A 144,179-nucleotide genomic window follows, 5' to 3' on the forward strand; every position below is an offset into this window, starting at 1 on the left:
TATATATATATATATTCAGGCAGCATTCTTTATTAAAGGGTATGGTAAATGTGACAAGGCCATAACCTGCATGGAGACAAAATGAGCATTGTTGAGACTCCCCCTTCAAATACACTGAGTGTACAAAACATTAGGAACACTTTCCATGACATAGACTGACCAGGTGAATCCAGTTAATGTAACATGTAGAGGAGGCCTGTTCACATCATAGTAGGGCACTAACCAGGTTTCAATCCAACCTTTTCATGTGAGTAAAATACAAAATGACACGACAGGCCTGATGGAAACAGAACATTTGTCGGTAAACTTTCCAAATGTCGACAAAACGAAATACGCTAGACAAGGTGGGATCTTTTTGTGTTGGTAAAATTAATAATGCGAGAAAAGGCGGTGGAATCTCATTTATGCGTAAATATTGATATATTAACCATCATATCGAAGTAAACTTAGAGTCCCTTCAATCAGTATAGATGAAGGGGAGGAGACAGGTTAAAGAATGATTGTTAAGCCTTGAGACAATTGAGACATAGATTGTGTATGTCTGCCATTCAGAGGGTGAATAGGCAAGACAAAGGATTTAAGTGCCTTTGAATGGGGTAGGTGCCAGGCGCACCAGTTTAAATGTGTCAAGAACTGCAATGCTCCTGGGTTTTTAACACTTAAGTTTACCTTGTGTATCAATAATGGCCCACTACCCAAAGGACATCCAGCCAACTTGACACAACTGTGGGAAGCATTGGAGTCAACATGGGCCTGCATCCCTGTGGAACGCTTTCGACACCTTGTAGAGTCCACGCCCTGACGAATTGAGTCTGTTCTGGGGACAAAAGGGGGTGCAAAACAATATTAGGTAGGTGTTCCTAATGTTTTGTACGCTCTGTGTGTGTATATAGGGTTAGTATACTATTGATATGATTTTAACTCATCTTTCTCGTGACATGGTCAACAACAAAATTAACGATCTCTTTTTAATAATTACACCATGGACTAGTTGGGGATAGTATAACTGAATGTCCTAACCTCTGTTTAATACATGGATGAGAACACAAAAGTCAATACAAAAACATACTGATTCCTCGAATGCAACATGGTATTTTCATTTTCATTATTCAAAAACCTACAGAGTGAAATAATAATTTTACACGTAAAGAACAAAACAAAAGGCTTGTTTATCTGTTCTAATTTTACTGCAGTTGTCACAAGCTATTCCAAACACCAGGCACCTACAGCATGGACCTCCAATGGACACAGTTAATGTAACATGTAGAGGAGGCCTGTTCACATCATAGTAGGGCACTAACCAGGTTTCCATCCAACCTTTTTCTGCAAATAAAGTACATGTCGGATAACATTTTTGGGTAAACTTTCTAAATGTCGACAAAACAAAATGCGCTAGACAAGGTGGGATCTTTTTGTGTCGGTAAAATTAAGAATGCGAGAATTGTCAGTGGAAACGCTTTTATGCGCAAATATTGATATAATAACCATCGTATCGAAGTAAACTTGGAGTCATGCGATGACATGCTGTGTGGTCCTAACACTATGACTTATGATGACCTTCACAGGGTGGTGAAAGCGCAAGGTGATGAGCTTGATGCTCCTTTCCAGTAAATATCGAGGGTCTTATTCTGGTGACATGATGATCAATGCTTGACTGCTGTTTGACAACAAAAAATATTCTCGCTCTTATCCATAATAATCTCATCATGTAATCTAACTTACCTGCACTAACAAAACTATCGGTAGAGTGCAAAATGCGATGGAAACACATTGGACGTCAGATTTTTATTCGGTACATGACTTTATGTGTGCACTACGTCATCACGCCCTGATTTTTATCCGCAACAAGTCCGTTTGGTGGAAACACACCACTGGTGGGGAAATGCGAATATTAAAAAATCTGCATCAAGAAAATATGCACATGAAACTCTGTCGCCAATTAGATGGAAACCTAGCTAATGACATCCATGGTTGCATGGGACCATGGTGATTATACTGTCTTCCACTGAGCTGAAAAAACAACGACTAAACTGCTATTCTAAAGTCTTAAAAATGCGGACATTCTGGGAGAGAGAGAAAGAGAGAGACATAGAGATAGAGAGAGAGCATGGGAGAAAGTGAGAGAGCAAGGGAGAGACAGAGACCGAGTTGGGTAGAGCAACATCAATGGTACTGTAGTGTGTCTGATAAAATATTCTAGCAAAAAAATTGTTAGCCCATAAAATATTTGTCTGAGTAGTCATTTATGTTACTTTGATTTTAAAGGGCGATTGCACTTCCTGATTTGGCCTTGTTTTAGATTTGGTTCATTAAGAAATGCTAGCGTCCATGACTGAATTCAAACGCGAGTTGGTTTCGGGGTGTGGTTTGTTGTGGGTGTCGCTTGTGTGTGTTCGCAGGTGGGAAGAGTTAGACAAATTATTTAGGTAATTAGCTTCAGCAGACTAGTGTGCGACTGTGGCAAAGTTGGTTTGACTTTGGATAGCCTATCTCTGGGGATAGTTAGGGACCGTCAATGAAATACGCAATATAAATGGGACAATATTTTCATGTTGCCCATATTTTAGTTCTCTCATTAAATGTTTTCAATATTTGTATATGAATTTCTACAATTTATAATTGGTTTGAGGTTTTTAATTTATTGAAGTTTGGAGCTATTCACCTTTAAAATATTGTGGTCCCTAACTAGTCACATAGGGATATCGAATGTCAAACAAAACTGACCATGGGCATTACCAAACCCAAGGAAAACTGTTATGGTACCCTTCATTCCAGAACATACATTTTTTTTCCTGACATTTTACAAATCTGGATGAGACTAAATTTATGACCCAAATTATCCTATTCACATTTTGTAGTCAATTTTGACAGTAGAATGTCTGACTTATATCAATCCCATTATAGGCCATTTTCAAAACGAGAAATTGCTTTTTAGGGGCAGTCGCTCTTTAAGGGCATTGTGGACTGATGGAAAATCTAATCAGGTTAAAAACCCACTAAAATATTAACATTTCATAAAAGTATCATCACACACGTACATACACAAACAAAAAAATCACCACAATCATATTAACCGACACACCTCGTCCACTGGAGAAGTGAAAAAACTCCAAAACTGTATCAATCAAGGTGAAACTAGATACGACAAACAGAAAACGCAAAGAAGACCAACCAAACTCAAGTTAAAACATTGATAGTTGTCTTCATCCTCCTTTGAACCTTGTAAGTGTAAGAAGAATATCTTTTACACATTTAGGGTTGAGCTGTAGCCAGATCAAGAAAATAAAGAGTAGGTGCGAAGTGCACAAAGACACAGTGACTTCCTTTGTCCTGTCGATTCCCGCAATTCAAACGTACTGGCCCGTTTCTGGGAAATGCGCACACAGTAGCCTACCATCAGCTGACTTGCGTTTCAGCATTTCTCTCAGTATACAGTAGCCTATCCCCTGGCTGCTCAAAAGGCCAAGTACATTCCTTGGAAAACGGGAGTTCCCTCCCATTTCTCTACCTCTAAACAGGCGACAGGGTCCTTCAAGGCAGAGTTCAAGTGAAAGTCCCCTTCACCTCTCCTCCTGCTCAGTCAGTCTGTCGATTGGGTTAGTCACACAGTCACAGAGCGGATACTTTGATGACATTGGAGCTGGTGGTGGTGTTGATGCTGGGGGCCTGTGGGCCGGTGGGGGGTGGGGGGGGTCTGCGCTGGGGGGGTCCGTGGAGACCGCCCCTGTCAGTGGTGTCGGAGGGGGCCGTGGGGATGCTGATGATCGCCGTGGTGATCTGACTGCCCTTGCAGTTGATCAGGCCCACCTCGTCTGTCTTCATGTTGAGACTGGAGCGACTGAGAGAAAGAGAGAGTGAGAAAGAAGAATGAGAGAGTAATGAGATAGAGACAGACACAGACAGACAGACAGACAGACAGACAGACAGACAGACAGACAGACAGACAGACAGACAGACAGACAGACAGACAGACAGACAGACAGACAGACAGACAGACAGAGGGAGGGAGAGGGTGGAAAAATACTGTAAAAGTGCAGTCAATTTACAAACAGCCCAACAACTTGTTGTAACAAAAGTGATAGATACGATCCTACAGTGCCCTCTAGTGTTTTCTATGGGGACTGCATGTGTGCGTGACACATCTGTGCTGAGTATGATGAAGTTGCCCTAAGACACTGATCTATGATCAGTTTAGTTAATTAATGGTAAGGGATTTCCTTCATAAGTTTATTGTAGATTTGTGCCTAAGAAGAGTCAACTTCAACCATGTGCCTGGCTGCCTGCGGTCTCTAACCTGGTGGTATGGGGCAGCTTATCCCCACACTGGATGTGCAGGGCACTGAGCTCCTGTAGTGCGCCCTGTTGATGGCTGGGCTGGGCGGGCAGGCTGGAGTTGGGTATGGGGGAGTTCATCTTCCCCCGGCGAGTACAGCAGGTGCCTATGGGTCCGTCCTGGCTGGAGAAGGAGGGGCTGCGGGAGGTGTAGCTCTGGATCGTGGTCTCCAGGCAATTCTGCTCATACAGCTGCTCATCCACAAACTCATGGGCCTGCGAAGGAGGAGAGGGATCAAAAGACAGCTGCTGCTGGGTTGATTATATATTCACACTATATAAGTGAATATATAAGATTTATATAGTGATATAATAGTTGTTATCACTATATAAAATCAGACCTCAGAGGATGTGTGCCATGCTGGGTAACAGGTCAACCAGTGTTTCCCCTAGGATTGTTTTCAGCAGCGGTGGTAAAGTTAGCATTGGTGGGGTGCTCCGGGGGCATCCTTTTGCTGGGGGGAGAGAACATTTTACGGTTTTAAAGCTAGTTTCCTGCAATTTTACACATTTTGCCATGGGGCTGAGAAACAAAAATCTGTTTTAAATAAAATGTTCTGCAATTCTACACAGTTTGCCTTGTGCTTATGCCGTGTGCTTATGCTATCTGAGTGACTCAAACATTATAACAAAATCTATGGCCCCCAAGCCATGAGATTTTGGACATTTTACATTCTCCCTGTGGTAGAGTTTTTATTTTGGGGATTATTCTCAAAGATGATCTTATTTAAAATTATATAGGTTTCCTAAAAACTATTTTCGGGGGGGGGGGAGTACTGCTGCTTTAGTACCTGGATACCACCAACAGAGCCAGGCTACCAAGAGCTCAACTCCTACAACGCTCTCTATAGAACTACTAAAGGAAAGTGCTTATTTCCAGCATGTGAGTGTGACTCCAATTGTTGGCCAGTACCTACTATAACTGAATGTTTTATATCCCCCACGACTAGACACTGGGGACACGCCCGACACAGCTCTGAGAGGCTACACCAAACACTAACACGCAGCCGGTCCGGTGCCTTCCACTGACAACAGACCCAGCCAACACCCGCCCCCCTGCACTTCTCTCTCACTCTTCACATTCAAAGAGACAGACAACATCACAGTTGTGCGAGGCGCTGATAGGGGCGTCCGCGGCCATGGAGGGAGCATCTAAGTCCCCGGCAGCGGCGGGAAATGTTTGTTCCCTTGGACTGTTGGCATTCAGCAGTGAAAATTCCTTTGAATCTGCTGGGGACTCGCGTGCTATTAAGTGTATAATCTGCGACATGTTCGTAGCTGTCACGGGGAAAGGTCCATCTGTGAAAAATGTATTGAACTTGATTCAGCTAAAGAAAGGATTATTACTCTTCATGATTAAATAACAAATTTGACCAAGCGCCTTGAACTGAATAAGGATTCCATGATACTATCGGCATCTTCAAATGCTTCCTATCAAAACATCCAAGAAGATCATAATAGGACCTTCCTGGACTATGATCAATTTCTGTCACTGCACCCCTCTACAAGCTTGAACCAGAAAATGGCTGCTCATTGTTCGACTCCAGGTGAGTGTAAATGGATTCGTGTCGGAAGCAGAAAGTAGAAGAATTGTTCTCGGCGCACCTGCCTTCTTCCCCTGCATCCGGACTTAAGACTTCCAAATCGCTTTGAGCCCCTGTACCAGGTATCTTCTGCCGGGGGCTTGAGGGTGTTCCCTCCATGGCTGTGGATGCCCCTCCAGCTACCTCTCCCTGTCCTAGTCAATCAACTGCCTGGGCACAGAATGGACCACCGCGGGCCCCCTCCACTGGGTTGTGCTCTCTGGATCAGAGCTCTGTCCCTTTGGCTGTTGTGGCCTGCACGCAGCCGGTGTCTCATCCCTCTTCTCAGGTGCGTAATGTGGATCTGGCCTCGCAATCAACTTTGAGACACGTCAGAGGCCGGATCATTCCAGCTATTGTGATAGGGAGTTCAATGGTGAGGCATAGATCTGTACCTGGGGCAAAGACTTTGTGTTTTACTGAGGCATAAGTTCAGGATATCACCAGGTTGCTTCCCAAGGCTGTGTGTCAGTCACCGGGGGGGGGGGGGGGGGGGGTGATACTGTCATGGTTCATGTGGGGGTCGAATGACATTATGAAGGGCAGCTCAGAACAGCTGAAGATGGATTTAAAAGAACTGATTGGGTCACTACATTTTTACATTTGAGTCATTTAGCAGACGCTCCTATCCAGAGCAACTTACAGTAGTGAATGCATTTCATACATTATTTTTTATTTTTTTTGTACAGGCCCCCCGTGGGAATCGAACCCACAACCCTGGCGTTGCACACACCATGCTCTACCAACTGAGCCACAGGGAAGACACTACTTGACACCAAAAAATATCTGGCCTTCTGCCCTCCCTAAATCGTGGCATTGAACGGTTCAGCAGACTTTTAGCCCTCCATAACTGTTTACAAGACTATTGCAGCTCTGTGAGTGTAACATTTATTGGCAATTTTAAAACCTTCTGGAAACAAAGCTTGTATTATAAGGAGGATAGACCCCCTGCTATATAAAGAGTTACCTGTCTAACAGAACACAGATAGTGTTCTTTAATGGAAGCCTCTCCAACAAAATCCAGGTAGAATCAGGAATTCCCCAGGGAAGCTTTCAAGGCCCTTACTTTTTTCAATCTCTACTAACGTCATGCCACTGGCTTTGAGTAAATGTTTGCGGATGACTCAACCCTATACACATCAGCTACCACAGTGACTGAAATGACTGCAACACTTAACAAAGAGCTGCAATTCATTTCAGAATGGGTGGCAAGGAATAACTTAGTCCTAAATATTTCAAAAACTAAAAGCATTGCATTTGGGACAAATCATTCACTAAACCCTAAACCTCAACTAAATATTGTAATGAATAAGGTGGTAATTGGGTAAGTTGATGAGATTGTAAACTGTCTACTATTGATACAACAGTAGCTAGGATGGGGTAGAATTATGTCCATAATAAAGTGCTGCTCTGCATTCTTAACAGCACTATCAACATAGCAATTCTTACAGGCCCTAGTTTTGTCGCACCTACTGTTCAGTTGTGTGGTCAGCTGCCACAAAGAGGGACTTAGGAAAATTGCAATTGGCTCAGAACAGGGCAGCACGGCTGGCCCTTGGATGTACACAGAGAACTAGCATTAATAATATGAATATGAATCTCTCCTGGCTCAAAGTGGAGGAGAGATTGACTTCATCACTACTTGTATTTGTGAGAGGTATTGACATGTTGAATGCACCGAGCTGTCTATTTGAACTTTTGGCACAAAGCTTGTAGGGCCTGCATACCCTACAAGACATGCCACCAGAGGTCTCTTCACAGTCCGCAAGTCCAGAACAGACTATGGGAGGCGCACAGTACTACATAGAGCCATGACTACATGGAACTTTATTCCACATCAAGTAACTCATGCAAGCAGTAAAATTTGATTTAAAAAACAAAAAAATACACCTTATGGAACAGCGGGGACTGTGAGGTCTGAGGGCACACACTTAATATGTTGTGAAATCTGTTGTGAATGTTTTGTAATGATTTAAAAAATTTATAACTGCCTTAATTTTGCTGGACCCCAGGAAGAGTAGGTGAATGGGGATTCATAATAAATACAAATACAAACATGTCTCCGTTATTAGAATTTAAAAAAAGAAATAAATGTTTTGTACAGAGGAACCCTAATTTTCTAGTCATTGAGTATGGTTAGAGTATGGTTACAGTATGGTTTTATAGTCATTGAGTATGGTAGAGCATGGTTTTCTATTTATTGAGCATGGCAGAGTATGGTCAGAGTATGGTTTCTATTTGGTGAGTATGCTAGAGTATGGTTTTCTATTTGGTGAGTATGGTAGAGTATGGTTTTCTATTTATTGAGCATGGCAGAGTATGGTCAGAGTATGGTTTCTATTTGGTGAGTATGCTAGAGTATGGTTTTCTATTTGGTGAGTATGGTAGAGCATGGTTTTCTATTTATTGAGCATGGCAGAGTATGGTCAGAGTATGGTTTCTATTTGGTGAGTATGCTAGAGTATGGTTTTCTATTTGGTGAGTATGGTAGAGTATGGTTAAAGTATGGGTTTCTATTTATTGAGTAGGATTTTCTATTTACTGAGTATGGTAGAGTATGGTCAGAGTATGGTTTTCTATTTATTGACTATGTTAGAGTATGGTTAGAGTATGGTTTTCTATTTATTGAGTATGGTAGAGTATGGTTTTCTAGTCATACAGATGTAGGCTCTTAATTTAAGACAGTTTGCTACAGCAGGAAAATAATCCCGCAGCAACAGGAAATGTGAATTATTATGTGGATTATAATTAATGGACATTTTCGTAGGGGTTGATACATTTTTCCTAAGGTAAAATCAAGTTTCGAAGTGGAAATTACAAACTTCAGAGGCCTTTTTAAACCTCAAGTTAAAAAGTTGTACATTTCCAGCATCGCAGGACAGTTCTCCTGCAACAGGGCGATCAAATGAAGATCCTACATCTGTAGAGTATGGTTGGACTAGAGACTCACAGTGGTCTTCTCCAGGCAGTGCAATAGGTGGTGGTGTTGGCTCTCTAATAACGACATGCTCTTGTTGAGCTGCTGTTCCTCTTCCTCTGACCCCTTAGTGGACAAACAGAAAACACACAGAAACACAGAGAAAAAAAGCATACAAGGCAAACAAACATTGTTAATATTTGAGCTCCAGCTATTTTGTTTCATTATCAACATGGCTACCAAACAAACAGTTAAGATTGTATGTGCCAGTGATGTTTCAGTCTTTTCTGACAGAATCAAGCGCCTAGAGAATGCTGCATGTGTAGAATTTCATTGTAACGTGATGGCTGATTTAAATACCTCGTGGATATTGTTTTGCTTGTAAGGTTGTTGCTTCAGAGAGTTGAAAAAGAGAGAATAGACAGACAGAAAGAAAGAAACAAAAAGGCAGAATGTGCTTTACTCATCTGGATAATTATTTACATTTCTTTCGTGAATGACTCATCCTAGTCTCACAAAAACTATTGGACTTGACTCAATTTCAAATGAACAAAAAAAAGGTATCAATCAGTTAAACATTTTTAACTGCTTTCAATAGCAATCATGGTAAAACACATTTTAAAAACAATATGCTGACACACTTCCTGTTTGCAACAAATGCTGCTAGGCACAACATTGGACAACAGCTGGAAATAGTTGAGTCTCCATCAACAGAGATCTGTTCCATTTACTGTCATTCAAACTACACACACAGTCAGTCCAATGGTGGACAGTAACACAGCGTGACCAAAAGTATGTGGACACCTGCTCGTCGAACATCTCATTCCAAAATCAAGGCTAATAATATGGAGTTGGTCCCCCCTTTGCTGCTATAACAGCTTCCACTCTTCTGGGAAGGCTTTCCACTAGATGTTGGAACATTGATGCGGGGTCTTGCTTCCATTCAGCCACAAGAGCATTAGTGAGGTTGGGCACTGATGCTGGGTGATTAGGCCTGCTTTGCAGTCTGCGTTCAAATGTATTCCAAAGGTGTTCGATGGGGTTGAGGTTAGGGCTTGGTGCAGGCCAGTCAAGTTCTTCCACAGAGATCTCGACAAACCATTTCTGTATGGACCTCGCTTTGTGCACGGAGTCATTGTCATGCTGGAACAGGAAAGGGCCTTCCCCAAACTGCTGTTACAAAGATGGAAGCACAGAATCATCTAGAATGTCATTGTATACTGCTGTGATAAGATTTCCCTTCACTGGAACTAAGAGGCCTAGCCCGGACCATGAAAAACAGCCCCAGACCATTATTCCTCCTCCAACAAACTTTACAGTTGGCACTATGCATTCAGGCAGGTAGCGTTCTCCTGGCATACGCTAAACCCAGATTAATCCGTTGGACGGCCAGATGGTGAAGTGTGATTCATTGCTCCACAGTCCAATGGCGGAGAGCTTTACCCCACGCCAGCCGATGCTTGGCATTGCACATGGTGATCTTAGGCTTCTATGCAGCTGCTCGGCCATGGAAACCCATTTCATGAAGCTCCTGACGAACAGTTATTGTGCTGACGTTGCTTCCAGAAGCAGTTTGGAACTCGGTAGTGATTGTTGCAACTGAAGACAGACAATGTTTACCCGCTACGCGCTTCAGCAGTCACGTTCTGTGAGCTTGTGTGGCCTACCACTTCACAGCTGAGCCGTTGTTGCTCCTAGACGTTTCTACTTCACAATAACAGCACTTACAGTTGACCGGGGCAGGTCTAGTAGTAGGACAGAAATTTGAGGAACTTACTTGTTGGAAAGGTGGCATCCTATGACGGGGCCACATTGAAATTCACTGAGCTCTTCAGTAAGGCCATTCTACTGCCAATGTTTGTCTATAGAGATTGCATGGCTGTGTGCTCGGTTTTATACACCTGTCAGTAACGGGTGAGGCTGAAATCGCCGAATCCGCTAATTTGAAGGGGTGTCCACATACCTTTGTATATATAATGTACTTTTGTCTGTTGATGTGTGGAGTAGTAGCAAACAAATAACCAAGAAGACTTAACGGAGCTTGTCATCTGACTGAGAATAACTATATCGGGAGAAACTCTTTCAAACTCCGTAGAGGACAGAGTTAGCTACACTGCAAAAAAAAGCCTTAACCAATTGCTTAATAGGCATTACTCTGTGAGTTTAGTGGACTTCAAAAGGACAAGAATTTGAGCTAACGGGTTAAAGTTTGTTTACTCAACAAACTTTTCTGAAAGTGAGCTGATTTTAAAGAAGCTTGTTGAGTAACATTACATATTCATTATAATGCTTATGCTCTGGTGCAGGTTGATTTTTCAGAATTGTTTCAATACCTGTCTTTTTGCATATACTTTGATTGGTTGATCAATTTTATTCTACACAAACATAAATAACATACTTAAAAAGATTTTTTACTAATCCAATCTGTTAGTAGTTGGACTTATTGCACCTGTTACTGAGATGGCTGTTCAAGTTTATATGATTTAGGTAGTCTCAATAATCAATCTTCCCTGGCAATCATTCTGAATGCAGGTTGCGGGTGATTAAAAGTTCCAATTGTTGGATATCCTCACTCTGGCTGGATTCCAATTGGAATTACACATCACTTTGCAAGGCAGAAATTGTGACTTGCAGGCTTGATGTGGCCTGTAAACCAGAAGTTTCAGACCACTGTGTTAGGGTGTAATTAGGCCCTCAAAGAAAGGTTTTATGATACAGTTGAAGTCGGAAGTTTATATAGACTTAGGTTGGAGTCATTAAAACTCGTTTTTCAACCACACCACAAATGTCTTGTTAACAAACTATAGTTTTGGCAAGTCAGTTAGGACATCTACTTTGTGCATGACACAAGTCATTTTTCCAACAATTGTTTACAGAAAGATTATTTCACTTATAATTCACTGTATCACAATTCCAGTGGGTCAGAAGTTTACATACACTAAATTGACTGTGCCTTTAAACAGCTTGGACAATTCCAGAAAATTATGTCATGGCTTTAGAAGCTTCTGATAGGCTAATTGACATAATTTGAGACAATTGGAGGTGTACCTGTGGATGTATTTCAAGGCCTACCTTCAAACTCAGTGCCTCTTTGCTTGACATCATGGGAAAATCAAAAGAAATCAGCCAAGACCTCAGAAAACAAATTTGTAGACCTCCACAAGTCTGGTTCATCCTTGGGAGCAATTTCCAATTGCCTGAAGGTACCACATTCATCTGTACAAACAATAGCACTTAAGTATAAACACCATGGGACCACACAGCCGTCATACCGCTCAGGGAGGAGACACGTTCTGTCTCCTAGAGATGAATGTACTTTGGTGCGAAAGTGCAAATCAATCCCAGAACAACAGCAAAGGACCTTGTGAAGATGCTGGAGGAAACGGGTACAAAAGTATCTATATCCAAGGTAAAACAAGTCCTGTATCGACATAACCTTGAAGGCCGCTCAGCAAGGAAGAAGCCACTGCTCCAAAACCGCCATAAAAAAGCCAGACTACGGTTTGCAACTGCACATGGGGGCAAAGATCGTACTTTTTGGAGAAATGTCCTCTGGTCTGATGAAACAAAAATAGAACTGTTTGGCCATAATGACCATCGTTATGTTTGGAGGAAAAAGGGGGAGGCTTGCAAGCCGAAGAACACCATCCCAACCGTGAAGCACAGGGGTGGCATATCATGTTATGGGGTTGCTTTGCTGCAGGATGGACTGGTGCACTTCACAAAGTAGATGGCATCATGAGGGAGGAAAATGATGTGGATATATTAAAGCAACATCTCAAGACATCAGTCAGGAAGTTAAAGCTTGGTCGCAAATGGGTCTTGCAAACGGACAATGACCCCAAGCATACTTCCAAAGTTGTGGCAAAATGGCTTAAGGACAACAAAGTCAAGGTGTTGGAGTGGCCATCACAAAGCCCTGTCCTCAATCCTATAGAAAATGTGTGGGCAGAACTGAAAAAGCGTGTGCGAGCAAGGAGGCCTACAAACCTGACTCAGTTACACCAGCTCTGTCAGGAGGACTGGGCCAAAATTCACCCAACTTATTGTGGGAAGCTTGTGGAAGGTTACCTGAAATGTTTGACCCAAGTTAAACAATTTAAAGGCAATGCTACCAAATATTAATTGAGTGCATGTAAACTTCTGACCCACTGGGAATATGATGAAAGAAATAAAAGCTGAAATAAATCATTCTCTCTACTATTATTCTGACATTTCACATTCATAAAATAAAGTGGTGATCCTAACTGACCTAAGACAGGGAATATTTACTAGGATTAAATGTCAGGAATTGTGAAAAACTGACTTTAAATGGATTTGGCTAAGGTGTATGTAAACTTCCGACTTCAACTGTGTATGTAATGTATTGTCATAAAGACTTTAATTTGAATGATAACATACTCACTTAGGCACTCACTTGGCGTAGGCTACAGTACTGAACACCAATGAATACAACAACCATGTTGCTAACAAACAGTCATGGGTGGTAACTTCCATTCACTCGATAGGCAAAGCACTCTGGGAAATATGCAAATAAGGTTACATTAATTCTCAAGTTGAATTGTATGTTCACTCAACCAAAAATGTAAAGTTGATTGAAGATACATTCTCAAGTTGAATTGTATGTTGGTTCAGCTATATGTCCAAATGTCCAAAACTCACAGATCTATTGCAACTGGTTGCCTTACAACTGTAAATTGAATCAAAATCTTTATTTTTTTTACAGTGCAGTTCTTCTGTCAGATATGTGGATCCACGCAGCCCTGGCTGTCTGCAGTGACATGAACGTAATTATAAGTGCCAGAGCGCTGTGACTCATCACAGCCCTGGTAAAACCACTGACTAAATTAAGCCTCTGAAAGCGTTACCATTTTTATGATAACTTTGACACTTCCAGAACTCTCGTGGACGCTCAGCTCCCAAGTCTTTTACAGAGTAGATGTGAATGGATTTCAGCCCGTGCCGCAATTTAACAGACTGTTGCTGTGAGCATGTCAGCTATGTTAGTTTGTATGGATGTGTGCAATTTGTTATTGTAATCCATCCACCACTCCCTTAATGGAGAAGACGTGAAGAGAAATGGGAGGTCTGTCCATGAACACCTGCTCTGACGTGCCCCATCTCTTAATTCATCCCACAACATGAATACTAATGCCTTTTAATTGATAGGGTCGTTTTGAGCCATTTGCTAATGGAATATTTCAATGTAGACGGCCAGCACAATCATGGACAGAAACCAAGCGTAACACATACAAAAGTAACACAAACGTGACTGTGGCACTCAGAACACAATAACAGTTTTCCATCTCCATTTTCACCATGTTTAATTAGGACATAGAGAAGATAAATGCCTGGCTCGGCTTAATGACCTGTAGAACGAGACGCTACAGACTTGTGAACTGGAACAAGACAACACAATAGAGAACTAAAACACACAGCAGGTTGAAATGGGAGCAAGCCAAGACATTTAGTAAAGAAAGAGGAGATACTGTCTGGTCAGTAATGAAGATGCCCAGACAATCACAATAATCAGTCTAGTCAAAGACATTACAGCCACATGGTGCCTCAATGAATCTAATCCCTGCTGTTCGGCCTGAGGTCTAAAACTTGCGTTAGCCCCCCGAGCTAATGCTTGAGTTTCAGCTCAGCGGGCTAACTCAACCTTGTGGTATGCACAACTTGCGTGCATATCTCAAACTAGGATTGGGCCTTCAGAGGTCAAAGGGCAACCTTACCGTGAGCTCCAGCAGTTCGTTGAGGAGGTCGTTGCGTTTGCTCTGGAGGAAGCCCGTGCAGGAGCTGCCTGTCTGGGCTATTCTTATCCGGGCCAGTCTGGCTTTCTGTGTAGGGAAAAGGTTAATATGTCAAACCCAGACAGGAATGAGATATGTCTTATCATCATCTAGTGGTGAGAATTAGCAGCCTCATCAGCACCCCTTCCCTGGATGATGTAAGTGTGTCACCATGGATTTGTAGGGCTAGAGTGGGCTCACCATGTAAACATTGTGGTGGTGATCACTTTCAGTCCTGTTCATATCACAAGGTATCAAGCTATCCATCAGTCAAGCTATCCATCAGACTCAAGCTATCCATCAGTCAAGCTATCCATCAGACTCAAGCTATCCATGAGTCTTACCCACAGCTAAAGCAGCATATTCATTATATAGCCTCTTTAAATCCTATCCATTTCTCTCAGCCGTCATGATTCTTTCTCCCCCTCTAGGACTGAATTATAAGTGAAGTCATTGGTTAAAAAAAAGAGTACATTGAGATCACAGGGGACATCTAAGAGTGATTTTAAAGAGGAGATTCAAGTGCCTACTCTGAGATAACAGACTAAAGTGCTTTTCAATCGTTCAAGGTGAGAGTACTTTAACCTTGGTCCGGGCGATTGCTTTGCACAAACACATTTTAGATATCCCCAAAAAGAGTAGCATTGCCTTCCCTGAAGACTCTTGACATGTTAGTGTTTAGAGGTTTGGTGATTCAACCTGTGAGACAAGCTATGCTGTCCTCAGAGATTCTAGGGCGCCAGGCTATGTGCGACGGAGCTAGCCCCTATAGCCTGGTCCCAGATTGGTTTGTGCCGTCTTGCCAACTCCTATGTAATTGACAAGACAGCACAAACTGATCTGGGATCAAGCTAGCACCTCTATGCTGCTGCTACTCTCTCTGCCTGTCACCAGTGGGAAATAAAAGACAACTTTTAATTTAAATGAGCAGGCTCATGACATCTACTTTACTTGACATGTTGATCAAAGGCTTCGTTCGACGCATGACGAGCTAAAATGAAAAAACTGGAGCGGTAGCTAACTGAGAGGAGTCTTTGAAAATGTCGGTGATGTGTGCTGATGGTTTCTTCAAAAATAAGAGAATAAACTTTCAAACTTAATCCTGTTCAACTTCCTTCCGTATCACTTCACTCTGTGCTGTCTGACGAGAGTGGACGTTTCACCGATTCAGCTGTGGCCACAGCCCAGCCACAGCCCAGCCACAGCCCAGCCACAGCCCAGGAGTAAAATAATAGTCATCTCTGAGCAGTGTGTCTGATCTGATCTAATGGAGTCAGCATCCTTTCTGTCCAATCAGACGGACAGCTGGACTGCAGCCGTCCACACACGACACAGGATAAAGTTCCAGGAGTTTCTCTGAAGGGAAGCCATTCTCCGTTCTGTGCCTGAAGTTTTTCTTCTCCCCTGGACTCCCTCTTCTCTCTGCCTCTGACGGCACACTGTTTCTCTCTGTATAGCTCCACCTGACTTTGCCATTTCATTAACACTGCGACCCCAGACCATTCAGAGCCCACTGTGCTCCTGGTGAGAGCCCTCCCAATTAGTCTAGCAAATAAGATTTGTGATTTGTGTTACACTAAAATAAAACCTCAGCCGCCGTGACTCTGGACTTCGGTAGCACATCACCAGAGGCTGTCCAGGCTAGAGGTGACCCTCAGTTAAAGCAAAGGGGAGGGTGCATTAGGGGAGACTGCCACACTTTCTTCTTGATACCCTTCTTACATATTATTGTACTTTTCTATGACAATAGAAGAACTACCAGCCTATTTCTGTGCGGGAAGCACATATCTGATAGACGTATATTTAAATGTCTGTACGAGGACGAGGGAGATAGGATAGGATACATGAGAAGTTATTTTTTCCCAGCTTTGGCCCCAGATGGCCAGCTAATTGTACTGGGAGCTTGGAGCAGCCCACTATTAGAGTGAAATGAAGATGGATTGGGGCGGGGGGGGGGGGTGAACATTGCTAATTTGAGAGACACCCGCTCTGGCTCGTCAGCGCACGTGGAGCAAGGTGCATGCGGTGCACCTCCCCTCCTGTCTCCGTTTCAGCAGCCTGGTATAAGTGAGTAATAACTGTTAGCAGATAGGGGGTAAGGGCCGTGAGGGGCACCAGGAAATTAGAGATTAACCACTGCAGTGTTAGAACTCTTGACAGGTTTCCACTGCAATTAACATAATATACATCGTGATGTTACTCACTGTAGAAGAACAGAGGAAAGCGTACACTAGCAATTTGCCTTAACAGTTGACCTCAGGAGTGACCATAATAGCTCATCTGCATCTACTTCTTATCTACCCTTACTCCCACAAGGTCACTCTAAGGACAGGTACCTAAAGAGGGAGAGGGCATCAAATGAAAGGAGGCTGTTTCTCAGTCTCCATGCCTCTTACTGGACTCACCTGCACCCGGGCTCTTATCTTTTTCATGAAAGGTCAACCCCACGGAGGCTGTAGTGAGAGTAGTTAGCCACCACTACTTAATGCTTGGTGTGTGTGTGTTTGTGTGAGTGTTAGGGCTGACCACATTTAGTCGACTGGTGGATTGTTTGGTCGATAGGCTGTTTTTTTTAGTTGAGCAGTCACAACAACAACAAAAATGCTGTGGCACACGAGACACCTGTCTGATTCTTTGCAGAGGCCGTGGGGATGGCACAGTCCAAGACAGGTATCGGCAACCTAAGACACGAGAGCTGCAAGGGTATTTGCCTTGGCACGCCAAGCAATTTGATACAATTTAGAAAATAAGTGAAATTGCATTTGTTTCGAAATTGCATTGGTTTTCCCTATATTGCTATTGCTTTGGACCTAAATACAGTTGTGAGAGTATTCCTTAGACCTACAGTACGTGTCAAGATAATGTGTCTTGGGTATAATTTAAAATGTTGAGTTAAGAAGGGTAGTGTGGCTTTGATGCACAAGGTGCGTCTCTCCAGAATGCGCTCTCTACCACCAATTTGTGTGCATTCATTGTTTCATAACTTCATTGTGAGAATTGTTTGCCCTTTGATTGTTAGTGTCTATCAATTCACCATTACATACAGTACATCACCAGTTGTACATTTACTGTTAATTCCAATCATTTTTATCAACAATGTTTGTTTGGTTACAGTAATTTCTGTTAATGTATTCAATATATTATTAACACAGTCATTTACCGTTATCATTGTCAGAGTGGACACTTGTTCGCAGAGCTCCCAATCTATGCTACACTTGTGAGAATTGATTATTTCATTCCGTTGTATTTTTTTTGGAACGCTCCTGTCAATGTTGAGTAGGGATGCACGCCTGATTACGTATAGAAGCAGGCTACCTGGCCTGCGCGCAAATGTGTAAAGGTGCCCATTTAGGGATGTCTGATAATATTTTGGATTAGCTTAACTCACCACCACTAATGCGCTGTGGAGTTTCTCAACTTATTTTTTCTTCACCTCAAACAGCAAGTAAACAAAGTCTGTTTTGACATACATTAAATCCAATCAGGATTTTTCTTTGCTGGTCTTTGGGGAGATACATCTAGCTAGCTAAGTCAGCCATTGGCTAGGCCATCAGAAGCTAATAAAGGCATCTGCTGTTCAGCTGTATTAGGGCAACATTTGTGAATGACAGTGGAACCAACCAATCACATTTTGACTAAATGGGTGGGACCGTTTTTATAAAAGCTTATGGAAACTTCTGCCTTCTTGAAGGCCAACAGGTCGCTGGGCAATAGCGAGCTAGCTTTGTTGTCGGCTAGTTTGCAGCGGATGCAGTAGGTCTGTTGGCTAATTTGTTAGCTTCTCCCTTTTCAATGATAACTTTCAACAAGAAGTTAAGTTTAAAATGGTCTGGTGAGTGGAACTGTGTTTTTTTACTGCAGCGCGCTTGCTGTTGTTAGCCATCTCTTTGAAAATAACTTATGTGTTGAAACATTGTTGCATTTCAAGTGGAACTGACAGCATTTTAGCTAAATGAAATCTTATTAAAATCTGTTCATTTACACCCACAGGAAGAATATGACACTTCTTAAAACATTTTCTGACAAGCTACCACTTAGATATGGTCATTTTCAAATTTTTATACATTCTTACAATTTTTGGGAATTACGTATACTAAGGCATTTGTGAAAACTCTATAGCAATATAGAGTGGGAAAGTGGCTGTGTGTTGGACAATTAATAGACACTGTAGTAAATAAAACCAAATATAAACATCTGTCTTGTCCAGGACTGGAGTCTACACAGACCGGTGCGCTATAGCCAATCAGAACTACTGTAGGCCTTTATACAAACAAGCCATTTGCCACACGGCCTGCCATCATTCACTTCGAACTGGACTGTGTGTTTACAGGCAGTTGCAACAGCGCGACTTTATAGCATTAAAACGCATTTGCCAAAAGCCACAAAATAAACCTGAATTGATTTCTGCAAATATGCAAACACCACAGGAGTGCACTTACATTTGGGAACTTTACAGTCCTATTGATCAAACAACCATGAAAAGGTAGGCTCTCTCTGCCTCAGTTATGCACGTCAACAACAACAAGATCAACAACTAATGCTAGCCAGAGCAAGATGAGCTAAAATCTAACGAAGGAACATTAGACAAACCCTCTCAAACTTTTTCAGCTAGTTGGCTGTCAAAATTGCAATGATAAACGATGGGGAATTGTAGCCTCCTCGTCCCTCTGCAGCTTGCCTGCCAATGCATGCGTGTCCCAACCAAGCACACAAGCTAGCTAGCTACTTCCAGGCACAAATGAGACAACACCTCGCTCTGACCATTTTACTCTTGTAGCAGAGCTGGTTAGGCTGTTTACATGTTATCCAGAGCGTTCTTGACTAACTATTACTTTTTTTGCCTACGTTTACTGACACCGGTCATATTCAGCTGGTGTTGCACGTTTGTAAATTCATCAGTTGTTCTGCACTCTGGTAACGTTACACTCAGACGAGAGTGCTCTGAAATCGGAGTAGATAGCCAGAGTGAATTTGCGAACGCAAGAGATATGCTAACTGGATAACAGTCATTCAAGTTCTTGCTATCTAACCAAAATGATATCTGCATCTCTAGCTGTGTATAGTCACCGAAAAACGATTTGAGGGGGAAAAGTCAGTCACTCACCCACTCCTCCAATGGCATGACATGACATCCTCCTAGCAGCTAGCCAGCTATCTAGCTAACGTTAGGCTCCGTGTTTTTAGCTTGCTACATAAATAGATACGCTAGCCTATTAGCTACGTTATGACTGACTTGTGATCATTGCCTTGCTAGTTTGACTGTATTGACATTCCCAGCCTTAGTTACATTCGTCCGTTTTTGTCCAGAATATTGAGTCATTGAAACTGAAACAGTACATCCCGAATGGAGGCAGCAAACAATGTACCAGGCCATCTGTGATTTCCAACCTGATAGCAATATTTTTTGGACTACCAAGAAATGTATTGGTGAATTATATTAATCATGCATTGAACTGCATCTATCTATGCCTTAGTGTACGCCATGGAACGTTGAGTCAAATATAACCTCTCATAGAGTTGGTTATGTAGCATAAACTGGGAATTTGATATTTTTGACTGATATTATGATTGTCTGCTCGTTCCATATCGGCAAAGTAGTTAAAACACTGTTAGTTCCACTTTAAATTTTAGGTCACCGGTTACTTTGTGCTTAAACATGACATGTTATTTGCAATGGGAAGTAATAGTTGTACATTTCCATTGGTTGGGTTTTTGCATTCTTATGATTGGGACCTACTGGCTTATGTCCAAGTTTATGGACTGCTTATCCTTTAACATCATGCTGTGTGTGACTGCTGTTATTCCATCGGCCCTATGCAGTGGTGAAGTGGTGCCTGGAGAAGTAGGTGTACTCAAATTTTGCCAAAAAGTTCCCAAACGGGCTGCCAAGGAAAGGCACCCTGTGGGAAAAATTTGAAATGTTTCTTTTATATTTTGTTATTTTAACATTTTTTACCCCCCAATTTCATGGTATCCAATTGGTAGTTACAGTCTTGTCTCATCACTGCAACTCCCGTATGGACTCGGGAGAGGCGAAGGTCGAGAGCCGTGCGTCCTCCGAAACACAACCCAACCAAGCCACACTGCTTCTTGACACAATGCCCACTTAACCCGGAAGCCACCCTCACCAATGTGTCGGAGGAAACACCGTACACCTGGCGACCGTGTCAGTGTGCACTGTGCCCGGCCCGCCACAGGAGTCACGAGTGCACGATGGGACAGGGACATCCCTGCCGGCCAAACCCTCCCCTATCCCGGATGACGCTGGGCCAATGGTGCGCCGTCCCATCGGTCTCCCCGTTGCGGCCGGCTGCAACAGAGCCTGGACTGGAACCCAGAATCTCTAGTGGCACAGCTAGCACTGCCATGCTGTGTCTTAGTCTTAGGCTGCTCCGTGCCAAAACCAGTTGAGAGCTGCATGCTCTTGCTGCCTGCAGATGATATTCCGCTGAAACTAGGCTACAGTATGTGTGTGGCGCACAAGTGAAGTATTCACGTGCTTTGTGATTGTGTAGGCTACTTGTGCATGATTTCTCTACTGTACTACATACTTGATAAGTCGTATACCTCCACTACACTACTTTGATATGCATCAGTAGGGATTAAGGAGTATACGCAATGCCAACTGAAAAATAATTATACCTGCGTATACCCTCCACTACACCACTGGCCCTATGTGTTTTACAAAAAGTGCACTCACCTACATGAGTGTGGCGGTATTACCGTTGCTGTCCTTTCAGAATCACAAACCTGTCACACACTGAAGGCCTATAGGTTAAGGCTGCTAAGACATTAATGTTTCAGTCGACAGCGAAGCGGTTTCATGCGCTGACTGAATGGAAGCTGAGTTTTTTTAACTCAGCTGGTCTAGGAAGATATTAAGAGTCTTCACTGTCCGACAGAGTACATATGTGACTGACACCGAGACAAGATCGAGACACTCATTATGTGGTCTCCAGTACTACAACACTGGGGACAGCCATGTGGAGGGTTATCTCTCCAAGGGACTGAGAGAAAAAACAGAAGGTTGTCTACAGTCTGATGGACAAAGATCTGCTACTCAACCACTAAGTGTTCAAGTACTTCTTTGCTGTCGCCATTAAACTAATGATGTTTTGCGTTAATGGTGGTTTGATTGTGTGATGCAGATCCATGCTGCGACCCCAACAGTTTCCAGTATGGAACCTCTCACGTCTGTCTGTCTGCAGCAGGTTTCTCCGAAGTCAGGGGGGCGAGGGGTGTCGTATCCACCCACACACACACACACACACACACACACCCACCTCGCCTCCCTACAGCCGGAAGCGGGTCATCTAATAAGTGAATGGTGTTCACCTGTACCTTCTGCGCACGCCGTTTGTCAGCTCTCTGGTTCTGGTGATAGATGCGGCTAAAGTTGGACACGATGACGGGAACAGGCAGGGCGATTACCAGCACCCCGCTCAGAGAACAGATAGAACCAAAGATCTTCCCCGCGATCGTCTTGGGCACCATGTCCCCGTAACTACAGCGAGAGAGAAAGAGAGAGGGAGAGGGGAGGGAGGGATAAGAGAGGGAAGTAGGGAAAGATGAAATACTGTATTGGATACATTTAAAATGCAGTCTACAGTTCTGAATCTGTACGTGTGGCCGTCCAAAGGGTTAGCATCTGTGTGTGTGTGTGTGTGTCGAGATGTTCCCTACTGTTTGGCCTGGGGGCTAAACCCATATCAGCAACTCCCTCTTTCATTCCCAGCCTTCCCTTCTGTTTCTTTCTATGCAATTACATGTTGTTCTCTCAGTTTCCTAGGCTGGGGCTAATTTGATTACACAGGTGGAGGAAGCAGTGATAGGCAGGCTCAGTAAGAGGTGGGGAGAGGCAGCGAGATAGAGGTGCTATCTGGGCTGCTCAGGCAGGGCACAACAAAGTCATGCCAGGGGGCAATGTGCCAGGGAGGTGCCAGTGCAGGTCCCCTGTTGTGAGCTCAGGGTGAGCACTGGGGAACAAATCACTTTATCAATGGGCACTTCAGGTACAAGCTCTCATGAAGGCAAACCAGAGGTGTGTGTGTGTGTGTGTGTGTGTGTGTGTGTGTGTGTGTGTGTGTGTGTGTGTGTGTGTGTGTGTGTGTGTGTGTGTGTGTGTGTGTGTGTGTGTGTGTGTGTGTGTGTGTGTGTGTGTGTTTAGGGGGGTTAGGGTGTGTGTATTTGTGTGTTGGCAGACCTATTCAGAATCAATAAACCAGGAAAAGCCCTGAAATGCAAAAAACAGTTGTGGAGTTGGGAGAATGGCTACAGAGACACACAGACTAGGTGCATTACACTTGGTTTGACTTGGATCCTCCCACTATTTTACTAGAGTACTCATGCCAGACACATCCTTTGACTTAAAGGCCCAATACATCCATTTTTATATCAATATCAAATCATTTCTGGGTAACAATTAAGCACATTGCTATGATCGTTTTCAATTAAAATGGTCAAAAATAAACAAAAATAGCTTCTTAGCAAAGATCAATTTCTCAAGCCCAGAACTGAGCAGACTGTCTGGGAGTGGTCTTGGTGCGGAGGGGAAAACTGAAAACTAGCTCATTTACCGCCTGGTGTAGCTACCATGCAGGCCAAAACTCCATCTCACCAAATTTCATGTAGTCTTTTCAAAAAGCTCTTACACTAAAATGGCATTACCTTATATATACATATTTCCAAACTATAAGGTTAGAATAATACTGTGAAATTGTGAAAATTATGATAATGCCCTTTTAGTGTAAGAGCTTTTTTAAAAGACTACCTGAAATTTCTGCTTGTTTTGGTAAGATGAAGTGCACTGGGCCTTTAAACTTTCCTCCCCACTGCTTCCTGCAGAGATTGGACTCCTAACAGGTAGCCCATAGGCTGTTGACTTCACTGCCCCTCAGGGGACTCTCCGGGCCTGAAGGAACACCACTGATGTGGGCGCTGGCATCAAACTTTTCCCGATGGGCATTGTCTCACACTCCCTCTCCATTTCCAAACATCCTGTATGGCCTGTCATCTGCAGACTCCCCCTGCCTACCACTGTTAACTGCCCACCGACTTCCAACCTCTGGATTATAGAAACACAATTCTGCCAGCTGTAGAAATGTGTGTGAGCAAAAGTGATGTTCCCTCAAATCTTTCCTATCCCTTTCTGCAGTATTTGAAGTTGACATTCTCCTTTTCTCTGAGCTAAATGGATGGCAATGGTATGCTTTAATAATAACTAACAGGTACTCCTAAAAAAAGATAGCTTTCTTCTACTTTCTGCCTTGTGCTCTTTTTCAGAGTCAAGCGTTTTAAGTAAAACCTTTAAGAGCTCTCAGCCGCTAGGCTATCTGTCGCCTACCACCTTTCCATATAGTGCACTACTTTTGACCAGAGGTCTATGTGCAATTTATGGGCTCAGGGCTAAAGTAAAATATCCAGAATATGGTGTCATTTGAAATGCAGCCACAGTCATAGAATCCTTTCCCATCAATCTCTCAGCTGCCAGAATGGAGTCTCAGAGCTGCAGCATCTCTGAAGCTTCGAGACGGGCATGTTGTGTTGTGTCCTGGCTGTCAAGTGGTGGATCTCTCAGTCCGTGCTCTCTGTCTTTCTGTCTGTCACTCTATTATTGATGACACCCCCTCGGCTCTGTCTCTGCATGACAGCTCTACAGTCAGACAGAAATGTGAAAAAATAACCCCTCACGAATAGTTGTTTTCTCTCTCCCTCACTGGGTTGAGTGAAAGAAAAGTAGGCATTTTGAACATTACTGGCGGTTATGATCGGGTCAATTAAATTTCCTTACTTTTAGACTTCTTTTAGACTTACGAACCAACCATTTACGAAACGGCAACAATTATATTGGAGGTGGCTTGGAACTCAGGGCTAAAGTAGTTCAAGGGAACTGTGAAACAGTAAAGCCAGTACTGTGAAGCAATTTGACTAAACTACAGTGTGATTTTCAGAGACAAATACATGAACTAGCATCAACTCGACACAACCATGGAAGATGACAGAAGGAATTAGGAGAGAGATAAACAAACAGCTACACTGAGAGAAAGAGAGAGGGAGAAAGAGAGCTCCTAAACCACATTGTGAATGTCACTGGAATGGAACCTCATTATAATCAAGTGATTATAATTCATCAGGAAGTTAGCAGCTTGTTTTATGATGGAAAGAAATAAAATTAGACATTTGAACATGCTAATTATATCCAACTCATACAGGTCAATAAAGTGAACATGTGACAGAGCAAATGGTCTATGGATAAGATTTTTGAGCAAATTAGCTTCTTCTGACATTATTTTTACATTTACATTTTTGTCATTTAGCAGACGCTCTTATCCAGAGTGTATCCAGAATGTATGAGTGCATACGTTTCATGCATTTAAAAATAAAATTAAAAATCGTACTGGTCCCCCATGGGAATCGAACCCACAACCCTGCTCTACCAACTGAGCCACACGGGACCTATTATATTGGCATTGTGGGATGATCCATATTGGTATGTTGTATTGTATTATCTTTACAGAGGAATGAGATGAGGATGATGGGGACGAGGAAGTAAATTGTGAAGAAATGTATTCAATCTGTGTCCGAATTTTATCCGTCCAATTTCTTGGTCTTACATTAAAGAAACGTCTGCAATTGTTTCCACATCAAAATTGAAATCGTTTAAAGTGGGTTCCTCTTGATTGCATTCTGACAAACATTAAATTATCTAAATTGAATAGGTCGCAGCATTTCAAAAAGACACAGCACAACCAAAACAATCCATTTAACTCACTGATTACAGCTTGTTTGGGGACCGAATGAAAGCAGTGGAGATCTATCAAACATAGTTACAGCTGTGATGTGCTTAAAGATGCAGTCTGGGATCTTAAGCACTAACAAATTCGTAACATATTGGCTAAATTGGATGAAGTAGGACACAAATGTGCACAATTTTCAGGGACCCGTTTTTGCTCGTGAACACTACTTTCAAAACTACTAGCTGGAATTATAAACTGCTCTGGAGCATCACTAATGATCAAAACTCTGTTGCCATCAGTAGCCAATCCGGACACCTATCCAAGACATGGGTGTGTCATTGTCATTGGGATTTCAACTACTGTGACAAGTAATCATACATCCTCACATACCATGAGAATTATAACATAGACTACCATGAGAGTTATAAACATGAGAGTTATAACATAGACTAGCATGAGAGTTATAACATAGACTAGCATGAGAGTTATAACATAGACTAGCATGAGCGTTATAACATAGACTAGCATGAGAGTTATAACATAGACTAGCATGAGAGTTATAACATAGACTAGCATGAGAGTTATAACATAGACTAGCATGAGAGTTATAACATAGATTACCATGTGAGTTATAAACATAGATTACCATGTGAGTTATAAACATAGACTCACATGATATTTATTATAACATAGACTACCATGAGAGATATTATAACACAGACTACCATGAGAGTTATTATAACATAGACTACCATGAGAGTTATTATAACATAGACTACCATGAGTTATTATAACAGACTACCATGAGAGTTATAACATAAACTACCATGAGAGTTATAACATAGACTACCATGAGAGTTATAACATAGACTACCATGAGAGTTATAACATAGACTAGCATGAGAGTTATAACATAGACTACCATGAGAGTTATAACATAGACTACCATGAGAGTTATAACATAGACTAGCATGAGAGTTATAACATAGACTAGCATGAGAGTTATAACATAGATTACCATGTGAGTTATAAACATAGATTACCATGTGAGTTATAAACATAGACTCACATGATATTTATTATAACATAGACTACCATGAGAGATATTATAACACAGACTACCATGAGAGTTATTATAACATAGACTACCATGAGAGTTATTATAACATAGACTACCATGAGTTATTATAACAGACTACCATGAGAGTTATAACATAAACTACCATGAGAGTTATAACATAGACTACCATGAGAGTTATAACATAGACTACCATGAGAGTTATAACATAGACTAGCATGAGAGTTATAACATAGACTACCATGAGAGTTATAACATAGACTACCATGAGAGTTATAACATAGACTACCATGAGAGTTATAAACATAGACTAGCATGAGAGTTAAAACACAGACTAGCATAGGAGTTATAACAGACTAGCATGAGAGTTATAACATAGACTAGCATAGGAGTTATAACAGACTAGCATGAGAGTTATAATAAAAAGCATGAGGTGGCGCACACCCAGAGCAAATGATTTAGTGTAGACGTGTTGACTAACGGCGAATAAACTGTAAGCTGTAAAAACAAAGAGACTCGCACACTCTATATATAAACTCCCAGTCATTTATTGGGTAAATCACCAACGTTTCTGCATCACTGTGCCTTCAGGGTGAAGAAGAGGCACAGTGATTAGAGTTATTATAACATAGACTAGCATGATAGTTATAGCATAGACTACCATGACAGTTTTAACATAGACTACCGTAAGAGTTATAACATAGACTAGTATGAGAGTTATAACATAGACTAGCATGAGAGTTATAACATAGACTAGCATGAGAGTTATAACATAGACTAGCATGAGAGTTATAACATAGACTAGCATGTGAGTTATTATAACACAGACCAGCATGAGAGTTATGACAGACTACCATGGGAGTTACTATAACATAGACTAGCATGATAGCTATAACAGACTAGCATAAGAGTTATAACATAGACCACCATGAGAGTTAGAACATAAACTACCATGATATTTATTATAACATAGACTAGGATGAGAGTTATAACAAACTACGATGAGTTATAACAGACTCAGATGAGACTTATAACATAGACTAGCATGAGAGTTATAACATGGACTAGCATGAGTGTTATTATAACTTAGACTAGCATGATAGTTATAGAATAGACTACATAACAGTTTTAACATAGACTACCATTAATTATAACAGACTACCATGAGAGTTATAACAGACTACCATGAGAGTTATAACAGACTACCATGAGAGTTATAACATAGACTACCATGAGAGTTTTAACATAGACTACCATGAGTTATAACATAGACTAGCATGCAAGTTATTATAACATAGACTAGCATGAGTTATAACATAGACTAGCATGAGTTATAACATAGACCAGCATGAGAGTTATAACATAGACCAGCATGATAGCTATAACATAGACTAGCATGAGCATTATAACATAGACTAGCATGATAGCTATAACATAGACTAGCATAATAGTTGCCTAGTTAAATAAGAGGTTAAATAAAATAAAAAGAGTTATAATATAGACTACCAAGAGAGTTATAACATAGACTAGCATGCAAGTTATTATAACATACACTACCGTTCAAAAGTTTTGGGTTACTTAGAAATGTCATTGTTTTTTGTCCATTAAAATAACATCAAATTGATCAGAAACACATAGTGGACATTGTTAATGTTGTAAATGACTATTGTAGCTGGAAATGGCAGATTTTATGGAATATCTACATAGGGGTACAGAGGCCCATTATCAGATAACATAGTTTTAACATAGACTACCATGAATTATAGCATAGACTACCATGAGAGTTATAACAGACTACCATGAGAGTTATAACAGACTACCATGAGAGTTATAACAGACTACCATGAGAGTTCTAACATAGACTACCATGAGTTATAACATAGACTAGCATGCAAGTTATTATAACATAGACTAGCATGAGTTATAACATAGTGTTGTGTGTTAGCTAATGTGTGTTAGCTAATCCAAGTTCATCATTTTAAAAAGCTAAGAAAACCCTTTTGCAATTTCACAGCTGAAAACTGATGTCCTGATTAAAGAAGCAATAAAACTGGCCTTCTTTAGGCTAGTTGAGTATCTGGAGCATCAGCATTTGTGGGTTCGATTACAGGCTCAAAATGGCCAGAAACAAAGTACTTTCTTCTGAAACTCGTCAGTCTATTCTTGTTCTGAGAAATGAAGGCTATTCCATGCGAGAAATTGCCAAGAAAATGAAGATCTTGTACAATGCTGTGTACCACTCCCTTCACAGAACAGCGCAAACTGGCTCTAACCACAATAGAAAGAGGAGTGGGAGGCCCCGGTGCACAACTGAGCAAGAGGACAAGTACATTAGAGTGTCTAGTTTGAGAAACAGATGCCTCACAAGTCCTCAACTGTCAGCTTCATTAAATAGTACCAGCAAAACACCAGTCTCAACGTCAACAGTGAAGAGGCAACCTTCTAGGCAGAGTTGCAAAGAAAAAGCCATATCTCAGACTGGCCAATAAAAATAAAAGATTAAGATGGGCAAAAGAACACAGACACTGGACAGAGATAAGGCTTTTTCTTTGCAACTCTGCCTAGAACTCTACCCAGACAGCTGTCAGTACAGGGTCTGCTATGATCATTTAATCACTGGTAAATCAAGTCAGAATTTATTTTTCCTATAACTCACTACAGTAAGTTAGCTTGTAGTCTAGCGATTAGCATGTGTCGCATGAGTTTCAAGTTTAGGGAAAGCTATCTTTTCACCATAAAAATGCCCCTTTATATTATAACAAACAAAGGATTGCATGCATCTATCATCGCATTTGCAGACTAATGTAAGCCTACTATTCCTAATGTAATGAGTAGATTGGATTGTGATAATTTAGGCAATTAATAAGCGCGTAGTCGCATAGGCTATATCAGAGACGTTTCTTTCCGTTGCACAGGAAGACCTTGTCTTGAATGCAACCATGTAATCTAGGCCGAGAAGGGGTCCAGGCTAAAAGGGATCAAGCTTTTGTCAAATTAACGTAAAAAGTCATTTTTGTTGGCATTTTAGATAACCCTAACCCTTTTCCTGACCTTAATCTAGATGTAATCTTCATATGAATGAATGAATGAAAGAAATTAAACACAACCGAACACTTAAGTGCCCTGACGGTGTAGGTGACCTGAAGAAGAGATATTCTAACACCAGGTGTGCTTTTCATTTGTTGATGTACTGCTGACCTCTATCAAGACAGCCATGTCGACTGGATTTGCACTATGAAGACAAGCAATGCTGCAGCAGCATCAGTTTCTACTTCTACTTCGTCCTTTTCCAGATATGAAAGGAGACATCCCTCAGTTGTACAATATGGTTTTCATACTGTATGCTGTGTTTTGGTCAATCTAAATGTATCTTTTGTGTAATTTGTGTAGAGAGCACCTTCACCTTCTCGTCATGACAAAAATGCCCCTTTAAACCATATGAATATATAAAATGTAATTTTGGAACGTGTAAAATACTATTGTTTATGATTTTGTAAACATACTGTACTAATATGCTATATTGTTGTACGGTGAAAAGAAAAGTATTTTGTCATCTCTGCTTTGCCTAGCTCCATTGGAAAAAACTATTTTTTTATAGCCCAACTATTTTCTTTCTTTCACAATTTAAACACATTTAGCATAGACAATGTAATTGTTGTGATAGTCTTAGGCAAACCATATTCAATATTACAGTAGCACATCCAAGTACCAATCAGACCTTCTGGGAGAAAAGTATCTGGCATTGAACTTGGTGGTAGTAGTTGTGTGTATGTTTTAAGATAAGGATTCTGTCATCTCCTGCTTCCATACATTTCACCACCTAGATTACAAGGATTGGATTTGCACTAAATCATTTCATGTCAACACAAGGCATGTACAAAATACAGTATAAGGATTAGCCTCATATACATTATCTGCTGGTATGATTTTTAAATTGAGAACATATAGCTGAACACTATGTAAACAACGTGTGAGTTAAGCTATTCTCTGCTTCAGATGCACAATGTCAAGGCTGCATTGCAAATGTCCATATACGCCTAATGCCATCATACTGTAGGCCAGTGGTTCCCAACTCCGGTCCTCGAGTACCCCCAACAGTACAGTTTATTTTAGTCCCTGACAAACACACCTGAATTAACTTGCCAACTAATCATTAGGCCCTCTGAGTTGAATCAGGTCTGTTTGTCCGGGGCTACAACAAAAATGTGTGCTGTTGGGGGTACTGGAGGACTGGAGTTGGGAACTACTGCTGTAGGCCTATGGCTGTATCAGCTGCAAAATGGGTTCACATGGCTGATAGCCTGAAAAAACTGTGACAAAACAGTGACAATCAAATAACACTAATTGGAGAGCTTATGACTGAACAAAAAAGGTAATGTTCATTTGATCATATAACACAGAAACCAACAAATTAGAGACAGATTCCCTTCCCCTCTTTGTTGGAGGATTGTGATCCGTGATGAATCAACATCAACACAAGTCCATCTTGAATAATAGTTCACAATTAAAACAAGTTTAAAACACTTCAAAGAATCAACACTATTTCACACAATTTCCAAAGTGTACAAGTAAGCTAACTCGTATGTAAAGGTTAGATATTTTACTAACAAGTAGGCTATTATTACTAAAGGATCATTTCAGGTGAACAAAAAAAGTCAACAACATAGGTGGCCAACCTCACTCCACCGATTCCTGATCTACGGGGGGGACACACGACGCGACGACACAGACTTCTGTTCCAGCCCAGCAATAGCACACTTGATAATTAACTGATTAGGTTTGATACATTTAATCAGTTGTGTTAGTGCTGGGCTGGAACAGAAGCGTGCACACGCAGCAGGGTTGGCCTGCTCCAATTGTAATAGGTTTATACATTGTGTGTGACTTTTAAACCTTATTTTTTTGTTCACAAAATGTGCTAACATACAGTAGGTACACATATAATCCATGTACCCTTGTTCTCTTAGAACATTCATTGGGACCTCTTCATCTGCAGACTGGGTTTTACAGCTCTCTGTATCTGAGGACAGAAAACATCCCAAAAGAAACAGGCTGCATTATACTCAAATTAGACAGCACTGAATAATATGTTGCTATATCTCTCTGTCTTCAGTTTTTCTCGCTAGGGATGGGAATTGAAGAATATGTTCATAATGTCCTCCCACAAAGGTACTTACCCTATCCAGAGTAGTTTACTCTTCCTTCTGACAGCTGGAACTGCTAGCTAATCATTTCACCATATTCCATGGCTGTTAGCTAGCTATCTAGCTACAAATGCATTACAACAATACACAAAGATAGCTAGCTAACTAGCTAATATGAAGTTCGCAAATAGTTGATATTTAATTCATTTAGCTAGCTATACAGTATGTAAAGTTAGCTAACTAGCGAAAATTATGTTAGCAGCTCATAGCAGATCTGTCTGTCTGCATGAAATTAACATAATCCTGATTATATCAGTTGCCTGAAAATAATAATTATCACCTAAAAAAAAGGGCTTTCATCGTTAAAGAATTGGAACATGCGAAAGAATTGAAATAATAAGAATGTACTTTTGACAAAGCAAAGATATAATCCAAATGTGCGGGTGAAGAGTTTACCCTAGTTTACCCACAAAAATCATGATCATATGTAGTATTTATTATAGAATTTCGTAGTAAATACTACAGTATTATCTGCAAAAAAACACTGCAGTAAATACTACAGTAATTTCCGTAAAAAACTATAGTGTCCGTCCGCTAAAACACTAGCATTTTTTTATGATAGTAATACTACAATACTACATTTAATTCCACACCAATTCCCATCTCCAATATCCCAATTTGTGTCACCCATGAGTGAGAAACATACATGCCAAGTATAGACCATATATTGTGTTCCCTACAGGTCAGAGCAGAAACTCTAAACTAGTCAAATCTACCTACAGGTTATGGAAAACATGCTCTTTTAGTATTTGTCCAGTCGGTTTTCTCAAGGAGAAAGTCCCCACTTCTATGTCAAAGATAATACAACAAAAAATCACATGATTTCACGTGAAAATTCACATGTGAAATCATGTAAAAACATTTGTTTTTGTGATCACGTGAAATTCATGTGTTTTTTTTCTCAGTCAAGTACTGCATTTCAAGCACAGATTCAACTAAGGCTTTTTTTTTCGAAAAACCTAAGAAGGAAAAGTTTGGGTCCATCTCAGTGTGCTTCATTCTATAGCTAGAGGACTCCTGATATCTCCAGAGGTGATAAGTATCATTTTTGTCTTAATCTGTTGTTATCTAGTACTGTCTTTTTGCTAACTAGGGCCATATATTTTAAGTGCTGTCTGTCTTCTGAGTAACCTATTTGTTGTGTGAACTACTGACTGCTCATAACTTGCAGTTGATTGTTGACACATCAACCAGGATTAAGGGAAAGGGCATTTTGTGACTGCTGTTTTGGCAATCAGTGGCTGTATTGGGAGGGGGAGTTTTTCCCTCTCCTAGGCAATCAGCAATTAGTACCGGGAGGTGTGCTCTTCACCTCTGCAAGGCAATTAGCAATTAGTGTTAGTACTTCAGTCTCCCATTTTCTCAGCAGTGGCCATGTCACTGGCGGTCTCGTTGCGGAAACAAAGACTGTTCTGTCAAGTTGTTCTGCCGAGTTGTTCGAGGAAGGAAAGAGGAAGGCTCCACACCACTCTCTCAGTTGAGTATCTTACCTAGTTATTTTCAGATGATCTTTTATAACTTTGTCAACTATGTGTTTTTTATACCTGTTCGCTCTTCTCCCTGTAGGCTTTACAGACGATCCCACCCCTTGGCTGCAACCCTTCTAATTTAGTGTAACCTGCACGCTCAACCCCTGTGGAATTCATGGTCTCCGGCAGCGTTTGGAACTGCCGATCTGCGGTTAAGAACGCAGAGTTCATCTCAGCCTATGTTGCCCTACTGTCCCTATACCTTTTGGCCCCAATGGAGACTTGGATCCCCCCAGAGAACACTTCTACTCTAGCTGCTCTCTCTTCATCTGAATCCCACATGTACTATGATAGACTCAATTTCCTGATGCTGGTTTAACATTTTTGGGAGCATCTTATTGGTGTCCTGTACTCGTGCTCCTGGATAGTGCAACGTTTTTACTCCAGGGACTGATTTTTCATCATTGAACTGGCCGGAGAAGGGAGTTGAGAAATCCGCCCATTCCCACCCCTCACACAATATGTTGAGCGTTTCACGGGCCTATGAGAAGCAGGATAGTATATGCCTTGTGGTGCCTGCAACTTATCTACATAGTACCCCTCGCCTGGTGTTCAACCTTCCCTACCGCTTCAAAGAGGATCTTAAATAATCCCCCCCCCCAAAAGCCTTTCGTGAACTAACACTCGCACTTAATTCATCCCCCCCAATAACACTTTGCTGATAGTAAGTAAATTTTTCCTCAAAAAGTAGCTATGACTGAGAGATGTGATCATCCCACCTAGCTATCTTAAGATGAATGCACTAAATATAAGTCACTCTGGATAAGAGCATCTGCTAAATGATTAATATGTAAATGCAATGTCACCATGAGGCCATTTGTCACAAGGGTTGTGAAATGGAGACCAAGGCGCAGCAGGTAAAGTGCTCATCTTCTTAATTTATTTAAAGATAACACTTAAAAAAACGACGAACCAGTTCCGTAAGGCAACACAGGCTATACAGGAAAACAACCACCCACAAAACACAAGTGAAACAAACCCCAACTAAATATGGCCTCCAATTAGAGGCAACGACAACCAGCTGCCTCTAATTGGAGGTCCTACCAAACCCCAACATAGAAATAGAACCTAAACCAAAAACACCGAAACACACAAAACAAACACCCCCTGCCATGCCTTGACCAAACTACAATGACAAATAACCCCTTTTACTGGTCAAGACGTGACACCATTGGTGATTTTAAAACGGATATGGAGTTCAATGGCTGTGATGGGAGAAAACTGACAACATTGTAGAGACTCCACAATAATGACCTCAATGACAGTGAAAAGATGAATACACAATCAAAAATATTCCAAAACATTAAGGTTGTATGCAACAAGGCACTAATGTAGCACTGCAACAACAACAAAAAAACAGCAAAGGAACACGCCTAGATGCATCACAACACATCACTGAATAACTGCCTCCTTATTTTCAAGCATGGTGGTGACTGCATCATGGTATGGGTATGCTCGAAATAGGCAAAGACTGAGTTTTTCAGGATAAAAAGAAACGGGATGGAGCTAATCACTGGCAAAATCCTAGAGGAAAACCTGCTTCAGTCTGCTTTACACCAGACACTGGGAGAGAAATTCACCTTTCAGCAGGACAATAACCTACAACACAATGCCAAATCTACACAGGAGTTACTTTCCAAGAAGGCAGTGAATGTTCCTGAGTGGCCATGTTACTGTTTTGGCATAAATCTGCTTAAAGAAAAAGAATAATGGGCAAATATTGCACAATCCAGGTGTGCAAAGCTCTTCGTGACTTACCCAAGATGACTCACTGTTGTAATCACTACCAAAGGTGTTAATCAAATGTATTGACTCAGGGGAGAATACTTATCTAATCAAGATATATTAGTGTTTTATTTTTCATTAATCTTAAAAATATGCTAGAATCCTTCTTCCACTTTGACATTACACCGTTTTTTCTGTAGATCGTTGATAAAAAAGTGACAAATTAAATCAATTTGAATCCCACTTTGTAACAATAAAATGGGAAGAAATCCAAGGGGGGTGAATACTTACGATACCCACTGTAGGCCTGCTTCTAACAACAAAAAACTCATGAAGCTCCCGCACAGCGGTAACACGCGTTAGCCTGAAGACAAGATTAAATTGACATAGTCTGATGGTGAGAGTATTATCAATTGTTAAATTGTAGACTTATATGAAGAATCTGATGAACAGCACATCCAAATACGCCAGTCCGTTCTTTTGAAATGCATTTTCATAAAATCATAATGTTCTTTAAGACCTGCCCTTAATGAATTAATAATGAATGATCTTTGTGATGGTGTTTATTTAATGGAGTTTAACACTTGAATTCTGGGGTTTAGTATTTTTTTTGTTTGTACATGTAGCCTACAACAGTGGTCACCAACCGGTCGATCGCGATCTTCAAGGCGTTCCTAGTCGATCACCAAACATTTCTGCAGAAAAGCCAACAATAAAGGCTTGTGCTCCTTTTTTAAAATTATTTGTTTTGCGCTGTTGGTGGTAGGTGAATTTGTGCACCGGGCAGGCAAAGTGTTCCCATTCTGAACCATTTAATTTGTCTGAAAAGACAAACTCCGCCTACCGGCGGACCGGGAGATCTGTGGTACGTGAGATGCCAAAGTTTAAAAACCAACACCAAAGGGAGACTTGTCAAAGTATACAGCAAGGAGCTCTTGTTTTTTGAGTGAGTTCCTGTTAAATTTTTTATTCAGCACTGCCAACACTGTTTTAATTCAACACTATTAAAAACATGAAACACCTTCTCCCTACTCCCACTCGCGCTGCAGCTGCAATGAATGAGTAGCCCTGCATTTGTATTATTATTAGCAGCTGGTCATGTCTATTTTAATATCGAGGAATATTTCACTTTCTCTGGTCAAAGGAACAACATGAATTTGTGTTTGAGGCAGATGCGAATGCAGTGAGACTCAAGTTTCGCCATCAGGTGAAAGACGGTGCCCTCTCTCTCTGGTCAGTCTCACCGGAGGAAAGGAAGGAGAGAGCAGGGGCCGCAAGAGACTGACTCTCTCCTGCTCTCTCTCTCCCTCCGCTGAGACTAATGCAGTGTTCAAAACAATTGGGAACTCGGAACTCTGACATCTCCGACTTCAGTGCGCTCAAAACAACTGGGAACTCACAAAAAAACGAGATCCGACTGGGAATTTTTTTTTGAATGGTCATCCAACTCGGAATTCCAAGTTGGAAACTCAGGCATCTTTCTAGAGCCCCAACTTTCCGACCTGAACACCATGACCATCAAATGCAGGTACCATCAGTCCTGTAAAATAAAAAAAGCAAATTAATGGCAAATTATTTCAAATTATACTCAGCTGTGTCTCGCAAGTGCTACACCAACTGATGACCTATTTTGTTATCACAGCTTGAGTTTTGAAATATAATATGGCCCGAGAAGAACAATATTGGCAGGCCAGGCATATGTCGTGACTTTACTTTCATTAATCTGATGACTGTTATTTATCTAATAAACTAACTATGTTTAATTGTTACCCGATTTAAATTAATCATGTAACAATTAACTCATTAGGAATTGGGGCAAAACGAGAGTGGTTGTTTAAAGAGTTACCATCTCCCGAATTAAACTCCAAAAGGTCTTTACCTATCACATCCATAAAACAGTCAACGTTTTAATCATAACCTCGTATCATATCATTCTGAACAGTCGTAACCTCCTGCATCTGCAAAAACCCCAGCCTTACTTATGATTTAGTACTACACAAATTGGTGTAATTATTTATTTACTAGCTAACTAAATAGTAACACAGGATAAACATAGTCGTGGCCAGAAGTTTAGAGAATGACACAAATATACATTTTCACAGAGTTTGCTGCTTCAGTGTCTTTAGATATTTGTGTCAGATGTTACTATGGAATACTGAAGTATAATTACAAGCATTTCATAAGTGTTAAAGGATTTTATTGACAATTACAGCTTCTTTGCTGCCCTTCTTGACACCAGGCCATCCTCCAAAAGTCTTCGCTTCACTGTGCGTGCAGATGCACTCACACCTGCCTGCTGCCATTCCTGAGCAAGCTCTGTACTGGTGGTGCCCTGATCCCGCAGCTGAATCAACTTTAGGAGACGGTCCTGGTGCTTGCTGGACTTTCTTGGGCACCCTAAAGCCTTCTTCACAACAATTGAACTGCTATCCTTGAAGTTCTTGATGATCCGATAAATGGTTGATTTAGGTACAATCTTACTGGCAGCCTGTGAAGCCCTTTTTGTGCAAAGCAATGATGATGGCACGTGTTTCCTTGCAGGTAACCATGGCTGACAGAGGAAGAACAATGATTCCAAGCACCACCCTCCTTTTGAAGCTTCCAGTCTGTTATTCGAACTCAATCAGCATGACAGAGTGATCTCCAGCCTTGTCCTCGTCAACACAGAGAGGGACAGAGACATAATACTTTGGGACATTTAGAAACTACTCTCATGTCACAAGTGTAGGCAAAAAGTGATTTGAGAAGAGTAGTAGAATGGTCACACTTAAATTTGCTTTACTAGATACTTTACTTAGGACAGCTAATCAGCCATACCAGTGATTGTCCAGGAGGTGACTATCGTCTCTATCTCGTGTTGAGATTTCAGAGTTCAAACTACTTTGGACGTGAGCTGCAGCTCGACACCTTTCTGGTCTGATATGTTAATTCTTAACCCATCATTTTATGCTGTTGTTCAAAAAGGGGGGTTCGTGAGGCTGACACGCTCTCTGACCTCACTCAAGGGGGCGGTGACTACTTACTTGCACAAAGTTATAGAAACAATTTCCTCTGATAGTTTCTAAGATCACGTCCCTCTCTTATCAAAAACACTTTAATAATATTTCATATTTCATACACAACGTAGAGGATGGAAACTTCGTACATGTAGTGGGTATACTTTTCAAGCATTTCCTTTAAAACATTTTTAATGACACCACAAAATAACAACCCATAGAACATTAGTGTTCTTTTAGGTCACCTCTGCCCATTCCCCACGTTCTGTTAGAAATATTGTTCCAGTATTCGCTTTGGAACATGTCAGAGTTTTGGCGGGAAAATGTCTGTGTAGACAAAGGCACATAAATGTGTGAATTTTGGAGAGGGATGTTTATTCCTTGATTTACAACAGGGTGTGAGCTGTCAACCCCCCACCAGTCGTCCCCCCCCCCCCCCGCTGTGGGTGAGAGAGGGTCTGGTTGAAGTCATCCGTTGCCAAGCTGATCTGACCCATTTGGATCCTCACAGGACAGTCATGACACATATACAGTAGCCAATATACTGGGATAATGTATTAGGCCTGCCTACTGCACAAAAAAATTTATTCATACGGAACAGTTTTTTATTAGGTAAAAACATCTGAGTGGTAGATCTCGGCATGCTTTTTGACTGCGAAAGTGATCTTTACTCAGAAAAGGTTGGTAACAACTGGGCTACAGTTACATAAACTATGCTATTGTGTTCTTTAACATACATTTTCTTTCATATTCTGATGTTACCTAAGACCTTCATAAACACAATTAAATGATTATTTTTGCAATAGCATATATGAATTGTATTTATTAGACTGTTGACATCCAAAAGTCTCATTAGCTTTAATGGGGGTCTGTTGTGGCCAGGCTTGTCTAGTGTTTTATTGGTTCCTTTTTCACTCCTCGAGGTACTACCAACACAGAAACCAATCTAGTCCACTAAACGACCATCAACAAAGTGAACACAAGCTATAAGTGAAAAACGACCCTAGGGGAATTACAGGTTACACAACCTTCTGTGCTAATCGTCTCCACCTCACCATACAATCTCTCCTTTCAATTCAGCAGAGGAGGAGGAGGAGAGGGATGATGATAACAGCAAACAGAGGAAAAACACACAGAACGGGACCTTGTGTGTATCTATTATTACAGCATGTGGGGGATATTAGGATGTGTGCAACTCTTTCACCTTTGGGAGGCAGACTCATTCATCACAACCTAAGTGGGCTCCAAAAACAGCCTTGCTAAATTTGTGGCCAATGTAACACAGCTGTGTGTGGGTCAGCAGTGAGCACCAAGGACAGCGCCGCTGTAGGGTAAAGCAAGGGACAGTGGAGGTCTCTGTATTGTAACCAACCAGGTATAAAACACAGGTCATTGGTGTGTCCCAAGAGCTAAGCTAAAGCTGAATCCTATAGGTTTTAGCTATGGAAGTCAACACATGTTTTGTAGTTCTACATTTACCTCCATTTGACCTCCCTCTCTATGTCCCAAAAGCTAACAAACATCAACTGTATGAGTCAAGGCCAAGGGCACTACAGAAACAACCGGGTATCAAACCTGGGTTGTCAACTTACCACAAGACGCTGTCGGCTTGCTGAGCTAAAGCTTATTCTCTGTCCTTTTCCAATCCAATATCAACGCTGCACCAGCTCCTTAACAGAGTTTTCTCCCCATCAAGTTGGAAGGCATGCTGTCACACCGTGTTCATTGACATTGTCAGCTATGCAATCAGCCAAGGTAATGGACCATGGTTTTCAGAGAATGTGATGGAAATGTATATTTGTCTTTTGTTTTACTCTGAGCAGTGCTCCAGAAATGCTGTGTCAGGAGTACACCCAGGAGCAATGTGTGTTGGTGCTGAACCATGCACTATTCATGCTACTGACTTCTCTTAATGCAATGGAATGACATGACTGGGTGGTGGACTGAACTATAGTAAACTCAGCAAAAAAAGAAACGTCCTCTCACTGTCAACTGCGTTTATTTTCTGAAAACTTAACATGTGTAAATATTTGTATGAACATAACAAGATTCAACAACTGAGACAAACTGAACAAGTTCACAGACATGTGACTAACAGAACTGGAATAATGTGTCCCTGTACAAAGGGGGGGGTCAAAATCAAAAGTAACAGTCAGTATCTGGTGTGGCCACCAGCTGCATTAATTACTGCAGTGCATCTCCTCCTCATGGACTGCACCAGATTTGCCAGTTCTTGCTGTGAGATGTTACCCCACTCTTCCACCAAGGCACCTGCAAGTTCCTGTATATTTCTGGGGGGAATGGCCCTAGCCCTCACCCTCCGATCCAACAGGTCCCAGACGTGCTCAATGGGATTGAGATCCGGGCTCTTCGCTGGCCATGGCAGAACACTGACATTCCTGTCTTGCAGGAAATCACGCATAGAACGAGCAGTATGGCTGGTGGCACTGTCATGCTGGAAGGTCATGTCAGGATGAGCCTGCAGGAAGGGTACCACATGAGGGAGGAGGATGTCTTCCCGGTAACGCACAGCGTTGAGATTTCCTGCAATGACAACAAGCTCAGTCCGATGATGCTGTGACACACCGCCCCAGACCATGACAGACCCTCCACCTCCAAATCGATCCCGCTCCAGAGTACAGGCTTCAGTGTAACGCTCATTCCTTCGACCATAAACGCGAATCCGACCATCACCCCTGGTGAGACAAAACCACGGCTCATCGGTGAAGAGCACTTTTTGCAGGTCCTGTCTGGTGTAGCGACGGTGGGTTTGTGCCCATAGGCGACGTTGTTGCCAGTGATGTCTGGTGAGGACCTGCCTTGTAACAAGCCTACAAGCCCTCAGTCCAGCCGCTCTCAGCCTATTGCGGACAGTCTGAGCACTGATGGAGGGATTGTGCATTCCTGGTGTAACTCGGGCAGTTGTTGTTGCTATCCTGTACCGGTCCCGCAGGTGTGATGTTCGGATGTACCGATCCTGTGCAGGTGTTGTTACACGTGGTCTGCCACTGCGAGGACGATCAGCTGTTTGTCCTGTCTCCCTGTAGCGCTGTCTTAGGCGTCTCACAGTATGGATATTGCAATATATTGCCCTGGCCACATCTGCAGTCCTCATGCCTCCTTGCAGCATGCCTAAGGCACGTTCACGCAGATGAGCAGGGACCCTAGGCATCTTTCTTTTGGTGTTTTTCAGAGTCAGTAGAAAGGCCTCTTCAGTGTCCTAAGTTTTCATAACTGTGACCTTAATTGCCTACCGTCTGTAAGCTGTTAGTGTCTTAACGACCGTTCCACAGGTACATGTTCATGAATTGATTATGGTTCAATGAACAAGCATGGGAAACAGTGTTTAAACCCTTTACAATGAAGAGCTGTGAAGTTATTTGGATTTTTACGAATTATTTTTGAAAGACAGGGTCCTGAAAAGGGGACGTTTCTTTTTTTGCTGAGTTTATGTCTGTTGGTGTTATGACTATGTATAACAGTATCAAGGAAAAGCATTAGACACTATCAAATGTTTCACTGACTATAAATGGGATGCATTTATCATCAATGCATAGCAACTACTGTCCCACAAGGCAGTACGGTATAGCCCCTCAAGGCAGGACAATGGCTCAATAGAAGAACAAAAAAAAGTTTGGCTAATTAGGATTTTAATACAAATTCTTCGTCATTGTCAGTCGTCTCATGGCGCTGTGCAGGTCACAGGATCCACACACAGCCAGAAACATCTAGCTCATTACCATTTTAAACATTAGATGGGCTATTGGCAGAATGCCTGGCTACTTGATACATCATCATGCACCTGCTTCTATTTACTTAGATTATTGGCATATGTGCCATACTTTTGGCTTGTGAAAACATCGTCTGTCTCCTCTTTAATCACTTGTTACCTCAGAATCCTTATAACTTTCAACCACAAATAGCCTAACATGTCAATCTCAATATACCATTATTTTATCAACCTCCTTTATCAAGTCCTCATTCGTGTACATGCCCATCTAAAGGCCTACAGAAAACACATTATTTACAGTCTTCACGGTGTGTTATTTCGCTAGTCGTCCCAATGATAATTCATTAGACTCTCTGTCATAGGACACTCTTCCTCGGACTTATCCAGGGTAAATCAGTGCAGTGCGCTATCTAACGGGACTAAGTCAGTGTGGTACATATCACTTAATCAGTGTATTATCTGGTGGGACTAATACTGAACAAGACAACTCCTAATTGCTCCAGATGATTGAACTCATAACTAATTAGTTTCTCTTCTCTGTTTCTCTTCTTTCCTCTCCGGTTCTAATCTTGATCTTTTATCGAAAGACTTGTACCATACAATCGATGACCGTTTGAATCTCTCCGCAACACGATGGGACAGTGAACCATAAGTAGTTAAACGGGGTCTTGCCTCAGTCAGAGTTGCGCCAGGGGAAGTAAGGGGAGAAATGAAAACATGGCAATTAAGAGACAGCTTGTCCTGTTCTGCCTTTCTCTTTCTCTGTCTAATGGGATAGTCTAGCAGCTTGACCTGGCTTTGCCACACACCGTGCTGATAAATAGTGTCCCCATTGAACTATTAGACGGGATCAAAAGACAGCTGGGTTTTAATACGTTAGGATCTCTTGCAGATGTAATGATGTTACAAAAACAATTCCGGTTAAACTCACACTCCACTCAGACATTTAAAGATGAAGTCTTTACCTGCTCACTTGAAAGGGAAATGAATCATGTTATAAGAGGATGACACCGACAATATCAGTTTGGACACTCTGATCCAGACTCACTCACAAGAATGTCTCTCGACTAGTACAAACATCTCTTTGAGAAAGCATCTCCAGAATTTGAAATAGAAGGGGGCAAAACTTGTTTAACTTCCTACAACTGGAAGTTTTAGGTCACCTCAGTCCACCGGCATCCAGAGACGTGGGCTGGGACAGTGGATTGGGACCTGGGTAATGTTGCAGGTAGGTGTTTGGGACAGGTGGCTGTTAGATGTAGATAGAGGTTTGAGGCAGGTGGCTGTCAAGAATGCAGGTCAGAGATCAGGGTCCTGTGTCTGCTGCAGATGGTGGGGCAGACGGATACTAACAAGAATGGGCCATGGTGTTCTGGTGGAGGGGGAGTGAACACACATACACACACACGCTTACAGTGCATTCAGAAATTATTCAGACACCTTTTCCACATTTTGTTACGTTAACTCCTTATTCTAAAATTGATTTACTAAAAAAATTTCATCAATCTACACACAATACCTCAGTATGTCAAAGCGGAAAACAGGTTTTATGAAATTATTGCAAACATATAAAAAATACAATAAATAAATACCCCATTTACATAAGTATTCAGACCCTTTGCTATGAGATTCGAAATTGAGCTCAGGTGCATCTTGTTTCCACTGATCATCCTTGAGTAATTCTACAACTTGATTGGAGTCCACCTGTGGTAAATTCAATTGATTGGACATGATTTGGAAAGGTACACACCTGTCTTTATAAGGTCCCACAGTTGACAGTGCATGCCAAAGCAAAAACCAAGCAATGAGGTCAAAGGAATTGTCCATAGAGCAATTGTGTTGAGGCACTGATCTGGGGAAGGGTACCAACAAATACCTGCAGCATTGAAGGTCCCCAAGAACAAGGGGCCTCCATCATTCTTAAATTGAATAAGTTTGGAACCACCAAGACTCTTCCGAGAGCTGGCCTCCCGGCCAAACTGAGCAATCGGGGGAGAAGGGCCTTGGTCAGGGAGGTGACCAAGAACCCGATGGTCCCTCTGACAGAGCTACAGAGTTCCTCTGTGGAGATGGGGAAAACCTTCCAGAAGGACAACCATCTCTGCAGCACTCCACCAATCAGGCCTTTATGGTGGAGTGGCCAGATGGAAGCCACTCCTCAGTAAGGCCTACTTGGAGTTTGCCAAAAAGTACCTAAAGACTCATACCATGAGAAACAAGATTCTCTGGTCTGATCAAACCAAGATTGAACTATTCGGCCTGAATGCCAAGTGTCACGTCTGGAGGAAACCTGGTACCATCCCTACGGTGAAGCATGGTGGTGGCAGCATTATGCTGTGGGGATGTTTTTCAGCGGCAGGGACCGGGAGACTAGTCAGGATCGAGGAAAAGATGAACGGAGCAAAGTACAGAGAGATCCTTGATGAAAACCTGCTCCAGAGCGCTCAGGACTTCAGACTGGGGCCAAGGTTCACCTTCCAACAGGACAACGAACTTTAAAGCCAAGACAAAGCAGGAGTGGCTTCAGGACAAGTCTCTGAATGTCCTTGAGTGGCCCAGCCAGAGCACGGAATTGAACCCAATCGAACATCTATTGAGAAACCTGAAAATAGCTGTGCAGCGACACTCCCCATCCAACCTGACAGAGCTTGAGCGGGTCTGCAGAGATGAATGGGAGAACTCCCCAAATACAGGTTTGCCAAGCTTGTCGCGTCATACCCAAGAAGACTCAAGGCTGTAATCGCTGCCAAAGGTGCTTCAACAAAGTACTGAATAAAGGGTCTGAATAACTATGTAAATGTTATATTTCCGTTTTTATTTTATAAATATGCAACAATTTCTAAAAACCTGTTTTTGCTTTGTCATTATGGGTTATTATGTGTAGTTTGGTGAGAGAAAAAAACAACAGTTTAATCAATTTTAGAATAAGGCTGTAGCGTAACAAAATGTGAAAAAGGTCAAGGGGTCTGAATACTTTATACTGTAACTTTTCTGATTCAGTAACTTAAAAACCTTAATAATCTACATCGTGCCGGTGAGTGTCTGGAGTGAGCGAATACTAAATGAGACAATCCGAAGCCAGCCACAGTGCAGAGGCAGTGACTGGGACTATGCAATTGTTATTTACTTTAGTGTACTCCAGTATTAGTGACTCATGTCATGTCCCCCTTTGTCCAGGGGTGAGACAAACCACTGTCCAATCCACACCTGGCTTGTCCAGTCACCTCCCTCTCCCCAGCTCCCTCCACCACTATTTCAGTTTGAATTAAAAATGCTCCCTTCAACCTCCCACCTCCCCTCATCTCAGTGAACGAGGAGAAAAGAGATGAACAGCTTCCCTGGGTTCCCATGCTGGCCTTTTTTAAAAAGCTTCTAAACTAGGTTGCAGGCAAAAGTAGGCTGCCAGCGAGGCTCAGGAGACCTGAGGAGCTACTGTTGTACCACTCCAGAGGGCCCCCATCCCACTTCAGGAGTTGACAAGGAGGGAACCAGATAGAGAGAGAGAGAGAGGGGTGCTGTGTGATGCAGTATACTGTAAGCTAAGCTGTTGTTGTTGGATGAAAGAGAAGATCTGTCTCATGCAGGTTCACTCAGACATGGTCATTAGGATATATTGTAGAATGTGGTAGGTACTGTCCACGGTAACAGAGGTGGATCGGTTGAACCACACTCAGGTTTTAGCTCAGCAGGTTCAGCACTCTTGTGGCGCGCATAAGACCTGTGTTCGAAACCCAGTATGTCACACACCATCTTGACCTGCAGGAAACCCTCTGGGGCCCAATGAGGGTCAATGTGACCTGTCCAACTACACTGTACATTTCACTATGCTGCCTGCTGAACCCATTTAGATTAGCCAATTGTTAACAAGCTAAGCAATAGCCACCAATACAGTCAACGTGAGGCCAAGAACAAACCAATAGAGAGATGTTGTAATCCAATCCCTTGATTGAAGTCTTGAGATGGAACAAAGCTCATTAAATTACAACCACTTCTCTTGTCTTGGCTTGTCTTCAGACAAACCAGGTTCACAGAAACTGTGATTGTTAAAATATATATATATATTTTTTCTTTAATTGTGCTGGAGAGCAGACTAAAATTCAGAATCTGATGGGGAAAAAAACAAACAATAAAGGAGCTTCAAAGCTCCATGTCTGTAGTATCGTGTATAGCAACGGCAAGATTCTGATTGGTCCCTGACTGCTTCTGGTTGAAACACCTAGTCAATCTCAACTTCAATTAACAATCCAGATCCCATACCCTCTTATGGTAATCTCTTGTGGGTTTACTAATTGCAACATCCAATGCATGTTATATCACAAAGAGATTGGTTGCCTGTCAAAACAGAATACAAATATACAGTACATGGCTGTTGTGCAGTGTATAGATTTTAATAGACTAGAGGAACCACAAACTTACTGCTTGGCAAACCATGCGAACAGTGAAGAGCCACAGTGTTCAGCAGTGCCAGTCTGCCAGAGCAGAAGCCGGGATGGGCTGACTGGCATGAGGGGCGACTGGCATGAGCCCTAAAGGCATTGGGCCAAATCATCTGGCTTCTCATGGCAACATATCAAAGCATCTTGCTTTTAACGATACGGGGCCTAAAACAACTTTGTCACAAGACGGTCTGCCAACACTTCATGCTCGTGTGATAAACAGATCAAAACAAGTCCCTCTCTTTCTACAAAAAGCCTGGCTGGGGATGCACATCACAATAAGTGTGGATTATACCACTATAAAGGGGAGGAGGGAAGTTCGATTTGGCATGGGAGTTTATAGTACACCACTTGTGGGTTGCGGCAGGGGTCCAGGTGGGTCGCGGGATGACATTAGTGCATTGCAAAAAAAAGAAAAGATACATTTTCAAGAAAAACGCTTTCAGTGTAAACTTAGAAAGTATGTAGAACAGATAATGACCAAAATACAGAATTGTTCAATAATAGCCTATAATCTTTGAGAACTTACAATCAACAAAATAAAAGCTAGACAGTCAGGCCCCCATTGATTTTATTATAATGTAAGAGCATAAGAACACAGCATTAGCCATGTCAAAATGTGTAGAATTGTAGTAAAATTGTAGTAAAAAAACATGTTTTTTTTGTGTCTCAGCTCTTTGGCAAAATTAATAGAATAGCAGGAAATTGCCTTTGAAACAATAAAAAAAAAAAACAGCTCCATGGCAGGATGTGTGGAATTGCAGGAGATTAGTTTTGAAACGGCAAGCTGTTCTCTCTGCTGCCAGGATGATATTTTTTTACTTATTCTTTGGTCTGTGTATGTTTTTTCACTGCTAAAACCCTATGGGGGTTCGCGACTCAAAAGACACCTCAATTGGTGTGTCACGAAGCAAAACAGTTTGGGAACCCTTGGTATAGGGGACAAAAAGGAAATATGTGTGGGAGTACTCCTATCTTCTCCATCTCCCATCTTCCAACTCAATATGTTAACATCTGCCCCCTCTATGAAAAGAGACTCCAGATTCATGTTTTCCCCTGGGTTTTTAAATGAGTAAGGGAGACAGTGAGAAAGGTTTGAAAAAGTTTTAATGAGTAAGTTGGGCATGAATAAACCATGTTAGGCTTGTCTCTGAGGGACCCCAAACTGAGTGACCTCTGGCCATTATCTGTAAAATTACATATATCTTTTCTGACAGCTCTAGATACTAGTACAGTGAGACTGCGGGCTCTATTTTTGTCTGCCGCTAAGGCGGCGCAAGTGTAAAACGCATGTTAGTTTGCAAACACTGTCCCTAACGCTAGGTTTGGCAATTTACTTGTCTAACATCAGCTCGCTTGCGCTGAGGTGGGAAGGGTGGCAATATTTGAGGTGTGTCCTTAAAAACAAGTGCAAAAGTGACAAGTTCATGAAGTGCTAATGGAAAGTTCTGCGCAAAGACATTTAGGCCTACGTTTGCACACAGTGCCATGGAACGAGAAAAGCAATTTATGATATTATGCTTCTGACCCGATCCTATTTATACATATTGTTTTTAGTTTGAAAAACAGATTGTTTTTCATTTAAAAAAATCAAATTTATTAGAAAGATTCACCGTCCATGAGTTTATGACGAGAACGTACATGGCTCAAATGCAATGCAATTTCATCTGCTATTTCTGGAGTGCAAATATGATCTGTAAGATGGTTCCATGATGTTTATAAGAGTGAATTTATAACATAGCTTCAACCACAAAGACCAGGGAGGTTTTCCAATGCCTCTCAAAGAAGGGCACCTGTTGGTAGATGGATAAAAAAAGCAGACATTGAATATCCCTTTGAGCATGGTGATTATTAATAACACTTTGGCTGGTGTATCAATACACCCAGTCACTACAAAGATACCTGCGTCCTTCCTAACTCAGTTGGTGGAGAGGAAGGAAACCGCTCAGTGATTTACCGTGACGCCAATGGTGACTTTAAAACAGTTACAGAGTTTAATGACTGTGATGGGAGAAAACGGAGGTTTGTAGTTACTCCACAATACTAACCTAATTGACAGAGTGGGAAGAAGGAAACCTGTAGAGAATACAAATATTGTAAAACTTGCATCCTGTTTGCAACAAGGCACTAAAGTAATACTGCAAAACATGTGGCAAAGCAATTCCCTTTTTGTCCTGAATACAACGTTTTATGTTTGGGGCAAATCCAATACAACACATTACTGAGTACAACTCTCCATATTTTTAAGCATAGTGGTGGCTGCATCATGTTATAGGTATGCTTGCAATAGTTATGGACTGGGGAGTTTTTCAGGATAAAAAAGAAATGGAATAGAACTAAGCACAGGCAAAATCCTAGAGGAAAACTTGTTTCAGTCTGCTTTTCACCAGACACTGGGAGATGAATTCCCCTTTCAGCAGGACAATTACCTAAAGCACAAGGCCAAATCTACACTGGAGTTTCTTACCAAGAAGACAGTGAATGTGGCTGAGTTAGTTTTTACTTAAATCTGCTCAAAAATCTATGTCAAGACCTGAAAATGGTTGTCTAGCAATGATCCCCGACACCTAGAGAGAGCTTGTAGAATTTTGAAAAGAATAATGGGCAAATGATGCACAATCCAGTTGTAGAAATCTCTTAGAGACTTACCCAGAAAGACTCACAGCTGTAATCGCTGTCAAATGTGATTCTAACATGTATTGACTCAGGAGGTTGAATACTTATCTAATCAATATAGAGTATATTAGTGTTTTATTTTTCATTTTATTATTTTTAACAAATTTAAAAATGTTTCTTCCACTTTGACATTAGAGTATTTGGTGTAAATCAATGACAAAAAAAATGACAATTTATATCAATTTTAATCCCACTTTGTAACACAACAAAATGTAGAAAAAGTCATGGGGTGTGAATACCTTCTGAACACACTGTATTTAGCCACGGAGCAAGTTCGGATTGGCAGGTGAGGGGCCAAGCCTCGACACACCCACAATTTATTTATTCATCAAACTCCAACCATTTCGCAACACCACCACTACGGCGCCCATAATTGCAGTTGTGAAAATTGCCAAACCACATCGGACACACCCTCTAACCACTAACGCTACAGCAATCGCTAAGATTTACCATTGTGTTAAGTTTGTTAAAGAGCCCACAATGTGATCATATCAGTGTTAAAAGGAAGAAAAAGAAATTCTCCCTTTCTAAGTCACTTTCCATATATCTCTTTCCCTGCAAATGAAACTGTGATTGCCTAATGGAGAGTAATTCAACACCTGTGGCAAAACCTGTATTTCAGACAACAATATTATCGTTATGTAGGTTTATTAAAGGGCTTACTGATATATACACTCAGTTGCCAGTTTATTAGGTACACCACCTCGTTCACAAAAATGGTTCGCTCCTATAGATAGTGAGTCACGTGGCTGTGGCGTGCTATATAAAACAGGCAGACGGGCATCGAGACATTCAGTTACTGTTTGATTGAACATTAGAATGGGCAAAACTAGTGACCTAAGTGACTTTGAACGTGGTATGATCATCGTTGTTAGACGGGCCGGTTACAGTATCTTAGAAACGGCTGGCCTCCTGGGCTTTTCACGCATGACAGTGTCTAGGGTTTACCGAGAATGGTGGGACAAACAAACAAGATCCAGTTAGCGGCAGTCTTGTGGGTGAAAACAGCTCGTTGATGAGAGGTTGAAGGAGAATGGCAAGAATTGTTCAAGCTAACACGCGGGCCACAAACAGGCAAAAATCGGCACAGTACAACAGTGTTGTGCAGAACGGCATCTCGGAATGCACAACTTGTTGGTTATTGTCACAGATGGACTATTGCAGCAGACGACCACAACGGATTACACTCCTATCAGCTAAAAACAAGAAGAAGGGGCTCCAGTGGACACGTGATCACCAACACTGGACAATTGAGGAGTGGAAAAACATTGCCTGGTCCACCGAATCCCGGTCAGGATTTGGTGTAAGCAGTGTGATTCCATGGCTCCATCCTGCATGGTGTCAACGGTGCCTGCTGGTGGCGGTGGTGTAATGGTGTGGGCAATGTTTTCCTGGCACACGTTAGGTCCCTTGATACAAATTCAGCCTGAAGAATTCTGTCTGTTCTGGAGGCAAAAGATAGGTGTACATAATAATAAACCACTGAGCATACAGTAGTTCTGGGGGCAACATGATATATGAGTCAACATATACCTGTTAATTACCTATGGTTGCCATGGTGGCAACACAAAACTTTGCCATTATTTTCCAAGTCTTGTCAAATGCGATATATGTTTCATATCTAATTTTTAATAGGTGAATGGCACTACGACAACCCTGTGCTTGCCTGGCTAGTACTTGCCATGCAAATGAAGAACATACACTTTTGCCACAGTATCATTTAGTTGTCTGAATTCTGCATTTTGGAATAGCCAGCAGGCATGCATATTGCTCAATCACTGTAGCAACTATTCTCTAGAGTCAGGGCTTCCCAATTAGTACTTCTAAGCCACTTTCATTAAGACTCTGTGGTGTATTTCCATTGAAGAGAGAGACACAGCTCCAGGCTCAGTGTTTCAGTAAACTGTGCCATCAAGCTCATTCACTAATCCCTGCTAGTTCTTTAGAAACATCACAGCGAGAATGTAATTCTTTGAACACTGTCTGTGGATTCAATAACAACCAAGATATACAAACAATGTTAGACTACAATACCACTGTCGTGAAATAATGGATGAACTTTGGTTTCAATTAATATGTCAGTATAATGGAACATCTTTATAAAGCGACATTAATCAAATCCTTTAGAAAGTACATCTTGAGGTAGCTAGCATCAAAGGAAAGGGAAACCCATACACTGCTCCTCGAATCACTTATTTTATTCAAATGTAAACGCCAGCCTCATGGCCTTCGCTTTTCACCCGAAAGCTCTGACAAAAATGTATTATACGAGCAAGAGCAGTGTGCAGGTTTTTTGTTGTTGAAGTTATTGCATTGTTCCCACGTACCTGCAACGACATAGCCTGATTGACATTAAAACATGAAAAAAGCTCAGATAAAACCTGTAACACGTTACACAGTGTAAGATGACAGTGAATCTGATACAGTTGAAGTCGGAATTTACATACACTTAGGTTGGAGTGACTGAAACTTGTTTTTCAACCACTCCACAAATTTCTTGTTAATTAACAAACTTTAGTTTTGGCAAGTCGGTTCGGACATCTACTTATGCATGACACAAGTCATTTTTCCAACAATTGTTTACAGACAGATTATTTCACTTATAATTCACTGTATCACAATTCCAGTGGGTCAGAAGTTTACATACACTAAGTTGAGTGTGCCTTTAAACAGCTTGGAAAAATCCAGAAACTTATGTCATGCCTTTAGAAGCTTCTGATAGGCTAATTGACATAATTTGAGTCAATTGGAGGTGTACCTGTGGATGTATTTCAAGGCCTACCTTCAAACTCAGTGCCTCTTTGCTTGACATCATGGGAAAATCAAGAGAAATCAGTCAAGACCTCAGAAAAAAATTGTAGACCTCCACAAGTCTGGTTCATCCTTGGGAGCAATTTTCAAATGCCTGAAGGTACCATGTTCATCTGTATAAACAATAGTACGCAAGTTTAAACACCATGGGACCACGCAGCCATCATACCACTCAGGAAGGAGACACGTTCTGTCTCCTAGAGATAAACGTACTTTGGTGCAAAAAGTGCAAATCAATCCCAGAACAACAGCAAAGGACCTTGTGAAGAAGCTGGAGGAAACAGGTACAAAAGTATCTATATCCACAGTAAAACGAGTCCTATATCGACATAACCTGAAAGGCCGCTCAGCAAGGAAGAAGCCACTGCTCCAAAACCACCATAAAAAGCCAGACTACGGTTTGAAACTGCACATGGGGACAAAGATTATACTTTTTAGAGAAATGTCCTCTGGTCTGATGAAACAAAAATAGAACTGTTTAGCCATAATGACCATCACTATGTTTGGCGGAAAAAGGGGGAGGCTTGCAAGTCGAAGAACACCATCCCTACCGTGAAGCACAGGGGTGGCAGCATCATGTTGTGGGGGTGCTTTGCTGCAGGAGGGACTGGTGCACTTCACAAAATAGACGGCATCATGAGGGAGGAAAATTATGTGGATATATTAAAGCAACATCTCAAGACATCAGTCAGGAAGTTAAAGCTTGGTCGCAAATGGGTCTTCCAAATGGACATTGACCCCAAGCATACTTATAGTCAATGTATTGGAGTGGCCATCACAAAGCACTGACCTCAATCCTATAGAAAATTTGTGGGCAGAACTGAAAAAGCATGTGCGAGTAAGTAGGCCTACAAACCTGACTCAGTTACACAAGCTCTGTCAGGAGGAATGGGCCAAAATTCACCCAACTTATTGTGGGAAGCTTGTGGAAGGCTACCCGAAACGTTTGACCCAAGTTAAACAATTTAAAGGCAATGCTACCAAATTCTAATTGAGTGTACAGTGAGGGAAAAAAGTATTTGATCCCCTGCTGATTTTGTATGTTTGCCCACTGACAAAGAAATGATCAGTCTATAATTTTAATGGTAGGTTTATTTGAACAGTGAGAGACAGAATAACAACAAAAAAATCCAGAAAAACGCATGTCAAAAATGTTATAAATTGATTTGCATTTTAATGAGGGAAATAAGTATTTGACCCCCTCTCAATCAGAGGGATTTCTGGCTCCCAGGTGTCTTTTATACAGGTAACGAGCTGAGATTAGGAGCACACTCTTAAAGGGAGTGCTCCTAATCTCAGTTTGTTACCTGTCCACAGAAGCAATCAATCAGATTCCAAACTCTCCACCATGGCCAAGACCAAATAACTCTCCAAGGATGTCAGGGAAAAGATTGTAGACCTACACAAGGCTGGAATGGGCTACAAGACCATCGCCAAGCAGCTTGGTGAGAAGGTGACAACAGTTGGTGTGATTATTCGCAAATGGAAGAAACACAAAAGAACTGTCAATCTCCCTCGGCCTGGGGCTCCATGCAAGATCTCACCTCGTGGAGTTGCAATGATCATGAGAACGGTGAGGAATCAGCCCAGAACTACACAGGAAGATCCTGTCAATGATCTCAAGGCAGCTGGGACCATAGTCACCAAGAAAACAATTGGTAACACACTACGCCGTGAAGGACTAAAATCCTGTAGCACCAGCAAGGTCCCCCTGCTCAAGAAAGCACATATACATGCCCGTCTGAAGTTTGCCAATGAACATCTGAATGATTCAGAGGACAACTGGGTGAAAGTGTTGTGGTCAGATGAGACCAAAATGGAGCTCTTTGGCATCAACTCAACTCGCCGTGTTTGGAGGAGGAGGAATGCTGCCTATAACCCCAAGAACACCATCCCAACAGTCAAACATGCAGGTGGAAACATTATGCTTTGGGGGTGTTTTTCTTCTAAGGGGGCAGGACAACTTCACCGCATCAAAGGGAGGATGGACGGGGCCATGTACCGTCAAATCTTGGGTGAGAACCTCCTTCCCTCAGTCAGGGCATTGAAAATAGGTCGTGGATGGGTATTCCAGCATGACAATGACCCAAAACATACGGCCAAGGCAACAAAGGAGTGGCTCAAGAAGAAGCACATTAAGGTCCTGGAGTGGCCTTGCCAGTCTCCAGACCTTAATCCCATAGAAAATCTGTGGAGGGAGCTGAAGGTTCGAGTTGCCAAACGTCAGCCTCGAAACCTTAATGACTTGGAGAAGATCTGCAAAGAGGAGTGGGACAAAATCCCTCCTGAGATGTGTGCAAACCTGGTGGCCAACTACAAGAAACGTCTGACCTCTGTGATTGCCAACAAGGGTTTTGCCACCAAGTTCTAAGTCATGTTTTGCAGAGGGGTCAAATACTTATTTCCCTCTTTAAATTGCAAATCAATTTATAACTTTTTTGACATGTGTTTTTCTGGATTCTTTTGTTGTTATTCTGTCTCTCACTGTTCAAATAATCCTACCATTAAGATTATAGAGTGATCATTTCTTTGTCAGTGGGCAAACGTACAAAATCAGCAGGGGATCAAATACTTTTTTCCCCCTCACTGAATGTAAACTTCTGACCCACTGGGAATGTGATGAAAGAAATAAAAGCTGAAATAAATCATTCTCTCTACTATTATTCTGACATTTCATATTCTTAAAATAAAGTGGTAATCCTAACGGACCTAAGACAGGGAATTTTTACCAGGATTAAATGTCAGGAATTGTGAAAAACTGAGCTTAAATGTATTTGGCTAAGATGTATGTAAACTTCCGACTTCAACTGTATGTATCAGTAGTGTTCAGCTGTAGACGACTAGACAAGGAAATCAATGAGGAGTAAAAAAAGATATTGCTGCTGTGCTGAGTGACAGTGGCATTTGAAAGTGGTAAAGCCTGAATTAGTTTCATAAAGGTTTCACATAATGCTATTAAAACCAGGGATTTTGTCGCTGGTGCCCCAAAAGACACATGTTGAGGTAATTCCTAGTCATTACCATCTGGTTGGAAATGTCATTAAAACAAACATAATTTGTTTTGCCATTTCCCTCAGCGACCAGCTACACAGCAGAAATATATTTTAAGTATTAGGCATTAGGATTCACAAGCTGCTCAATATTCCCTGAATAAATGATAGCTGACATTTTACTGAAGGTAGTAATACAGTAGATGCAGGTCTGGGCTACAGCAAAATAAACGCATGTTCTTTTAAAAAATATATTTTTTGTGCTCCAGTTGTAATTACTAAATGGATCTAATTGCCACCTTTGGGCTGGCCATAAAAACAGTATTGTTTTCTTAGTAGTTCCTTTTCTTTATATATATATATAAATATATATATATATATATATATTTTTTTTTTCTTCTTTTTTTTACTTTAGTTAATTTAGTAAATATTTTCCTAACTCTTATTTTCTTAAAACTGAATTATTGGTTAAAGGCTTGTAAGCATTTCACGGATACACCTGTTGTATTCGGCGCATGTGGCAAATAAAATAAAATGTTCTTCGATTTCTCACAGAACATGAATGAAGAGAAGCAGGTGATGTGGGCAAAATGCTTTGGCCAGTGGAAAATAAAGACAGACTCTTCCCTCATAAAGGAAAGGCAATGTAGCACTTTGCCGTTTCTCCCCCACTCGCCGGCAGAGCCAGAGAGACACTTCACCTATGGTGACAGTGCACCATATGTGGCATCTGACATATTAAAGGAGAAGTTTCCTTTTTTGAAATTGTCACCACATGAAATTGTCTCATTCCGAACTTCATCCGCAATGTTATATTCCTTTTTAAGTGACTCCAGCCATTTCCCCTATCCATCTCTTCCATTTTCCCTGTCGCCTGCTGCTACCTGTAACTGCCAAAATAAAGGAAACACCAACATAAAGCGTCTTAATAGGGTGTTGGGCCACCACCAGCCGCCAGAACAGCTTCAATGCACCTTGGCATAGATTCTACACGTGTCTGAAACTTCCTATTTGGAAGCACCCCATGCTTTTAATATACTTTGTGTCCCTTGTTTACTCAAGTGTTTCCTTTATTTTGGCAGTTGCAGGTAGACTGGGCGGCGAGGTATCGCTTGAGTTACAACAAAATGTAATATAATGTTGAGGATAAAGCTCGGAATGACACAATGTCATGTGTACAGCATCTTAAGAACTGCATCACTATACTGAGAGCTATGCCATTTCTAAAAGGACCTATTTGGGTATTTTTTGGAGCCTTTGTTCATGTTTTATCAGGGCCCCCATACTACACAACGAGGACGAGGAAGGGATTTCCTTTTTGGGGTAAGTTTATCAAAAGCATGTGAAATAACAAAAAAGCTGTATGGACCCTTCTATAACTTTCCATTTACATAAAAATAGATATTTGGTTTTACAAAAGGACTATGTCAGTAAGCTAGCTGCAACAGTTAGTTAGAGTTAAGCAGCTGATCAAGTCACTGCACTGGTGACCAACGTCCTTGCACAGAATGTTTGCAGCAGATAGTCACTGTTTTGATTTGATTTTCTCACAATTGCAAACTATAAAATTACTGTCACAACATTTGTAATAATTTGGCTAGTTATTTTGTCTATTTCATGGAGAGTCTTACGAGAGCGCAGTGATATAAAAAATGAGGAACTATGTTCTCATTGTTGAATGGCGGATGCTCGGAAATATTACAATTTGAATATGAGTTCCACGTCCTACAAGACAGGTCGGTTGAGGGAAGAGTGTTGTGTAGGAGTGACGCCATTTGTCGGAAGACAATGGGGACAGGTAGCATGTTGTCAGGCGCAACAATTAAATGGATGTGTTTCTGGTCACAGCACAACGTAAACGGGAACGTCCTCAGGCGCTAAAAGGAGAACCCAGAGCTTCTGGAATTGGCTTTATCAGGTACTCAACAGATGGCGCTAAAGAGAAAATTGCAATGGTAAATAAATAATCATAACAGTCATTGGGAGCCTGGGACCTAATAAATTGGCCATCCCACATCCAACAACATTTGAAGGACAGAGGGGATACACTACCTAGCACCCTCTCGCGGATCTAGTAGGACAAAAAAAAGCATGGCTCTATAGCTGCCCAATTTGCAACACTGTATTTTGTTACCTCTGCTATTCATCAGATTCCAACTGGTTGACAGGGTGACATGTGTGGACTTAAACAGCATAAAACTGTGTGTATCACAAAGCATGATCAAATTAATTAGCCAGTCATTTTGAGAAACATTCAGAAATAATTTGATCACATTTGTTTGTCAAATTAACAAGTTAGCTTTGATAAGCAGCTAGCTGGCTATCTAGCCAATTTCAGGTTTATCTGAACTAATATCTTAAACTCAGTTATTTCCGAATTAAACTTAACTGGCTAGCTCATCATGGTTTGTGACATTATGCTCAAGTTTTTTACATGTAAAAATGCAGTTCCACATGTGAAAGTTTTTCACGTGAGACCACAAATTACATTTTCACATATGGGAAAATATCAAATATACACTTAGGAGAAATGGGTAGCCTCGTGTCAGCACCACGATGACCAGAAACTCTCAGACGTTCTGTAGCTCAGTTGGTAAACCATGGCTCTTGCCATGCATATACAGTATAGTGGGTTTGATTCCCAGGACCACCCATACGTAGAAAATATATGCACGCATGACTGTAAGTCACTTTGGATAAAAGCATCTGCTAAATGGATTTACTATAAAAGAACATGTAGTCAGATGACGAAAGAGCAGCTGGAGTAGCAGTGTTCTCTGGGGTAATCCATGTCTCAGATGCTCTCGAACTATGAGAGAACATGTAGTCAGATGACGAGAGAGCAGCTGGAGTAGCAGTGTTCTCTGGGGTAATCCATGTCTCAGATGCTCTCGAACTATGAGAGAACATGTAGTCAGACGACGAGAGAGCAGCTGGAGTAGCAGTTTTCTCTGGGGTAATCCATGTCTCTGTGAGGGCCAAAAAGTGTACAAACTAAGGGGCAGCATAGGCTGAGATTAACTCAATCTTCTGGACCGCAGATTGGCAGTTCCAAATGCTGCTGGAGACCAAGAATTCCACATGGGTTGTGCGCATAGGGTACACTAGATTTCAAGGGTTGCAGCTAAGGGGTGGCGCTTGTCTGTAAAACCTACAGGGAGAAGAGCGAACAAGGATAGAAAACAAACACATAATTGACAAAGAAAAAAAACATCAACCTCCTGAGAAAGGCTCTTTGGCTTATCAGAAAGGAAATCTTTGTGATGGCAGAGATAATCCTGGATAATGTGGGGATTGGGACAAAGTGTTGGCTCTCATCCCTGAGAGGAATTCTAACCTAAAGACAAAGCGAGACTCAAGAGCTGATCCTGTGGCATTTATCAGGAGATGGTTCTGAATTGAAGTGTGTGCCTTCAGATTCAGTTCAGCTTTGTGATACAGCGCATTCGGAAAATATTCAGACCCCTTGAATTTTTTTCACATTTTGTTATGTTACAGCCTTATTCTAAAATTGATTAAATAGTTTTCCCCCTCATCAGTCTACACACAATACCCCATAATAACAAAGCAAAAACATTTTTTTTGAAATGTTTGCACATTTACTACAAATAAAAATGGAAATATCACATTTACATAAGTATTCAGACCCTTTACTCAGTACTTTGTTGAAGCACCTTTGGCAGCGATTACAGCCTCGAGTCTTCTTGGGTATGACGCTACAAGCCTGGCACACCTGTATTTGGGGAGTTTCTCATATTCTTCTCTGCAGATCCTCTCAAGCTTTGTCAGGTTGGATGGGGAGCGTCACTGAACAGCTATTTTCAGGTCACTCCAGAGATGTTCGATCGGGTTTGGGCTCTGGCTGGGCCACTCAAGGACATTCAGAGACTTCTGCATTGTCTTGGCTGTGTGCTTCGGGTTGTTGTCCTGTTGGAAGGTAAACCTTTTGGAAGGTAAACCTTTCCTGAGTGCTCTGGAGCAGGTTTTCATCAAGGATCTCTCTGTACTTTGCTCCGTTCATCTTTCCCTCGATCCTGGCTAGTCCCCCAGTCCCTGCAGCTGAAAAACATCCCCACAGCATGATGCTGCCACCACCATGCTTCACCGTAGGGATGGTGCCATGTTTCCTCCAGATGTGACGCTTGGCATTCAGGCCTTAGAGTTCAATCTTGGTTTCATCAGACCAGAGAATCTTGTTTCTCATGGTCAGAGTCCTTTAGGTGCCTTTTGGCAAGCTCCAAGAGGGCTGTAATGTTCCTTTTACTGAGGATTGGCTTCCATCTGGACGCTATCATAAATGCCTGATTGGTGGAGTGCTGAAACTATGGTTGTCCTTCTGGAAGGTTCTCTCATCTCCACAGAGGCAGTCTGGAGCTCTGTCAGAGTGACCATCGGGTTCTTGGTCACCTCCCTGACCAAGGCTCTTCTCCCCCGATTGCTGTTTGGCTGGGCAGCCAGCTCTAGGAAGGGTCTTGGTGCTTCCAAACTTTTTCCATTTAAGAATGATGGAGGCCACTGTGTTCTTGGGGACCTTCAATGCTGCAGAAATGTTTTGGTACCCATCCGCAGATCTGTGCCTTGACACAATCCTGTCTCTGACCTATACAGACATTTCCTTCGACCTCATGGCTTGGCTCTGACATGCACTGTCAACTGTGGGACCTTATATAGACAGGCATGTGTGCCTTCCAAATCATGTGCAATCAATTAAATTCACCACAGGTGGACTACAATCCAGTTGTCGAAACATCTCAAGGATGATCAATGGAAACAGGATGCACCTGAGCTCAATGTCAAGTCTTATAGCAAAGGGTCTGAATACTTATGTTTTTTTCCCCTCAAAAATGTATAAACATCAGTTTTCGCTTTGTCATTATGGAGTATTATGTGTAGATTGAGTAAAAAAAATGTTTTCATACATTTTAGAATAAGGCTGTATAACGTAACAAAATGTTGAAAAAGTCAAGGGGTCTGAATACTTTAGTTCCTGGCCTTAAAACATTACATTTGTGTGGTAGTGAGAGCGCCTTCTCTTCTCACAACTAAACATTACATTGCCAGACAGTATAGGAATATTGGTATTAAACTGTATTTTACAGTGTGTATATTCCAGAGTATACAATTTGGAGAGGGCAGAACAGTTCAGACGAGTACGGACTTTCTATCTGTCTCTCTCTCTCTCTCTCTCTCTCTCTCTCTCTCTCTCTCTCTCTCTCTCTCTCTCTCTCTCTCTCTCTCTCTCTCTCTCTCTCTCTCTCTCTCTCTCTCTCTCTCTCTCTCTCTCTCTCTCTCTCTCTCTCTCTCTCTGTCTCTCTCTCTCTCAACCCCTTCATCACACCTTTCCCTCTTTTCCTCATTTCATCCCACTCAGTTCAGAGGTTCAGAGGTAGATAAAAAAAAATCCATACTATTCACAGCTCTTTACCCGCTGAGCCCCAGCAGGGGAGTCTGCAGCCCGCCTTGCCCCGCCTGGCCCCTATCCCACCCTGGCTTTGAGGCCTCACTCCAGCCCCTTTCATGCCTGGCCCGACCTTTTCCACACAGACAGGAGGAGAGACTAGCTGTCTTAATCTCTGTACTTTCACCGAAGCGTTTCCTTTCTTTAGAGGAGAGAGGGCTTGGTAAAGGCTTCTTGAACTGTATTTCTGGTTTGCAATTGAAGGGTCCAATAAATGAAATTCTCTGTGAACCTGATGTTCTGTATTCCAGTGGCAAGAGAGCCACAGACAGTTAATGCTTCTGAAATGTTCAACTTCTGTTTTTAATGCAGAGACATTGAGATTATCTTATTACTGGTAAAGGAATAATGCAGAGAACAAAATAGATCTATTCTAATGCACTTTTCTGAGCATAGAAACATAATCTATATAGAGATTCTATTTCTATGGTTCTGAGGGCTTTGATGTAGGTTTCAATACATTCATTAAATGGGATTCAGCTTTTGTGTGCCTGTTACAAAGTCAAAAGGTTTGTTAAATGTGCAAGGTCGTTTCCGTGTCAACCAGCGGCGGCAACAAATAAAGAGAACTGGACCTACAAATATTATGTTGTGCTCTTTTGAATTGTGTGCATTTACTGAAATCAAATCAGCAAGTCAACCTATCCACTCTCCATTGCATTGACTGAAATTTGCCTGAAGAGTGGCAATGTAATCTGTGAATCACCTTTGTTTTCCCGTCTGGGCTCGGGCTGCTTGCAGTTTCCAGCTGTTCCTATCTCTGCACGACCATTTGTTTACTGCAATCAGACAGGGTGAGAGGAGAGCCATAGCAGATTCCACAATTACATCAGGCCACTTTCAGAGGCTTACACCTCCTCTACAGATACATGAAAACCATTAGTGCAACAATCAGGACCAAGGCTCAACAACAGGTTTTTAACAAGCAGTCTCTAAATCAGGGATAGGCAACTTTGATGGGTGTGGCAACCACAAAAAATCTGAACTCATCATCAGGGGCCGCAGTGGCTTGCAGGTCTGCATACCCTCATCCATACCAACACATGCAGTAAGAGCTGGCCCTAGCCTTTTGGGGGCCCTAAGTTAAATTTTGTTGATCAGTTTTCAATATGATATCTGAGTGAGAGTGACTAACAAAATAAATTGGGCCCCCTGGTTGGTAATTCACTCATGATTACTACACGTTTAGATACTGTAGCTGCTTAGATGAATTTACCAATAAAAAAAGTGGTCTAATTAAGTTACTGTCAGTGACTGACATATTCACAACCAAATTATGAAATTGCAGCTTGTGTATTCTATTATTCTAACTCTGAACAGTAAGTTGAGACCCCGACTGAGTTCCCCCCAAAAAAAGTTTACCAGTAAACTACCAGAATTTTTGTAACTTTCAAGGAATATATGTAATTTGATCAGATGATATCTAGTGGCCTTTTTAGGTACTTCATATTATCCCAGGTGTCTGTAATTATCTCTGTCCCTCTGTGTGGCTTTATCATATGTAAAATATATAAAAATCTGAAAGATTATTTAAAATAAAAAATAGAATGACAAAGCTGTAAAACATTATCCTAAATATAAGCCATAATAATGTACCAATTGAGTTTAATATGAGGGTTTCATCATGAAATATCCTTTATATATAGTTGAAGTCGGAAGTTTACATACACCTATTTTGGAGTCATTAAAACTTGTTTTTCAACCACTCCACACATTTCTTGTTAAACTGTAGTTTTGGCAAGTCGGTTACGACATCTACTTTGTGCAAGACACAAGTCATTTTTCCAACAATTGTTTACAGACAGATTATTTCACTTATAATTCACTGTGTCACAATTCCAGTGGGTCAGAAGTTTACATACACTTGACTGTGCCTTTAAGTTGACTGTGCCTTTAAACAGCTTGGAAAATTCCAGAAAATTATGCCATGGCTTTAGAAGCTTCTGATAGGCTAATTGACATCATTTGAGTCAATTGGAGGCGTACCTGTGGATGTATTTCAAGGCCTACCTTCAAACTCAGTGCCTCTTTGCTTGACATCATGGGAAAATCAAATGAAATCAGCCAAGACCTGAGAAAAACAATTGTAGTCCTCCACAAGTCTGGTTCATCCTTGGGAGCAATTTCCAAATGCCTGAAGGTACCACGTTCATCTGTACAAACAATAGTATGCAAGTATAAACACCATGGGAACAACAGCAAGCACCGTCATACCGCTCAGGAAGAAGACGTGTTCTGTCTCCTAGAAATGAACGTACTTTGGTGCGAAAAGTGCAAATCAATCCCAGAACAGCAGCAAAGGACCTTGTGAAGATGCTGGAGGAAACAGGTACAAAAGTATTTATATCCACAGTAAAACGAGTCCTATATCGACATAACCTGAATGGCCGCTCAGCAAGGAAGAAGCCACTACTCCAAAACTGCCATAAAAATCCAGACTATGGTTTGCAGCTGCATATGGGGACAAAGATCGTACTTTTTGGAGAAATGTCCTCTGGTCTGATGAAACAAAAATAGAACTGTTAAGCCATAATGACCATTATTATGTTTAGAGGAAAAAGGGGGATGCTTGCAAGCCAAAGAACACCATCCCAACCGTGAAGCACAGGGGTGGCAGTGTAACAGTGTAGGTTCCGTCCCTCTCCTCGCCCCAACCTGGGCTTGAACCAGGGATCCTTGCACACATCAACAACTGACACCCACGAAGCATCGTTACCCATCGCGCCACAAAAGCCGCGGCCCTTGCAACGCAAGGGGAACAACCACTTCAGGTCTCAGAGCGAGTGACGTCACTGATTGAAACGCTATTAGCGCGCACCACCGCTAACTAACTAGCCATTTCACATCGGTTACAGCAGCATCATGTTGTGGGGGTGCTTTGCTGCAGCTCGGACTGGTGCACTTCATAAAATAGACAGCATCATGAGCGAGGAAAATTATGTGGATATATTGAAGCAACATCTCAAGACATCAGTCAGGAAGTTAAAGCTTGGTCGCAAATGGACAATGACCCCACGCATACTTCCAAAATTGTGGCAAAATGGTTTCAGGACAACAAAGTCAAAGTATTGGAGTGGCCATCACAAAGCCCTGACCTCAATCCTATAGAACATTTGTGGGCAGAACTGAAAAAGTATGTGCGAGCAAGGAGGCCTACAAACCTGACTCAGTTACACAAACTCTGTCAGGAGGAATGAGCCAAAATTCCCCCAACTTATTGTGGGAATTTTGTGGAAGGCTACCCGAAACGTTTGATCCAAGTTAAACAATTTAAAGGCAATGCTACCAAAATACGAATTGAGTGTATGTGTCAGAATGCTCAAGGAAGCAGGAGGGTTGAAGTCAGGCGCAGGAGACACAAGTCCGTGGACACTCGTTTCTTTTTAATAAATAATCCACGCTTGCCAAAAACAGGTAGGGCAGGGCAAGGTTAAACAAATACCCATAAACAGCCCAAACACAGCGTAGGGACGCAGCCCAAAACACACTGCCACAAAACCTACAGGCAGAAGGGAAAAAAACCCTGTTCCCCAGACGTACAACCTGACGAAAATAATCACGCACAAACACAGACATACTTTGCTAGACTAAATAACCCCCCCTACTAATAACTAAACCAAAACAGGTGCGTGCCTACCTAGACCTAACCAACAGAAAGTGAAACAAAAAGGATCGATGGCAGCTAGTAGGCCGGCGACGTCGACCGCCGAGCACCGCCCGGTCGAGGAGGGGCGCCACCATCCATCAGTGTCGTGACAGTATGTAAACTTCTGACCCACTGGGAATGTGATGGAATAAATAAAAGCTGAAATAAATTCTTCTCTCTACTATTATTCTGACATTTCACATTCTTAAAATAAAGTGGTGATCCTAAGTGACCGAAGACAGGGAATTTTTACTAGGATTAAATGTCAGGAATTGTGAAAAACTGAGTTTAAATGTATTTGGCTAAGGTGTACAGTATGTGACTTCAACTATCTTTTTATACACACTTATTTATTGTACTATGTCAATATGTCTTTGTTGTAAATGTTTTGGTGTCAAACTGGTGGCAGTAGTTGGAAGAGTTGCAGAATTAATTCAAAATAATGCCATCGCTGACTAGATGTTTTTTTCATAAATTGTTGAACCATATGATCTATCCACTAGAAACTCATGGACACATATATAAAAAATGAATACCTTATATATGAATAAATTGTTTTAAGTTATTCAAGTAAAATTACCAAAGTTACCATAGATTGCCATAGATTACCGGTTAATTACCAAATATTACAGAAGATTCCGGTAATTTTTTCGTAAATTAATTAATCCCTGCCTGAGAAACAAGGTGCCTGTGGTGTTGTGTGGTTGGAACATATTAACTTAATTTAAACATTCTGTGTTTCTTTTTATTCTCTTTCACAAAACAGATTTCTAGCGGAATGAAAAATGTCTGAAGGTCTCTGTCTGAATAGTGCCATGTCTCGTTGATTATATAACAGCCTCCATAACGATATACAAGGGGACAAGAAGCAATAGACAAAATGTAATCATTAACAAAGCTGAAGTGGTCAATGTTTGACTAGTCTCTGTCAAATCTTAATTTGACCGGTACTGTCGTTTAGTCCATAATGTTGCTTGATCGGTGGTTAGGCTATTAGGTGGCCAAAATTTGGCTACATGAAAAGTGCAATACTGTTAATACAACCATGAAACTCATCTGCATTACCTGCAGTGCAGAACAATTCTGAGCAGCAAAGGGGGATCAAATTAAGATCCTACATCTGTATGAAAGAGAGAGAACGAGAGCAGAGAGACACTTAACATTCCCCCTTCTGAGATTGAATTATTTAAAACAAGCAATGCACAAATAATACCGCATCGATTTGGTTGCCTAGGCCAGTGGTTCCTAAACTGTGGGTTGGGACCTACTTGTGGGTTGCAGCATGGGTACAGGTGGGTAGCGGGATGACATTATTAGAGGATTGCAAAATAAATGAAACCAAATAGAAAGTACGTAGAACAGATAATGGACCTATATATTTTTCAATAATAGCCCATCATCTTTGAAAATGTACAATCAACCTTAAGCCTCCATTGATTTTGTTATAATGTTTGAGCGTAAGAACACAGCATTAGCCATGTCAAAATGTGTAGAATTGTAGTAAATTAGCTTAAAAACTGCAAAATGTTCTCTCAGCTCCATGGCAAAATATTTAGAACTGCAGGAAATTAGCTTAAAAATGGCTAAATGTTCTCTCAGCTCCAAGGCAGGATGTGTTGAATTGCAGGAGATGTGCTTTGAAACTGCAATGATATTATGTACTTATTCTTTTGTCAGTTTTTTTTCACCGCTTCAACCCTTATGGCGGGGACCTAAAAATACACCTCAATTGGTGGGTCACAAAGCAAAAAATGTTTGGGAACCCCTGGCCTTTTTATTTTAATACTACCCAGGCCTGTCAGGCACTCTGTCAATCCATCTCCTTCTGCTTTAACAACTAATCATCAAACATAGTTAATACATAGTGGTATTAAATTATACACAGCTGTTCATTTATTTTGTCTTCCATCTTGGTTTACAGGCAGCTGAGGGCCATTCCACTTCATGTGTGTATTTCTCTGGCCTTTCTGATGAAAATGATTAACAACAAACACAAGACTGTTAGCGCTAATGCAATGTGACAAACCCAATGATAGGTGGGGTCAGCTTGAGTAATGTCATTTAATGGGCATTGCACAGCATCAGTTTAAATTGCTTTAGTTACTGACTGATGTTATATGGTCGCACAATTACTGTGCTGCTGGCTAGCACTGAAAAAAAACTGCACTGATCTGAAGTCAGAACACGGAATCCACGACCAGCTAAATACATTTTTCAACTACCAGGACTGAACAACTTAAAGAACCCTGGCTAACATGGTTAGTTTGGCTAGCTTGTTGCTACAGTCCAAGCTCTACATACCCATTGCACATACATATATTGGCTCTTGGTACAGTATGTGGTGCTACATTATGTAGTAGAGAGAGGAAAGAGCTGGAGATACATGGAAAGATGGAAATGGCTGTGAACTGAGAAACACCAGTGAGCTTTCCTATTTCCTATTCCAGTCTCCATGGGATGTCCATTAGAGATGTAGGAGGTCAGTGGTGACGACCAGGGTCAAGGGCACAGATGTACTGGAGCAATTGGTAGATTGAACAGATTTAACCAAGTCCAGCAGGGCTGATGTTCTGACAGAGAGCTTCAAACTCATTATCCAGGTACCTCTCAAACATACCTCTCAAACCAGTACATAATGGCTCCAATTTTGAAGCTGGGTTAGTTTTTGTTCATTTTTACTCGGACACAATCATATAAAGCATCTTCAGTTTTCTTGGTGAAAATCCAATTTGCTTCTTCTCTCTTTAACATAAATAAAATATATTTTCAGTAACGTAAGTCATGAAAAATGGAATAGAACCAATCCTCAGTCAGTGGTTTTCAATTAGACTAGAGAGGCCAGGTACAAGGGCAAAGGCATTTCATTAGAACGTTGTGTAGGCTACCATACGATCACTCACCTTAGATTCAGATCAAATCTATCAAGGTCCGAATCGATTCAATCAAACTCAAAACATATTACCTAGTGATATAGTCATGCTAAGTCCCAAGCCAATAACGCAAAGTATTAGACATATGTTCCAATATGTGCGCAGGTAACACCTATGCTATCTCTACAATAACGTGTTCCATGACAATAACATCCAGCTTTTTTTATAGTCTATCCTCAATGCGTACACATTATTTCAATGCTCATTATCTAAAAATACACGACTGGGTTCAATAAGTGTTCAATATGGTCCATCAAGCAAAAGCGAGCAGCTGCTTCAGATCAAGTCCTCATCTGGCTGTGTGGCTGCAGGCCCAGGGGGACCCAGGGATGAGTTAACTCCTGGTGAACAGAGACTGACTCCACTGCCTGAGCTGATGAGGTGTGCTGGGCTGGGTTGGAGGGCCGGGACGATACCAGTATTGCAATACTCATTCGTATCGTGGCAAGGAAACAAAACAGAAAGCGGATTTAACTTATTTAGCCCTACAGGGCCCTAGTATTGCCCTAATGTTGGAACCAAACATCATTATGTTGTTATCCAGAGTCACATGTATTTATTTTCTAAGCTATAGCACACCATTTTTGTTTTTACATACAGCAGGTTTTTAAAGGACCAAAAAGTTTGGTCTGCTTCCTGTTTTCATTTTTGCCATGGAAAAAATATTGCAATACCGGTATTGTCACAGCCCTACTAGGTTGTGTAGCCTAGGAGGCTGTGAGGTAGATGTGCCACTCCGTCCCATGTCCTTCCGTCCATGTCTTATGTAGGTTCGATGAGATGTAAAAGGTATTTCTGTATTCTGTACCTCACAGTGGTGAAACACCTCTGGGCGACTTTCAAAGACATCTCTAAAATCACTTATTCTCTATGACTCATGTTATCCATATTGTGCATGTTGCACCTGTAATAATTCACGTTACTGAAATAAGACCAAACGGCCGTCCGTGAGTCATATATAGAAGAGTAAATGTGCTCCATTCAGGTAATCTGACAGAGATAATAAGAATCCAAGTTCATGGGATTTTACAGTGAAATAGATTTCACACAAGAAACCCGAGCACAATATAAAGAAGAGTTAATTGACATTGCTCTGTCTGAAAAACACCACGTCGTTAGACTACATGATTCGGATACTACAGTGTCTACCTACTTAGCAGTCAACAAAGGGGATGGGGAGCAAAAACAGAGGTCTACCAGGAGCTACATTCATGCGTTCAAATTTCGCCCACTCTAATCTCAGCTCCTCCATCAACACGTTGTAATCTTTTTAATCTGCATACATTATCTATTATTTTACTCTGTGTCCTTCAGACTCTGCCTGTCGCTAATTGAAATTTGCTTTTCACTCCGTAAGAAGTGCAGCTTCTCCCCAGACACATGATCTATCTACCAATCGTCCTAGCACAGTCTAGTCATACCACGCCTGGGTTCAAATAGTGTTTGCTTTCTTTCAAATACTTTAGCTGTGCTTGATTGAGCTTGCCTGGTGGAAGGGAACCAATGGAATATTCCCAAAATTACAAATCCCGCTTATCTGGCATTCCAGGCAGACTCAATCAATCAAGCGCTCAGAGTATTTGAAAGAAAACAAAGTACTTGAACCCAGGTCTATGGTCTGTAGTCCCACACATATAAAGACCCACGTATCACATTGCTGATTTGTAAGAAACGTAAATAGCAACCATTTATCAGTTCACTTCGTTTGTCAGTATACAGTATGTGAGAATAATTGTAAATGTGTGTCTCATCTACACCTATGAAACAGGACCCATCCATCCCCCACATAAACACAACTGCTTTCTGAGTACTATTTTTAACACATACAATTAGCGCGCCATTTTAATTGCTGTCTCCCACCACATGCAGGAAAAACCAAGCGCTACGTTTAACCGATTTGCTTACAACTGCTTGAGTTCACTTTAATCTTGCACTCTATTGGGACATTAATTGAAGCAAAGAAAAACAAACATTGTGCTGTTTAAGAATAACCTGATAGAAACGGCCTTTAAAAGCCTAATTAGGCATGTACATTAAATTGCTGCAAGGCAGGCAGGCCTTGCAGCAAAAAACTGAAAAAACTGAAGATAGCTCATCAATTGTCATTGAACCTACCATTCAAAGAAGGGGAGCCACCAGATTCACTGTGGTCCTGATACTAAGTAGATGTGTGTTTGGAAAAGCAGCATGAAGAACCTATTGCCCTCTCTTTGCTCTACTGGCTATTGTATGACAAATAAAATAAGATAAAATTGTATTTGTCACATGCGCCGAATACAAGAGGAGAAATGCTTACTTACAAGCTCTTTCCCAATGATGCAGAGTTAAATAAGAAAAATAAGAACACATGAGAAATAAAACACACAATAATGAAGCTATATACATGGAGTACCAATACCATATCAATGTGTAAGGGATACATAGCAATTGAGGTAGATATATACATGTAGGCAGGAGTAAGGTGAAAAGGGATCAGGATATATAGCAATAAGAGTAAAAAGCAGCAGCACGTATGGTGGGTGTATGTGTACATGCGTCATAATGTGTTTGTGTGTGTGGCGTCAGTACGTGTGAGTGTGTTATGCAGGTGTGGAGCTAGGGTATTAGTGGGGGCAGAGCGGTCTCGAGTGGCCTTCATGACCAAATCATTTAAAAAAAAGGATAGCTGATATGGCCTATCATAAACACAAATTAGTCATTGTCACATATTGAGCCATGCAAACCTTTTTCCAATAAAACATACAGAGAGATATAGTATCACTTTGCCAGACATGCGTGCTTTGAAAGACACAAAAAAAGAAAACTAATTGCCAGTTGGATGCAAATTGCAATACAATGTTTTAGCCCCAAGGACAGCACCCCTCCCTCTGCAACTGGATCCTGGACTTCCTGACGGGCCGCCCCCCCCGGTGGTAAGGGTAGGCAACAACACATCCGCCACACTGATCCTCAACACAGGGGCCCCTCAGGGGTGCGTGCTCAGTCCCCTCCTGTACTCTCTGTTCACTCATGACTGCACGGCCAGGCACGACTCCAACACCATCATTAAGTTTGCCGATGACACAACAGTGGTAGGCCTGATCACTGACAACGACGAGACAGCCTATAGAGAGGAGGTCAGAGACCTGGCCGTGTGGTGCCAGGACAACAACTTCTCCCTCAACGTGATCAAGACAAAGGAGATGATTTCGTAGACTACAGGAAAAAGAGGACCGAACACGCCCCCATTCTCATCGATGGGGCTGCAGTGGAGCAGGTTGAGAGCGTCATGTTCCTTGGTGTCCACATCACCAACAAACTAACATGGTCCAAGCACACCAAGACAGTCGTGAAGAGGGCATGACAAATCCTATTCCTATTCCCCTATTCAGGAGACTGAAAAGATTTGGCATGGGTCCTCAGATCCACAAAAGGTTCTACAGCTGCACCATCGAGAGCATCCTGACTGGTTGCGTCACTCCCTGGTATGGCAACTGCTCGGCCTCCGACCGCAAGGCACTACAGAGGGTAGTGCGAACGGCCCAGTACATCACTGGGGCCAAGCTTCCTGCCATCCAGGACCACTATACCAGGCGGTGTCAGAGGAAGGCCCTAAAAAATTTCAAAGACTCCAGCCACCCTAGTCATCGACTGTTCTCTCTGCTACCGCACGGCAAGCGGTACCGGAGTGCCAAGTCTAGGTCCAAGAGGCTTCTAAACAGCTTCTACCCCCAAGCCAGAAGACTCCTGAACACCTAATCAAATGGCTACCCAGACTATTTGCATTGCCCCCCCCTCTTTTACACCGCTGCTACGCTCTGTTGCTATCATCTATGCATAGTCACTTTAATAACTCTATCCACATGTACATATTACCTCAGCTAACCGGTACCCCCGCACATTGACATCCTATTTTCAATGGTTGCACAGTTGAACAATATTTATTTTCTCACTTTTGGGTGTGATGCATTGGTGCTCTGTCCTAAGAACAGAAGAGTTGGTTTAATGATGTGTCTTGACCCACCTTTGAAACCCTGATGCCCTGGCCAAATTTACATCCAGGTCATTAATCAATCATCATTCCTAACATATTACCACTTACCAGATTATATCAACACACTTACCACTTCTCTGTGATAGTCCAAATATGGTGAACGCTCTAGTGTGAAATTGTAACCGTGATACCTTTAGTTGGTGAAACAGTGGAGGAGGTATCCTCTCACAACGTTGAATGTTTTGGTCTTTGTACCTGTCACGTATACTCTCTCTCCGGCCTCTAGGTCATCAGGCTGATGATTATCCCGCACACCTGTCACCATCAGCAAGTGCACCAGCGCATCAGGACACTCACCTGGACTTCATCACCTCCTTGATTATCTTCCCTATATCTGTCACTCCCCTTGGTTCTTTCCTCAGGTGTTATTGACTCTCTTTCATGTCGGTGCGTTGTTTGTGTTTCGTGTTTATTGTTTTGTTTATTTATTAAAACACTCACTCCCTGTACTTGCTTCCTGACTCTCAGCGCACTCATTACAGAATAACATCTCACCTAAGGGAAGCATTAGGGAGTGTTTTTTTGTTGTTGTTGTGTGTCAGTGTAAATTATGTCGGGTCCGGGAGCGGCTACAGGCTCTCATGCCTCAGCCAGATTGCCAGGCTCTCCTGCCTTCGCCAGCTCGTCAGGCTCTCACGCCTAAGCCGGATCGCCAGGCTCCCCTGCCTCAGCCGGCTCATCAGGATTTCACGCCTCAGCCGGATCGCCAGGCTCCCCTGCCTCAGCCGGCTCGTCGGGCTTTCATGCCTCATCCTGATCTCCAGGCTTTCATGCCTCAGCCGGCTCTTCAGGCTTTCATGCCTCAGCCGGATTGCCAGGCTCCCCTGCCTCAGCCGGCTCGTCGGGCTTTCATGCTTCCGCCGGATCGTCAGGCTCCCCTGCTTCCACTGGCTCGTCAGGCTCTCATGCCTCAGTCAGATTGCCAGGCACGGGAACCTGCCTCAGCCGGTCTGTCAGGTTCCCGCGCCCCAGCCGGCTCGACAGGTTCCCGTGCCCCAGCCGGCTCGACAGGTTCCCGTGCCCCAGCCGGCTCGACAGGTTCCCGTGCCCCACCCGGCTCGACAGGTTCCTGCCCCTCAGCTGGCGTGACAGGTTCCCGCGCTTCAGCAGGGGGGACCGGTCCGCTCCTGAACCCCGGGTTTGTCCCCTTTGTCAGCGTCCTGCGGCTGGAGCCGCGCTTCGGGGAGGGGGGTACTGCCACCTATACTCTCTCTCTGGCCTCTAGGTCATCAGGCTGCTGATTATCCCGCACACCTGTCACCATCGTCAAGTGCACCAGTGCCTCATGACACTCATCAACATTTAACATGGATTGGCAGAATTTGTCTTTTTAGCCAATTGAAATGGTTCAAAATGGGAACACTTTACCTACCCGGTGCGCAGTGCTTCTGAATCAAGTGCACGTACTGCCAATAGCGCAACACGAATAATAACAAAATAGGAGCGTAAGCCTTTATTGTTGGCTTTTCTACAGAAATGTTTGGTGATCAACTACGAATTCCTTGAAGATCGACCAGTCGTTCCCGATCAACCAGTTGGTGAACACTGGCTTTGGCGATGATGTTGGTTCATTGATTGTGCAGGGCAGCTTACAGAGTTAGCATACAATTATAGTGTATTTGATTTTGAATAGCCAAGTAATAGGGCATTATATTTTCATAATTAATAGGCTGATACCTTACCGTTAGCTACAGAATATCTCCCCAGTGCGCCTTTCTATCTCCATGTGTTTGTTGTATTTAATACCATTCCACTAATTCCGCTCCAGCCATTACATGAGCCCGTCTTCCTGTGTAACCACCATATACTAAACCATATACTAAACAGCCTTAATGTTACATGGTCAGGGAAAACTGCTGGCCCTAATTATGACTGTTCAAACAGACTGGCGCTCAGCAATAAATGTTCACAGACCAGTCAGTACGATAGCCTAGACGTCCCTAAAGGTCACATGGCTAATTAGCTCTGTTCTAGTTTATGAGTATGGATGGGGCAGCAGGTAGCCTAGCAGTTAGAGTGTTGGGCCAATAACCGAAAGGTTGCTAGTTTGAATCCCAGAACCGACTAGTGAAACATCTGTTGATCTGTCCTTGAGCAAGGCACAACCCTAATTACTCCAGGGTTACCGTCAGTGGTGTGTCAGAAAAATATGTTGATCTGCCCTTGAGCAAGGCAAAACCCAAATTATTCCAGGGTTCACCGTCATTGGTGTGTCCATCCCAAATGTTAAGATGTGATAGATTGTCTCTGAATAGACGCACACCGACAGCAAGACTCATCAATGGCATTTCATATTATTTCTGTCCAGACACCATCAGATAAATGGGATACAGATATTAAGACAGAGGGGAGCTGTTAGTCTCGCTCGAATACTTTCTCTGGTGAATTAGATTCAACCTCTTGCAAACTGAAGTAAAATGATGAAACACGGATAGACACGAATGAGAAATCATTTCATAAGTTTGTTTCTTTTTTATTAAGGTAAGCCTGGCTTTCCTTGGCCTCTATGAATACACACCACTTTGTAGGCTGAATGTCATTACACTTATGGTGTTTGTAATACACTATATATACAAAAGTATGTGGACACCCCTTCAAATTAGTGTATTTTTCTTATTTCAGCCACACCCGTTGCTGACAGGTGTATAAAATTGAGCACACAGCCAAGCAATCTCCATAGACAACCATTGGCAGTAGAATGGCCTTACTAAAAAGCTCAGTGACTTTCAACATGGCACCGTCATAGGATGCCACCTTTCCAAGAAGTCACGTTGTCAAATTTCTACCCTGCTAGAGCTGCCCTGGTCAACTGTATATGCTGTTATTGTGAAGTGCAGCAAGGAGCAACAACGGCTCAGCCGCGAAGTGGTAGGCCACACAAGCTCACAGAACAGGACCAGTGAGTGCTGAAACGCGTACCGTGTAAAAATCATCTGTCCTTGGTTGCAATACTCACTACTGAGTTCCAAACTGCCCTTGAAAGCAACAACAACACAATAACTGTTCATTGGGAGCTTCATGAAATGGGTTTCCATGGCCGAGCAGCCACACATAAGCCTAAGATTACCATGCGCAATGCCAAGCATCGGCTGGAGTGGTGAATAGCTCAACTCAATTGGACTCTGGACGTGTTCTCTGGAGTGATGAATCACGCTTCACCATCTGGCAGTCCGATGGAAAAATCTGGATTTGGCGGATGCCAGGAGAACACTACCTGCCCCAATGCATAGTGCCATCTGTAAAGTTTGGTGGAGGAGGAATAATGGACTGGGGTTGTTTTTCATGGTTTTGGCTATGCCCATTAGTTCCAGTGAAGGGAAATCTTAACGCTACAACATACAATGACATTCTGTGCTTCCAACTTTGTGGCAACAGTTTGAGGAAGGCGGCCGTTTCCTGTTTCAGCATGACAATGCCCCCGAGCACAAGGTTCATACAGAAATGGTTTGTCGAGATCGGTGTGGAAGAACTTGACTGTCCTGCACAGAGCTCTGACCTCAACCCCATCAAACATCTTTGGGATGAATGGGAACGCCACTTGCGAGCCAGACCTAATCGCCCAACATCAGTGCCCGACCTCATTAATGCTCTTGTGGCAGAATGGAAGCAAGTCTCCGCAGAAATGTTCCAACATCTAATGGAAAGCCTTCCCAGATGAGTGGAGGCTTTTATAGCAGCAAAGGCGGGACCAGCTGAATATTAATGCCCATGTTTTTGGAATGAGATGTTTGACGAGCAGGTTTCCACATACTTTTGGTCATGTATTGTAGATGTCCCTTTCCATTCAAATAGAGGGTGCACACTGCACAGTGCACTGTTCGGATACTGAACTTATTTTGGAGTAGACGAACATGCGCAGGTAACCTACTTAATCTACTTTTTTAAGTGATTTGTTTGAACACAACCAGTCAGATGAAAACATCATGACTGGTTGTGTTCATGACACATTGAAAAGTTATTTATTTTTACAATTAATTTACGTCTTTACTACAACCACCATAACAAATGTTTGTGCATGCTCAGGAGCGTGCAGACATAGGAGGTCCCGTAAAAAAAATGTATACCCCCCCCGAATGTCACGGTATAATTCGCACTCTGGGTATCACTTTCAAGTGAATTTACTGCTGTATGCTAAAGAACTATTATATAAAATCCTGACCTTGACTGCAAACACTGTAACAATACTTCTTAAATTGATTTATGATTTATTTTAACAGGGAAATGTACAAAACCTAAGCTGAAGAATTTAATGCGTTGAACCATCATAATTATATTTAAAAAAAATACGCTGTCCATTGATCAAGCTTCAAAATGTTATGGACCCCCTAAACTGGATCCTGGCCCTACCTTGGCCACCCCATTCAAAATGTTCTGGACACGCCATTGGTTTCTGTCAATAATGGCTGATCCCTGGCCAAGACCCAACTCTCCTAAGGTTTTCCTCAGGGGGAGTGGGATATGCAAAAAAACTCATTTACATTTCACACCACTCATTGTACAGGTTACACACTTGCAAATGTGTGAAACAGGACAAATATAAGCACACCCTATTTGACCTTGTTATGCACTGTTGAACCTCCGCAGGTGTCTGCTCCCTCTCTGTAGGCTTCTGGAAGGAGAAAATGCATGCATATCCCACTGGTTTTACTGCTCGACAAAAATGAAAAAAAAAAAGTCTGCAAAACTGGCCCCAATCCATGATTTCAGTCACTGTTGAGAGCATGTCAGATTTAGCAATATTTTTCGTGTTTTCCATAAGCAGGTCTCTTGTTCACAAAGCGGCATCAATACTCTCATGCTATCGGAAGACGCTAAGGTCGCCTGTCTTCACTCTAGCATTTAGCTGTGCTACTCAGCAAGGCTTACTTCCTGAGAGAGCTGGATGGGTTGACATTGATCTATGGGTAAATGGAGAACAAAATGGAGTCGGCAGATCCGCTGAAAGCCAGGTGCATCAATGGTTGAGTGAATGAGCACATATTGAGTGGCCATGTTACGTGATGACTCACCCATTGAGAGGTTCCAGGTTTAGCCATCAATGCCCGTCTGGCTTTCTGCTTATTTGCTATAGCCTGGCTATATGTTTGCTCTGTGTAGCCATGCATTAAATAGGTGTGATTGGAGACAGTGAAAACAGATGGCTACTAAACCTCACTATATGGATACATACTGTAGAGAGGTGGGGTTTAGGTTTCAGGTACAATCAATGGCATCATCTCACTATGTAAAGAGACCACTTACTTTAGAACCACAGTCATTTATTAACAAGCATGTATGAAATGTCTAAACGACATGGAAACGACAAAGACATGATAAATAGGGAAAAGACATGGAAAAAGTCCAACGACATAAACAACAGTGAAAGGAAAATTGCATTGTGCATCTTTCCTGACAGGAGAAAAAAAGCCATGGCGATTTAGGAATGTGCCTGATGTTTCCGGAAGCACGTGCACAGACAGAAGTTTGCCTGTGCCGAGCACATGCCCCTCTGCCCTCCCACTCGCCAAGTGCCCTTTCGGGTGATGGTATATATAAAAAAAAAATCAAAAAGGTTTTTGTTGTTGTTGATCTAAACTCACTGCCAGCAAGTGGTCATCAAGTTCGCCAACCGCCACCCCCATCGTTGGTTGCGCCTGTTGGTCTGCCCTGTACGGTGCTCGTGCGCCCTGGTTACGCCTGTTTTTCCAGCCTGCCCTGTACCAAGATTGCACACGCCCAGTATCCAAACAAGCATGGCTTGAGATGCGGTCACCAGTCGAGTGTGGGTACCTACCTACCTAGTTTAAATATCAACAGTACTTCCACAGCAGCATAACATCTGATTAACACTTGATAACACTTGATTTACATCATCAATATTCGATCTGTTTGGCTGATACGCGCAGTAGAGAGAGACAGAAAGACAGAGAGGAGCGGCTGCATAAACGATCCTCCGACTCAACTCCATCCCTTCTTCAGTCAGGAGTTGCACATGCGTGTCAGGGCAGTAGCAACACAGGTAGTATAGACTCTAGCTAACCACCATATATAACCACCATATATGTGACTCGTTTCAGGAAACTAAGCATGTTGCGAGTCAATACTTCACAGGAGAGCCATTTGAACATAAACTTATTTTTTTTAATCAAAATCCATTTTTTTTTTGTCTGAAATCTCTTCTGGAACATGTGAACTTTCATGTGCCTTAAAAACAAACTTGTATGCCATCTGTCAATACAAATAACATTGTTAAATTACGAGCCTAGCTGGTTCAGCCACAGAAAAAGACAGCAACCTTCAATTGAGTATGATAGCTAAGGAGATTTTGGTGACTTTAACATTCACATGGAAAAGTCCACAGACCCACTCCAAAAGGCTTTCGGAGCCATCATCGACTCAGTGGGTTTTGTCCAACATGTCTCTGGACCTACTCACTGCCACAGTCATAGTCTGGACCTAGTTTTGTCCCATGGAATAAATGTTGTGGATCTTAATGTTTTTCCTCATAATCCTGGATTATCGGACCACCATTTTATTGCGTTTACAATTGCAACAAATAATCTGCTCAGACCCCAACCAAGGAAGATTAAAAGTCGTGCTATAAATTCTCAGACAACCCAAAGATTCCTTGATGCCCTTCCAGACTCCCTCTGCCTACCCAAGGACGTCAGAGGACAAGAATCAGTTAACCACCTAACCGAGGAACTCAATTTAACCTTGCGCAATACCCTAGATGCAGTTGCACCCCTAAAAATTAAAAACATCTGTCATAAGAAACTAGCTCCCTGGTATACAGAAAATACACGAGCTCTGAAGCAAGCTTCCAGAAAATTGGAACGGAAATGGCGCCACACTAAACTGGAAGTCTTCCGACTAGCTTGGAAAGACAGTACCGTGCAGTATCGAAGAGCCCTCACTGCTGCACGATCATCCTATTTTTCCAACTTAATTGAGGAAAATAAGAACAATCCGAAATTTCTTTTTGACACTGTCGCAAAGCTAACTAAAAAGCAGCATTCGCAAATGGAGGATGGCTTTCACTTCAGCAGTAATAAATTTATGAACTTCTTTGAGGAAAAGATCATGATCATTAGAAAGCAAATTACGGACTCCTCTTTACATCTGGGTATTCCTCCAGGGCTCCATTGTCCTGAGTCTGCACAACTCTGCCAGGACCTAGGATCAAGGGAGATACTAAAGTGTTTTAGTACTATATCTCTTGACATAATGATGAAAATAATCATGGCCTCCAAACCCTCAAGCTGCATACTGGACCCTATTCCAACTAAACTACTGAAAGAGCTGCTTCCTGTGCTTGGCCCTCCTATGTTGAACATAATAAACGGCTCTCTATCCACCGGATGTGTACCAAGCTCACTAAAAGTGGCAGTAATAAAGCCTCTCTTGAAAAAGCCGAATCTTGACCCAGAAATTATAAAAAACTATCGGCCTATATCGAATCTTCCATTCCTCTCAAAAATTTTAGAAAAAGTTGTTGCGCAGCAACTCACTGCCTTCCTGAAGACAAACAATGTATACGAAACGCTTCAGTCTGGTTTTAGACCCCATCATAGCACTGAGACTGCACTTGTGAAGGTGGTAAATGACCTTTTAATGACGTCAGACCGAGGCTCTGCATCTGTCCTCATGCTCCTAGATCTTAGTGCCGCTTTTGATACCATCGATCACCACATTCTTTTGGAGAGATTGGAAACCCAAATTGGTCTACATGGACAAGTTCTGGCCTGGTTTAGATCTTATCTGTCGGAAAGATATCAGTTTGTCTCTGTGAATGGTTCGTCCTCTGACAAATCAATTGTAAATTTCGGTGTTCCTCAAGGTTCCGTTCTAGGACCACTATTGTTTTCACTATATATTTTACCTCTTGGGGATGTCATTCGAAAACATAATGTTAAATCTCACTGCTATGCGGACGACACACAGCTGTACATTTCAATGAAACATGGTGAAGCCCCAAAATTGCCCTCGCTAGAAGCCTGTGTTTCAGACATAAGGAAGTGGATGGCTGCAAATTTTCTACTTTTAAACTCGGACAAAACAGAGATGCTTGTCCTAGGTCCCAAGAAACAAAGAGATCTTCTGCTGAATCTGACAATTAATCTGGATGGTCGTACAGTCGTCTCAAATAAAACTGTGAAGGACCTCGGCGTTACTCTGGACCCTGATCTCTCTTTTGAAGAACATATCAAGACTGCTTCAAGGACAGCTTTTTTCCATCTACGTAACATTGCAAAAATCAGAAACTTTCTGTCCAAAAATGACGCAGAAAAATTAATCCATGCTTTTGTTACTTCTAGGCTCGACTACTGCAATGCTCTACTTTCCGGCTACCCGGATAAAGCACTAAACAAACTTCAGTTAGTGCTAAATACGGCTGCTAGAATCCTGACTAGAACCAAAAAATTTGATCATATTACTCCAGTGCTAGCCTTCCTACACTGGCTTCCTGTTAAGGCAAGGGCTGATTTCAAGGTTTTACTGCTAACCTACAAAGCATTACATGGGCTTGCTCCTACCTATCTTTCTGATTTGGTCCTGCCGTACATACCTACACGTACGCTACGGTCACAAGACGCAGGCCTCCTAATTGTCCCTAGAATTTCTAAGCAAACGGCTGGAGGTAGGGCTTTCTCCTATAGAGCTCCATTTTTATGGAATGGTCTGCCTACCCATGTGAGAGACGCAGACTCAGTCTCAACCTTTAAGTCTTTACTGAAGACTTATCTCTTCAGTAGGTCCTATGATTAAGTATAGTCTGGCCCAGGAGTGTGAAGGTGAACGGAAAGGCTGGAGCAACAAACCGCCCTTGCTGTCTCTGCCTTGTCGGTTCCCCTCTTCCCACTGGGATTCTCTGCCTCTAACCCTTTTACAGGGGCTGAGTCACTGACTTACTGGTGTTCTTCCATGCCGTCCATGGGAGGGGTGCGTCACTCGAGTAGGTTGAGCCACTGACGTGGTCTTCCTGTCTGGGTTGGCGCCCCCCCCTTGGGTTGTGCCGTGGCGGAGATCTTTGTGGGCTATACTCGGCCTTGTCTTCGGACGGTAAGTTGGTGGTTGTAGATATCCCTCTAGTGGTGTGGGGGCTGTGCTTTGGCAAAGTGGGTGGGGTTATATCCTGCCTGTTTGGCCCTGTCCGGGGGTATCATCGGATGGGGCCACAGTGTCTTCTGATCCCTCCTGTCTCAGCCTCCAGTATTTATGCTGCAGTAGTTTATGTGTCGGGGGGCTAGGGTCAGTCTGTTACATCTGGAGTATTCTCTTGTCTTATCCGGTGTCCTGTGTGAATGTAAATATGCTCTCTCTAATTCTCTCTTTCTCTCTTTCTTTCTTTCTCTCGGAGGACCTGAGCCCTAGGACCATGCCTCAGGACTACCTGGCATGATGACTCCTTGCTGTCCCCAGTCCACCTGGCCATGCTGCTGCTCCAGTTTCAACTGTTCTGCCTGCGGCTACGGAACCCTGACCTGTTCACCGGACGTGCTTGTTGCACCCTCGACAATTACTATGATTATTATTATTTGACCATGCTGGTCATTTACGAACATTTTAACATCTTGACCATGTTCTGTTATAATATCCACCCGGCACAGCCAGAAGAGGACTGGCCACCCCTCATAGCCTGGTTCCTCTCTAGGTTTCTTCCTAGGTTTTTGGCCTTTCTCAGGAGTTTTTCCTAGGGAGTTTTTCCCAGCCACCGTGCTTCTTTCACATGCATTGCTTGCTGTTTGGGGTTTTAGGCTGGGTTTCTGTACAGCACTTTGAGATTTCAGCTGATGTACGAAGGGCTATATAAATAAATTTGATTTGATTTGATTTGATTTGATTTGAACATTCTGGCGTTTGATTGCAAATATGCAGATGGTTTCGAAAAGGGAACACACAGAAGGCTGTTGTAAAACACCTGTCTCCAGATTACATCTTCAAACTAAGGGAAACCATGGTATCCTTAACAGACAGGGAGAAGTGTCCATCTATGTATACGGGTAAGAGAGTCTACCTAGCTACATTTTCATATATTACACATTCTAATTTTGCCAGAAAGTCGTTTTCATTTCAAGTTAAAGTATACTGTTAGCTAGCTAGCTAACTTTAGCTGGCTGACTATCTAGCTAACGTTACATGTATGATCTGTGTAGTAATATTATTCGTATCTCAGAGCCATTTCAGAGCACTCTTGTCTGAGTGTGCAGAGCGCAGAATAACTGACGAATTAACGAACACTCAATAACCGTTGAATATGTCCGGTGTCAGTAAACGTTTGCAAAAAAGCGTAATTAAATTGTTGCCAGCAGCACAGTTGCAGTCACCAATGCTCAGGATAACATAAAAACAGCCTAACCAGCTCTGCTAGGGCGAGTAAAATGGTCAGAGTGAGCTGTTCTCTCATTTGTGTCTGGAAGTAGCTAGCAAGCTAACCAACGTTAGCCAGTTAGATTGGGTGCTTGACTGCTGTTGTTAGGCCAGAACACTCAGATCAACCGTACTTTTCGGCCAGAGCGTCCAGTTTGCGCTCTGAAGCTCCGTGAGCAAAACACTCTGAATTTACAAACGGCCAATCTGACAACGCTCTGAGTATAAGAACACCCAGAGCACACTGGCACTGCAGATCAAATTTAAGAACACACCCGTAGTATAAGCCAGCCTTTAGTCTAGAAATCTTTGATTGGTTAGTACATAGGCTCACGTGAATCCTTAAAGAGATGGGTGTGGCTAAAGCTTGAAACGGTGTGAACGATGCTGAATGGGTGTAGACAAAGAAGAGCTCTCCAGTAGGTACCAAAATATTCAAGGGCCATTTTCTCAAAAGTGAGGTCACAAGTTTATCAACTTTCAAAGCAGAATTGCTTTCCCATTGTTCCTCAACTGTAGTGTATGATATACAATTTTCTAGCTCTCTATTTTTATCCAATGTGAAAAACACAATTTCAAATGTTGCTACATAAGATCAAATCGAGCCAGTCGGTCACATATACTAAAATATATACACAAGTCACTAGCCAGACAGTAATATATCATGAGTTAGAAGATTATGAATATTTTTGTAGAATACAAAAAATATATATAAAGCTAGCTAACTAGCAGATTTACCTCAATCATCAATATCAATGAGCAGCTGATAGCTCGCCCTCTTTTCCCCATGTCAATCATGTCTTTAGGAGGCACTGTAACTAGCATCTTATAATTTGTAAGAAGTGTGTTGTTGCAGAAATAAATAGGCCTATGCTAAAAAAAAGGAAGTTTGTTCTGAAGCATCTGTCCTATATCTGAGAGATATAAGAAAGATCAGGAAACATAATTTTTTTTTACATTTATTTAACCACTTCTTTTTGGCCCTAAACAGTCTAAGCCCTACCTAAACCAGGGGATGGGGTTGTACTAAGCTATATGGTATTGTTTTAAGAAGGTCATACCAAGGATAATTTTGCCATTTGATTTTGAATTTGAAGACCCCTCGAAGGATCAAAAAATAAATCTTGCAAAATTATTTGATAAAAATGTGTATTTGGCCTTACTACTATTAACCCATACAAACACATTGAATAACAGAGTCACTACATCTAAAAAAATATCAAAAGGAAGTTTGTTCTGAAGCGTCTGTCCTATACCTGAGAGATAGAAGAAAGATCAGGAAACATATTTTTTAAAATTGTTTTTACATGTATTTTAACCCCTTATTTTTGGCACTAAACAGTCTCCCAATATACTTCCATACATTTTTTCAACTGATACCGGGGGACCTTCAGACATGTCTTTTTAGGCCTGTGGGCATCCTAAAGCAAAACAACCGACACGTATAGTACCAGTCAAAAGTTTTGACACACCTACTCTTCAAGGGTTTTTCTTTATTTTTATAATTTTCGACATTGTAGAATGATAGTGGTGACATCAAAACCATGAAATAACACATATGGAATCATGTAGTAACCAAAAAAGTGTTCAACAAATCCAAATATACTGCTCAAAAAAATAAAGGGAACACTTAAACAACACATTCTAGATCTGAATGAAAGAAATAATCTTATGAAATACTTTTTTCTTTACATAATTGAATGTGCTGACAACAAAATCACACAAAAATAATCAATGGAAATCCAATTTATCAACCCATGGAGGTCTGGATTTGGAGTCACACTCAAAATTAAAGTGGAAAACCACACTACAGGCTGATCCAACTTTGATGTAATGTCCTTAAAACAAGTCAAAATGAGGCTCAGTAGTGTGTGTGGCCTCCACGTGCCTGTATAACCTCCCTACAATGCCTGGGCATGCTCCTGATGAGGTGGCGGATGGTCTCCTGAGGGATCTCCTCCCAGACCTGGACTAAAGCATCCGCCAACTCCTGGACAGTCTGTGGTGCAACGTGGCGTTGGTGGATGGAGCGAGACATGATGTCCCAGATGTGCTCAATTGGATTCAGGTCTGGGAAACGGGCGGGCCAGTCCATAGCATCAATGCCTTCCTCTTGCAGGAACTGCTGACACACTCCAGCCACATGAGGTCTAGCATTGTCTTGCATTAGGAGGAACCCAGGGCCAACCGCACCAGAATATGGTCTCACAAGGGGTCTGAGGATCTCATCTCGGTACCTAATGGCAGTCAGGCTACCTCTGGCGAGCACATGGAGGGCTGTGCGGCCCCCCAAAGAAATGCCACCCCACACCATGACTGACCCACCGCCAAACCGGTCATGCTGGAGGATGTTGCAGGCAGCAGAACGTTCTCCACGGCGTCTCCAGACTCTGTCACGTCTGTCACGTGCTCAGTGTAAACCTGCTTTCATCTGTGAAGAGCACAGGGCTCCAGTGGCGAATTTGCCAATCTTGGTGTTCTCTGGCAAATGCCAAACGTCCTGCATGGTGTTGGGCTGTAAGCACAACCCCCACCTGTGGACGTCGGGCCCTCATACCACCCTCATGGAGTCTGTTTCTGACCGTTTGAGCAGAAACATGCACATTTGTGGCCTGCTGGAGGTCATTTTGCAGGGCTCTGGCAGTGCTTCTCCTGCTCCTCCTTGCACAAAGGCGGAGGTAGCGGTCCTCCTGCTGGGTTGTTGCCCTCCTACGGCCTCCTCCACATCTCCTGATGTACTGGCCTGTCTCCTGGTAGCGCCTCCATGCTCTGGACACTACGCTGACAGACATAGCAAACCTTCTTGCCACAGCTCGCATTGATGTGCCATCCTGGATGAGCTGCACTACCTGAGCCACTTGTGTGGGTTGTAGACTCCGTCTCATGCTACCACTAGAGTGAAAGCACCGCCAGCATTCAAAAGTGACCAAAACATCAGTCAGGAGGCATAGGAACAGGTCCCCACCTGCAGAACCACTCCTTTATTGGGGGTGTCTTGCTAATTGCCTATAATTTCCACCTGTTGTCTATTCCATTTGTACAACAGCATGTGAAATTTATTGTCAATCAGTGTTGCTTCCTAAGTGGACAGTTTGATTTCACAGAAGTGTGATTGACTTGGAGTTACATTGCGTTGTTTAAGTGTTCCCTTTATTTTTTTGAGCAGTGTATATTTTATATTTTAGATTCTTCAAAGTAGCCACCCTTTGCCTTGATGACAGCTTTGCACATTCTTGGCATTCTCTCAACCAGCTTCACCTGGAATGCTTTTCCAAAAGTATTGAAGGAGTTCCTACATATGCTGAGCACTTGTTGGCTGCTTTTCCTTCACTCATCCAAAACCATCTCAATTGGGTTGAGGTCGGGTGATTGTGGAGGCCAGGTCATCTGATGCAGCACTCCATCACTCTCCTTCTTGGTCAAATAGGACCAAGTGGTTCACAGAGAACACCATTGTGTTTGTGAGAGTCTCAACTGTTTGGATGGTACAGACGATTTTGTCAAAAGATCGATTTTCGGGATGTCTCATGGTCTGACAAACACAACTGTCGCTCTGTCACCTTTCACCCCACATGCGGAAGTGTGACATGCAGTGGATTGAGATACAAAACCCCCCAAATATCTCTATCTTAAACTGACAGATTTTTATGGGGATTTTTTTATTATATTCAATCGATAGAGACATCAACCTTAGGTTAAAGGAGTAGTTCACTATTTTACAACTTGATATTCGATGGTTCCTCACCCTGAAAGTAGTCTATGGGCAAGGAGAAACTATAATCCATGGTTCAGTTTTCTTTAAACAGCCACTACAAACTTCAGTTAACTTCAGCCACCACAAGCTAACAATCAATGGAAGTGATGGGGGCATGTGAGCATGTGTTTTTTTTTTTAAATGGCCAAATCACCTTTTAGTAACATCAAACCAAATATGGAGTTGATTTGAATGGATTGCAGGTGATTATTATGTATTATTTGAAACATGCTCACATGCTGTGGTTGTTTCAAGAAAAACTGTAATCCATGGTTCAGTTATTTTGGCCCATAGACTACTTTCAGGGTGAGTAGCCATCTTGTTGTCCATCTTTTTGTGAGAAATTACACTGGTCACTCAAAACATTTAGAAAGTATAAACAGCCCACACTTTAGATGAGGCTATGCAAAAATACTTAACTAATGATTAGTGAATGGTTTATAAGGACCTATATAATGAATGGATTAATAAATAATCAATTATCAATAAACTATTTACTAATCCATTACAAATGTTTTATTACCTGGAGTTATTATAAAGTGCTACCTAAAATTGTTAGGAATTTTGATTATATGAATGATTAAAGTCGTTTTTGTTGTTGTTGTTTTTTAGCACATGCCTCCTAAAAGGTCTGTGCACAGCCCTGTGTCTCCATGACGACCCCTCAGTCCAGCTGGGACGCTGCAGTCTAAACACACAGAGCCACAGACGACAGACACGGGCACTTTTAGGATCAACATGAGTTATTGGAACAGTAAACAGTTTATCTTAGGGAGTTATCTAGGAAAAAAGTGTTAATCTTTCCCTGTCTGTTATTCTGCAGTGAAACTAGGTCTCCTCAGTGATACTGTAGCTTGTGCTATAAACTGATAGGGGGTAAGTAGGTGCTGCGGAAGGTTTTTAATGAAAGAGATCTGTCTATATTCATCCCTTCAATGGACACCCCTGGTGAGCTTGTGGTCCTGTCGAAAATGCTGTTTTATCTAATTTAGTTCTGTCAGTCCAACTGATTCATCATTATGGGATCAACTATATATAGAGCGGTTTGAAGCTATCAAGTAACCTCATAAAAAGGATGTCAAGGATATTCCAGGATAAGAAGACTGAATACCGCTGAGGAAGAGAAAGATATTTCAAGATATGAGAGGAGCAGAAACATCCACAGGCCACCAGCTCAACAGGTAGCTGCTCATCTATCAAGAGTCGCAGAGACAAAAATAAAATAAAAACTATTTCCCCAAAAAACGAATCAAACACACCGAAGTGTTACTCCTTTTAAAATAATTCCTGAACATAAACAATACATACTAACACTCCCTGAAAAGAAAATTTCATACACAGTGCTCACTTCAGCTAGCCATTACCTGCATCGAATGAGCTGGCTCACACCTGTGAAAGCAAATTCACAGCAATGCTGAAAAGCCAGCTACTACTGTCCAGCTTGCTTCTCTCGTTTAGTACACCTAACGTTCAATCATTTTCATTGGCTAAACTGACCGTACACCTCATGGTGCTATGGTCAAAAGAGACTCAAGACCGAAGAAACAACGCTATTCACACGGTTGTCTTCAGCTAGTACTTGCTAGATAAGCTATTAGCCAACTAGGTAAACACTAGCTAGTTAACACCAAAAGCCTCCCCCCGGAGTATTATGGACCCTTCAATGGGAAACTAACATGCTCATGCAGCTCTCGAACCAGTCCTAAGAGTGTTGTAAGGTTTTACAGAGTACCCGGCCTGTGCTAAGTCTAAGGAGTGCTGCTAGTCCTCACGGCTAACCCCAGCTAGCTAACCAGTCTGGATATTGCTCGCTTAGCTCTTGTATTTAGTTAACCTAGGCAAGTCAGTTAAGAACAAATTCTTATTTACAGTGACGGCCTACCAAAAGGCAAAAAGCCACCTGCGGGGATGAGGGCTGGGATAAAAAATAAAAATAAAATGAAAAATATGGGACAAAACACACATCACGAACAAGAGAGACATCACTACATAAAGAGAGACCTAAGACAACAACATAGCATGGCAGCAACACATGAAAACATAGCATGGTAGCAACACAACATGACAACCACATGGTAGCAACACAACATGGCAGCAGCACAACATGGTAGCAGCACAAAACATGGTACAAACATTATTGGGCACAGACAACAGCACAAAGGGCAAGAAGGTAGAGAAGCAGCCACAACTGTCAGTAAGTGTCCATGAATGAAGAGATGGAGATAAAACGGTCCAGTTTGAGTGTTTTTTGCAGCTCGTTCCAGTTGCTAGCTGCAGCGAACTGAAATGAGGAGTGACCCAGGAATGTGTGTGCTTTGGGGACCTTTAACAGAATGTGACTGGCAGAACGGGTGTTGTATGTGGAGGATGAGGGCTGCCCTAGGTATCTTAGATAGGTGGTAGTGAGGCCTAAGGGGTTTTATAAATAAGCATCAACCAGTGGGTCTTGCGACGGGAATACAGATATGACCGGTTTTCAGAGTAGTATAGAGTGCATTGATGTGTCCTATAAGGAGTATTGGTGGCAAATCTGATGGCCGAATGGTAAAGGATGTCTAGTCGCTCGAGAGCATCCTTACCTGCCGATCTATAAATTACATCTCCGTAATCTAGCATGGGTAGGATGGTCATCTGAATCAGGGTTAGTTTGGCAGCTGGGATGAAAGAGGAGTGATTATGATAGAGGTGTCACGTCCTGACCAGCAGAGGGAGCAATTGTATTGGTTTTGGTCAGGACGTGGCAGAGAGGGTTTTGTGTCATGTGTTTAGTTAATTGAGGTTGGACTCCCAATTGAAGGCAGGTGTGTTGAGTTGCCTTTGATTGGGAGTCCTATATAGTAGTGTGTTTTTCTTTGGGGTTGTGGGTAATTATTTCTGTTTAGTGTGTTTCACCTGACAGGACTGTTTGGCTGTCAGTTTCCTTGTTTTTGTTTGTTATAGTGTTCTCTCTAATTAAATTGAAAGATGAATACTAACTCCGCTGCATTTTGGTCCATTCCTGAAGACAGCACTTACAAGAGGAAACCAAGTCTAGATTTAACCTTGGCCTGCAGCTTTGATATGTGCTGAGAGAAGGACAGTGTACCATCTAGACATACTCCCAAGTACTTGTATGAGGTCACTACCTCAAGATCTAAACCCTCAGAGGTAGTAATCACACCGGTGGGGAGAGGGGGTCATTCTTCTTACCAAACCACATGACCTTTGTTTTGGAGGTGTTCAGAACAAGGTTAAGGGCAGACAAAGCTTGTTGGACACTAAGAAAGCTTTGTTGTAGTGTTTAAAACAAAATCCTGGGAGGGGCCAGCTGAGTATATGACTGTATCATCTGCCTTTAAATGGATAAGAAAGCTTCCTACTGCTTGAGTTATGTTGTTGATGTAAATTGAGAAGATCGTGGGGCCTAGGATCAAGCCTTGGGGTACTCCCTTGGTGACAGGCAGTGGCTATGACAGCAGATGTTCTGACTTTATAAACTGCACTCTTTGAGAGAGGTAGTTAGCAAACCAGGCCAAAGATCCCTCAGAGACACCAATACTCCTTAGACAGCCCACAAGAATGGATTGGTCTACCGTGTCAAACGCTTTGGCCAAGTCAATAAAAATATCAGCACAACATTGCTTAGAATCAAGGGCATTGGTGACATCATTTAGGACTTTTAAGGTTGCAGTGAAACATCCATAACCTGAGCGGAAAACAGATTTCATACACGAGAGAATACTATAGACATCAAGAAAGCCAGTCAGTTGATTATTGACAAGTTTTTCCAACACTTTTGATGAACAAGGCAAAATAGAAATTGTCCTATAACAGTTAGGATCAGCTTGATATCCCCCTTTAAATAAAGGACGAACCGTGGGTGCCTTCCAAGCAATGGTAACCTTGCCAAAGAGGAGAGACAGGTTAAAAAGGTCAGATAAATTTTTGGGGGGGTTCAAGTTTAAGGGGCTCCTTTAGCACCTCGGACTCAGTGACTGCCTGCAGGGAGAAACTTTGTAGTGGGGCAGGGGGAAAAGAGGGAGGAGCATCGGGGACAGTCATATTAGAATGGGTGGGAGATGACGAGATGTTGAACGGCAAGGAGGCATGGCAGCGTCAAATAGGAATCCTGACTTAATGAAGTGGTGATTAAAGAGCTCAGCATGTGCTCCTTGTAAGTAACAACCACATCATCAACATTAAGGGACATGGGCAGCTGTGAGGAGGAGGGTTTGTTCTCTAGGTCTCCAGGTCTCCAGGTCTTAATAATTGAGCCGGCACCATTATGCGGTGATCCCGTCCACGAGACGGCTTGAAACAGGCTAGCTAACGCGACAAGTTTGGCAAGTTTGACTTCTGCCTGCCAGGCAAACCCAGGCCCCGTGGCAGCCCGTTAGTCACTGCAACTTGCCCCAGCCTCACAGTAGGGAGGGGGCAACAAGCTGGCCATGGGGGCCCAAAACTCTCAGTGACACAGCAGACTGCCAATACCCAGGCTTAGCTCTTGAAAACAGGCAAACCTGGAGTTGAACAGACAAACAAAAAGGCAAACCTGGAGCTAAACAGTCATTTGCTGTGGCCGCAGCAAGGTTGCGCCCTCCTAAACTCCTTAAGTGGGAGGATAGTGTGTAAAGCCTAAGGCTTCCTTGCCCTACCCTGTCTCTCGTGTTTAACGTAAGCCGTCCCTCCTCGTCGCACGATTCCCTGTGTGGAAGCACACTTTCATGACATTTTTCATATGGGAAGATGGAAGATATGCACTCTTACCTCCAAGTGCCATCCCCATTGGACTCTCCCATCGGCACCTTCTCAGGTTCTAGCAAGGGATGGAAGTCAGCATGTCAGCTTTCCCTCCGGTCTCTTCTGACATACGGAGCTGGATGACAGATTGCCATTTACCCCTTTCCCTTGCCTTACGGCCATGTCTACTATAATTGTCTATTGCGTGAGCAACAGTAAAAACAAACTCACGTGGGCAACTCCTTGGTACTGCCACCAGGAGGTGCTATCACTTTAAGTGAGCGAGGCAGGGCAGAGAGCTGACCCAATGCCCCGTTTTCATAACGATAAACAAGGAAACAGATTTTCTGGGGGTTCTCTCTGAAGACCACCGTAACCCACTGGGTTTCTCGATCTTTTTTTGGCAATCTTATGGCAACATAGCTCTATTAATATAGAACTCATTCTATCGAGCTAGAGAACTGTCAGTACAGTATTCCTTTACTTGATCCGAGGAACAAAGGGGGCTTAACAGAGCCCAGCCAGCTATCTGGTACACCCCAAGTCCACTACGCTCTGACTTTTTTTCTCATCCCAATCCTACCTGTGCTTGGTTCACACAGTCGGCCATTTTGCTGGCTCTACCTTCCCCTTTGGGAACGAGTGGCTGGGGAAGGGCTCTGGCTGGGGTATGACCAAGACAGAACAGACACATACATAGCTGATATTTTTCTTAGGATTAGGACATCTGTGTAACGAGCATGTTTCCATTTGAGCTACAACGGTTGGCCACTCTCGCGCAAAACCCCCGCTCAGTGATACGGTATAGCCATACCTATCAGACCTGGGATAATTATAGATTTAACTATGCTTTGTGGAAAGTAAATAAAAAATTGGGGAACCAAAAAAATGAACTACTTTTTAAAACTATTTCAATAGAGATCTGAGAAAGCAACTACTTAAGAACAAATATTTGAATACAGATCTCAGGAAGTGACTACTTTTCAGAAACTATTGGATTGGTTGCCTTCAACTACTGGCTGGGCTGTATCTAGAACTGCATGTTGAAGATAGAAATAGAATGAATAGAGCACACACAATCGTCTATACTATTCCAATATATCTGACAGTCATATTTGAGCTCCACAATACATTTCTATCTGACCATTCTGTAAATGTCCATTGCCCCAGGTGTACATTATCAAGTCAAACCAAAAACCAATGATACATTGTACAGATAAATATAAATAAGTTGTGATGCTCATATACTGACTCTTTCAACATGCCAATGTTGCTATTGTAATAATCACAACGTTACTACATATGTATAAGAACTTGACGTCAAGTGTTACTGTATAACCTTATGTCTCACTCATTATGAAAATATATTTGTTATTAATTTTGAAGCTGCAAAAGGGGTCTACTCTAATGTTGAGGAGATTCCATGTCCCCCTCCATTTAATTGTAGCCCATAGACTATATTAAGATTCACATCTAAAAGCCCTCAAAACCATGTGCCTATGACCATCATATATTTAGACTAATTCAACTAACTGTTGTAGTTTTTGGTTCTTCATCAAATATTTGGCAGCCAGCAAATATATTTGTTATATATATATATTTTTTATAACTTGCATATATTCAAATACTTTCAAATATTACTTGGTTTCAAAATACTTTCAAAAATGATTTGTTTTTCTGAGACCTGTATTTGAATATCAATGAAAATAGTTGCCTATTAGTTGAAACTCTATATAAACTAAATTCGACTACCGCAACTATTTGTGTATTTTCAAATAAACTGAAAAATACAACTATTTTCTGCCCAGGTCTGGACACCATGACTCAATACTGGACCACACAAATTGGTTTCATCCTTATGAGTACATGCAAATTGTTTCCTGAGGTGGTTGTCCGTGGCAATACTTTTGACATTGAGGGAAACTGCTCAGCTGATGAGAGCACATAGATGAGAGAGGGAGATTTGTCTCTGGCACTGCTGGAAATGAGCAGCTGAGGTTTCAGACAATCTCATGGACATTCCACATGCTGCATGGATCCCATACCAAGGTCATGGAACTTATTGGGTTGAGTGGGAAAAGTATTTTCCAAAAAAGAATTGCAAGTCTATTATAAGGAACAGGCAAATGGCAAGCAATGTCTGTCTCTTTTCCATTGCTGCCTTTATAGAAATTAAATTTGTTTTTCAAAAACTAAAATGCCATAGGGAAATGTGATGGGCCTCAGTGTGCCATAATTGTTTTGTGTCGACCATCTCTGTTCAAACTTTGATTGAATTTATCCACCTACGTAAGTAGATTGTGATTAAGCAAAAATAATAGCAAGAAAATTTCAGGTTGCTGTCTGTGCCCCAGGTTTTGATCCATCAGGTTTGCCAGATGAGCGGCCATCTAGTATAACAGCCAACTAGTTAAGACTGAAAGCATTGAAGCTTCAGGCGGCGTAAGATGACAGTGAGACCCGTGTCCTCCTCAACAGCAATTCATATTTATATTAACATATCAAATCACATTTTATTTTATTGGTCACGTACACATGGTTAGCAGATGTTAATGCGAGTGCAGCGAAATGCTTATCCATTCCCACAGCAGCAAATGCCACTAAGATGTGATTTTATACAAAGAAGATGTAATCTAAGAAATTGTAATCTAAGATGTAATCTAAGATGTAATCTAAGATGTAATCTAAGAAATTCATGCTTCAGGCTCCCTGAAGTAGTCATGAGAATGGATGGAGCCCGGCAAATTAACTTTGTCAAATGATACCTTTAATTTGGGTGAGGGAAAATGTGAAAGAAATGGAGCTTTCAAGATCTCATATAGAAAATTGGACGTACCTTCATGTGTCTGACTTTCTTAGCTTCCTAATTCAAGACAAACTATCTTTTTCAATATTCCACATTACAAAGAAGATAGAAGAGCATACCCAGTAATGAGCCAGTCTTTTGTGGGCTACAGTAACAAACTTAGATGGAGAAATGTCAACATGGATGAAAAATCGAACGTCTCTCGTCTCATCTGTTGTATGGAGATTGATCTAATCAGCACAGAGATCCTGCCAGACACCCATTAGCCACACAGCATTAGCTAGCAGTATTGTTACAGCGTTTTCACAGCACTGTGTCATGACAAACAAAGCCACCAAGCAGTATCTTCTGGAGGAATAACTTGCCTGAGAAAATAGAGAGCCTTAGTGATCCTCACAGACACAAGGGTCACAGTGTCATACTGGAAATATCTATATAATTGGCATATACATTAACAAAGCTGCTGAATTACTTCAATGTACTGTGGAGAATATTAAGATGGCAGATTGAGGCTTCATGTGGCCTGGAAGGTAGGAACCTGTCTATGTGATGTAAATACTGATCTTCATTTTTTCTCTGCTTTCTCAGTTTCTCTCAGCGCATGTTTGATGGATTTCTAGCCTCAGACTACTTTCACCATCTAAAATACTTGTTGTTAGGAAGTGACCTGAAATTTAGCTGCAAGCACTTGTCCAATACGTTTGTAAACACTTGAATTGCAATAGCTATGGATACTAATATACCACCAGACACATCCTAAGCAACTTAATCAACTCATTCTAATAGTCAAAATCTCCGGTGCCAACTGACAGATGGCAGATATTGTGGTCTTTGTTTACTATAGAGAAATCTATCAATTCAAATGTGTGCTCAGGAGTGGACGCAAATAATGATGATTGGCCAAGCACACTAGTCTGATCCAATCAGAAAGGCCATTACTGTTCACAGATCTTAACGCTTGACCATGAATGGTCGAATGAGACCGAGCCACAACATCATCTCCATTTGGCCATAAAAAAAATCACTTTCTTTGAATGACAGAGAAAAAAAATCCAATACATTTTACATATGCAAAATTCTGCATATAAATTGATATTTGACACCAACTCCGATGAAGAGGACTTATGAATCTCTGGCTGCATTTATGATCGTAATGAAAAGCCATAAGCTCACCATGAATAAACATGACGGCAACATATAATAACATCAGGTAGGCATATGCCCCAGGGGCAGAGGTAAACACACAAACAAGGCTGAGCAGAGAAGCAATAAGTAATTGCACACACTACAATCACCTATCCATGTAATGTACCCTTGGGATGGATGAGTTTTGGAACTGTATTAAAAATCTTGTAAATTGGGCTATTAGATTCATGAATATACATAATGCATTACACTGATACAGTTAAATCTACAGGGGGAAAATGAAAATAGCCCTAGTGCATAGCAGTGCATATTTGTTCTCTTCAAGGTGCTGGCTGTGGCAAGATGAATTTTGAATTTTGAATAGGAATTTTATCTATCTGAGAGTGAAATCATAACTTAAAAAATGCTCACAAAACTTGTACAAATTGCACAAAGATGTGCACAAATATGTGTGTTGTGCATGCGTTTCTCAAATTAGGATTTGGCCCTGAGAGATGAAAAGAGACCCAACAGTTATGAGGACAATCAGTCTTTGTCATTACCACTTCACATTAATAAATCTCACTGCACAGTTATCACCCTTACTATAAACAACAAAACATCTAGTTTATTTCAGTTTACCTGACAGCAATGTTTTTATGAAACCTGAAGGTTCCTTCCTTCAGACTAGCTCACTAGCTCAGTCCTTATGCTTATCCATACTGTAGCAGATGGGAGGTTACCAGGTTTCTACCTTCTCTGTACCTGGGTTGACCCCTGCCAGCTGTTTGGAAAGATAAGGCTCCAACTGAAAATAGTCTGTCTATTTTGGGCAAAGCCTACAATTCAAGGTGCTTGATGCTATAACGTCAACATCTTGAAGGGAAAAAGCCAGGGTTGGGCTCAATTCAATTTCAACTCGAGGAAGTTCTTCATGAATTGAACAGTCCACACAGAGAAATAATGGGTGATTTCAATTGATACATTGAAATCCAATGAACTGATATTCAATTTATCTCTCTGAACTGACTGAATGGGGATATAATTGGTCCCCATCTGGCTGTTTACAGTACAGTTAACTCCCTCCTTCATCCCAGTCTCTGGCATGACCTCTGCCTGTCTCACCAAGCCAACAAGCATCTACAGTGAGAGCACAGCTGATCTTACATTCAATCAAACAAAGAGGTACAATGGGTTGGCACTCAAAAATGTCGCATAAAGCTTACTTCCTTATTCAATGTTTAAAATGTTTTACTGCATCAGGGATAGCGTACACAGACATTTTGGTTTTACCAGGGTCAACCTGCAGATTGATGTGCCTCACAGAGTGGAGTCTACATTCACAACGGCAGATATACTTTTGAGGAGATGGGAAACGTTCCCCATTCATTCCCACTGAAGGTCTGAAAATCCATCGGTCTCTGGCCCAATTTTGCATGCAACACAAAGCAAACCCTCATTACCTCCATCAGCAATCTGAATACATTAACCCCATCTTGTCTCTCACCGACTCAGACACTGTAAACGGATGGAGGAGATAGCTAAGGAGGCCAACCTGCTGGTGCTTTTACCATGAACAGTAGCATGTTGGTACCACAGGTATTGTATCTTTGTGAAGTACATCAATGCATATGAACTGTATTACCTATCAGCTTACTATGGTCAAGATGTATTTTGTGACCGTAGAATACTATATCATGTCGACCTTCCAACTATGAAAATGTCCTGTTAATAGAAATTGCTGACCTCTTCTTTGTCCGGCTGACCGTGTGGTGACTGAGGGGATGGCAGGTGTGTGTGCATGTGTATGTGTGTATGGTAAGGTTTACAAGTCGTAGGTCCATAGCGCCAAGCCTGAGTGAGGAGAAAGTGGAGAGCAGCAGGCCACGGGCCACAGATTCCAGTCAGACACAGCTATCGTCTGTATGTATAATTATTTTAAAATGAGTTTAGGTGCTAAATGAACCTCGGACTGAGTTAAATTAAATTCCACAGCTATCGTTAGAAAGGTCGCCATTAAAGAGCCCTGTGTTGGGAAATTGGCTCCAAGTTTCTTGGCCAGATAAAGGGAATATTTTTAATTTCCTACTAGGCTTGCTCATTCTGATCCGCGAGGCTGTAGGGCAGCAAAACGCACCATTAATTCCATTTGAAGGCAGGTTGCCATCACGGATCATTTAGCTTTGTCTCATCCCCCTAATGATCAAGGTGAAACTTCTTCCTTGTGCTTATAAAACATTGTGTTTCATCTAGCTACCGATACACTGAATTATTTACCAATGGTGTATGCCGTTCACGAAGACATGAAAGAAATAAAGCCATTCACAGATTGCTTTTGACCAATCCACACCTTCCACCTTCTATTTCCACTCACTCATTCCCTTTGATTCCACTTCATTCATGCCATATAGTCCCGTGTGGCTCAGTTGGTAGAGCATGGTGTTTGCAACGCCAGGGTTGTGGGTTTGATTCCCACGGGGGACCAGTACGGAGAAGGAAAAAAATGATGTATGAAATGTATGCATTCACTACTGTAAGTCGCTCTGGATAAGAGTGTCTGCTAAATGACTAAAATGTATATTGGCTTTCATCATAACTAACCATGAGATGATTGGTTTTCTTTCCCCACCCCTGGCTAAAGGCTGTCACGTTCACTCAGCTCAGTGTCTCAGTGCCATGGGGATCAATGGTCAAAAAGGCAATTCACCTCATTTGCATAAACAAAACATCTATGACCAACGTAGAACCCAGACAGACGCAGCATGCCGCTTGTCTCTGGTAGAAGACGACACTCTTTATGTTTTTTTTATGTTTATAATTTTACTTCCCTTTTCTCCCCAATTTCATGATTTCCAATTGCAATCTGACAACCGAATTCAGCTTGCAGGCGCCCAACCCGCCACAAGGAGTCACTAGCCCCCCCCTCCAGTATGATTATAAAACCTGCCGACAAAGGAGGTGCATTAGTGATACTAAATGCAGCAGACTATGAAAAAGAAATCCTGAGACAACTTAGTGATGATCCATTTTACAAAAGACTCCCAAAGGACCCTACTAATCAATTCAAGTCTCTGATCCATGACAACTTGTCTAAATCCTTGAATGAAGGGGAAATTACAAAGACAGAATATGAGTATATGAAAGTTGATTGCCCAACCACACCTGTCATATACACGCTACCCAAAGTTCACAAGAGCATGACACCACCTATACCAGGCAGGCCCATTGTGAGAGGTAACGGATCTCTGACAGAGAATATCTCTACTTTTGTAGACCATACTGTGAAACCCTGGGCGATCTCCCTCCCCACGTATACTAGAGACTCTATTGATTTTATTAATCTTTTGGAATCTGTGGACCATATACCTGAAAATTCTATTCTGTGTACTTTTGATTTCACCAGTATATACTAACATCCCCTATCAGGGCGACCTAGAGGCCCTCATGTTCTACCTCAATGAGCGTCCCCCTAATGCTCTACCCAGCACCAATTGTATTGTGGACTTGGCTGAACTGGTACTAACCTCCAACTATTTTCTCTTCGGAGGAGACATTTTCCTCCAGACCAAAGGGACAGCGATGGGGAGCACTAAGGCTCCTCATTATGCTAACCTATAGCTAGGAACGTTTGAAAAACAGGTGGTGCTGAATTCAGACCTTAACCCCTGTCTCTCCAATATTCTCCCAATTCTGAGATATTTGGATGACATTTTTGTGATCTATACAGGGGCACAGGAAGAACTTTTAGAATTCCATGCTTATCTAAACTCGATGAATGAACACCTTCACTTCCCCATTAACCATGACCTATCACAAATCAGTTTTCCTGATGTGATGGTTATTAATGACAAAACCTCCCTCTCTACAGATCTCTTTAGGAAACCTGCGGACAAAAATACCCTCCTTAGAGGTGACAGCTTTCATCCACGTCCACATTAAAAGTCTCCCTATAAGTCAATTCAGGCGCATCAGAAGAATATGCAGCTCTGATACTTCTTATTAGAGGCAGACCACGGACCTCAACACAAAGGTTTAAGGAAAGGAGGTACAAAGACAATTGGGTAAAACATGCCAATGATCATTTTGAAGGACTAACACAGTTGGAAAGCCTTCAACCAAAAGTTAAAGAAAAAGCAGGACATGTCCTATCATGCTTCACCTGATACTCACCATTGGGGAAGGCATTTAAGATCATTATCAGGAAGCACTGATACATTATTGACTCTGACCCACAATTTCAACCCATTTTTAAATATCCCCCACGTATGATCTTTAAAAGACCCCCAAACGTGAGAGATATTGTGGTTAAATCTGATTACCCACCAGAGAAAAGGGAAACTTTCTTGGACAAGGTTACGGAGGGTAATTGCAAATGTGGCCAATGTGCTCAATGCAGCTTCACGTATAAATGCAACTAATTTACCCACCCCCGCACAGAACAAAGATTTAAGATAATTTTACCTGCATGTCCACCAATGTTATTTACATGTTGAAATGTCCTTGTGGTCTGTCTAACATAGGGAAAACCCGTAGAAGCCTTAAGACATGGATCAGTGAGCACCGCAGCAATATACGGACAGGTGAGACAACAAATCTGGTTGCTGTTCATTTTGTACAAGCTGGACATCCAATTAGCTCTCTGAGATACATTGGAATAGAAATGGTCAAGATGTCACACAGGGGAGGGGACATTGAGAGGAAACTTCCTCAAAGGGAATCTTTCTCTATCCACAGATCCTCTTGGCCTTAATGAGGAGTTTGACTTGAAACTGTTTTTATAGTTTCAATATGTTCAAATCTTTTTTTTTTTTTAATCCTAATTGAATATTGTATGTGTATGTATATTATTGTAAATATTGATCACATTCCTTGTGTATGCTCATATATTTTGATACATTGAATGTTAATATTGTGAACCTATCTCATACCTTTTTAACCTCCTGTTTCAGGAAGTGATGTCACTGAACTGACCCTATATATAGGACATTCCACCCCCACCTGGTATATGGATGCCTGATGAAGACCTAAGGGTCAAAACGTTGTTATAAATAAATATCACCTGTGAGCATGAGCAGCAGTGTGCAGCGTTTTCCTTTCTGTTTTCCATGAGTTTGTCTACAACTCCAGCCCCTGCGGAAAGTACCTGGATGTGAGTATGTTCTTCAGCTTTTGTATCATAAAGAATTACAAATGCCATGATGATCTGGACGAGACTGCTGAATCGAGGCAAAGGTAAGAATCTCTGGATTAAATATCTAATGTTAGCTAAATTTTGTAATGAATAAATTGGCAACATTTCTTTAAATTGACAATTCTGTGAACTGTTTTGTGCAAGTTTTAAATTAACACAATACCTGTTAGCAAAGGCGTCAGATAGAGATGATGTGCAGGAGCTGGCAGGGAATTGTATTCTTGCATGATGTCTACTTTGATGCTAATTAGCATTTTCGAATCTGAGAGTAAATAAAGCCGCATACTGTATATTGATAATAGTCACCTTCTCCTAGAGAGATTTACACGGTTATCGAAACGCCACGCCAGGGTAAGCCTACATGAAACACAGCCCTTATTTTAAGTGTTTCTAAAATTCCCTATGGGAAAAATGAAGGGTGGAAAAACAATTGGAACCATTTCCCTGTTTGACCGCTAAGTTTTATGGGTATTATGACACCTCCACTGTTGGGCTCTACTACCATCAAGTGGGATCCGGCTCCGAGGATTGCAGATTCAGTCCCAGTGTTAGGCACTGATTTAATTGTTTTCTGGTTTAACCCTATCCCAAACCTTAATCCTTACCTTAACCAGTCGCAATGAATGCCCAAACTTAACTGTCAAAATTCTACATTTATCCTCCCCCTGGACAAACGTTGAATACTGAAGTGAGATGTGATACCTTGTTGCTTTAAATGTCTCAGAAAGACACTCAACACAGGAGAGAAGACTAAACGTCTCTCTGAAGCAGATTATATATAGCCAGTGATTAAGGCAGATGGGAACATGACCTACATGCATAACAACATTCCTCTCACTTCTGATGCTCTGCCACAGAGTACGTTGGTTCAGGACTTTACAACTGGGAGAATCAGACTAATTATAACACCAGAGTCATGGTGTAGTTCACAGCACACCTTATTATTAATATAGCACTCATTATTGGGTTATTGTTTTGGGGAGTCAATGACACAACCCAGTGAACCTCTTGTGCTTGGCCTGCCTGTGCCTCGTCATCTGTGCTCAGGTAAAACGAATGCTCCCCACTCCACTCGCGGGTCCATCAGATTGCATTTTGAAACAGATATCACACTGTTGATGGGCCCAAAAAAGCCACACTCCCCCCTGGGAACCACTTGGGGATGGATGGGAGAGAGGGGGAAGAGAAGAGAAAGGGCTTCCTCCATCCCCATCAATCTTTTGGGTCCAGTCCCGCTGCTGCTGCTGCTGGCTGCCAATGCCTGGGAATCTATCTATCCGGCAGGCAGCTGGGAGCAGCTCTTGCTGGGATTCAATTGAGATCCTTTTATCAGCCACCTGAAGTTGATTTAACAGCCCTGTTCCTCTGTAGCCGAGGTGTGTTTATCCAGCCTTTACCTTCCCTCACATCCTTCCCCCATCACTAGCCCCCTGTACATCCCATTACCCAGAAAAGGCTGTGCTGTCTTCTCTCTGACAGGCACGGACGAGGGTGGCAGTCAGCAACAGAGAACAGACAGGATCAAAAGGGTTGCCAAAAAGGGTTGCATGGCTGTAGTTGGATAGGTATATTCCTGAATAGAAAGGGTCTGAGATGGAAGGTGGACAGTCTGTCCTTGGAGGGGTTTGAGAGTCTGAGGAAGGTTAAATACAGTGCATTCGGAAAGTATTCAGACCCCTTGACTGTTTCAAAATGTTGTTACATTACAGCCTTATTCTAAAATGGATTAAATTAAATGTTTAAATCTACACACAATACCCCATAATGACAAAGTGAAAACAGGTTATTATACATTTTTGAAAATGTATTAAAAGTAAAAAACAGAAATACATTATTTACATAAGTATTCAGACCCTTTGCTATGAGAATCGAAATTGAGCTCAGGTGCATCCTGTTTCCAACTTGATTGGAGTCCACCTGTGGTAAATTCAATTGATTGGACATGATTTGTAAAAGCACACACATTTCTATAAGGTCCCACAGTTGACAGTGCATATCAGAGCAAAAACCAAGCCATGAGGTCGAAGGAATTGTCCATAGAGCACCGAGAGAGGATTGTGTCAAGGCACAGATCTGGGAAAGGGTTCCAAAACATTTCTGCAGCATTGAAGGTCCACAAGAACACAGTGGCCTCCATCATTCTTAAAAGGAAGAAGTTTGGAACCACCAAGACTTTTCCTAGAGCTGGCCGCCCGGTCAAACTGAGCAATCAGGGGAGAAGGGCCTTGGTCAGGGAGGCGACCAAGAACCCGATGGTCACTCTGACAGAGCTCCAGAGTTCCTCTATGGAGATGGGAGAACCTTCCAGATGCACAACCATTTCTGCAGCACTCCACCAGTCAGGCCTTTAAGGTAGAATGGCCAGATGGAAGCCACTCCTCAGTAAAAGGTACATACCAGCCTGCTTGGAGTTTGCTAAAAGGCTCCTAAAGGACTCTCGGACCATGAGAAACAAGTTTCTCTGGTCTGATGAAACAAAGATTGAACTCTTTGGCCTGAATTCCAAGCATCACGCCTGGAGGAAACCTGGCACCATCCCTACGGTGAAGCATGGTGGTGGCAGCATCGTGCTGTGAGGATGTTTTTCAGCGGCAGGGATAGGGAGACTAGTCAGGATCGAGGGAAAGATGAACAGAGCAAAGTACAGAGAGATCCTTGTTGAAAACCTGCTCCAGAGCGATCAGGATCTGGGGCGAAGGTTCACCTTCCAACAGGACAATGACCCTAAGCACACAGCCAAGACAATGCAGGAGTTGCTTCGGGACAAGTCTCTGTATGTCCTTGAGTGGCCCAGCCAGAGCCCGGACTTGAACCCAATCGAACATCTCTGGAGAGACCTGAAAATAGCTGTGCAGCAATGTTACCCATCCAACCTGACAAAGCTTGAGAGGATTTGCAGAGAAAGAATGGGAGAAACTCCCCAAATGCAGGTGTGCGTCATACCCAAGAAGACTTAAGGTTGAATACGTTCAGAATGCACTGTATGTATATTAACTTCTTCACAGTTTAGGAAACTGAACAGAGCAAAATGGAGTGCCAGACTGAGAGAAGAGATTGCACAATTTTGTTACAAATTAACAATCCAAGATTATAGACAAACGTAATACAGTCTGGTTGGTAAATATGATATTCACACATTGAAGTAAATCACCCTCTACGTCTTCCAATAATGGTGTCAGAGAGGGTATCAGTGACAAAAATGCTGTATGTTTTAAAAAAAATGTTTTTACAGCTACTGTATTCTATGATAAAACACAATGCATTATTAACCAGACTGGGCTCCTTCCGACTCAGTGTTGTATGGGTCCATTCACACCCTGTAGAACAGAGCCCTCCATCGCTGTCGTAGGAGTCAGGCTCTGCAATCTCCCTCTGTCTCTCACACTCACACCACACAACACATCACACAACACACATGTACGCACACACACACACACAAGTACACATCCAAATTGCTTCTTTAAAAGGTAAAGTTTTATTTTTTACAACCACATCTACATTTTGTATGTAAATGAGATGTTATAGAAGGGTCCAGAACACTTTTTTGTGATTTCACTTATTTTTGATAAACACCCCAAACAGCGGAATGACTTCCTTATCCTCATTGTGCAGTATGGGGGTCCTGAAAAACATACGCTCCAACAAACGCTCCAAAAACACCCAATTATGTCCTTTTAGAAATGCCAAAAGCTCTCAGTATTGTGATGCAGGTCTTTAGATGTTGTACACATGAAATTGTGCAATTCCAAACTTTATCCGCAGCAGTATATTCCCTTTTGTGCAACTCAAACTGTTTCCCCTATCCAACTGTTCCACCTAACCTCATGACCAAAAACACACATTGCTCTAAATGTCATAACCCTCTGAAGTCTGCAGTGGTGTTATGTGAACTGTCTCAATGTGCATTCCATTGGAAGTGCACCCCTATTGATAAAACTAACAAAAATGTGTGGTTGTTTTGGAGGCATGCATTTCTATGTTTCTGTTCCACTCTCTGGTTGAATCCGACTGTATATCTTTCTTAGTCGGGAAGATATCAACCCTGATAACAAGATCTTTAACCCGTTAGATATTAATGAAGCAAACGATAAATTGAATGATTGTGTTGATCCAGATTCAAATTTCCTGAAACTTACTAGAAATAATTCTATCACTTGTGATTACTAAAATGTTACGCAATTTAACAACCTGTATAGCAGTATCTAATTCCAAGACAAGCTTGTTTTCGACCTTTCATTTGAATGTCCGCAGTCTTCCTAACAATCATGACCACATTGTTCATTATCTGTCTTCTCTCAGTCATGAATTTTCCATTGTTGCCCTTTCAGAAACATTTTTTGACTGAAGAGACAACCACGCTGTATGACATGTCTCCTTATCATGCTGTTCACCACTGTAGAACCTCGAGTTGGAGGAGTGTCCATTTTTGACCGTAAACATTTTCAACTTTTTGTAAGAGAGGACCTCACACTCACATCTGATGACATTGATGTTGAATCTCCTTTCATAGAAATGCACCCCTATTCATTTTCTTGTGGTAAGAAAGTGGTAATCGGATGCATCTATCGGCTAGCCGATTCTGACATTGGTAGTTGCATTGATATCCTTGCATGAACCTTGGATTTGATTGATAATGATGATGACCCTTATTTATCAAATTTTGACAACTTCTTTCAATAATGTGCCTAATACAGCAATACTTTATACTGACATTTCTGACCACTTTACAATTTTCCACTTCTCTTTGGCAGCTGGAAATGAATAGATGGGAATGATTAGTAGCATTAAATGTACAATATTTAAGAAAAGTAATTGTGAGCGCTTTAAGATGTTGATCAACTCTGTACTTCACCATTGCTTCCTCTTAGTTAAAAGAGAGCAGCAGAAGGGTTCTGGAAACCTTGGTTACAACCGGTCTCAAAAAATCCTCAGTTAAAAAAAAAGATGTATAAAAAGTTTCTCACAAATCCTTTTCCCCTGAATTCTGCAAATTACAAAAAGTATAAGAACAAATTTACACACCTACTTCGGAGATCCCCAAAAATATATTTTAATAATAGAAATTCCAGAATCCTTAAATAATATAGACAGAATCATCAATCAACTGTTGAATAAAAAAAAGGGATCTACAACTATCCCATCTCAATTTATTGTTGGAAATAAGACCTATAGTGATCCTGGTGTTATTTCATGTGAATTTAATAACTTTTTTTGTGAATTGAGGAAACTGATGGAAATCCCTTGGATTACAATAAGGGACATTTCCATTCTCTGCTTCAGTTTGATCCTCATGATGTCTTTTTATTTCACCTTTATTTAACTAAGCAAGTCAGTTAACAAATTCTTATTTACAATGACGGCCTACCACGGCCAAACCCTAACCCGGACAACGATGGACCAATTGTGCGCCACACTATGGGACTCCCAATCACGGACGCTTGTGACACAGCCTGGAATCAAACCAGGGTCTGTAGTAACGCCTCTATCACTGAAATGCAGTGCCTTAGATCGCTACGCCACTCGGGAGCCAATGTAATGGAGGTGATGGAGGTAATTGGTAACTTAAAGATATCAGCAGCAGGTCATGATGAGATTGGTGCTTCTGGTGAAATCAGTGTCTTCCTCGATCACTGAGCCTCTAACGTATATTTTCACCAAATCTATGCAAACTGGTATTGTTCCTAAAGATTTGAAAATTGCCAAAGTTATCCCCCTCTATACATCTGTAGATCCAAGATCTTTTACAAATTATCAGACAATATCTGTACTACAGCACCAAGTTTTTCTAAAATACTAGAAAAATTGGTGTATAAGAGAATGCTGAAACATTTCAAATCAACACTGTATTCTATATGAGCACCAATAGGTTTTCGTAAAAACTACTCCACTGATATGTCTCTTTTGCAACTTGTGAATCAAATATTTACAGCCCTTAACAACAATGAATACGCTCTTGGCATCTTTTTAGATTTATCCAAAGCGTTTGACACGGTTGATCATGAAACATGACTTTCGAATATTTCGTTTTTCATGATTATACATATAATTGGTTATATAGTTATGTTTATGATAGACAACAATTTGTTTATGCAAATGTCTGTGCATCTACCAGGGCCAAGATATCCTGTGGCGTCCCACAGGGTTCAATCATTGGACCTTTGTTATTCCTAATCTATATCAATGTCCTTGCTGCTGTGTCTTCTACCATACTTCCCATTCTCTTTGCTGATGACACCAATTTGATTTTATCAGAAAATTAATTTGATTGACTAATTAATGAAGCCAACCCAGGCATGGACAAATTGTATGATTGGTTCCAGATAAACAAATGATATTTCATGTAAAATCTTTATTGTATCCACTAGTAAGAATAAGAAATATTGCAAAAAATAAATAAATAAATCACAAGTTGCATCCACTAGATTCCTCTGAGTTCTAATTGCTGAAAAACGATACCGGAAAGATCCTATTCAATTTGTCTGCAGCAAAGTGATGAAATCTGTTGGTATCATCAGAAAGATTCGTGGTGTGGTTTGTCAGGCTTGCTTCCTAACTCTATTCTGTAGCTTAATTTACCTATATCGAATTTACTGTAATATTGTCTGGGCCAGTACACACGCCTCTTACCTCCACAAATTACTCATCATACAAAAGACATTCGCAAGACTAGCCACCACCTCTAATTACCTAGCTCCATCTGCACCTTTGTTTAAGAAACAATATCTTGTCTATTTACAACATTAATGTACACCAATTATGCATTTTCATCTACAAATGCTCATACCTCCCAGACAGTTTACCTAAACCCTTCAATGGATTCTTCCAGGCTAATTCTGAAATCCATCTATATAACACAAGACACTGCGATAACCTCTAGCCTCCCCTCTGTCACACGTTACATAGTCAATTCTCTATCAGATACAGAGGTACCATACTCTGGAATTCATATCTTCACATTGCAAAAAACCTCATCATCCCTCAATAACAACTCAGTAATCTCCTCCATATAGCTCAACTCTCACACACTCACATCCACACATGCACACACACATTTAAATAAAATGTATACTGCTTTTCAGCTTTTTTTGTGTTTGCTGATCGATTCATTTGTACTTTTATGATTAGTGGGTTTTATCTGTTTTAACAAACCTTTTTGATGTTTTTACTTGTGTTTTGTATATAGTGTTTTTGTGGTGTGGTTTTTACATAAGCCCTTAGGCTTCCAACCACTCCTGCACACCGTTTTTTATTTCTTTCTTTCTTTGTTTTTATCTGTGTTGTTGTTTATCACTTATTTTATTTGGTGCAAATAAATTCAACCTTAAACTGTAGACACTAATAGAGTCATGCTTGCCCGGTAAAGGTCGTTCTGGTATTGATAACGGAGTTGGGATGGGGAGGAATATTTACCACACATACAGTATACTGTATTATCACAGCTGATGGTATGCCGATGTGGTCCTCCAGCATAGCCTACTGACAGGCCCTGATTTTAGCTTGCCAGAGAATGACAGCATATACATTCTTTGTACATGTAATTCCAAGATAAGGGAAATAAATTAAAAAGACAACACCATCTCTACTTCCACGAAAGCCTTAATCTGAACACCTAAATTGGAAGATTTACTGGTGACTTGTGTTTGGGGGGTAGATGGTTGCTTGGTTTGCGTCCATGGTTTTTACATAAAAAGACAGATGGGAAATTGGTGACCTCATCACCTGAGCATATGCCCCTTCAGCAGGTGAGCAAAGTGGCAGGCTTTAGAAACGCTGTGTCGGAACAAGATGGTTGAATGACTACAGAGTTTCCGTGGTGATCCATTCTGTAATAATGGGAAGCCTCACTTACAGTAAATTATAGAAGAATGGGGACATCAATTAACTTTAATTTAAAAAACATTTGGAGGAGAGCAAATGGATTTGTTAGACAGGCAACTTAAATACCATATATCCCCAAAAAAGTGTAACCTTAAAGGGAAAGGGATACTTCGGGATTTTGGCAATAATAGTATGCTAGCGGATACCCATAGACTTCCAGTCATTGCGCTAACACTAGTTAGCATTGGCTTGCGAAACTACCTCAAACTTCCTTCATACTGGACACAGAGACATAAAAATGTTATCCACAAGTTCATCCAGAGTGGGATATCTGCAACTTCTAGAGTTTTGATCCAATTGTAAGCATTACCAACAAAGCAAATGGGAAAACAAATGAGTAATGGTGGTGGAGGGGATGGCTGCCATTTTATGGGCTCTTAACCAACCGCGCTATTTTGTTTGTTTTTCGCATTGTTTGTAACTTATTTTGTTCATAATGTTGCTGTTACCTTCTCTTATGACCGAAAAGAGCTTCTGGACATCAGAACAGCGATTACTTGCCTTAAACTGGACAAAGACTTTTTCTTTGATTCGAACGAGAGGAATTTACTCCAGACAACTGACAAGGCTCTCATCCCAGGCATTCGTAGGAGAAAAAGATGGAGATATCGCGGAAGGAGATCAGGGTGCCTTGTACGGATCCAGCGATGAATGGCTAATCTGCCTTTGCCATCGGTACTATTGGCCAACGTACAATCGCTGGATAATAAAGTGGACGAACTACAAGCACGTATATCTTACCAACAGGACATTAAAAACTGTAATATCTTATGTTTCCCCGAGTCGTGGCTGAAAGACGACATGAATAACATACAGCTCGCGGGTTACATACTGTATCGGCAGGATAGAACAGCAGCCTCTGGTAAGACAAACAGTGGCGGTCTAGGTATATTTGTAAACAACAGCTGGTGCACAATATCTAAGGAAGTCTCGAGGTTTTGCTCGCCTGAGGTAGAGTATCTCATGATAAGCTGTAGACCACACTTTCTACCAAGATAGTTTTCATCTATATTCTTCGTAGTTGTCTATTTACCACCACAAATTGATGCCGGCACTTAAATCTGTTTTACCTCATTTCTACAAGCATGTTGAATGTGCGATCAGAGGGGAAAAAACTCAAGATCACCTTTACTCCACACACAGAGACGCGTACAAAGCTCTCCCTCGCCCTCCATTTGGCAAATCTGACCATGGAGATTGTCCGATTAATCGGTATCGTTTTTTTTTGGTCCTCCAATAATCGGTATCAGTATAGGCATTGAAAAATCATAATCGGTCGACCTCTAGTACGTACATACCCCAACCAGAAGCCATGGATAACAGACAACATCTGCACTGAGCTAAATAATAATAATAATAAAAAGTAACACAATAAGAATAACAATAACAATAACTACACCGGCTCTGACGCTTGTTGGATGTGGCAGGGCTTGCAAACTATTACAGAATACAAAGAGAAGCACAGTCGAGAGCTGCCCAGTGATACGAGCCTACGAGATGAGCTAAATTACTTCTATGCTCGCTTCGGGCCAAGTAACACTAAAACATGCATGAGAGCATCGGCTGTTCCGGACGACTGTGTGATCACGCTCTCCGCCGCTCTCCGCAGCGATGTGAGTAAGATCTTTAAACAGGTCAACATTCACAAGGCCGCAGGGCCAGACAGATTACCAGGACGTGTACTCCGAGCATGCGCTGACCAACTGGCAAGTGTCTTCACTGACATTTTCAACCTCTCCCTGTCTGAGTCTGTAATACCAACATGTTTCAAGCAGACCACCATAGTCCCTGTGTCCAAGAACATTAAGGTAACCTGCCTAAATGACTACCGACCCGTAACACTCACGTCTGTAGCCATGAAATGCTTTGAAAGGCTGGTCATGGCTCACATCAACACCATTATCCCAGAAACCCTAGACCGGGGGTCGGAAACCCGCGGCTCTTTAGTGCCGCCCTAGTGGCTCCCTGGAGCTTTTTCAAAAATATGAAAATGGAAAAAGATGGTGTGAATATATTTTTTGTTTTAATATAATTTATTATCCAATGCTGTAAAAATGTGTATAATAAATATTTAATTTCAACATTTCTGTCAACATAGCCTGCGACACACGTTTCTTTCAGCTCGGCGTAGTGCCAGACAGGTGGCTGTTGCAAACAAACTGGCGGGTGTGTCATGGGCCATGGATCCCAAAGGGAAAAAGAGAAAGATAGCTGAGGAGAACAGAGGATTCCACAGTTCTTGGACCGAATCATTTGCTTTCATTGCCAATGCGGAAGGATTGCCTGCATGTTTGCTTTGTAATGAGAAGTTATCAAATAACAAAAAGAGTAACGTGGAAAGACATTTCCATTCTTCCTGACAGTTATAGGAACATGAAGAAATATGCATTTGGAGTATTATCCATCTTTGGATCAACATACCTGTGCGAGCAGATATTCTCAAACATGAACTACATAAAATCCAAATACCGCTCCCGCCTCACAGATGAGAGCTTGCAGTCCTGCGTGAAGATTAAAGTTACATCTTACATGCCCGATGTTGAGAAGCTGTCCAGTGATGTCCGAAAACAGAAGTCACATTAAACGGGTAAGAACATAATCCTGTCATAGGCGCATATTTAGTAACAAAGTGGCTCTTTTTATAAAGTGATTTCTGATTTTTGTCAGTATATATTTGGAATGACACATAGGGATATTATTGTGTTTTGTTGCTCAGGTCCGAGGATGGCTGCATTGGATTGTGCGTGTCAAAAGAGAAGAGGGTGCTGCTGCACATTTGCAGAAAACTAAAGAGAAGAGGATAATGCACAGAAATCGAACTTAAACTGTATTATTTTAATTTTATATACTTTACCTTTTCAAAAGGCACTCTGTCTGTTGCCCAGATAAGGGGGAAAAAAGAAGAGGATTGTATCGTATTATTGAGGATTGAAAAGGACCGCATTTTATTTCCATGGGGAGGTCTGAAATTACAGGAGGCCTATTATGCACGTTGCACATTTTGTTGTTGTTTTTTCGAATCCTAAAATAAAAATGACATCAAAAATCTGATTTCTGTATTGTATTTCTATAATTCATCAATGCAACTAAACATAATACATTAATATTATAATGGAAGTTAAACTTAAAGCACCATCGTAAAGCAGAGTAGTCACGTGGTGCGTCATTCGCTCCAGGATGCGCTGCAGGTAAAATTAACGTTTAATCATGAATGCTCATTATGTATTTGTAGCCTACTTATCATTTTGATAGTAATAGGGGTTGCAATACTTATCATTTTGATAGTAGGCTAATATAGCTAATATAGACACTTACAGCATGTGTTGCCTTCATTATAAGGCTTATATAAGGCTTTTCATTTTTTGCGGCTCCAGACAGATTTGTTTTTTTGGTCCAATATGGCTCTTTCAACATTTTGGGTTGCCGACCCCTGCCCTAGACCCACTCCAATTTGCATACCGCCCCAACAGATCCACGGTTGATGCAATCTCTATTGCACTCCACACTGCCCTTTCACACCTGGACAAAAGGAACACCTATGTGAGAATAAGGTTCATTGACTACAGCTCAGCATTCAATACCATAGTGCCCTCAAAGCTCATCACTAAGCTAAAGACTCTGGGACTAAACACCTCCCTCTGCTACTGGATACTGGAATTCCTGATGGGCTGCCCCCAGGTGGTAAGGGTATACCCTGATGAAGACAGCTTGTCTGTCAAAACGTTGGTTATTAAATTATTGCATCTGAGCTCCTAGAGTGTGCGTCTCCCGTTTAATTTTTCAAGTGTTCTACTCCACTAGCCAGCACCTCGTCTAAATAGGCGTGCGTTTCTTTCGCCTCTAGGTAAGAGTAGGTAACAACACATCCGCCATGCTGACCCTCAACACGGGGGCCCCTCAGGGGTGTGTGCTCAGTCCCCTCCTGTACTCCCTGTTCACTCATGGCTGCACGGCCAGGCACGACTCCAACACCATCATTAAGTTTGCCGATGACACAACAGTGGTAGGCCTGATCACCAACAACAACGAGACAGCCTGTAGGGAGGAGGTCAGAGACCTGACAGTGTGGTGCCAAGACAACAACCTCTCAATCAACGTGCTCAAGACAAAGGAGATGATTGTGGACTACAAGAAAAGGAGGACTGAGCACGCCCCCATTCTGATTGACGGGGCTGTAATGGAACAGGTTGAGAGCTTCAAGTTCCTTGGTGTCCACATCACCAACAAACTAACATGTTCCAAGCACACCAAGACTGTCGTGAAGAGGGCAAGACAAAACCTATTCCCCTTCAGGAGACTGAAAAGATTTGCCATGGGTCCTCAGATCTTCAAAAGGTTCTAGAGCTGCACCAGAGAGAGCATCCTGACTAGTTGCATCACTGCCTGGTATGGCAGCTGCTCGGCCTCCGACCGCAAGGTACTACAGAGGGTAGTGCGTACTGCCCAGTACATCACTGGGGCCAAGCTTCCTGCAATCCAGGACCTCTATACCACGCGGTCTCTTATCGATGGCGGTTATGATATTATTCAGGACCTTGAGCATGGCTGAGGTGCACCCATGACCAGCTCTGAAACAAGATTGCATAGCGGAGAAGGCACGGTGAGATTCGAAATGGTCGGTAATCTGTTTGTTAACTTCGCTTTCAAAGACCTTAGAAAGGCAGGGTAGAATAGATATAGGTCTGTAGCAGTTTGGGTCTAGAGTGTCTCCCCATTTGAAGAGGGGGATGACCGCAGTAGCTTTCCAATCTATGGGAATCTCAGACGATACGAAAGAGAGGTTGAACAGGCTAGTAATAGGGGTTGCAATAATTTCGGCAGATACTTTTAGAAAGAGAGGGTCCAGATTGTCTAGCCCGGCTGATATGTAGGGGTCCAGATTTTGCAGCTTTCAGAACATCAGCTATCTGGATTTGGGTGAAGGAGAAGTGGGGGAGGGTTGGGCGAGTTTCTGTGGGGAGCGCAGTGCTGTTGACCGGGGTAGGGGTAGCCAGGTGGAACGTATGGCCAGCCGTAGAAAAAGCCTTATTGAAATTCTCAATTATTGTGGATTTATCGGTAGTGACAGTGTTTCCTAGCCTCAGTGCAGTGGGCAGCTGGGAGGAGGTTCTCTTATTCTCCATGGACCTTACAGTGTCCCAGAACTTTCTTGAGTTTGTACTATAGGATGCAAATTTCTGTTTGAAAAAGCTAGCCTTAGCTTTCCTAACTGCCTGTGTATATTGGTTCCTAACTTCTTTAAAAAGTTGCATATCCCGGGGGCTATTCGATGCTAATGCAGAACGCCACAGTTCTACATTTTTTGAATGGAGCATGCTTATTTAAGATGGTGAGGAAGGCACTTTTAAAGAATAACCAGGCATCCTCTACTGACGGGATGAGGTCAATGTCATTCCAGGATACTCCGGCCAGATCAATTAGAAAGGCCTGTTCGCAGAAGTGTTTTAGGGAGCGTTTGACAGTGATGAGTGGTGGTCGTTTGACCGCAGACCCATTACGGATGCAGGCAATGAGTCAGTGATCGCTGATATCTTGGTATAAAACAGCAGAGGTGTATTTGGAGGGCGAGTTAGTTAGGATGATATCTTTCAGGGTGCCCATGTTTACGGATTTGGGGTTGTACCTGGTAGGTTCTTTGATAATTTGTGTGAGATTGAGGGCATCAAGCTTAGATTGTAGGATGGCCGGGGTGTTAAGCATGTCCCAGTTTAGGTCATCTAACAGCATGAGCTCAGAAGATAGATTGGGCCAATCAATTCACATATGGTGTCCAGGGCACAGCTGGGGGCAGTTTCTGGAAAGGTGAATTTTTAGAAGTAGAAGCTCGAATTGTTTTGTTACAGACCTGGATAGGAAGATAGAACTCTGCTGGCTATCTCTACAGTAGATTACAACACCGCCCCCTTTGGCAGTCCTATCTTGACGGAAAATATGTGGTGGTTTTCCTAAGCCAGGATTCAGACACGGCTAAGCCATCCAGGTTGGCAGAATGTGCTAAAGCAGTGAATAAAGCAAACTTAGGGAGTAGGCTTCTAATGTTAACATGCATGAAACCAAGGCTTTTACGGTTACAGAAGTAAAAAGATGAGAGCACCTGGGGAGTAGGAGTGGAGCAAGGCACTGCAGGTCCTGGATTAACCTCTACATCACCAGAGGAACAGAGGTGAAGTAGGATAAGGGTACGGCTAAAGGCTATAAGAACTGGCCGTCTTTCACGTTCGGAACAGAGAGTAAAGGGAGCAGGTTTCTTTGCACGATTGCATAGATTCAAGGCATAATGTACAGACAAAGGTATGGTAGGAAGAGAGTACATTGGAGGTAAACCTAGGCATTGAGTAATGAAGAGAGAGATATAGTCTCTAGAGACGTTTAAACCAGGTGATGTCATCGCATATGTGGGAGGTGGAACAACGTGGTTGGTTTAGGCATATTGAGCAGGGCTATAGGCTCTACAGTGAAATAAGACAGTAATCACTAACCAGGACAGTAATGGACAAGGCATATTGATATTAGGGAGAGACATCCATAGCCAAGTGATCGTATGGGTCCAGTGAGTGGTTGGGCTGGCTGGGGACACGGCGATTCAGACAGTTAGCAGGCCGGTGCTAGCAAGCTAGCAGGCCGGGTCTAGCAAGCTAGCATAAGGGTCTTAGAGGGACGTCGCGATGGGGGAAAAGTCTGTTTTATGCCTCCTCGTGAGGTGACGTCGATAGACCAGTCGTGGAATAAGTAGAGTTCCAAGTAGCAGAGGGGTCCAAGTCCAATTGGCAAAATGGGTATAGTGGTCCAAGAAACTGGCCAGTGGATCAGCTAACAGTCCAATATACTCTAGATAGCTAGCAGGACGCGGTTAGCAGAATGGGCCTTCAGGGGACGTCACGCCTGAGGGGTCTGTTGGGATCCTCGGGCAGATTATGTCGGTATTCCAGTCGTGAAGGATCGGTGGGGTTCCGTGCCCCGTACCGGCAGTAGAAGGGGTCCGGATATTGTAGCCGAGGAGTGGGCTTCAGGAGTAGCCCAGGAGCCCTAGCCGGGAGATGGGTCTAGCATGGGCTAGCCCCAGGCTAGTTGGTGCTTGCTCCGGGATGGAAACGTTACTTATTTATTATTATTCATTATTTGTTATTATTATTATTTGTTACTTTTATTTATTTATTTTAGCTATTTTTCTTAAAACTGCATTTTTGGTTAAGGGCTTGGAAGTAAGCATTTCACTGTAAGGTCTACACCTATCGTATTTGGGGCATGTGACAAATACAATTTGGTTTGATTCGAAAATTGATTCAAAATGGTTGCCCTCTGCTGGTGATTTGCAGGATAAGCAATGATACAAGTAAAAGGAGGGATGTGATTTTTTGGATTATTTCAGTATTAAATGGGCCATTATTTTAAAACTAGCAGAGTTCCCACTCTGGAATGTTGGTATGCCCGTAGAGTATATTAGGTTCAACAATATTTTGAAAATATGCCAAAATAAAGTAATATGCTTTTATATGTTTTTATGCTTTTAGATCCAAATGTCAAATATATTTCAACAATCATTCGTCCAAAGGACCATTCTATGGATGTTTTTTTTTGGGGGGGGAAACCAACAACTCTTGGTATATTTTTGACCTTATTTCTTGAGGAATCACTCATGATGCAACTGGTGGGTACTGAAGAGAACAGAACAGGAACAGGGTTGAACGGCTATTTCCCCTGGCACTATTTCCTGGAGAGAGACTTCCTAACTGCTTGGCGAAACAAGCGTCAAGGTCACTGTATTAGCTGGCCAGTGAAGAATCAGACAGGCTACAACAGCACCAGTCTACCAGGGAGACATTGGTTGTCAGAGGTCATTCTCAATGACTAACACAATGTGGAGATGGACAAAGCCCAAAGAGAAGCTGGCAGAAACAGACAAAGTATAAATAGAAGGAAAATAGTTGTAAAAAGCATTACATCTACATACTGTACGTACCTATAGATGTAACATTGAAAAGAACGTACAGTTATTTTTTTATAACAAATTTAAACCAATCATTAATCTAGAAAGAAAAACAAAAACCCTTTCACCGGCATTCAGGATCCCAATTCTTATTACAATCATTGTTTTCTGGGATTATGTGTCCCAGAGCATACCAGATTACGGACATTTTTGAAATGACATTAGACACAAAACACCCACTAGACAAAGACATAATAGGAACACACAAATCTCCTGCTACCCTCGCAAAACATTCAGGCAAGCGCACATACATGGACGAATGCACAGGCACGTGCGTGCTTACACACACACACACACACACACACACACACACACACACACACTCACTTTCCCAGGAGCTACTGCATTCGGCCAGCCTACAGTGAGGTAAACACTTTGCCATTAGAGTTTATACTAGTCGGTCAGGTAGGTACTGTAAATGTAGTGGTGGCTCTCCACCATTACTGAAATGGGCAGCAGCATCATACATACACCCACTAGTCTACTGAAGAAGTGAGGAAGCCGTTGGCATTTATCCATATTCCATTTTCCACCACACAGCAGAAAACATATCCAGGACACCCAAACAATAGACCAAGGTATTACATTTGCAGTAGAACACAGGCAAGCATTTTGGCACCAGATCAAATCTGGTAATCAACTTTTTAAGGTGCATTCATCATATTGAAGTGAATTATAGTTGTATAACTAACTAAAGCCTCTTCAGAAGACATTTGTTGTTTGAATTCAACCTTGGATGGTTGACTTCTTAACTTTTTAGAATACCAAAACTCCCAACATTAATCAGGATTTGTGATTTGATGATGCCAAGTAAGGTTTTGTGAGACCTCCTGATTTTAAGATAATATTTGTGAACCATCTTGAGATCTCTTGGGGACAGCATGCATCATTCCAATGCAGAAGACACGTTTTTTTATGAACCACACAAGTGGAGAGAGGGAACCAAATCTACTGAGAAAATGAGAGGGAGAGAGAGCGAGAGAAAAAGAAAGAGATTGGAAGAAAGATAAAAAGCGAGGAAGAGAACGCGAGCAAGAAAGAGAAAGAAAGTGAGATAGGGAGAGAGAGAGAAAGAGGGAAATAAGGAGGACTTACCCCAACGTGGTCATTGTGACAATGGTGTACCAGAAGGAGGCTGGAATGCTGGTGAACTTGGTCGACGACGACCCCTTCTCTGCGTAGAACATGACCGTGGCGAAGATGATGATGGCCATGGTGAGGGAGAAGAGGAGGAAGCCCAGCTCGGAGGCGCAGCTCTTCAGCGTGTACCCCAGGATCCTGAGGCCCTGCGAGTGGCGGGAGAACTTGAAGATGCGGAACACACGGAACACTCGGAGAGTGACGAAGGCCCCGCTCACATCCTCATTGTCTGTCATCACCAGGCCGATGTAGTAGGGAAAGATGGCTACCACGTCGATGATGCTCATCACACTGCGCATAAATTGGTAGCGGCTGGGCGCGGCGAAGAGTCTCATGAGGTACTCCACGGTGAAGATAAGTACGCAGGCTGTGTCCATGCAGAAGAAGGCGATGGTATAGCGCTCGCCACACGGCATGTCCTTCTGTGAAGGCGTGGCACCGCAAGGTACCGTCTCTATCACGTTGGTGAGGACTGAGATGGCGATGAAGAAGCCGGTGACGTAGTAGAACACCAGGGCCATGGTGGAGGTGTGAGGGTTCTCAAAGGCCCTCCACATGGTCTCTCTGTATGTCATGTTGGGCAGCTTGCAGTCCTTGTTGTCATCCTGGTCATCCTGGAGACGCTCCGCGTTCTCCCGCTTCCGGTCCTTGTACTCTTCGTAGCAGCAGTCGCCGATGATCTCCGGAATGATGCCGAAGAAAGTTAGTTCTTCGTCATAGGCCGAGATGCACTCGTAGCGAGGATAGTGCAACTTTCCCGTCCGGTAGAAGTTGAGAATGCTGCGGAAGGAGTCTGGGTCCCGGTCGAAAAAATACTCCTTTGTCTCCTCATCGTAAAAAAACTGTTTCTCCGAGCTTCCCAGCAGGGTGTCTGGGTAGCGGTCCAGTGTGGTCCTCCAGGTCTGGAAGCGTCGTCCACTCACGTTCAGGATGATCAGCTCGTCATGTCTCTTTCTGTGGTCTCTAGGAGCAGTGGGCATGGGGCAGTTGGCCACAGGCATCCAGCCAATAGCTGCTGCCCGTGCAAAGGGAAGCCATGCAGCCACTCCTGCCGCCATGGCAACTCACTCTGTGTTCCGGCTTGCCTTAAAATTACCTGCCATCTTGAGCAGAGAAACAGACAAAACACACAATCAGTAACAACTCATGAATAAAACATTTCCATGATAAGGTGATTGCATGGTACAGTGCCTTCAGAAAGTATTCACACCCCTTGACTTTTTCCAGATGTTGTTGTGTTACAGCCTGAATTTAAAAGGCATTACATTTAAATTGTTTGTCACTGGACTACACACATAATTTTTGTTTATAGAAGACAGATGGAAGACTGAGGGACCACCTGTGCTAATTAGCTATCTAGCATGCTCCGAACAACTGTGTGTAACGGAAGAAGGCCGCCAGAAATGTGCTGTCATTGAAAAATACTGTAATCTGCAACTGTGCTGAAGCTGGTTAAAACAGTGTACAGTAAGTGTACAGTAAGTGTACACTCGGTGGCCAGTTTATTAGGTCACCGCCCCGTTCACGAAAATGGTTCGCTCCTACAGACACTTGGCCATACTGTTCGATTGAACATTAAAATGGGCAAAACAAGTGACCTAAGCAGCTTTGAGCGTGGTATGATCGTCTGTGCCAGGCGCGCTGGTTCCAGTATCTCACAAATGGCCGGCCTCCTGGGCTTTTCATGCACGACGGTGTCTAGGTTTACTGATAATGGTGCGACAAACAAAAAACATCCAGTCAGTGGCCTTTTTGTGGAGCGAAAACAGCTTGTTGATGAGACGTCCAAGGAGAATGGCAAGAATCGTGCAAGCTAATAGGCAAGCCACAGGCAAATAACGGTGCAGTACAACACTAGTGTGCAGATCGGCATCTGAGAACGCACAACTCGTCGATCCTTGTCACGGACGGGCTATTGCAGCAGACGACCACACTGGATTCCACTCCTATCAGCTAAAAACAAGAAGAAGCGGCTCCAGTGGGCACGCGATCACCAACACTGGCCAATTGAGGAGTGGAAAAACATTGCCTGTTCTGACAAATCCAGGTTCCTGTTGTGTCATGCTGATGGCAGAGTCAGGATTTGGCATAAGCAGCATGAGTCCATAGTCCCATCCTGCCTGGTGTCAACAGTACAGGCTGGTGGTGGTGTAATGGTGTGGGGAATGTTTTCCTGGCACACATTAGGTCCCTTGATGCCAATTGAGTAATGTTTCCATTCCCCAAATAATTCAGGCTGTTCTGGAGGCAAAGAGGGGTCCGACCCGGTACTAGATGGGTGTACCTAATAATATATTTTGCATTTATTTTGATGTGATATGAAAGTAGATTTATGTTTCTACAACCGTATTGCAATTGAGAATAGATTCAGCTTTAGATGGAGTATTTGGCAGTCTACCTCTGAAAATAACATATAAGGTCCTTGGACCTTAAGGACCAAAGGTAGGCTGCTTAAGAGTACATCTTGGGCTATGGATGCAAGGATTATAATGAGAATCCCACTGCAAGAGCACCACCTCTAAAAGACCTACAAGCAGGCTGTCAAATTCCCTGTCATTTCCAGAGCTCACAGAACAGAACGTTTAAGACAGAGAGGATAATGTGAAGTCTCGTTAGGAAGCTCTGTTAACAGCTATGACAAATAGAAGTGGTCTGTTCAGAATAGAACGAGACCTGTGGAGTCAGAATCGCATACCTGCCATACTGCTAAGTATGTATCAGATTTAAGGATAATATGAAGAACGATTGTCAAAATATAGAAAATCCTGTATACTTCTGCTTTTTTTATTGCTCATTTAGATGGTACATTTTGACAACATTTCGATAGGAGTGTACAGATGTTAATTTGATCACTCTTTTGTTGCTGCGAATTTTTATGCAAAGCAGGAAATGCAAACTTGTGGTGTATTCGAGTTTTATAAAGGTTTCTAAAGTTTGTAATTTCCACCTGGAAATTTCAGACTTGATTTGCCTTAACAAAAAAATATATCCATTCATTCATAATCCACATATTAATTCACAATTCCTGTTGCTGCAGTATTAATTTCCTTCTGTTTGCAAACTGGCTCAGATGAAGATCCTACATCTGCATGCTGTATTTTGATGAATAAGTAAAACATTTTTGCTGGTTTAACATTCCGATAACCATGATCAACTCCACATGTCAGGTTACTTGTAGAAAAAAACAGACCAGCACATTAGAAACAAATAGGGACAACTCAGGTGTTCAATCAAAGCTTTCTATATCACTTACCGCCAAACAAGGAAAGATCCCCAAAAATGTAATGCGCGATCCTCGAGTAAAACAATTCCTCAGAGGAAAAGCTACATATTTTGAAGGACGCATTGACAAAGGACCTCTGTACGGATAAACGAAGCAAGTATAGAGGAACAAGAGATGGGGATGGATGTTGATGCGTTGAACGACCGAAACGTGTTGATGAAATTCACCAAAACCTTGGATGTCTTTCTTTAAACCACACCTGCATCTAGTGGCACCTGCGGTTTGGACAGAAAGCACAGATTCATTTTGCGGTCTTCAGGATGATATTCACACCTACCTCATGTCGGTGAACACTAGAATAGTGGATGATGGACGTAGGAGTCAGTCTCCGCAATTTCTCTCTCTCTCTCTCTCTCTCTCTCTCTCTCTCTCTCTTGCGCTCTCTCTCTGTTTCTCTCTTGTGCGCATAGGCTCTCTCCCACTCCCCATCTCCCCTCATAAGTTTACCGTGACAAATCAGTCCACTCAACCAGCTAAACGGACTAATTTGTCAACACTTTATTCATGTTTTTTTCTTTCTTCTTTACTTTTTATTAGTTAATGTGAGAAAATACATCTTGATTATGCACGCCTTTATTGAGGCAGTTGGTATTCTGTGAAATTTCCTCATTCAATTATGTGCAGCACAGTGAGGGAAAGTTGCCTTCTAGAGAAATCTTATCACATGACGGGGTGCAATAACTAGAACACTTGATAGTTATGATCGAGAAGGGTTTGCAGCGTGCTTTTTAACATTTTCTCACGATTTAATTGTCATCGCGTCGTTAAAAACCACTTAGCAAATCGAATGTTTACTCTAAAATGAAAAGTGGAAGGCTTTTATATTTAGCCTCTGTAACTTACACTTATTACCGTGTAATGTGTAAGTAAATACATTGTTAATTATCTTACAATGTGAACATGTAAATGTAACGGCCATTCCGAACTGGGATTTGTGTTGAAAAATCCGAAAGGCTTGTTTTGACGGATTACAGAAATTCAAATTCAGAGGCCCAAAATGGTATTCCATACAGTGTGATTGAAGGAAGTGTGGGAAGGTTATGCTGCTTTAAAAGTTGATTAAATGTTATCCCACTTAGGAGACAAGTAGACGAAAAATGCCCTTGAAAGATTTTGGTGAGTGCTAGAGAGCTCTTTGTTTATGCCCATTCAGGATCACACACACCCTCTTAATAAACCATTGACCCACCAATCTCTTCAAGAATTAACATGTAAATGCAAGATCAACCATCAGCCTGGTCAACCTCCCCGTTATCTCAGCCAATCATGGCTAGCCAGGAAAGATCCTGTCTTTCTTCTATACAGCTCAGTGCTTTTTCCTTGGCTAAGCTAGGCTAATAATTGAACATTTGTATTCATATTTAAGGATCACGTACACGTTTGTAATTAAGGCACATAAAGTTCACATGTTCGACAAGGCATTTCCGCTAAAAAAAATAAAATCTATAATTTTTCAAACTGCCCTACTGTGAAGAAGGAACTAGAGTCATCCACCCCCTGTTGGGCTGGCATGTCACGAATGATGGATGGTACATATTAAAATGTTTAAGTCTAATTTTTTTTTTTTTTTTTTTTTACCATAGTGAGAAGTAATTAAGTTGGATTTGAGATCATAAAAATGTAGACCTCGACACGAGGATTACATTCATTATTACTACTATATGTTTATTACCCAAGAGAGGCAGTAAACATTGGCCTGGGGAAAGTAGAGAGCTTAGAGTATTACTTTATTAATCCCAATTTGGGAAATTATTTTGTCACAGCATGCATTGTTAATAACTTGACAGGACACGCAAAACAATGACCAACGCATGATTAAAAAACAAAAGGCACATGCACCAATCATAGTATCCCAAAAAGAATAGTCTGATTCCAGTGCTGTTTTCCATCCTACTCTGGGGGAAAACAGGCAACAGCATTTTCCAATAGACAGTTAATCGATTACACTCATTAAAAAGCCTCATAGCTGTGGGTAAAAATGACCGTCTAAACCTCCCTGTGGAACATCTGGGCAGGATGAACCTGCTACTGAAGCTGTTCCTATGTTGCGTTAAAGTGTTGTGGAGTGGGTGTGTGTCATTGTCCATGATCATGTGGGTTTTTACTTGCAGCCTTTTTATGAACATGTCTAGGCTGCAGCCAACTGTAGCACTGGCATTGTTAAGGATTTTGTTAAGCTAGTTTAAGTCCTCCTTAGCTAAATTCCCTTTTCAGCACATAATGGCATAGGTCATTACACTCGCCATGTCACTGCTATAGAACATACAAAGTATTTTGTCACATACATTAAAAGATCTAAGCTTCCTTAAAAAGTACAGTCTGTATTTTTTTTGTAGACACTGTGAGAATACTCCTTCCAGCTCAGTTTGTTGTCCACTAGTACATCTTAGTACTTATAAGAGTCAACAGTGCCAATCTCTTCAAAATGAATAGAAATGGGATTAAAGACATTTATCTTTCCTAAAATCTACCACTAGCTCCTTGGTCTTATCATGTGTCATATCACTGAGCATACAGCATGTGTCATCCAATTCCCTCGTTGCACTGTGCAGACATACTATTCCGTAAGGGAGCGAAGCCTACACAACTCAAGAGTATTTACTTTGCCTCAAGTTCATTGTTGCTTAATAGCCTTCACAAACGTGGACAAAAAAAATCGGGAACAATTTTCTTTCCCTGAGTACATCCATATCCATACTTTACCTTTCAAAAAGGTCCCCCAGAAGGACATTCTTTCAACAATTTCCATTATGAATGTGAGGTATTCAAAAAGGCACTAGTTTGCTCTGGAGACCTTGAAGTCATGAAATAACCCTCAGACTTAAAACAGACACTAAAATAACACTAGAGCTTACATTGACATACTCACTGGCAACACACTGGTGCTGCTATGGAAAACCCCTATTTTTGCCCTACAAGCCTCCTAACCATAGAGAAGTTGAAGGAACACCAGTCCTTCCTCACATCTCCCTCTTCAGACCCATGCAGTCAGTCGATGCATGGGCTCAAGGCCCCCTTGGCTGACTGTGTCATGTGGGCCTCCTCTTCATGTGGGCCTCCTCTTCATGTGGGCCTCCTCTTCATGGGGAACAGATGGAGAGGAGAAGAAGTCTAGATGATGAAACGTACTTTCGATGAACACCCTTGTAATGTAGCAAATGTTCTTCAGATGAAGGCATTTAAAAGTATTGCGTCTTTGAACAATTTATCTAATCTGAAATGTATTTTAGAAAACACCCTGGCATGGAAGGTATTTTTAAGAATATGCATGCTCTAAGTAGCTGGAGGGATACTGATATGCAGCACTATTCCATTACATAAACTCCTTTCATGTTCCTGCTAAAAGGATTTTGAAAGAAGGAGGGAAAAAACAAAAAATGTGTCTTTCCACAAAAGATGAGAGAAGACTTGTTATTCTTTCTTTTACTGGTGCAACTGTATTTCAATGTCATTGCTCTGCATGAATGTATCATTTACAGTACCAGTCAAAAGTTTGGACACACCTACTCATTCTAGTGTTTTACATTGTAGAATAATAGTGAAGACATCAAAACTATGAAATAACATATATGGAATCACGTAGTAACCAAAAAAGTGTTAAACAAATCAAAATGTATTTTATATCTGAGATTCCTCAAAGTAGCCACCCTTTGCCTTGATGACAGCTTTGCACGCTCTTGGCATTCTCTTAACCAGCTTCATGAGGAAGTCACCTGGAATGCATTTCAGTTAACAGGTGTGCCATGTTAAAAGTTAATTTGTGGCATTTCTTTCCTTCTTAATGCGTTTGAGCCAATCCGTCATGAGGAGCCAGTTTCATCAGGAAAGGAAGACCCAGAGTTACCTCTGCTGCAGAGGATACATTCATTAGAGTTAACTGCACCTCAGATTGCAGTCCAAATAAATGCTTCACAGAGTTCAAGTAACAGACACATCTCAACATCAACTGTTCAGAGGAGACTGCATGAATCAGGCCTTCATGGTTGAATTGCTGCAAAGAAACCACTACTCAAGGACACCAATAAGAACAAGAGATTTGCTTGGGCCAAGAAACATGAGCAATGGACATTAGACTGGTGGAAATCTGTTCTTTGGTCTGATGAGTCCAAATTTGAGATTCTTGGTTCCAACCACTGTGTCTTTGTGTGATGCAGAGTAGGTGAACAGATGATCTCCGCATGTGTGGTTCCCACTGTGAAGCATGGAGGAGGAGGTGTGATGATGTGGGGGTGCTTTGCTGTTAACACTGTCTGTGATTTATTTAAGGAACACTTCAAGGCACACTTAACCAGCATGGCTACCACAGCATTCTGCATCGATACGCCATCCCATCTGGTTTACGCTTAGTGGGACTATCATTTGTTTTTCAACAGGACAATGACCCAAAACATACCTCCAGGCTGTGTAAGGGCTATTTGACCAAGAAGGAGAGTGATGGAGTGCTGCATCAGATGACCTGGCCTCCACAATCACACTATCTCAACTCAATTGAGATGGTTTGAGATGAGTTGGACCACAAAGTGAAGGAAAAGCAGCCAACAATTGGTCAGCATATGTGGAAACTCCTTCAAGACTGTTGGAAAAGCATTCCAGGTGAAGCTGGTTGAGAGAATGCCAAGAGTGTGCAAAGCTGTCATCGAGGAAAAAGTGCTACTTTGAAGAATCTAAAATCCAAAATATATTTTGATTTGTTGAACACTTATTTGGTTAGTACATGACTCCATATGTGTTATTTCATAGTGTTGACGTCTTCACTACTTTCTACAATGTAGAAAATAGTAAAAATAAAGAAAAACCCTATAATGAGTGGGTATGTTCAAACGTTTGACTGGTACTGTATATTGGGACTAGATGTGCGCTTTGCACTGTCAATCTTGATCTTTGTCTCACAATCTTTATAACAACCACTCATGTTCATTGATTAGGCATATGCTCAGAACGTTATTACACATTAGGTGCAATTATTCACAATGACCATATCGTAATGGGAAGAAATGTTTCTACATGGTAGAGAAGATGTTTTGGAACAAAATTGGAATCGGAACGAAACAGAATGTCTAATATGTCAGGTTTTTGACACATTCCCCTTTTCTCTCACTGAAAGATCAGCCACAAAATGTTGACACCATTGTAATAGGTTGTAATCAAGCACTGGTCTTCGTCATGGGAACAGAAGAGGAATTCCTGGTGCGGTAGTCTCAGGTACAGTAGGACTACTCCAAATCATCTCGGCTCTGACACACACACACATACGGCAGGTAGCCTAGTGGTTAGAGCGTTGGGCTAGTAAATGAAAGGTTGTAAATAAGAATTTGTTCTTAACTGACTTGCCTAGTTAAATAAAGGTCAAATGTAAAAAATATACTTCTCACACCCTACAGTAACCTGTGGATCATAAGAGAACCTTCATAAATTGGCAGAACATTTACAACCTATTTATTTACACTTTATGCAGTGTCCTGTAATACTTTATTTTGAAATGAGAAACCTTTGTTCATTCATAAGACATCCATAAAGACTATAAATCCTTTGATGCTGTACTTACTATAAAGTCAGACACCTTCGATCATTCACAACACACAGAGATTCGCTTTCTATGATCTCTCTCCCTCTCTGCTCTGATAGACATGGGCCTGCAACTCTCATCTCTCCAGCGTTGCACTACACAATTTATTTCCTTACAGAATCATAGTTGTGCGAAGGGTTCTGGAGGAGCTGCAGCACCCTGATAAATTGAATTATATTTGCCAAAGTTATATAATTACTGCTGGTTTTTTAGAAAGATATTAAATAATTCAGAATAGCCTACTACACCATGAGAATGCCTATAATTTAGCCACAGAGGATAAATAGCTTATTTAAAAAATTGCCGAGCTGTGGATTGTGTGTAACCCAATAACAACGCAGAGCCTACTACAATTGCCATCGATAAAATGCAATTGTCTTCATTGTCCGTAGCTTATGCCTGCCCATACCACAACCCCATCGCCACCAACAGGGATTCTGTTCACAACGTTGACGTCAGCAAACTGCTCACCCACACGATGCCATACACAATGCTATACATGTGGTCTGCGGTTTTGACGCCGGTTGAACTTACTGCTAAATTTTCAAAAACAACATTGGAGGCGGCTTACGGTAGAGAATTTAACATTAAATTCTCTGGTAACAGTTCTGGTGGACATTCCTGCAGTTAACATGCCAATTGCATGCTCCATCAAACTTGAGACATCTGTGGCATTGTGTTGTTATACAAAACTGCACATTTTAGAGCGGCATTTTATTGTCCCCAGCACAAGGTGCGCCTGTGTAATTATCATGCTCTTTTGATATGCCACACCTGTCAGGTGGATGGATTATCTTGGCAAAGGAGAAATGCTCACTAACAAGGATGTAAACAAATTTGTGCACAGAATACAGAGTTGAGTGTATAAAAGGCTACATTTTTTCTGGACCCTAGGTTTCTCAAAATGTTCCCCATGTGTTCAACTTCTGTAAGCACCTGTACTATATTGCTCTATGCCCTATGCAAATGCGATGATATGCATGCAATGCTTTATTATAAAGGTGATTTTTCTCATGCTTTCCGGTACCTCAGAGGTCACCCCCCTCTTGTGTACTTCAGTTTTTGTTCCGGCATCTCCTGATTTACAAATTAATCACTGCCTATGACGCTGTACTTACGATAAAGTCAGACACCTTTGGTCATTCATAACTATATACATAAAGCCTTATTGATGAAAACGCAAATGTATTAACTCTAAAGGAATTATCCCTAACAGATAAAACAAATAAACACGTTTAAACCATACATTTTCTTTTATTTGTACATTTTTAAAACAATACAAATACATTAAGATGAAAAAAGGCAACAATGCAGATACATTAAACATTACACAGGGCTGTGATATGTGTAGCTTGTCCCTGAGCAGGCTGAGAAATGTTTCATGCCTCTCTGCCTGCTGGAGGTACTGCATGTTGGTTCCAACCTTAAAAGTAACAACAAAGAAAGTTAGCAGGTCTGATAGCTAGCTAGCAATTGCTGTGAAGTCACCAAAATGATTTGAAATAAATATTGAGGTAGCTATGTACAGTGGGGGGAAAAAGTATTTGGTCCCCTGCTGATTTTGTATGTTTGCCCACTGATAAAGAAAGGATCAGTCTATAATTTTAATGGTAGGTTTATTTGAACAGTGAGAGACAGAATAACAAGAAAAATATCTAGAAAAACGCATGTCAAAAATGTTATAAATTGATTTGTATTTTAATGAGGGAAATAAGTATGTGACCCCCTCTCAATCAGAAAGATTTCTGGCTCCCAGGTGTCTTTTATACAGGTAACGAGCTGAGATTAGGAGCACACTCTTAAAGGGAGTGCTCCTAACCATAGCTTGTTACCTGTAAAAAAGACACCTGTCCACAGAAGCAATCAATCAATCAGATTCTAAACTCTCCACCATGGCCAAGACCAAAGAGCTCTCCAAGGATGTCAGGGACAAGATTGTAGACCTACACAAGGCTGGAATGGGCTACAAGACCATCGCCAAGCAGCTTGGTGAGAAGGTGACAACAGTTGGTGCGATTATTCGCAAATGGAAGAAACACAAAAGCACTGTCAATATCCCTCGGCCTGGGGCTCCATGCAAGACCTCACCTCGTGGGGTTGCAATGATCATGAGAACGGTGAGGAATCAGCCCAGAACTATACAGGAGGATCTTGTCAATGATCTCAAGGCAGCTGGGACCATAGTCACCAAGAAAACAATTGGTAACACACTACGCCGTGAAGGACTGATATCCTGCAGCGCCCGCAAGGTACCCCTGCTCAAGAATACATATACATGCCCGTCTGAAGTTTGCCAATAAACATCTGAATGATTCAGAGGACAACTGGTGAAAGTGTTGTGGTCAGATGAGACCAAAATGGAGCTCTTTGGCATCAACTCAACTCGCCGTGTTTGGAGGAGGAGGAATGCTGCCTATGACCCCAAGAACACCATCTCCACCGTCAAACATGCAGGTGGAAACATTATGCTTTGGGGGTGTTTTTCTGCTAAGGGGACAGCCCAGTTCACCGCATCAAAGGGACGATGGATCATCAAATCTTGGGTGAGAACATCCTTCCTTCAGCCGGGGCACTGAAAATGGGTCGTGGATGGGTATTCCAGCATGACAATGACCCAAAACACATGGCCAAGGCAACAAAGGAGTGGCTCAAGAAGAAGCACATTAAGGTCCTGGAGTGGCCTAGCCAGTCTCCAGACCTTAATCCCATAGAAAATCTGTGGAGGGAGCTGAAGGTTCGAGTTGCCAAACGTCAGCCTTGAAACCTTAATGACTTGGAAAAGATCTGCAAAGAGGAGTGGGACAAAATCCCTCCTGAGATGTGTGCAAACCTGGTGGCCAACTACAAGAAACGTCTGACCTCTGTGATTGCCAACAAGGGTTTTGCCACCAAGTACTAAGTCATGTTTTGCAGAGGGGTCAAATACTTATTTCCCTCATTAAAATGCAAATCATTTTTTAAACATTTTTGACATGTGTTTTTCTGGATTTTCTCTCACTGTTCAAATAAACCTACCATTAAAATTATAGACTGATCAATTTTTTCTGTGGGCAAACTTACAAAATCAGTAGGGGATCAAATAATTTTTTCCCCCACTGTAATCTAACTCAACACTTACTGTATATAACTACTACAAACTCATTTAAGTTACAGTAAATAAAGGCTAACTTACACTTTTTTCGCTGTCCATTGTCACCACAACTGGGCATTTGATTTACATAAAAAAATACAAGTTTATTTGATTTTTCCCAGACGTCAAAAGTGGTCCCTGATGTGGTTTAAGCATGGTTGTGAACACAGAAAATCCAATAAAATACAAATTAGTTGTTTTTCTATTAAGAAAAGTGTTAAAAAACTGGTGGAAAACCAGAGCAAAACTAGGAGAAATCTGAACTGGAAAAACAAAACCAAGATAACAGAATTCGGCAAAAAAATAAATATGGATTTTAAAGGGGCCTAGCACCTTTCTTTTGCTGTCAAAGACTACACTTTAGAGTGTGGGGAAAGTTGAGATCAGGTCCAATATTGACTCTGCACCCAAGAGGGAAAGAGGTTGGGCCATCCTAGTAAGGGTTTAGAGTAATATAATGTATTCAATTTATCCAAGGCGACTTACAGTCATGTGTGCATACATTTTTACGTATGGGTGGTCCTGGGAATCTAACCCACTATCCTGGGGTTGCAATGTTCTACCAAGATGTATGACGAGGTTATAAATACTTTTTTAATCCTCAATTTAATATGATTTATAAAGCCTTTATTAAGCGGTGCTTATGCCACCCTTTATAAAGAACCGGTTTATGTCATATTTGACATAGTGGGTTATGTCACATTTGACATTGGTGGTTATGTCACACAGTTATACCACATTTATGAACTCTTTATAGAGCATGGAATATGGTCATAGATGTTTTGTAACACATTTATGTTGCGCTCATGGAGGCTTTATGAAGCCTTTATAAGCTGAACGCCATTGAAAGCGGGACTGTATAGGTCATATTATACACATTTTCTAATCATATACTGTCCATATATGATCAGAAAACATCTGCAAAATATGTGTATGCGACCAATTAAAGTTGTATTTTATTTGGATTTGGTCTCGCCCTTTGATCATTGCCAGATTCCTTTGACTGAGCATTGTCAGGTCAACTACAAGATGAATAGCTAGATCGCCTGGGGCTATTAATGTGGCTATCAATCTTCAGTGGTTTGAAATTCCACACAGAAGCCAAAATACATGATTTCAGGCTAAGTAACAGTGACAATATTGTGGCGATAGAGCTGTAATATGACATCATCCAAGCACCCTGGGATCAAACTGAATTTTTCATGAATCAAAGCCTGCTTACCTGTTCTGGGCATTTGCAGCTGCTCCTGAGTTTATGAAAGCATGTTGGCTGGCACACAGCGAATTAATTGTTGACATCCGAATCTGGTCCTGTCACTGTGAACAGACAAGGACAAAAGATAAGGACATTATTAAAGTGTCAGGCTTTGTGTTGCATTTGTGCAGCTTGTATGAAATATTTTGTAGGCCTATTCAAACTTTACAATTTTCTCTAGATACAACCTTTTCTCCTCAGCCACTCTCAAAATATTGCATAGAAATGTTTGCCATTCATTGCCCTCAAAATAGGCTCACTGTAAAAGGAGGCTTATATAGTGAGGGAAAAAAGAATATGATCCTCTGCTGATTTTGTACGTTTGCCCACTGACAAAGAAATGATCAGTCTATAATTTTAATGGTAGGTTTATTTGAACAGTGAGAGACAGAATAACCACAAAAAAATACAGAAAAACACATGTCAAAAATTTTATAAAATTATTTGCATTTTAATGAGGGAAATAAGTATTTGACCCCTTTGCAAAACATGACTTAGTACTTGGTGGCAAAACCCTTGTTGGCAATCACAGAGGTCAGACGTTTCTTGTAGTTGGCCACCAGGTTTGCACACATCTCAGGAGGGATTTTGTTTCACTCCTCTTTGCAGATCTTTTCCAAGTCATTAAGGTTTCAAGGCTGACGTTTGGCAACTAGACCTTCAGCTCCCTCCACAGATTTTCTATGGGATTAAGGTCTGGAGACCGGCTAGGCCACTCCAGGACCTTAATGTGCTTCTTCTTGAGCCACTCCTTTGTTGCCTTGGCCATGTGTTTTGGGTCATTGTCATGCTGGAATACCCATCCACGACCCATTTTCAATGCCCTGGCTGAGGGAAGGAGGTTCTCACCCAAGATTTGACGGTACATGGCCCCGTCCATCGTCCCTTTGATGCGGTGAAGTTGTCCTGTCCCCTTAGCAGAAAAACACCCCCAAAGCATAATGTTTCCACCTCCATGTTTGACGGTGGGGATGGTGTTCTTGTGGTCATAGGCAGCATTCCTCCTCCTCCAAACACGGTGAGTTGAGTTGATGCCAAAGAGCTCCATTTTGGTCTCATCTGACCACAACACTTTCACCCAGTTGTCCTCTGAATCATTCAGCTGTTCATTGGCAAACTTCAGACGGGCACATATATGTGCTTTCTTGAGCAGGGGGACCTTGCGGGCGCTGCAGGATTTCAGTCCTTCACAGCGTAGTGTGTTACCAATTGTTTTCTTGGTGACTATGGTCCCATCTGCCTTGAGATCATTGACAGGATCCTCCTGTGTAGTTCTGGGCTGATTCCTCACGTTCTCATGATCATCAACTCCACGAGGTGAGATCTTGCATGGAGCCCCAGGCTGAGGGAGATTGACAGTTCTTTTGTGTTTCTTCCATTGGCGAATAATCGCACCAACTTTTGTCACCTTCTCACCAAGCTGCTTGGCGATGGTCTTGTAGCCCATTCCAGCCTTGTGTAGGTCTACAATCTTGTCCCTGACATCCTTGGAGAGTTCTTTGGTCTTGGCCATGGTGGAGAGTTTAGAATCTGATTGATTGATTGCTTCTGTGGACAGGTGTCTTTTATACAGGTAACAAACTGAGATTAGGAGCACTCCCTTTAAGAGTGTGCTCCTAATCTCAGCTCGTAACCTGTATAAAAGACACCTGGGAGCCAGAAATCTTTCTGATTGAGAGGGAGTCACATACTTATTTCCCTCATTAAAATGTTAATCAATTTATAACATTTTTGACATGCGTTTTTCTGTATTTTTTGTGGTTATTCTATCTCTCACTGTTCAAATAACCCTACCATTAAAATTATAGACTGATCATTTCTTTGTCAGTGGGCAAACGTACAAAATCAGCAGGGGATCAAATACTTTTTTCCATCACTGTAGACAGTGAAACAGAAGACTTATTCAGTAGGTTTGGAGAAGTCTAGTTCCATGATTTGATTTGCGTTCCTTGGGAGAATAATGGACTCTTTGAATTCTGAACAATTGCTTTGATTTCTTAAGTGTACTTTTTGTCTGCTTTTTTTTTTTGATGAGCAGTGTATCTAACTATAATCCTCAATACCGTTTGACTTTGAAAAGGAGATGCTACAGGCCAAGGGAAAAGTTACTTGTTTGTTTGTATCGGTTTTAAGCTCAATATGGTGACATCCATTAGAAGCGAAGCCCTTTTGTCAAAAACTCTCAAATTGGTTTTCTATGAGAGGATAAAATACTTCCAGAACAGAAAAAACAGTGGCAAATATTGACACTTTATGCCGAGCCACTGTACAAGGGTAAACAAAATAATTGAGGTCACATCATGCAGTTCATGCACTTATAGTAGGCTTGGATTTTCACTGGGTAATGATAATAGCTATTACCATTTCAAAGTGAAGGACTCTTCTCTGGCATAGTCAGTGGGTACTGTCTATCATTGTGATTGTATAGGAGAGAAACTGAGTGATGTATGTAGAGTGTCAATCAAGGCCAGAGAGCATGGCTGGGACAGAAAAAAAGGGGCAACATTTTTCTCTCCTAACCGCAGCAACATGTGTGGATCTCGGAAAGAAAATGCGCTTTTACATTTTGCTAAAAGCAATTAGCACACGGTCAGTGGGTTCAATAAGGAAAGGCTTTGGTGGGAAGAACTGAATAACATAATAAAGTGTGAAAGTAAATCAACAATTCATACAATCCTTGAAATATCTGTGATGTTGACACATCTACAATAGATGGATATACTGTGTAGATCCTATTAAATCTCAGGGATTTAAATCCAATAAGAAGATTCGCAGAGGTTGGCACTTCCCACTGGGTACACCACGTCATTTCAACATCGATAATTGGCTAATATTTGATCAATGAGATTACAACCTATATTCGCCCACTCAAAAATTTGTTGAATTTCCAACGTCATCACTACGCTTTCAACCATCTTAAAAGCACAACCAAATTCCAATGGAAAAACAATGTCTGTTTTTTATGGTTTTGATGTCACCCAAATGTCTATCACTGTGCTTTCAACAGTGCCGTTTAAGATGAGGGAGGACTATTTTTTTTAATCTTCATCAGCATGGCCTTATTTCTGTTACACCATACTGGATGACTGTCAATCGTATTCCATTCACCCAGTTCACTGTATAATCAATAGGTTTAGGCTACAACATGATACTAGAATTTTCCCTATACCCATCATGAGGTTGCTACAACCTAGCCTATGAATGAAAGTTTACAATGTGTCACGCCTGCTCCCGCTCTCCCTCTCTGGCGCTCGAGGGCGCTAGACTGCCTATCATTACACACACTTGTCCCCTTCGTTACGCCCCAGCTGGCTTGTCCAGCGCCCATGCCTCGGCCGGCCCGTCAGACTCGTCCAGGTGGGACGCCGGGTGGAGCTCCTAGGGGGGGGGTTCTGTAACGCCGGATCCCGCGCTCCCTTTCTGGTGCCAGACTGCCTATCATTACGCACACCTGTCCCCTTCGTTACACACCTGCACCTCATTGGACCCACCTGAACTCCATCATTATTTGATTTCCTCCCCTTTATCTGTCCGTTTCCTCTGTTCCATCCCTGTGTCAGCATTGATGTCATTATTTTGTCTCTTGTCCAGACGCTGTTCCTGTCCTGTTTCATGTCCGTTATTTATTAAATGTTCTCCGTGTACCTGCTTCCTCTCTCCAGCATCGATCGTCACACAACGTAGGTGCACACAGGTCAAGTGAAAAATGTGAGGTGACATCCTGACTAGTTTCCCAGTCCCTGCTGCTGAAAAACATCCCCACAGCATGATGCTGGTACCAACATCCTTCACCGTAGGGATGGTGCCAGGTTTCCTCCAGACATGACACTTGGCATTGAGGCCAAAGAGTTCAATCTTGGTTTCGTCAAACCAGAGCATCTTGTTTCTCATGGTCCTTTAGGTGCCTTTTGGCAAACTCCAAGCAAGCTTTCATGTGCCTTTTACTGAGGAGTGGCTTCAGTCTGGCCACTCTACCATAAAGACCTGATTGGTGGAGTGCTGCAGAGGTGGTTGTCCTTCTGGAAGGTTCTCCCATCTCCACAGAAGAACTGTAGAGCTCTGTCAGAGTGACCTTCGGGTTCTTGGTCACCTCCCTGACCAAGGTCCTTCTCCCCCAATTGCTCAGTTTGGCCGGGCGATCAGCTCTAGGAAGAGTCTTTGTGGTTCCAAACTTCTTCCTTTTAAGAATGATGGAGGCCACTGTGTTCTTGGAGGCTGCAGAAATGTTTTGGTAACCTTTCCAAGATCAGTCCTGTCTCATGAGCTCTACAGACAATTCCTTCGACCTCAAGGGTTGGTTTTTGCTCTGACATGTACAATCAATTGAATTTACCACAGGTGGACTCCAACCAAGTTGTAGAAACATCTCAAGGGTGATCAGTGGAAAAGGATGCACCTGAGCTCAATTTCAAATCTCATAGCAAAAGGTTTGAATACTTATGTAAATAAGTTATTTCTGTTTTTTTTATTTTTATACATTTGCTACTATTTTTTAAAACCTGTTTTTGCTTTGTTGATATGGGGTATTGTGTGTAGATTGATGAGAAAAACAATTAATTTAATACATTTTAGAATAAGGCTGTAACATAGCAAAATGTTGAAAAGGGAAGGGGTCTGAATACTTTCCGAATGTTCTGTAGATGTTTCATTATCTTGACTGGATGCCATCATCCATTTGTCTTGATGCCATAGATGTAATCTGGAGGACTTTGCTGTGCAAATGAGTCTATAGTCTGACGTCCATATCCATCTGGTGTTGACATAGAATGCACCCTCACAGCCCTCATTCATGGCTAAGACCATGAGGTTTACCAGCATCAGTGTCTCACGTGACTTCACCAACATAACTGAATGATAATCCAGGGGGGATTCTATGTCAACACGGCTTTCAAGTTCTAGCTACAGGTGAGGAAGAGTAGGGATGTTTAGTGCCATTCACACCAGACTGTTTTCAACCTTTTTTGTACAATATTGCCAGTTTTGACTTTGCAGCTGGCCTATCTAAAGGGAAATCGTTCAGTTTTGCCTCCAGGACAAGACTCATGACAATAAACATCAACCTGCACCAGGAAACCAACCTCTGGTGGACCAGGACAACAACATAAGGTTAGTGGTTTTATGGCTTACACATAAAAAAAACTTTGTTACAAATCTAACGTGTATACTGTATAGTGTTAAACGTAACCCTACCTTACATAAAACTTATAGAGCACTGTAATCAGATAAACAAATAGGTTTTATGACATACAATTAAAATATTTTTCTACATTGAAACCTGTCCGTCTTTTTTTATTAACAAGGTTTGTGGTGAATTGAAAGGGTTTGATCCACCTTAGGCCAGGAGTGTTTCCAATTCACATGACCGGACAAGAAAACCCCCAGCCCTATAGTCATAGCACAGATGAAATGAGAAGCTATCTATAACAACGCAACGGTAAACATGTCGTCCCACACGAATTGAGATACCCTTAAGACAATGGAGATATTGAGTGTGACTAACACATTTCAGTTAATTACTATAGCTCCCGCCTTGGGCCAATCAGTGTAATTTTGTAAATGCCAGATCTCTGTGGCAAGGCGCATCATTCATCTTTTGTCATAGCCTACGATTCGGTCCCAGAGTTCTGCTTGACCATGTCACGAGATCAGGAAAAACTCCAGGCCCCCCAAAAATGTAAGAACAAATTTTGCCACTCTACTTTTGAACCTGTGGTGCCACCTCTGAGTAATTCACACAAGTATCTCTCTTAGACTCTCTCTCTCCTACTCTCAGAAGGCTACCACATTAACTTGACTTATGCATGTACATGTGTTGTTACTGCAGGAGAAGTCGAAGGCAACTTCTTATTCTTGGGGAGATGCGACTTGCATCAAAGGAGAGCAGGGGACAGCAAGATAAAGAGGGACTCGAGTAACGTATGGTAAGCAGAGTGCAGGGGCAAAAGGATGAATAGGCCCTTGAAGGAGAGAAAGGGAATTGAGGAGGACAGAGTTAAGTCCTCCAACAAAGTGAGCGCAAGAGCAAGAGGACGAGTGGGATGGAGTGAAGTCGCCAGTGAGACATTAACAAAGCATACAGAGAGAGGGGAAAGGTTGAGGCTGCTCAGGAGGAGGTTAGACATCTGAGAATCTCGGCTAACAAAACAAACAGTCATCATGGTTGGTTTTAACCAATCAGCATTCAGGATTAGACCCAGTCCTTGTATAATTATATACAGTACCAGTCAAAAGTTTGGACACACCTACTCATTCAGGGGTTTTTCTTGATTTTTTTTTTACTACTTTCTACATTGTAGTGAATACATCAAAACTATGAAATAACACATATGGAATTATGTAGTAAGCAAAAAAGTGTTAAACAAATCAAAATATAATTTATATTTGAGATTCTTCAAAGTTGCCACCCTTTGCCTTGATGACAGCCTTGCACGCTATTGGCATGATCTCAATGTAGAAAATAGTCAAAATAATGAAAAACCCTTGAATGAGTAGGTTGTCCAAACCTTTGACTGGTACTGTATATGTCCTCCCCTACCATATGTCAAAGTCAAATATAGGTTAAGATGGCATATTGGCAATTGGAACTCCAACATGACTTCCTTGCTATTGCTCAAAGCTGTGTAAACACTGCAGCTTGATTAGCTAGCTGCCTGCCTCACATCAGAGTTGCATGATTATGGCTTGAGGGCACCTCATGCTGCGAGGGTGATTCAGAGTAGCTTGCAAACATCACAGGTGTACACTAGTTAATGGCCGTGGAGAGGCAGCAGTGATGTTCTGTTAACTAAATACAGAATGTCTTTTTTCCATTCTGGTGTGAATTTTATCTGAGGAAGTATACCATGTGGTAGGATTCATACCACATGACAAGAAGAGGTACAGTTTCTCCCTCCCTAGTATTGTCTTGTCACCTGAAAATGTGCTATATTATCTCAAAAAATGTTTTCATTCAAATTCAAATGAGCACACAAGGGTGGTCTACAGAATCAAGCTGATTTATGTTAGGGTAATGAATTGCATGATATAAGGAATATCCTCAGTTATACTGTTCTGCCCTGACCAATGCACCCAAATTTTCTCTAATAGTGTTGATGAAAATCGAGCCGATATGTTTCTAGTTACACTTTGGTGTGTACCTTTTCCCTCATACACTATTGGAGTCCAAATGTGTTTTATCAGTTTCTGCATGAACGTCCACGCACGAGTACGCGCACACACACACACACACACACACACACACACACACACACACACACACACACACACACACACACACACACACACACACACACACACACACACACACACACACACACACACACACACACACACACACACACAGAGCTGATGGGATTGTGACGAGCAGGCAACCAAACTCTGTCTCCTCTCATGACCTAGTTTTACTTGTCCTCGTCATTATCCGCAACACTCCTCAGTTATGCAAAGACATCAAAGTGTTCGAGACACAAGACAGCCAGGAGAGTATCCTGAGGGGGGAAAAAACTCAATGAAAATGGTCTAAATTCTTCTAAATAGATTTCCCACTTGTCTTGAGCTTGGCGACACGTTATCAACAAAACAAGCAGCAAAATGACCAGATCTTGTCTATTTATAGAAAAGCTCACGCATTATTTTTTATAAAACAGTTAGTGCAGTGGGGTTTTACATTTTTCATTTTTACATTTTTCATCATTACCACAACATGCTCTGTAATCTCCTGATAAAAAAAGTCAGGGTTCTAGAAAACATTCTCATAATGAAGAGGAAATGTTGGGGAACTGAAATGCCGTTTACTTTGTTGTCTGAGCTGTAGAAGGCCCATGACCCCAAACAGTTTGCAAAAGAGAGATGAGTGCTTTGTGCAAACTGTGTCCAGTCAGTTGTAGGTCAATTGGCTGTACGTAGCCACGGGAAAGAAAAAGGTGGAAAATCATGATGACATTTAGATGGTATTTTCATGAACAATGAACGGGGAGGATCTTTCTTACCTCTTTCTATCTCCCATGTTAGTTTTAGCTCCATCATAACATGGTCCTAAACTTATAGTTCACTATATATAGTACACTACATCACCTTTTTTCATTGGTCTGCCTGCTTGTAAACATATACAACATGGAACCATCTCAGGATATGTGGTATTTCATGGAATAATAATGGACTGTATAATTTGACTTAATATCATTACACCTGATTCTCCTGGGCTATTATTATACTCGATCATTCATAAACCTCTATCTGTTCCGTTGCCTTGTTCTGGATTGTTGTAATGTAATGTTGATTGCAATTAGATTAAATGAAACATGACTAAGTGCTTTCACATATTTGGATGAAGGATACAAACTTCATCAAACCACTTTAAACAAGAACATCTTGATTTGAGAGTTGTAAACCACTCCACTTGGCATGTATATTTTCAAATGTTCCTTTTTTTCTTGAAAACGGGGACTGAATGTGTCTCTCTCTTGATTGCGATTTTTCCCCCCGATGTATTCAACATCCCTCTTCTCCAGTTAATACTGTTTGTAATCTGTCCAGCCATACTTTTTTTATGTGATTATTTATTTTTACACATTTTTACCCCTTTTTCTCCCCAATTGGTAGCTACAGTCTTGTCCCATCGCTGCAACTTCCATACGGACTTGGGAGAGGCAAAGGTCGAGAGCCAACACGACCCTGCCAAGCCACACCGGTTGTTTAACCCGGTAGCCAGTCACACCAATGTATCGGAGGAAACACCGTCCAACTGGCGACCGCCACAGGAGTCGCTAGATGGCAATGGGATAAGGAAATCCCGGGCCAGCAAAACCGTCTTCTAACCCGGACGACGCTGGGCCAATTGTGCGCCGCCTCATGGGTCTCCCGGTCGCGGCCGGCTGCGACGCAGCCCGGGATTGATCCCGGATCTGTAGTGACGCCTCTAGCACAGCGATGCAGTGCCTTAGACCGCTGCGCCACTCAGGAGGCCCCCTGTTCAGCCATTCTAACCATTGTGGATAATTGTTGGTATCCGTCCATTTGCAAGGAAAATGGCAATCCTCACAAAAGCTACAATCCGAGGCAGTAGTGAAACAAATAAATGAACAACAGGCAATCCACTTTAAATGGACCAAGTGGTTGTTTGGATCAATCTGTCCGGATGGGGATAATGAAAATGTCAGCTGTAAATGCAGGTGGGCATTAATTGTCATGAATCTTGCCCTGGAGGCAGCTCTGCAGAGTCGTCACTAGCTGGCACAGCCACAATGTCATAAAATCTCATTTTAAACCTAACCCTAACCTTAACCACACTGCTAATCCAAATGCTGAACCATGACCTTAAATTAAGACAAAAAAGCAATTTCTTTAACGATATAGCCAATTTTGACTTTGCAGCTGGCCCATCTAGTGGAAATCGCTCAGTTCTGCCTTCAGGGCAAGATTCACTACAATACATTTCAACCTGCGTTGTAAACAGGGCATTTCATGAGCAGTCATAGCCTGCTTCTCAGACAACACAGGAGGAATCACTGCCCTGGACATTGCTGATTGTTTAGTAAGTTAAATGCAGTTTACAAATCCCCCTTTTGTCGAGCCTTGACAGATCTTTGAGATCAATTGTATTGAATGTTTGTGTTCTTCAACACAAACAGCTCTTCAATGAGTTTGTTTTGCATCTCAGGAATGAAATACTATGGGAATAATAGAATGTCTTGCCTCCCTCAATTCAATATCACTTACTTACCGTTAAAGTATCTCTCCTACTCATGCCGTGTGCATTGATCTGCCTGAATGGACTGTTTATGGAGCTTATAATAGTGGTTTTCTGACAAGAATACATCTGCTAAAATCCTTTCAAAGAAAGCCTTGATGTGTGGAAGGGGAGAGACGGTTTTAAAGGCCTCATCATTTGAGGCACTGGATCGATACTGCAGCCTTTTCAACTCAGAATATAGTGTGCAGGCTTTCACAAACACACCAGCTGAAGAATATCCTGTCATGTATTGTCCTGTGGGATACCTCCACTCAGTCAAAAAAGCAATTCATCCTCAGAATATAGATTAGTTATTGCCTGAGATGGAGAATATCAGGGGGGAAAGCCTGTACACCACTGACAGAACACTTAGCTATTCACAGCAAAAATCCTGAAATGAGTTGAAACACAGTGTATTATGGTACTCACTTATGATGACAAGTAACTAAGTGCTAGCCTGTTGCACAGTATTAGATTGTGGTATAACTCAAATGCAACATTTACTTCTGATGACACAAGCCTGCAGTATAGAATAATATTTTCTCGGTGAAAACTCTAGTGAAGTGAAAACGCCCTTAATGATATTATATGGTGGCGGTGGAATGGAAGTGGCCAACTCTATGCAAATTGACAACTCTTTACGAAGACACGATAGAAACGATCAAGAGTTAAATTGGAAATTTGAAGGTGTGGGAGCCCTATTTGGAGAGGTTAGGCCAAGGGTTGAGCCAGGGATGAACACAAGGCTAAGGGTTAGGGTTGAAGCTAGGGTTAGGGCAACTGCTGTAAGTACGATGCATTACCATTCTACGTGTAGGGTTATAGGGTTAGGGTTAGTACTTTAATCCTACTTTCTATCCTACTCCTCTTTCGACCCGTAAGGTGCTAGAGGTTGAATCCGCCTGGCTCTCTCTTTGAACCAAGGTGCAGTTGCCCGGTTCCGGACAGATCAATTTAACCACTGGAAACAATCAAACACTTAGGCATAGATATAAGCATAGGTAAGCATAGGTAACACCTAAGCAAAGATAACACAGATGACAGATTGTAGTTCTCTTTCAAATACTCGTTTCGGACTCTCAATATGGGGAACCCCCTTCGGGGGCGGACTCTACAGGAGCTCCAATCAGACAATGTTTGTCATAGACAGACAGGGAGAGTGGCGATCAGTGGGGAACCTCACTCCTTATAAAGCCCCATGGTCCCTCCCTCTAACTTCATTATAGTTTTGTTCCTTATGGGGAATCGCAAGCTCTACCTAAACTCTCCTTAGCACAACTTAAACCACCAATTTCCTGCTTAACTGTTCAAATTTGATCCGCTAGGACTCGCCGCTGAGCGTAGGATATCAGCCTCTCGTCATGAGGTTTGAGTACTTTTACCGAAAGGAAAAGTTTACTTCTCAGTCTCTGGTCAAAGCTACCTGCTTCATGCTGCTGTTTCCACCAAGTCAAATAGACTTTTGAGATTCGGTTAGCCCACGCTGCAAGACAAAGCATGGAACTCTATTCCACATGCAAGCAGTACGGGACAGCAGTGGACTGTGAAGAGACACACACAGGCACAAACACATTTATACACACACATGATAACATACACACGATACACACACATACACATCGATTTTGTGTTGTAGATATGTGGTATGTTGTGAAATGTATTGTAATGTATATGACTGCCTTAATTTAAATGGACCCCAAGAGGATTAGCTACTGTCTTGGCAGCAGCTAATGGAGATCCATAATAAATACAAATACAAAGCTAACCTACCTAGCTCACGAAGAAAATGTTTTCTCTTCAGCTAGCAGTGTGCTATCAATAGCTAGGCTATTAGCCCATGAGGTGAAACCTAGCTAGCTAAGACCAGGACTAGCTAGCTACATAGCTACGTGTTGGCCAGCACATGCATAGCCCAGATTTTTACTAGCCGGAGCTATGGATACTACTACCCCTTCACAGGGTGAACCCAGATGACCCTCTATTCACCCACACATGTGCCCATGTGGGTCCTAGATGTCAGGGAGGGACACCCATTCCATTTGTGTTGAATGCTTGGGACTGGAGCATGCCCAGGCAGCACTTGCTAACTTCAAGTCCTGCAAGCACTGCAACGAGTTGCTGAAGCCAAGTCTCAAGCGTAGGTTGCGCCAGGCAACCCACCCACAAGGCTCTTCTTCCTCTCAGCATTCGGGCGAAGAGGCAGCCCAACAACCCCCAATTGAGACCAGCTGGGCTGAGGTTATGGATGGTTTCTGCCCGAATTTGCTGTTTGTTGAACTAGCATTGAAGGGAGACATGGGGATGGATGAGGAAGAGGAGGACAGTATTCTGTGCTTTTTCCACAATGAGGATGAGGAAGGGGAGGAAGAATATGGGCTACTCCATGTGTACAAACAGGCTGCAGCCAAGCTGAAGATTGAGTGGCCTGCTCCGCGGAGGACAAAAACACTGAAAGGAACTGCTTCAATAGGATGAGACTTCCATCCTGTACCGTCCATGGGAAACAGTGTGTCCCCTTGATACCAGCATGCTTGGCGGAGGCCAAATGCAACTGGGACAAGCCCTTGTCCGGCAAGGTCTCAGTCGAGGACTTTGCTGCCAAGGATATGCAGGGTGTGGAGGACCTCGAGTTCTGTGACCCCCCAGCAGTGGAACCCTCTCTGGCTAAGCACCTGCATCCCGAACGATGTGCCTCCTCCTACTCCGGTGCGTCTCATTCTGGCAGGATGGAACTTTTCTCTTCCTCTATTTCCATAAGGTGTATGTGTCCGCAGCATGCTCTGTCAGAGAACTGAATGTCACTGCTCTACTGCAGGTATATCAGGGAGAACTGCTGGCTGAGATGGGTAATCTTGTGGATTCGGGATTGCCCAAGCCAGCTCTCTGGGAAGAGATCTGTGTCATCTCGAACTGCACCCTCTGCGCCTCCAGGGGCACTATCCAAGGCTGTGGGTGCACCATGAGTCTTGCAGCGGTAAGAGGGAGGGCCCTGTGGCTGAACCTGTCCAGAGGCAGAGGGTGGAATTTTTCATAACAGAACCCAATCTTTCAATTTCTGCCTGCCCCTGCAATGAGCCAGCATAGCTTCACTGCAGGAAGAGAGCAGTACTCTAATGCCAGGGGCTCCAGGCCCCCGCCATCGCAGCAAACTGTGAACCCGCAGGTTAGGTCTCAATGCAGAGGCAGGGCCTGGGGCAAGCGGTATTTCATCACAGCCATTTCAAAGCTCTGGCGATTCCCCTGGAGGGAAAAGGGGGAGGCAGTCCTAGGTGTCTGTACCCAGCGGCGGAGGGGAGTAGGGCACAGTTACAACAGTGTCCGGCCGCATCTGCTTTTCAAAATCCCTATCCCCCTTGCACCGACCCATCAGTTTGTGTTCGCGCACAGGGAAGATGGAGGGAGTCCACTCTCCTCCCGAGTGTCCTCCACACTGTAGCTCTCCCCTTGGCACCCTTATTATTTGTTAGTTGAGGCCGGAAGACAAAGTACCAGTTGCCACAAAGCACTGCTCCCGTTTCGTGTGCAATCAGTGCCTATTCAAATAAATATACCTCTGTTGCACACAGGCGTTTCACCAAGGTCACAGAACAAGAGTATAACCAAAGGCAGACGCCCTATAACACCACCAGAGGGTGCTACGGCACCACTGATAAGCGAGTCATCAGTCCTGTGGGTAACTTGCCACAAAAGCAGACAACTGGCATGCATACACAGTCCATCTCTGGGTCCTGTCCACGGCTATAAGGGGATGAAACCACCTATATTCAACGATTTCAGTAGTGAGCGGTCAAATACTAGAGCAGAAAATCTCCTCTGTGTTGAGCAAAGGTGCGATCAGAGCAGTACCAGCAGCAGAAAGCCAACTCTGCTTCTACTTTCTATACTTCCTGGTTCCCATGAAGGGGTTGGGGCAATGCCCCATCTTCGACCTACAGGTCCTTAACGGCTCTGAAAAAAATCATATTTCCAGATGCTTACGCACAACGTGTTGTCTCGCTCCATTCGTCAATGCGATTGGTTCACTAACATTGATCTGCAGGACGCTTATTTTCACATAAGCATTCTGCCAGCACACGAGATTTCAGGTTCGCCTATCAGGGCATGGACTAAAAGTGTCTAGCTGTCCCTTTCAGACTAGCACTAGCCCCTCTGACTTGTAGCAAGTGTGTGGAGGTGCAGGGCACTCAGAATCTCTGACTACATACACAACTATTTGCTCTGCTCCGACTCGCAGGAGCAGCCATTGAGAGACACAGCTATCACAAGAGCGAACTTGTTGTCCAGAGGGAACCCCTATACAGGGATTGGAGACTCCATCCTCAAGTGGTGGCCCAAGTGTGGGAGAAATATGGACATCTCTTCGCATTGCGCAATGACTCACACAGTCCGCTGTTCTTTGCACTAGCAAGCGGCGACGCGCCACTAGGGGTGGTACTGGCACACCCATGGCCAATGGTCCAGCTCTACGCATTTTCTCCTCCCAGTCTGATCCTTCCCACTCTATCCAGAGTGAGGGACCAGGGTGTTATCCCTCATTCGTATAACCCCTTGATGGCCAGGACAGCTATGGCTGGCAGAGATTATTTCACTCCTCTATGACCAGCCCTGGCAGCTGCTGTTATGCAGGGACCTGTTGACCGAAGAAAACTGAGAGATTTTTCATCCTCCTCCGGATGAATCTTAATGCAACAGGCCTACTGCTCAGAGTTGTTAAGACTATTCAGAGTGTCAATAAGTGCTTTACGTAAGGAAGAAAACTTACACTTGATAATGAAGTTAGAGGGAGGGACCATGGTGCCTTATAAGGAGTGGGATTCCCCACTATTCGCCACGCTCCCTTTCTCTACGATATACATTGTTTGAGCCCCCAAAGTGTAAGGGTGTGTAGCTGGTGTAGAGAGTCAGGCGCAGGACAGCAGATATGAGTAATCAACGTACTTTTACTCAAAAAGACAAATTTACAAAGTAACATCACGAGCCCACAAAGACGGACCGAATTACAATAAACAATCACTCACAAACACAACATGGGAAACAGAGGGTTAAAATAATAAACAAGTAATTGGTTGAGTGAAGCCAGGTGTGTAAGACAAAGACAGAACAAATGGAAAATGAAAAGTGGATCGGCGGTGGCTAGAAGGCCGGTGACGTCGACCGCCGAATACCGCCCGAACAAGGAGAGGGACCGACTTCGGCGGAAATCGTGACAGTACCCCCCCCTTGATGCGCGGCTCCAGCAGCGCACCGACACCGACCTCGGGGACGACCCGGAGGACGAGGCGCAGGGCGATCCGGATGGAGACAGTGGAAATCCCGCAGCAACGAAGGGTTCAGGACGTCCTATTCCAGCACCCAGCATTTCTCCTCCGGACCGTACCCCTCCCAATCCACGAGGTACTGAAGGCCCCTCGCCTGACGCCTCGAGTCCAGGATGGCTCGAACAGCATACGCCGGGGCCCCCTCGATGTCCAGAGGGGGCGGAGGAACCTCCTGCACCTCAGCTTCCTGAAGTGGACCAGCCACCACCGGCCTGAGGAGAGATACATGGAACGAGGGATTAATTTGAAAATCTGGGGGAAGCTGTAACTTGTAGCATACCTCGTTCAGTCTCCTCAGGACTTTAAATGGCCCCACAAACCGCGGACCCAGCTTCCGGCAGGGCA

General features: G+C 42.2%; 1 protein-coding gene, 1 long non-coding RNA gene and 1 other non-coding gene across 6 annotated transcripts; 2 read left to right on the forward strand and 1 right to left on the reverse strand.

Annotated features, from left to right (window-relative positions):
- Positions 1-3,516: 3,516 nt before the first annotated feature.
- Positions 3,517-119,050, reverse strand: LOC115150986 (potassium voltage-gated channel subfamily D member 3-like). Of its 4 annotated transcripts, none has more exons than XM_029694868.1 (8): positions 118,806-119,050; positions 115,508-116,655; positions 21,966-22,128; positions 14,568-14,672; positions 9,193-9,225; positions 8,866-8,958; positions 4,295-4,548; positions 3,517-3,838 (listed from the first exon to the last, which is right to left on the reverse strand). In XM_029694868.1, the coding sequence occupies exons 2-8, from the start codon at positions 116,608-116,610 to the stop codon at positions 3,610-3,612; spliced, it is 1,980 nt and encodes a 659-aa protein (XP_029550728.1). In that variant the 5' UTR covers positions 116,611-116,655; positions 118,806-119,050; the 3' UTR covers positions 3,517-3,609. The 4 variants fall into 4 exon arrangements, with proteins under 4 accessions (XP_029550728.1, XP_029550727.1, XP_029550730.1 ...); XM_029694867.1 differs by having other exon boundaries at positions 21,960-22,128; XM_029694870.1 differs by lacking the exon at positions 9,193-9,225.
- Positions 32,371-32,425, forward strand: LOC115151214 (U7 small nuclear RNA). Its single transcript, XR_003867232.1, has one exon. It is a non-coding gene; the product is annotated as a U7 small nuclear RNA (small nuclear RNA).
- LOC115150987 (uncharacterized) lies at positions 108,741-109,206 on the forward strand. Its single transcript, XR_003867187.1, has 2 exons — positions 108,741-109,012; positions 109,142-109,206. It is a non-coding gene; the product is annotated as an uncharacterized LOC115150987 (long non-coding RNA).
- Positions 119,051-144,179: the final 25,129 nt, after the last annotated feature.

Source organism: Salmo trutta, chromosome 16 (genome assembly GCF_901001165.1).
Source record: "Salmo trutta chromosome 16, fSalTru1.1, whole genome shotgun sequence".
Classification (NCBI taxonomy): domain Eukaryota; kingdom Metazoa; phylum Chordata; class Actinopteri; order Salmoniformes; family Salmonidae; genus Salmo; species Salmo trutta.

Excerpts from the sequence above, each read along its gene's own strand:
- LOC115150986 (XM_029694867.1), bottom strand. The coding sequence starts at position 116,610 with ATGGCGGCAGGAGTGGCTGCATGGCTTCCCTTTGCACGGGCAGCAGCT. Across the intron at positions 22,129-115,507 it reads GTCACAATGACCACGTTGGG|TTACGGGGACATGGTGCCCA; the intron begins GTAAGTCCTCCT and ends CTCTCGCTGTAG. Across the intron at positions 8,959-9,192 it reads AGCAAAACAATATCCACGAG|GGGTCAGAGGAAGAGGAACA; the intron begins GTATTTAAATCA and ends TTGTCCACTAAG.